This window comes from Xyrauchen texanus, chromosome 38 (genome assembly GCF_025860055.1).
Source record: "Xyrauchen texanus isolate HMW12.3.18 chromosome 38, RBS_HiC_50CHRs, whole genome shotgun sequence".
Classification (NCBI taxonomy): domain Eukaryota; kingdom Metazoa; phylum Chordata; class Actinopteri; order Cypriniformes; family Catostomidae; genus Xyrauchen; species Xyrauchen texanus.
The window spans coordinates 26,024,206-26,168,384 of record NC_068313.1 but is presented as its reverse complement, the minus strand read 5'-3'; the positions used below and the strand labels follow the sequence as shown (position 1 = coordinate 26,168,384).

At 38.9% G+C, this 144,179-nt stretch overlaps 1 protein-coding gene across 1 annotated transcript; it reads left to right on the top strand.

Annotated features, from left to right (window-relative positions):
• The first annotated feature begins 83,727 nt into the window (after positions 1-83,727).
• LOC127632095 (WSC domain-containing protein 1-like) lies at positions 83,728-125,411 on the top strand. The gene is made up of 9 exons (XM_052110579.1): positions 83,728-84,036; positions 106,864-107,560; positions 107,744-107,858; positions 110,562-110,746; positions 115,059-115,180; positions 116,669-116,840; positions 120,674-120,838; positions 124,414-124,614; positions 124,847-125,411. The coding sequence occupies exons 2-9, from the start codon at positions 107,158-107,160 to the stop codon at positions 125,197-125,199; spliced, it is 1,716 nt and encodes a 571-aa protein (XP_051966539.1). The 5' UTR covers positions 83,728-84,036; positions 106,864-107,157; the 3' UTR covers positions 125,200-125,411.
• The last annotated feature ends 18,768 nt before the right edge of the window (positions 125,412-144,179 follow it).

Genomic DNA, 144,179 nt, shown 5'->3' with positions numbered 1-144,179 from the left:
GTCAATGCCAGGAGTTTTATTATACAAACAGTCATGTAGAAAAAAGAAATAAAAATACAATAGATTCAATGCCACCATTCTAGGGAATATTGGTATACAATGACTCAACATCTAAAGTGGCAAGTTGCTACAGATTATAATAACTTAATCATGTCTATAGAGTCCTGCACAAATGAGGGAAGGATTTTATCGTAAGGAGACAATAAAAACAGATATTATTTTCAGTAAGAGAAACTATTCTTGCTATAATAGGTCTCCTCGGTGGTTTTAAAACACCTTTATGTATCTTAGGTTATGTGTATATCACTGGGGTAATTGGAAAATCAACTTTCAAAAATGTAAGTTTCCTTGGGCTTTAACTAATATTTATTTTGATAATCGACCAATCTAAAGATTATTCGACTATTCGATTATTGCAACGATTAATAATTAGCTCTTTACCAACAATTCAGCTTGTTTCCCTGACCTGTACGTTGTAATAAACGTGCTTGCTAACAATAAAGCGGACAAAATCATCTTTTAAAAAGACCTCTAAATGACATTCTCTGAATTAAAGGGATAAAGAAATTTTATTAAGTTTAATTCAGTAAAAAATTCACAACAAAAAAATCCTATTGTTATCAAATGTTTTTGTCTTGTTTTCCATTTAAAATAGTCAAAAAATACAATATTTAATATATTTAGACAAATATAAGTGTATTTTGTATACAAGTGCATTTTTTCATTTGGTTATACTTCTGTAAGTTCAGTAGACAAAATATATTTATATTCAAGATCTATTCTCTAAAAGCAAGTGTAAATGCTTCTTCTCAGGTAAATGCATCTTTTTTTTTTTTTTAAGGATATTTTGATTTTCTCTCCAGTTTGGAATGCTCAATTCCCAATGCACTCTAAATCCTTGTGGTGGCATAGTGACTCACTCTGGCTTATTCCACAAGGAGAATGATTCTGTATTTACTTATTTTGTGTATTTGAATAATTCCCTCATACTTTACGATCTACATCACCCAAAGCTGTGTAAATTTAGAGTGCATCTGGACTGTGAGTTGTGTTTTCAACCTGCAGTGTTGCTCTTGTGCTCCATCATTTGTATGATCTCATGTTGCATTAAATTATATCAAATGACTATTTTGTCTACAATTTTTTTATTGTTGACGTTGTCGATAATGTCGACTAATCGTTTCAGATGTTCTCTGCACATGCCTTAATGATCTTACGATACTGAGGCAGTCTTGCAAATAACTGAGTATCCCCTGCTCACGGGAAGAGCGCGCGAATGGGCCACCGCCGTTTGGACCAACCAGGGCTTGAGTCAGATCTCCTTCGATACCTTCAGGCAACGTCTGTCCGAGGTTTTCGACCACCCAGAGTGTGGTAAGAGCGCGGGTGAACAATTGTTAACACTCCGTCAGGGAAACCGAACAGCGGCGGATTTTGCGCTGTCCTTCCGCACCCTCGCCACGCAGACCGTCTGGGTTAAGGACATGCTCAAACTGCTCTTCCGTCGGGGACTGAATGAGGAGGTGCAGTCCGAGCTATCCTGTCGCGATGAGGGCGTGTCGCTCGATCAGTTCATCACCCTGGCGATCCACATCGACAACCTCCTTCGCTCCAGGCGACCTACCCAGGGGGCCAAACCCACCGTCCCAACCCATCTCCCCAGCGAATGTGTCGAACCCATGGAAATTGGTCAGGCACACCTCACTCAAGAGGAGCGTAATCGCCGCATCACCAATCACCTCTGCCTCTACTGCGGCCAGGCCGGTCACCTGCGAGCCAACTGCCGACTCGACCCTCTCAATCACATCGGCAAGAGGTGAGTTCACTAGCCTCATCCACTCCACCCACAGCCTGTCTCGAAGTGCCCGTTAGGCTCACGTGCCAGTCTTTCGGTATCGACACCAGGGCGCTGATAGAGTTGGGGGGAGTGGGTAACTTTATCGACGAAGCTCTGGTCCAATCACATAAGATTCCTCTGACCTCCTGTGATCCTCCCTTAACAGTGGCAGCACTAGATGGGCGTCTAGAAGTCCTTCACTCCACCACCATCATCACTCTGCGAGTCGGGGCGCTGCATACCGAAAATACTCATCCACTCCCCTCACAACCCGGTCATCCTTGGTCTTCCCTGGTTACATGAACACGACCCTCTAATCTCCTGGCGGCACAACCAGATCACGCGATGGGGCTCAAGCTGCACTTCCAGATGCCTCGAGCCCGTCAACCCGACCACCGTGGGCATCACTAAGGTCCTGAAGGAGCCAGATGACTCCCCGTCAATACCTCCCGAGTACGCCGACCTCAGCGAGGCATTTAGTAAGTCCAAAGCGTCACAGCCACCACCCCACCGCTCAAGTGACTGTCCCATCGAACTCACCCCCGGCGCCTCACCACTCAGAGGCCGGATCTTCCCTTTGTCGGAGCCATGAAGCGTTACATCGAGGACGAGCTGGCAAAGGGATTCATCCGCCCGTCTACCTCACCAGCCGCTGACGGGTTCTTCTTCGTGGACAAGAAGGACGGCGCACTCCGCCCCTGTATTGATTATCGCGGCCTTAACAACGTCACAATCAAGTTCCGGTACCCCCTTCCTCTAGTCCCAGCGTCACTTGAGCAGCTCAGAACCACTAAAATCTACACCAAGCTCGACCTGCGCAGCCGTATAACCTGATCCGCATTAGGGAGGGGGACGAATGGAAGATGGCCTTCTCAACCACCAGTGGGCACTATGAATACCTGGTGATGCCGTTCGGCCTGTCCAACAGTCCCTTGGTGTTCCAATCCTTCATTAACGACCTCTTCGGGGACATGCTGAACCGGTGTTTGATCGTCTACATCGACGACATTCTCGTCTATTCCAACTCGCTGGAGGAACACGTCACCCAGGTCAGGGCAGTCCTGAAGCGGCTCATTAAGCACCAACTTAATGCGAAGGCGGAGAAGTGCAAATTCCATCTAACCTCAGTCTCCTTCCTTGGGTATATCATTAGTCCAGAGGGTGTGGCCATGGACGAAAGCAAGGTACACGCTGTCCTGAACTGGCCACAGCCGAATACACTAAAGGAGCTTCAACGCTTTTTGGGTTTCGCTAACCTCTACCAACGCTTTATTCGGAACTACAGCACAGTGGCCGTGCCGCTCACCTCCATGGTAAAGGCAAGTCAAACCAAGCTACACTGGACCACCGACGCCCTACTGGCTTTCAATTCACTGAAGGAGCGTTTCACCTCCGCTCCCATCCTGCACCATCCAGACCCCAACGTTCCTTTCGTCGTAGAGGTTGACATGTCCAACACTGGCATTGGCGCCATCCTCTCCCAGTGCCAGGGAAACCCCCCCAAGCTTTTCCCATGCGCCTTCTACTCGCGCAAACTCTCGCCGGCCGAACGTAACTACGACGTGGACAAGCTATTGGCCATGAAAGCAGCCTTTGAGGAGTGGCGTCACTGGTTGGAAGGAGCCAGACACCCCTTCCTCGTCCTCACAGACCACCGCAACCTCGAATACCTGTGCTCGGCTAAAAGACTCAACCCTAGACAAGCCAGGTGGGCACTGTTCTTCACACGATTCAACTTCACTATCTCATACCTCCCCGGATCAAAGAATGTCAAGGCTGACTCGCTCTCCCGACAGCACGACTCCACCCCTCCGAGCCCCACCTCCGAGCCCATCATCTCGCCTGCGCTGCTCCTTGCCCCTGTCCAGTGGGACATCATGATGGAAATCTCCCAAGCCCACGCGACTAACCCACCCCCACCCGGCTGCCTGCCCAATTGGACATTTGTGCCCCCGGGTCTGCGGGAGAGGGTAATTCATTGGGTGCACTCCTCCACGAGCTCAGGCCACCCAGGTATCTCCTCCACAGTGCACCTGCTACGTAACCGGTTCTGGTGGGAAACCCTGCAGACTGACGTGACCGCCTTCGTGAACGGTTGTCAAACATGCAACATGGCCAAGACCCTGAGACAACTCCCAGCCGGCCTGCTTCAGCCTCTGCCCATACCTCAGCGGCCCTGGTCCCACATCGCCATCGACTTTGTGACCGATCTGCCGCCTTCTCAGGGGTACACCACCATTCTCACCATCGTGGACCGGTTCTCAAAGGGGTGCCGCCTTATTCCACTACCGAAACTCCCGTCAGCTATTGAAACCGCCGAACACCTCCTCCACCACGTCTTTCGCTACTACGGTCTTCCTGAAGACATCGTCTCGGACCGTGGACCTCAATTCACCTCCAGGGTTTGGGCAGCCTTCTTTCACCTGCTTAACATCAGCGTCAGTCTCTCCTCTGGATATCACCCCCAGTCAAACGGCCAGACGGAACGTCTGAACCAGGAAATTATCAAATTTCTACGTATCTTCTGCCAAGCAAATCAAGCCGACTGGAGCCATTTTCTTCCCTGGGCCGAGTATGCACAGAACTCCATCCGCAAGCCCTCCACTAACCTAACCCCCTTCCAGTGCATACTAGGATTCCAACCTCTTCTGTTCCCCTGGTCAGGCGAGCCCTCTGAAGTTCCCGTGGTTAACAGCTGGCTACAGCCCAGTGAGGCAGTTTGGAGCCAAGCCCACGTTCACCTCCAACGGGCCGTAAGAAGATCAAGGGAACAAGCGGACCGGCATCGTCGTCCCTGTCCCAACTATGCCCCAGGACAGTGGGTATGGCTCTCGAAGCGTGACCTCCGCCTCCGCCTACCCTGTAAGAAGCTCAGTCCCAGGTATGTGGGTCCCTTCAAAATTTCCAAAAGAATTAACTCTGTGTCATTTCGCCTCCAACTGCCCGCTGACTATCGCATTTCCCCTACCTTTCATGTATCCCTGCTGAAACTGGCCAGTGGTCCACGGTCTGAGGAGGAGGGAGTCAACCCTAGCCCCCCATGCTCGTGGACAGAGAAGAAGCATTCTTGGTGCGGGGTCTACTGGACTCCAGATGTCAGCGAGGTCGAATCCAATACCTGGTGGACTGGGAGGGGTACGGCCCGGAGGAGAGATCCTGGGTTGGAGCAAATGACATTCTCGACACCAACCTCATCTCTGAGTTCCACAGGATAAACCCAGAGTAACCAGCCCCCTGACCCCGAGGTAGACCCCGACATCGATCGCACCCTCGCTTCAGGAGCCGCTCACAGGAGGGGGGCTCTGTCACGAACGCTGGTGAATGCACCTCCTCAACCGGCCACCGGAGATCTAATTCACTCGAGTTCTAACCACACTTCCCTAACCCCACATACCTGGCTCGATTGCACGCAGCTGTTTCCCATTATCGCTACGCTATTTAAAACAAGCGTGTCTGTGCTTTCACTGCGAAGTCTTGTTTGTTCCGGCTGCATTACTGAGCATTTAATTATCAATCTGCTACTTGATCTCCTGTGTTCTTACCCTGCCTGTCTACGACCACGATTACCTGCCACCAGCCCTTGTCACTTACGCCAGTTTACCCGTCTTCGATATCTGCTGCCTGCCCCGATCCTCCGCCTGCCTGACTACGAGCTCTATTGCCTCCACACTCCAGTCTGCCCCAGATCTGAGCCTTGCCTGTTTATTGACCTGAACCCAGCCCTTAAATAAAAGACTGCTCATGGATCCCAATCAACCTGAGTCTGTGTTACAGTTTGCTTTAGTAGAACACAAAAGAGATGTTAGGCACACTCAGTATATTCACATACACTTTAAATGTTCGATTTTAGTTGGAATAACACAATACATTTTTTTAAATGTAATATAAATGCTTTAGTCCGACAGAAATTGTACCAGTCCAGTTTTTGCAAAGTGGGACAAACAATGCAACAGTAGATAATGTGCATTTACATAAAAGTCTGATTTTAGTCGGGCTAAAGCAATAATATTTTTTTTAAATGTCATGTACACGAGTCAGTCAGACTGAAATCCGTTTTTTGCTAAATCGAATTAGCAGCACCTAGATAATGTGATTGTAGATCGGTTCCATTTATCATGTTTATCACATCAATCGATCCACAATAGGCCTCGGCATTATGCGGCGATATATTAAGTTATCTTATTATTTAGATTACATGAATATTAATGCATTTCATAAGTTTCGAAGTGAAAAAAAATATTTTTGTCAGCGAATAATTGCATGGCACCAGAAATATTTTTTTCTTCTGCTAAAATGCTAAAATACACTAGCAGTCACAGACAGCGCTCACACTTTCAGTCATAGTGCTCCTTCAGAAAAACAGCATCTGGAGTTATTCACATTAAATAATGACAAACCTAGACGTGACATGTATTATAATGGGCTTGTGTGACCATTTTTACAGGTTTATTTAATTTCAGAGTTGTTAAAACATTTATAATGACCTTTAATACTCGTTAATGAATGATAACCTTATGAAATGTATTTACTGTAGTATATTGTATTAACCATGACTAGTAACCACGATGTAGAAACCATGTTTTTGTTGTGTTTTTTGGCAGTAACCAAGGTTTTGATAAAACTTCTAATATTGTAGTATCAATATTGTTACTTGGTTTTAGTAATAGTAACCATATAATAATATCTATGGTTAATTTTGAGGTTTTATATGTGGCTTATACTAACTCATTTTTAAAGGGTAAACAAAGCAGCCTAATCATTTTCTGTTTATGCCCATAATTATATAAAACATTTAAGTAATAATAAAGATACACATTTTATCCAAAGAATTAGTAAAAATTCTGTTTAATAGAGGAATTGGTATTGTATCAATGTCAACGATACTGGCCTAAAAGTACTTGGTATCAGATCGAAAAAAAAAAAAGTGGTATCGCCCATCCCTAAAAGAAACAGAGATGCCATGAAATGTTTTTAACACGGAATAAAATGCAACACAAAGCAGAAAAGAAGAAGAGCAACAATGCATGTGCACTTCATTCAGAACTGATCATTCCTATGTCCTTATATCTTCAAAGATTTTGACATCCACTGTGAGAGCTTTGGAGGGCTGAAAGGTGTGGTTCTCAAAAATAAAATGTATTCGGCACTCATCTTTAAGTAATTTATATTGGAAATTTTTGTTAAAAAGCGATATTACAGCATGGCTATATTATGATTGCTCTCCCTTCACTTGCCCTTCGATCCCCTTTGCAGTATCAAATATCTTTCTTTATATACAGTATATAAAGAAAGATTTGCCTTTTTGTCTCGGCGATGCACGCACATGCCATTCTGTGTTTTGTTGTCTTGTGAGAGCACGCGGCTTTGTTTTGTTTCTGTATTGCCGCATGTCTCTTAGTCTTACGTCATAACCTGCCTCCTTGTTTTCCCATTTTTAGTTCATTTGTTACACCTGCCCTGCATTATTCTGTTTGATTTCCTTTCCTATTTTAGTCTACCCGTGTTTGCTTTCCTGTGCCAGTTCGTTTTGTGTATTCGGTCTGTCTTGTGTTTCCAGTCAGTCTTGTGTTTGTTCCAGTCGGTTGTGTGTGTTGGTTGGTCTAATTCATGTCAGTCGGCTTATTCCCATTCCCACCATGTCTGGTCAGTCCTGTCTCTAGTTTCCCCTGCCCCAGCCTGGAATATATTACCTTTGTTTTTTCCACTACGGGGCAGTTTGAGTTTCGCACTCAATAACCATGCGCTACAAGGACGGATATAACAGTTGCACACCTCTGTTTACATCAGCATCTCCCGCTAAATGAGTTTTCACGCCTTCCCAAGAACCACGACAGGGACAATATGGTGGATGATGCTACAACAACCCCCCCGACCTTAATCAGTCCATAACTGGCCTTGGCATTCTGCACATGTGAAGTACAATGAAGAAATTGACTCCCGTTTTTTCCTTCAAATGATGCTTCATACCAAATCGTATCATCACTTTTGTCACATCTGTAGCACAAGCAAATTTCCTGAACTAAAAAAAAATCTTTTGTTTGCCAAAAAGATGCAATGAAAATTAACGGTGACTGAGGCTAACATTCTGTTAAACATCTCATTTTATGATCCATGGAAGACAAAAAAAAAGTTAATACAGGTTTGGAACAACATTAGGGTATGTAAATGATGACAATTTTTTAATTTAAGACTGAACTATCCCTTTAATATATCAACTATTTGCATGTATAACAAACAAGTTCAAAAATGTGTTTTTGTGGTTATGGCTGCTGGGTTGTATGTACCTATTGTTAGTACACACTCTGGGGCTTGTACAAGTCTGCAGCAAGGCGAACTTAATTTCAGTGCAACGCAGGAAGAATTGCCAGTATACTCGAGTGAATCATTTGTAGCCCGTAGCACTGGGGAGGTGTGGAAATCGGTCTTCTTTAAAGACTCAACTCTATATCTGTAATTATCGCTTCCCTTGTGAGCGCTAGTGTTTCTAATTAGTCAGTTTTACATTTTACGGCTCATTGGGACTATTGAACACACAGAGCATGTGTACGACCTCCATGATAGATCAGATGCAGCATTTCCCTTGGCAGTGACACATCAGTCGTGTCACATATACACACACCATCAATAGCGGCACACAGGAGTGAGATGTTTGAAAATTCCTCAATATTGAGGTTTACAGGTACTAAGGTAAAAGCTGCCCAGTGGTTAGCATTGACCTGTTTGTTTGCTGACGGAGACAAGCAAGATAAAGTTGGCCAGCACGCTGTGACCTCATCTCAGGGGCTTATCTTCTCAGCTGTCTGATGCCTGGGCCATTATTGATCAACTATGTGGGGATCCATCATGCCTCAGGACCACCTTAAAGCCTAACAAAAAGTTAAAGAGTGAGTGGGAGAAAGAGAGAGATAAAGAGAAGGAGTAGAGGAAGGACATGATGAGTAGGAGTACATCCTGCTGAAGAAAAAAAAAAACACTTGGTATATACAAATTACATGGTTTGCTGGCCTTGGCTGGTTTACAGTGGTCTAGCTGGTCTACCAGTCTGAATAAACTGGTATTAAGGGGATAGTTCACCCAAAAATTAGGTTGTCATTTACTCATGTTTTTTCCAGGCAACGAAAGTGAATGGTGACTGCGACAGTTCATAATATTCTGCGGCTGCCTAATATCTTTTGTATTCAATGGAATAAAGAAAGTCATACAGTATTTGAACAACATGGGAGTGAGTAAAAAAATATTTTGGGTGAGCTATCCCTTTAAGCAGGTATAGCGGATCTCCCGGCCTGCCCAAGCTGGTGTTTCATTCATCTCTCAAGCTTAAAGCTCATAACATCTCTAAAACCATCAAAACATCCATGTCTAACCACCCAGGCTAGAAGGCCAACAAACCACCATATGATAGTTTAAGCCAAGTCTGGGTCAGTGTTTGCCCAGGCATGTACATAACCTTTTTAGTAGGGATGTGCCGATATTCCTGAGCCATTACAATTAACCGATAATGAATAGCTTATTGTGGCTGATACCGATATTTAATAACAAAAGAATTAAATTTTCTAACAGCTGTTTTTATGCATTAAACCAAAATGAGGTGATAAACAACATGTAATGCACATTAACTCTCCTGTTATGTTTAAAAATAATCAGGCATTGTATATAAATGCTCACACCTTGCAGTGGATGTGGGTAGCTAACAAGCACAGGGTCCACTTCATCCTTTTTAGAAGAAGAAACCACTCCGAGTAGTACCTGTCTCGCTCTCATGCCCAGCACTAGAAAGAAGAGAAAAAAAACACATAATTTTGTGACAGCAGAGGTCTCTCTTATTGTGATGTTTTAATTGGTGGGTGGGTAACCAATACAAGAAATAAGCGTTAAACCAATCACATCTTACAAATACAGTATGTTATCACTAATATTATATTACCTCATTTATAACCTGCAGAATGCCGAAAGGAATCAGTAATTCAATTTGCTTTACATCATCATAATTTTCCAAATGTTCCAGCGCACAGGACAGAAATACACAGTAAAACGTGTCAAATGAGGACATGGGGGCTATAAAACATTAATACTTGCAATTAACTGAGATCTCTGTGGCATGCTAATCATCTGTAAATATACCCAGAGACAGGACATAGCAGAAAACAACAGATCTAAACATGTCAGCAGCCAAGCCTGAATGTTGCTGCTTGGTTTGGTCACAGTGCAAAATTCACAATCAGTCCTTTTTCTCAGTCAGTATTTTTTGCATGTATAAAACATATATAAACAATGTGTCTTAAAATGATATACATTTACTTGAGAAGCAAAACTGTGTATGCTCTCAAGACTTGTTTTCTATGAATTATCTTTAATTATTTTAATTTTTTTCCCTACTTCATTGACAAATAGCAACAAAAAGCCTCACTAAATTAAAAAAAAAAATAAATAAAATAAATGTGCCAATTAGGTAAAAATAATACACTTATCAAAATATAGGCTCCGAAAGCAAGTCTAAAATGGTTAGTTCCCCTACAAATGTGAATTCTGTAGTTATTTACACACCCTCAAGTCGTTTTAAACCCTCACAAATTTCATCTGAGGAACACAATGTCAAGTAGAATGGGAGGGACATACAGCCTCAGTCACCATTCAGTTTAAATTGTATAGAAAAAAGTGCAATGAGAGTGAATTTGGACTGAAGAAGCTGTCATTCTCTTACATTCTAATCTCCTTTTGAGTTCCATGATAAACAGAAAGTCATGTGTTTGTGACGTAAATAATAACAGAATTCTCAGTTTTGGCTGAACTCATTGGAAAATATTTTCCCCCAATTAAATGATGCTTAAAACAAAACAAAAAAACTTTTTTTAATTTTGTTTCATTTATCTTTTAGGGATGTTTAGATATTTTTACTGGAAAACAAGTACAAAAACACTAATTAAGATTTTATTTTATTTTGCATGAAGGGAAATTCAATTACATTGCAGGACTTCTCCATTAAATGAACATACGGGTTTTTGGGATATGTGTTTGAAATATTAATGTGGTAGTTAAGAGCAAAAAAAGCAAAAGTGACCTCTTTTTATTCCTCATTCTTGACTTATCATCTGTTCCAGAATCAGTGCTGATGTCTGGTAAAGTAAGTTCTTGTACTGTCATTCACTCTTTTTGTTCATCCTGTACCCCATACTGGTACTATTAAAGAATAATAGCCTTGCTGTGGTTCAGACGTTAATGATGGACACGTTGAAATAAGGTACATGTTTCACTCAGCTTTCAGTGTGGGATTAATAGTGTCATACATCAAGTATTTGTGAGAGGGAGCAGTAGAGAGAGAGAAATAGTGGAGTATTCTTTAAGTGTCCCTGGAATATCTCTGATTCACACACAAGAAAATTGCTTGTGAGTGTGCCGTGGTGAGGCCACAATCTGAGTGTCAGACAACTGAAGTACTGCAGTCAATGGGCAATCTTGTTGATTTTTCTGCTCTGATTTTTCCCAGAGACTGTCTGGAAAAATATGTTCGAATTCAGATTCACATTAGCCTCATCAACCGTGCATCATCCTGCTGAGTAAGGTCACACTGCCATTGGGAAATTACATCACACACAAGCAGGAAATAACGATGGGAGTCAAAACAATTGAATCATTATTACTATTGCTAGATATATTAAAAAGGAGGAGACAAACCATTTATATATGAATGGGAGAAATCTGAACGCTAAATAATGTGGCTGTGGTCCTGCCTTACATTTAAAAAAGCCATTGCACCTTTTTTATAAGACATTGCAATGCTTAATATAATGGCTGCAGGATTGGAAGTCCCGCCTTACAGTTAAAAGAGCTAGTATAGAACATGCATGTGCAGTAGCTAGACCTGAACATTCCAGTAGAAGACAGAGCACATTGAAGCCCATTGAAGTCAAGGAGCTGGATTTGGACAGAAATAAATTACCTACCGTGAGAGCAGATGGACTGTTGTGGTGAATGGAGAGTGACACATTCAAGTTCAACATTACTGTCAAGGCCAAATCTCATACACGTAGAAACTTGATCCTGTACTGGAAGATGGAATCTTCAGAGTAGGAGGGAGGTTAAGCAGTTCAGCAATGCCAGAAGAGGCCAAATGTCCAACGATCTTGCCAAGAAACCTTCATATCTCCACTCTAATCCTTCATCACATACATGAACAAATTGGACATGGAGGCAGAAATCATATGTTCTCCCAATTCAGAAAAAAGTGCTGGATCACAAGTACTAACTCTGCAGCTCACAATATTATAGACAAATATGTGGTATGCAGACGTGTTAAAGGAAAAGTTGGGCAGACTGAGACCAGATCTTCCACCCTTTAGTAACGTAGGCGTGAGACTTCTTTGGGCCTTTTGAGGTCAGAAGAGGAAGAATTAACTTTACCTGAATACCTGAATTCATTTTAATTTTGGGCTATTGAGTCAGCAACCTTCATTGTGACCAGTGTAGTCTGATTCCCAAACGTCTCATTTGAGTTAGGTCTTTTGACTCTATAGTGCAAAACATACAGTGTGACCAATGTAGTCTCATTCCCAACAAATGACTCGTATGCCTCCCACACACACAATACGACATTCAAAGTTCTTCCCTCTACAAATGGTGGTCTTGTGATCCAAATTGTTTGTGTAGAAAAGACTATGGATGTGAGAATGGTTGGGGAGACACGGGCAGCAACGATTGTCTGTTCTACAGAGATTGTTGGAGGTAAATAAATAATTTAGCAATGAACGCAGGTAAGCTGCCTGCTGTGTTGTGGCTCAACAAGGAAATGTTTGTACTTTGTTTCAAATAATTGAAAAGCTTATGTGTATGCAAATTTACTCTAAAAGAAACTCTATTTAAGCCAATTTATTCTGATATATACTATATTATTGTGCTCACCATACAAATAGATGCATGATTAGGCTGGGTTAAGGGAGCTGCTGTGGATGACACATCAAAACACATTTCAAACTGCAGGACTTGGAGTCGCAGACAGGTCTAGATATTTAACCTGCTAAATATCTCACGTGCATTTGTGACGCATCGCGTATCTCTCGGATCACGTTTTTGAAAATTCACAAAAAGCGATCATCATTCACGTGAGAGAGCACCGATTTGTCTCTGATTTCGGGCTTTTGTCTGCGATCTGAGCGTTTAAAAAAAAATCTAGCTTAGGCTGTGTCTCGTTTGGATGGCTACGTCCTCCAGAGATCACATTTGTCGGCTGCATACGTCATCAAGGCTGTTTCATTTCACAAAAGCGAGTTGGACACTTCGAATGCAGCCTTCGAATGCAACCTTCTTTCACGAGAATTCGGAGGATGCATGAGGTGTATCCTTGAAAATTACGGCAATTTGCCGTAAATATGATGTTAAAACGCAAGGAAAGTTACTTCCCAAGTTGAAGTACCTCAGTAGATGGGTTCAGAATATATAATATGTATAATTATAGTAATATATAATTAAAATGAAGTATTAGACTAAAAGTACACATATAAAATCTATTTACATCAGTAAAACTCTCCTAAAATGTACCTCATGCATTCCCTTCCAGAGGAACTTTGTTCCCTTCTCACTCAAAGAGCTTGCGCTTGTTAAAGAGTGGCGTGCTGTCATAGAAACCATGTTACGTTCCGTTTCTGTTTGTCCTACGAAGGCCATCTCTTTAAACAATGCTTGTTAAAGGAGGACACTCGGTAAATGGCAGCCTTCAAAGGACGTGTCCTACCTAGCACGCATCCTTCGAAACGAAACACAGTATAGTCTGATTTCTGAATGAATGACTCTCTTGACTCTAGCTTGTAACAAGCTGTGCGTCCAATATAGTCCGATGCCTGACAAATGACTTGATCAGTGTAGTCTGAATTCCGAATGAATGACTCTTATGAGTTGGTTCTTTTGAACTAGCGCAAACATATACATACAGTAACTCGACCAATGTATTTTGATTCATGAGTGAATTACTTTTATTAGTTATTTTTATTGAATCTTGCGTGAAATATACTGTGTGACCAATGTAGTCTGATTCCTGACAAATTACTCTTATGAGTTGGTTCTTTTAAATCTATTGCAAAAATACAGCCTGAGCACTCTCAGTGGCATTGTATTGTTAAAGATACACATTATGTGTTTTAATGTAATTAGTAGTATTTAATTAAAAACATTTTACAAAATATCTTAATTATTCTGTGTAAACAACTTTAGCACAAATCTGTTGTGTTAAAATATGAAACGATCTCATTTTTTTAACACACTGCTAAGGGCAGTAAATCCTGCAAGCTTAATTGCAGTTGTTAGGCAATTTCCAAAATGTTTTGACCTCAAAAGTACTAAAACAACTGTTTAGGAACCATTAAGGAATTTGAATCATTAAGAAGAATCAGAATCAAAGCCGAAATGGTTAAATTTCATATGATTCCCATCGCTAAAAGAACACCCAGAACACATTACCAACCATATAACCATGCTGGAGCTTTGGGGCAGTATTTTCTTTTCTAAGAAAAAGTAAAAATGCAGTTTAAATTAATTATTCTAAGGAACACTGTTACTTTCATTGCTCTTGAACTCACATTATCTGTCTTCAGTGCTTTGTCATTGTCATCTCCCACTTTCCATCTATTTTTTCGCCAATGAAAATATTTGGCAGTGAGTCATAGAGTAGAGCTCACACCTGAGCTCAAAGCAGGTGCAAAATCACATACGCTTTTCCATTTGATTTATTTATTCATTGGTTCATTATTGAAGAGAGACTGACAGCCTCTGTGTCTGCCCATGTGTTTTGAGTTCTGAGGACTGTAGCACTCAGTCAGAGAGAAAACATCCTGTCTGTTCCACAAAGAATGTCAAAAAGAGTATGTGGATGCTTTGTACAACAGTCTATTGAATAGAAGAGCTTTTATAGCTCATAAAAATGCAGAAGTTTCAGTATTCAATTTTTTCTTTGGAAAAGTCTGCCAACGAATGGGATTTTTGATACTGAATGTCTCACGGGGGCTTTTAAATCTATCAAAAGACAAAAGGCAACTGTGGTGGAAAGAATAATATGAGCAATTAAACATAGTGCTTTATCTATATATATTTATTTTTAGATCTGCCATAAATTGGTCTAGACCAAAAATTTTGCTGAGTGACTATTTTTACTAGGTGTAAATAGCACCTGCCACACAACACGGTTAACTGCGCTCAAATATTCTGGTGGATTAAAGGCAAACTACACCCCTAGTGTAGCTGCTTTTGTGTAGGGTGTGTGGATGTGCTTTTTTGGGCAGATGACTTGGGTTTGATTCTGCCTTTTTGTTCCAATTTTTCCCATCCTGTTTCCTGTCTACATTCTTAATATTTTCTTTAATACATAGTTTTTATATAGTAATATATAAAAATGTAAATATAGGTTGATTTTCTCTGAGTAATTTGGTCACACTAAAGGATGAGAAGTTGAGAGAAATGTTTGACCCGGATAAAATTAAACATGGGTTACCATTTTTTTTTTTTTTGGTGGAAGCCATAGTTTTAATGCAATTAACCATAATACAGTAATATGGTGTTCAAATAGTAACCATGTTTAATTTTGTGGTTACTATAAATATTTTTTTTACTACAAAAATAACATTATACAATGGTTACTGTAAAACCATGGTTAATTTTTGTTGGGTGAAGGTTATGGGGTAGGAGTGGGTGTGAGGTGTCTGCGGGACTCTAAATAAACACAATAAAAATGCTGCAGTGATGCCCTCATAATGTATGCAATTATTGAAATATGGGTTCAAATAGTATATTCTACTTTTTGCACCATGGTGTAAATAGCATCTTACACTATTTGCACTGTGTGCAAAGAAGATTATTTGTTGCTATTTACTCTTATATATTAATTAATTAACTTATTTTTTGCTTGGTGTTAGGGTGAAAAAAAAAACATGTTTAGTATACAGAAAAGCTTAATTTTTCGCCTCATTAATGTTTCATAATCCTTAAACAGTCCAAAGAGAAAATTCAAAGTCCATCACAACACTGTGTTTTGCTTTGCACAAAAGCCATGGTTAGAATGGGTCAAATGTAATTTTATTTAATCCCAGAACACACCCCTGGGGTTTTCAAACTCTACCAAACCATTTTCAAACTGTAACACTGTGGTGCTTTACTAATTGAAGATCGCCTTGTGCTGACCTTGATCTGGAATGTATGGGCTGAAATATGTGCCACCAGAAACTGAATTTGAACCATTTATATTTGAATTTGAATGGCTAAACTTGAATAATTGCATTGAAAAACTGAATTTGAATCACATAATTTGAAATTGTATTGTTTAATTAAAATTGAATTTATTCAAAAACTGAATCTGAATTGTATCATTTGAAATTGAATTTATTCGTTTGGAACTGAAGTCCAATAAAATTTGATCCTCACTGAAAATTAAACTCTCTATATATCTTCACATTCACTTCTCACAATTCAGATTCAGTTCTCAAATTCAATTTCAAGTTACTGAGACAGACATCCGGGTAGTTGGAGGATGAAGGAAGAGCAATCGAGCGCAGATCGATAGATAGTGTTCATTGGCGCACAGGACTCCTCTTGGGCTAATCAGCACCAATGTTTTGGAGCACAGTACGTTACCCGCCATGAAACTATGGAATTACGATTGTGTCAATAATAATGAATGTAACTTTATAAAACTGAACGTAACTTTATAAAACTGAACGTAACTTTTTCAGAAACTATCAAACATATTCCATTACAAAAGAAGAAAAACACAATTAAAATGAAAAAAATGAACTCAGTCGCACGAATTTAACAGGCTCTTCAAATATGCTTCATTTTTTGTTAATGTTTTTCAAAGATTCGTTTTCGCAAATCGTGGATTCTGAATACATTGCCACAGATTTCGCTTATGCTTCGCAGTTTTTCGTTTGCTGTTTTGAGACAAACCTGTCGTGGGGGTGGGCTTAACAGTGATCTACTCTGATTGGATAGTGAGCTTTTGATGGACAGGTGCTCTCTGACCCGGATGTACAGAGGTCACTCAGTGGCGCGCATATTGGAAAGCTCTAGCGGTGATTTGTAGTTATGCAATACGTCGTGCTTTGTTGTATTACTTACTAACAATATGTAAATAATATTTGACCTATAATGATATAATTTAATATTATATGAGACCTTCGATCGTCTAATAATCGTCTTCGATCAGTCTGTAAAGATGAGCTCTCAGGAGAGACGGCATCTCGGAGCGGCATCATCTTCCTCCTCCTCTTGTTTTTTATTTATTTATTTATTTTTTAAAAAAAAAAATGTTTAATGCAAAGAACAGGAACATACAAAAGAGAAAGCATACGTACATCACATAATATCAACCAAAACAATAAAGAAGACAAAAATAAATAGAAAAAATAATAATAATAAAAAAGATAATAATAATAAAGTATATAACAATAAAAGAAGAGGTAGGGCCATTACATCACACAAAAATGTTCACATGAAGAGATCAAATGCAGTGCAGATTATAACAGTCCTTATGGCTTTCCTATTAGTAGATACTGAAATCAAATTTAGATAATTTTCTATTTCTTTTAAGAAGACAGAGAAGATAGGTTTACAGTTTAACAATTTGCATTTGTGAATATAGAATTTGCTTAGGAAAATAATTAAATTAATAACAAAACAGACATTTTCGTTTGTGGGGTCTGAATCAAAATACCCAAATATAATGTTTCTCATATGTATTGAGAAGCCTGGCAAAATCTTACACTTGATAAAAACATCAATATCATTCCAGAGCTACTGAGTGTAATGACACAACCAAAATAAATGAACCACTGTTTCATCAGAATTCACACAAAAAGAGCATGTTAGCTCAATGTCAGATTTAAATCTTTGTATAAATTTCTTAACAGGATAGAACCTGGGTATCAACTTAAAGGAAATTTCTTTCACTTTATTTGTGAGAATGAACTTCTGCTGTAAAGAACAGATTTTTTTCCAATTAAGGTTACCAAACAAATTATTCCAAAAGGAAATAACAGGTGGAACAGAAATCAAATCCTAAAGAAATAAAGATCTTATAGTTTTTAGCTTTCGACTCTGAAAAACAGATTTGACCAACAGAAGTATCACAAGGTTTAGGAAAGGATGCAGTAGATACTGGGGTGAAGTAATTACGGTTTTTAAAAAGCATACATAAACCAGAGGGAATAGCACCCATTACTGTAGCAAATTCTTTTGGGGTTACTGGTATTTGGTATTCAGAAAGAAATTCTGAATATCTGAATAAAAGACCTTGCTTATTAAACAAATGCTCCACTCCTCCTCCTCTTGTCCTTCAAGGCAGCTTGAAGTAAGTTCGTGTTACTGAAGTAACCAATAACATCGATAAAAGTTTTATTCATGTAACGTTACAGTGTGCAACAGTTCTGGCTTTATTTTGCAAATTTATTGTTTAACCACTTCAGCTCTGCAGGATATTTTGAATTTTTTAGACAATTAGGCATATCTGAATTTAAAAGAGCGTCCTGCCCACATACATTGGAGTAAATGGATAGAAATTGTCTAATTTTACAGAAAACACTCTAAATTTCAACACAGTGGTGGAATATTGCATATATTTTATTATATTTATTCACAATGTTTTGATAAACACATATAAAATATCATATTTTTATATATTTTTTAATAATTTTTTATTGTCATTCACAAGTTTGCAATGCACTGATGTCATGTCATGATGTTATGTAGTTTGATTGTTTGCACTTTTGCACAGTTATTATATTCAAGGACGTGTCAATGTAGACAGTGCAGATATCAAACTGGTCTTTATTCTACAGCAAGGCAGAAATCTTGGTGCAGATGCTGCATCTGTACATAACATCCTTGAAATTCTTAACCAGTCGCTCGGGAATACCAGCACAAGGCAGGGTCAGCAGCAGTCCGTTCAGCAGTCGGGGCAGAGTCAAACAGTGGACCAAGATATGGCCAGGTTTCAGTTTTGCAGTCATGACAATGACAAAACAGCAACATTTTATTTAGCATGCATTTACAATACAACAATAAATTTGCAAAATAAAGCCAGAACTGTTGCACACTGTAACGTTACGTGAATAAAACTTTTATCGATGTTATTGGTTACTTCAGTAACACAAACTTACTTCAAGCTGCCTTGAAGGACAAGAGGAGGAGGAGGAAGAGGATGCCGCTCCGTGTCTCTCCTGAGAGCTCATCTTTACAGACTGATCGAAGACGATTATTAGAAGATCGAAGGTCTCATATAATATTAAATTATATCATTATAGGTCAAATGTTATTTACATATTGTTAGTAAGTAATACAACAAAGCACGACGTATTGCATAACTACAAATCACCGCTAGAGCTTTCCAATATGCGCGCCACTGAGTGACGTCTGTACATCCGGGTCAGAGAGCACCTGTCCATCAAAAGCTCACTATCCAATCAGAGTAGATCACTGTTAAGCCCACCCCCACGAGAGGTTTGTCTCAAAACAGCAAACGAAAAACTGCGAAGCGTAAGCGAAATCTGTGGCAATGTATTCAGAATCCACGATTTGCGAAAACGAATCTTTGAAAAACATTAACAAAAAATGAAGCATATTTGAAGAGCCTGTTAAATTCGTGCGACTGAGTTCATTTTTTTCATTTTAATTGTGTTTTTCTTCTTTTGTAATGGAATATTTTTGATAGTTTCTGAAAAAGTTACGTTCAGTTTTATAAAGTTACGTTCAGTTTTATAAAGTTACATTCATTATTATTGACACAATCGTAATTCCATAGTTTCATGGCGGGTAACGTACTGTGCTCCAAAACATTGGTGCTGATTGGCCCAAGAGGAGTCCTGTGCGCCAATGAACACTATCTATCGATCTGCGCTCGATTGCTCTTCCTTCATCCTCCAACTACCCGGATGTCTGTCTCAGTAACTTGAAATTGAATTTGAGAACTAAATCTGAATTGTGAGAAGTGAATGTGAAGATATATAGAGAGTTTAATTTTCAGTGAGTATCAAATTTTATTGGACTTCAGTTCCAAACGAATAAATTCAATTTCAAATGATACAATTCAGATTCAGTTTTTGAATAAATTCAATTTTAATTAAACAATACAATTTCAAATTATGTGATTCAAATTCAGTTTTTCAATGCAATTATTCAAGTTTAGCCATTCAAATTCAAATATAAATGGTTCAAATTCAGTTTCTGGTGGCACATATTTCAGCCCATAGGAATGTCCCTGTCACAATAATGATTAGACTTCATCTGTGTCTGGTAGATGTTCCATTGTACATCCTATTCAAACACTGTACAACATAAGCACGTTGAGGTAGCTGCATTATCAGTGCAGCATGTAACTCAGTGGTCTCCAGTGAAAATTAATATTCCTTAATTTGAATTTATATAAAAAAAAGTGCCATAAAAAACATCTTATCACATTTATCTCAACAATATGGAAGAATGTAAACAGCAAATGTAGATTAATTATAGATTCCTCTCTTGTCCATAAGTGAAATGCCCCCCTTACGGCAAGAATAAGTAAACTTGTATGCTAATGATAACTCATAAGGACATGATTTAGAAAGATGGCGTTATAATTACAGCTGTTCGGTTGTGTTAATTCATTAGAACCCACATTTGCATTCATGCCTCATAAAAAATGTAAATGACAAATAATTCAAAAAGTGATCAAAATGTTTTCATCCCTGCCTTCAAACAGGGTTTTTTTTTGTGTGTCAGTGGTAGATCATTTTTATGTCTAATTATGAAGCAGGACACATTTCCATCATTAAGCAGACAGGAGCAGTTCTCAGTGGCAGCTCACAGTGGCAGACAAACACATGCTGCAGCTAACCTCAGAGGAACACTGCCTTAATGAGGCCTGTAATTAGTGCAAGTCAAAATATGCAAATTGGCCAGCACACAAAGCGGTATGGAACAACACTGGAAGTTTGATGGAGTTGAATTTGCAAGGATTTGAAGTTTTTATTTGTGTGTACACACCTACGATTTTGAATATGAATTTGTCAATCTTATTTGCCATATGGCTCATGCATTTACATTTATGCATTTGGCAGACGCTTTTATCCAAAGCGACTTACAGTGCAATGATTACAGGGACAATCCCCCCGGAACAACCTGGAGTTAAGCACCTTGCTCAAGGGCACGATGGTGGTGGCCATGGGGTTCAAACCAACAACCTTCTGATTAACAGCCCTGTGCTTTAGCCACTACGCCACCACCACATTTAACAAAGTTTGACGTTTTTTTTGAATGAGAGAGGATCTAAATGCCATCATAACTCTGCAGTGGTGGCAAAAGAACTAAATATTATTGTTAACAACACCAAGGGCAACCAGTATTGCCATGTCTGCTTCTTATAAACGACTTTGGGATTGATTTTTCATAGTCGTTTATAAAAATGGGCAGTCGCAGTTTATTTAATTTTTTTCTTATTTCTGTATTACAGTTGTGTTTTTTGGGGGCCTGCAGGTGCAAAAAAAAAAAAAGAGACAACTTCAAAATGGAGCTATCAAATCTCTCCACTTTCGGGTTAAGTCGCACTTTACAAAATTGCATTATTAATTGCAGTAGTTTGTTTCTCCTTTCGCCCTATGTTTCTGCCATTGACAGCTGCTCTTGCACCTTATTGATGTGCAAATGCATGCTTTTTACTATTTCCAGCTATGTGTGTGTGTGTGTGCACTTTTAGGGTGAATTATTCAGTGATTTATTTGCTCAGTTGTATCTGAAATATTTGTAAATGTTTTTGTAAAGGATATAATTATTGGAAAAAACATTATTTAACACCAAGTTTCAATTTAGCCTTGTTTATGTAATATATGCTTTTTTATGTCTTCTATGTGATTAATTAAATTAATGGTATAGTTAATCCAAAATTTTTTTGTATTTTATGCACATTTTGAGATACAGCATAAAGACCCTGGATGAAAACACCAAAATGTGAATACAATCACCAAAATGCAGATTAAAAACGTATACGCTCACTTGAGGTCGATACATTTTTTTATTCAATAAGAAAAAATGTGCACAAAATGTGATGGAAACACATTTATACAATAAACTCATATAGAAGTTATAAGGAATACAAAATGCGCATCAAAAAAGCCATGTGACTGAATGACTCATTCATAACTGGACTAACCAGCGGACCAGTCATCACATCTGAAATGTTGCTCTTGTCATCCTGAAATCAGTAGTGTCTTGAAAATCTAAAGCCTGTATACAGTTTCATGGGGAAAAAAAAATGGTGGAAACATACATCCACATCCAGGCTCTCACATGGAATTTCAATATTAAAAAGCCTTTATTATAGGGGCTACATCTTAAAAAAGCACCAATGCATATTAGCCCAAACAGGCCTTCATTAGGGTGTCACAAAATGGAAAAAAAAAGAGTGACTTAATATTCTCAAAAAGTGCTTTACTACAGGTGCTGGCAACTAGAGGAATTAAGTTATTAAACACCAATAATCAAAAACAAATTAAACACCTAGACCAGTGGTTCCCAAACGTTTTATAGTGGCGTACCCCTTCAAACTTTCAAAATCCTTTCACGTACCTCTAATGCATAGATAAAATTTATACCAGTTAATTTGAAAATATGTCTGTTTAACACAATTATCTTTGTAAAACAACTCCCTTATATTAATCATGTTATATTAATCATATACATACTGAACAAATGGCTTACCGATTGAGATGGATATGCTAGATATGATATAACTGCATAACTTGAAAACTCCCCCCTCATCACGTCGCAGTATGCAAGAAAAGCGCTCAGTTCTGTGCCTGAAATTGCGCATCATTGCAGGTATTGCATTGCCGGCAGAATTCAAGCATTATGGGTAAGAATCTGTGCAATTGCGCGGTCAGCTCAAGGTGCTTTTTTATGTCACATTTGACACTGTTAGCAAGATTGAGCTCATTTGGTGAAAAAACTCCATGCAACAACGTAAAAACAGGTCTCCAGCGTGCAAGCAAATGTGTGTGAAAATTGCTGCATGTGAATGTGGAAAATTATTTGGTGGCGCTGAATGTCTGACACCTGTCATCAAAGCTTTTGAACTAATACCATCAGACTCAAAACATTTAGGTTAATGTTGTAACCTCCGTTCCATGATGGAGGGAATGAGAAGTTGTGTTGAATGAAGTGACACTAGGGGTATTTCTTGAAGGCCTCGTTTACCTCTGAACTTGAGAAAAGGCCAATGAGAAATTGGCAGACAGAATTTGCATGTCCCTCCATCAAACATACGGGTATAAAAGGAGGGAATCGAGCATTTGTCAATTCAGGTTTTGCACTGAGGAGCCGAAAATAAGGTTCGGCCGTTACAGTGGCTCCTTATAGTGTCGTGGTTGGGGGACACACGTCTCGTATCCTCCATCAGGGAACGGAGGTTACAACAGTAACCTAGACATTCCCCGTCTGTTGCTCACTCAACATTGTCTAAAACTCTGCATACAGTCCACATTGTTAGGCAAAGCACGCACCGGACACAGCAACAAAAAGGCTGGGTCTGCTTCCTCCATGGGCAGCACTTACAGGTTCACTATCTGGTCCCTGAAGGGGGTCGTAGGAACCTTGGGCACGTAGCCCGGTCGAGGTCACAAGATGAGGGCCGTCTTCATGGAGAGGGCTCTGAGCTCTACTGATTCTGGGGAGTCTATAGAGGCCTGAGAGGACTACGGAGAGATTCCATAAGTGAACAGGCGTGCCCTGGGAGCGTTCAGCCTCTGGGCGCCTCTTAGGAACGTGATGATCAGGTCATGCTTTCCTAAGGACTTACCGTCCACTGCGTTGTGGTGAGCCGATATAACGGCTACATAAACCTTCAAGGCGGAGGGGGAAAGCTTACCCTACAGCCACTCCTGCAGAAACGAGAGCACTGACCCCAATGCACATCGCTGGATGTCTTCAGATCGGGAAGAACACCAATTCGCGAACAAGGCCACTTCAGGGTGTAAAGTTTCCTGGTAGAGGGAGCTATGGCTTATTTGATTGTGTCTACGACAGCAGGTGGTAGACCATTTAGATCTTTCCCATCCCGCCCAGGGGCCAGACGTGGAGGTTCCAGAAGTCTGGGCGCAGATGCCAGAGTGTTCCCCATCCCTAAGAAAGAAGGTCTTTCCTCAGGGGAATTCGACAGTGAGGGGCGGTCGCGAGGAGTGTGATATCCGAGACCCAAGTCCACGTGCACCAATAGGGACACACTAGAGTGACTTGTTCCTTGTCCTCCCTGTCCTTGCACAGCACCCGTGCAAGTAGGCTCACTTGGGGAAATGCGTACTTGCGCAGCCTCCGGGGCCAGCTATGTGCCGGCTCGTCTATCCCGAGGGAAGCCTCCGCTAGGTAGTACCATAGTGGGCAGTGGGAGGTCTCGTGGGAAGTGAACAGGTCTACCTGTGCTTTGCCGAACCACTCTCAAATCAGCTGGACCGCCTGGAGGTGGAGTCTGTCCGCTGCCCTTTTGTGGCTTCCAGGGATATGAGTGACTTGAGTTGCTGCTGAATCCAAAGGTATGTGCGATATGTGACGAGAGCTTAGCTACCTTGGCGATTTATGTACGCTATCGTGGTGGTGCTCTCTGAACGTATCAAGACGTGCTTGCCCCGAAGTAGTGGGAGAAACCTCAGCAAGGCAAGAATTACAGCCAGCAACTCTAGGCAGTTGATGTGCCAACCCAGCCTGGGCCCCGTCCAGGTGCCGGCGGCTGCGTGTCCATTGCACATGCTGCTCCAACCCCGTTTGGAGGTGTCTTTGGTAACCAGAACTTGTCGGGACACCTGCTGTAGGGGGACTCCTGTCTGCAGAAAACAGAGGTCTGTCCAGGGGTTGAAAGTTTGCCGGCAGGCAGGGGTGATGAACACTCAGGACTCGAGTCTGAAGCCAGTGCTGAAGCGGTCTCATATGCACAATCCCCAGCAGCGCGACCACCGTGGAGGATGCCATATGCCCCAGTAGCATCTGGGATTGTTTTAAAGGAACTGCTGTGACTTGCTTGAACAAGATGAGGCATTTCAGCACCGACTGCGCGCGTTCGTTGGTGAGGCGCGCTGTCATTGAGACTGAGTCTAACTCCATGCCGAGAAAAGAGATGCTCTGAACCGGGGCAAGCTTGCTTTTTTTCATAGTTGACCTGAAGCCCTAAGCTGAGGTGTATAATTTTTGGCAGTTAAAAATACATGAACTGGGTTTGAAAGTTATTGTAGTCTGTGATGAAATTGAAAGAATGGTAAATCTCAGAATGTTATTCACCATTGTCACCTCAAGTACCCCCAGGGGTACGCATATCCCAGTTTGGGAAATACTGACCTAGACATACAATCATTGTAAAATAAAGAAAACATAATATGAAGAGAGTAATGTGTGTATAAAGAAAAAATAAATATAATAATATTTTTCACAGAATCAGGCACAGTTTTACATTACCATATAAATCAGTCCTTGATATTAACAAGAACACAATATACAAGTTCAGTTCATGATTATAGGAATGGAGAAAAATCAATGTCCTCATTAAGACTAGGATTCAAAAGAGCTTTTAATGTGTGTATCCAGTAAGTCTCATGCTGCTTTAGACTTTTCAACCAATCTTCACCCCTGATACCTGTTCCACCTGTATACAGTTTGCAGAGAAAAATAAGTCGAAATCAGACTGTGTGGAAGAGCAGGTTTATTGACACTTTTGAAAAATATCTTATAGATATGCACTGTAAAGTCATAAGGATAGAGGAACATACAAACATATTTCCTCCAGAACTGTGTGACAGAGTCACAGTGGCTACAATTTCCCTGGATGTGAGGATTTTGTTCTTTTGAACACATGGGATAGAAACGAAGCTTTATCTGCACTTATTTTTTGTGATATTTAGTTTTTTACACATACATTAAATTTGCAACTTGGATGGAAAAATAGCTCTTATTCGCTATGAACATGACATTTGACCTGATTGGAACACAGTGCAGGCTTTTAGGTAATTTTTGAAAGCAGTTGAATACATTTGCCAGGTCCTCATTTCTGGTATCATCATAGATCAATATGACTTTACATTTTAATTTTCTAGTGTTTATCATTAATCCTTTGGCAACTGCTGTAACTTAAATATTAACGCTGAATCCTAAAAATAAAATTACCATGAGTTGATGTTGTAGGACAAATACAATGGAAGTGTTACTTACCTTGGGGATACACCAATTTGTGTGGGTGTGTAGAACAGACATTCTGCTGAATTATTATTATTATTTTTGGTTTGTTAATGATCCAGTAACTTAAAGTTTGCCATCTAGAGAATGTGAGTCAGGGTAAACTAAATAACTCTGATCTAATTCAATATGATAATCTAAATTGTAAAAAATAAAAATAGTTTTCTTGTAGTGAGAAAGAGAGCTCTACATTCTGTGTTTATTTCTGAGTCGTATGGAGGGTGGCATAGAATTAAAAAGGTGCTAATGAACATTTCCTAGTCAATGATCACTTCCATAGAATTCTTGTTGTTCCATCTACAATACCAGATGAATCTCCATGACAACACTCAAGCTGTAGGGGAGCGTGGGGCACAAACTAATGTGGGGATAGCAGTAACACGTGGTTTAAATGTTTCCACACACACTGGTACATGAAACTTAATTTGTTTACTTATTGCCATATCAACGCTGTGTAGATAAAAAAACTGAAGAAAAATTTAAAAAACTTTTGAAGATATCGCCAAAAGTAAATTATAAAGTAGCAAAAGTAAAAAATCACACGAAAGTACATTTTCTTCTCTGTTTTTGCTGTTTATTTAGAATTAGGAAAACTTGGTTTCATTTTCATCTCCAAACTTTTAGCTAGCATCTTACATATTAATTTATTTCTCAGATAACCAGCAGAAATGACCAGCCATGTTTAAATCCCAGTTGTTGTCACACTGCTTCTTTATTTCAAGGTAGAATGCAAAAAGGTATATGATGTATTCATGAAACAAGACCACATATGTGTAATAGACACATGTGAATCTAATGTGAAAAAGGAAAAATACATCAAACACCAAGTACATTTACAAAACCTTAAGAAAACCAAAAAGTGTTAGTTTGTGCCCATCCATCCATCCATCCATCCATCCATCCATCCATCCATCCCTCCCTCCATCAGTCAGTCATTATCTATTAACTGTCAGTATACAATGCATTAATCCTGACTTTTTTAAGACCAGGTATGTATAATTTAGCCATCGTCTGAATAACAGATTCAATTTGTTAATCTGAAAACACAGTCCTTTCAAGAAAAGTAGAATAGATGATGCAAAAATGGAAACACAAATGATTTTTTCTTGTCAGTTTCTTTAATTATTTGAATCAAGAATGTTTTAATGCTTCTGACTGACTTGGCAAAATGCAGTTAACCTCTCATTATCATAAATCATGAGATACTGATGTACTTAATCATCTATATTTCATGCATTGTGCAAATTATTAAATTTCTTTTGAAAATACTTAGAAGGCCGTTAATCAGCACTTCATTACATCTTTTCCTTCGGCCTTGAGTGAAGATAAGTGGAGGCATCTCTGCATTATTTTGTCCTCAGTGGAGGACATTTTTATCCTGAAATATGCAGAGCCATATGGCTCTACATCACTGCAAGTCTGTTTCTCCCACTTTTTCAGCATTTCCCGCAGGACTGTCCAAATTTCTGATAACAGTTGCCTGGTTTATTAATGGTGCTTGCGCTGTCCATAATGTGAGGGGTTTGTTCTCAAACATAGAGGAGGTTACGTCACATCTTCCGCCTACACACTGCAATATTTCACTTTAATTACTTGGAGCATTCAACCTGACTAAAGGATACAGCATGCTAATTAACCAGTGCCTTGTGACTATGTGCAGAAAGAATAGGAAGTTTGAAATCTGAGCTTTCAAAATTTTTTAAAGGAATAGTTCACCCATAATTGAAAGTTCTGTGATTATTTACTGTACCTAATAATGTCAGGACGGTTGTTCATGAGACATGGTGATAACCAATTCTGTTTGATATAACTGATGTAGCTGCCATATTTGATAGTGCTTTATAGTTTCAAACTATCATATAGCTTGATTTGAATAAAGACTTACATTTATTTTGATTCATCCAACAAAGTGATTGTATCGCTCCAGGAGTCTTGGAATATTGTGCATGAGTCATAGTGATAGCTTTTATTCATCAAGCTTAACAGACTGGACTCACTATTCATATACAGAAGTAAACTCTGTGAAGACTTTTCACAAATTTACCTTTTTTGTTCCACAGAAGAAAAAACAAAAGGTTTGGAGCAAAATTTGTTTTTGTACGCACAAGAATAAAGAATAGGTTTTTGTGTAATTACTCCTTTAAAGGAATATTTTAAGTTCAATACAAGTTAAGCTCAATTGACAGCATTTGTGGCATAATGTTGATTAACACACAAAAAATAACTCCTTTTTATGTGAAGTTTATAGTTTCATGAAAGAACTTACAATATGTATTCTGTTAAAACTGGTGTATTACTTTAAAGTAGTTTTACGGTCCTTTTAGGGCTTATGCCTTTATGCCGTCAAGGCAATGAAATTATATATAACTTTTCATATAAAAAGGTTAGTAAACAATTTTATTTCACTTAAGTCATGTGAACACACATTATGTTTACGTCTTGTGGCCATATTGTAGCTATAGGAGGAGTATTTAAACATTTATGGATTGGCCCCATACACTTCATTGTAAGTGCGTCACTGTTACTCAGTGTTTTGCTTTTTTTGAAAGAAAGGTAGGAACAAGATGAAATCATTTTTTGTGGTAATCAACATTATGCCTCAAATGCTGTTAACTTGTATCAAACCTGGAATATTCCTCTGATGTATTGAGGTGAAATTTCACTACAATCCAGGCACCTGAATTGGCTTTTTAAAATGCAGAAAGTGCATTTGACCTTATGACCTATTTGATGAATTACTGATGCCATCATCAAAAGCAAAGTACAGAAATATCACTTTTAACGTTTTTTGCCCGTCAGAGAGTGAGAGTGAGACAGAGACCAAAGAGCAGAGGAATAGTTCAAAAGGATGTATTTACAATAAATAATAATGTTAACTGTGTTCACAAAGGCTGGAGATCCTTGCTAAGAACTTGCTACAGTTATGAGCAATCCTCTGTTTAACTTTGTGAGCGCGAGTACAAGCGTACAGCAGATTGGAAGGCAATCACTTTCCCGGCACGTGGGCAGAGAGGAGGAATCTTCCGCTGAAGGAAACAACTTTCCCAACATGTGGGCAGAGACGAGGAATCCTCCATTGAAGATTTGCGAGTGCAGAGAACAAGTGTTCAGCAAGCTGGAAGGTAATCATACACCCGACACGCAGGCAGAGACAGGCAACAGATTCACGAGACAGGACCAACTAGGCAGAGTGAGCAAGGTTAGTTGCTTACACACACTAACACACATCAACACTAAACACTTTTACATACACCAAACCCCATTCAACAATCCAGCAACGAACATTAACACACGAGAGGATTAAATAGGCAGGATCAGACAAGGGACAGGTGTCGCTCGCCAGCTGAAAATTGGCATGATCAGCATTCCCATGGAAACAATCAAGGTTCAAATGGAAACGCTGATTCTGAGTGCCAGTGGCACCTGAAACACATGAGGAAATAATGTAAACACGATTTGTCTAAAAAAAAAGAACATGGAGCATGAGTGTGCAGTTCCCAACACAGATCGAAACCAAATCAAAAAGGAAATCGGGATCCAGACACCATGCTCTAGACATGACATAAGACCAACCGTAGAGCGCACGGTGGTCAGGGCTGGATTGGTAATCTGGCATACCGGCCATTTTCCCGGTGGGCCAACGCACTTTGTGGCTGATCAGGGGCAGACTGGCCATCGGGAGAACCGGGACTCAGCTGAAATGAGCCGCCGAATGATGCAGAATGGGCCACAAAATGGTGCCGCGATATGCCGAATGGGGCAGGACTATGCAGAAAAGGATAGCGACACCACCAACCCCCAACACCCCACCCCCTTACGCTCAACAAATTTTGGGCCAGTTTCTATGTAAAATCCCAGACCGATTTGTCTTCCCAGTCCACCCCTGATGGCGGTAACTCACAACCGGACCCGTATGCTCACACAAAGAACGTACACGAAACACAAGACATGGGATGATGATGTCACTGTCCCATCAGACAAAAACCCAACCTGACAACGCGACAGGACCATGACATTGCCACCTGCTTTCTGTAGATGATGAAAAAGATGCAATCTATTTTCTATTTATTATCATGGAAAAGAACAACTTTCACTATATTTAAATAGGTAGCAGCACTATTTCGGCATATTTAGCGCCTGTGTAACCTGGATTGCAGGTGGTTAGTCAATAAGATGTAGAACTGTTCTCGAACCTTTTAGTGAATTCGCCCCTGAATGTTATGCACATCAACTTTCACAGTAATTCTACCAGTTCTCTATGACACTGAGCTTAGTTACTGGAAAACTGGAGTCACAAGCCACACATTTTCATCTTTACATTGTCAGTGCAATGCTCAACGAGTCTTAGGGCAAACCTCTTGAAGGACTCACTACTTCAAGAACTATGTTCATGTTTGATGATTCCTCATTAGTATTCATTCCCTTCACTACAATCAATCGCACCAGCATACGCTTGGAGGAGGTGACAGCAGAGAAGGAGTGGTTTCATTTTCTGCCTGGTGAACTGAGTACATATTCGTGGCTCAGGAGAAAGTGTTCAATGTATGTATTATTCAGATGTTGTTTTTATGGCTTATTCAAAGAGAAAGGGCAGAGTTGAGAAGGCGAGGCAGTGAATTACACAAGTGCAATGTCATCTGTAGTGGAACATTGTGTATCTCCATGGATACAGAACATGCGAAAACAGAGCACTTTGGATGGTCTTTGGCATAAATGAATCTGCCTTAATGTAAATTCCCTTTTAGAGTGTAACCATTTTCCTCTGCAGTGGAAGAAAGGAGAGTTTAAAATGTAGGCAGGAGAAGAATGTTGAATGAACTCAGAATCACAATGGATAAATGGATGGATGATCGATCAATCCTATTTTCCTCATCAATGCCATAAGTACTCTTAATGTGAGCTTGATCAGATTACTGTGATCTGTGATATATATATATCAGTTATATATAGTATATAGTGGGGAAATATCTATGACAACAGACAACATCTCCTGAAGCCATCAAAGGGAATAACATAAAAACTCACACATATAATGATAGTAAAATAGACATGCAGATGCAATACTGAAGCAGTTTAAGGGCAGTGTAGGGTGGAGAATAATATCTAGTTACACAAAGCTTCTCTAATAAGCCTTACAAATGATACCCTGAGGCATGTGCTCAACAAAGCATAGCGCAGAGTGTACAACCACTTCTTGAGATGCTGTGGGGCATCGCTGGATGACTCTAAAATCATTTTAGCACTGTTTGTTGGAAAGTATGATACCATTTTAGGTCCACATTGCATCAGAAGGGGACTTTTTTTAGAAGATCATGTTTTGATTATGTAGAGAAATGTATTACATTCTAAAACAGTTGAAACTGATGTACACGGCTGCATATTGTATTTGAAATACATGTATTGCTCAACTGAAATGTCTATGGCTGAAGTAGCCAGAATTCTATGAAGTTGCAACTCCACTAAACTGAGATCTCATGGGACTTTCCAGAACATGAAAGATTTACTACTACTCCCACAAGTTTGGTCTGAAAAAGTGGGCCAAGTTGAGGAGGAATAGCTAAAAATCATGTTCAGAGAGAGAGAGAAAGAGACACACAGAGGTGTGTGTGTGTGTGTGTGTATGTGTGTGTGTCTGTTTGTGTGTGTGTGTGTGTGTGTGTGTGTGTGTTTGTGTGATCGACGTCTGTTATTATATTCCAGTTCAGTTTGATGTTATGTTTTAATTAAAGCCTTGTTGAGTGTTGATTCAGTTCCCGCCTCCTCCTTTACCGAATCCCGTTACACTGGTGCTGAATCCTGGGAATGGAGGAAGACACCCATCAGAGAGTCCTTGCAGCTGATGGAGTATCGCAACGGCATGGAGGTATGATAAGGAGGTACTGGAGAGGTTCGCCCTAAGGCAGAGGAGCCCTTTGCCATCCGCCAAGAGACGATGGTGCCACTGATGTCTGCCAGGGGCCATCCGCCAGGAAGCGGAGAAGCTGCTACCAGTCTATAGAGGGCGGAGGAGCTGTTACAATCCACCAGGGGGCGAGGGAGCTCTCCGCCATCCGCCAGGAGTTGAATCAGCCACTGATGTCTGCCTGGAGGCGGGGGAACTGTTTCCAGTCCGCCAGGAGGTGAGGTCCAGTGCCATCGCCTGGCATCATCGAGGACAACTGCCTAGCTGGCGAGGACCGAATGGAGGCGTGGTCAGAAACAGGAGGTTATTCTTTTCTCTCTCACTCCGGGGTGGGGGGGGATGGGTGTAATTCAGTCGGGAGCTTAACCCGGCCTGAATCAGGCATTGGGGTATGTGACGAGGAGGAGGGTGTGGCCAGGCCATGAGGGTGCACACCTGGCGATGAGTAGCCCAATCAACAAGAGAGAGAGAGAGAGAGAGAGAGAGAGAGAGAGAGAGAGAGAGAGACACACACACACACACATGGAGCTGTTATTATGTTCCAGTTCATTTTGATTTTACGTTATAATTAAAGTCTTGTTGAGTGTTGATCCGGTTCACGCCTCCTCCTTTTCCAAACCCCATTACTGATTTATAAATGAAGAAGCTGCAGTATTATGATATCATGAAATAGTCACTAATATGCATGGTATTAGATCAGTATTCAAAGCAATATGAGCTATCAATGTCATTTTCTGCCTCTTTTTTAACCTCTGTGGAAACATCAGTATTCCAAAAATCACCAAAATCAACAATAACTGATGTAAAAAGGGCAAGTTTGTCATTTTAAATGACACAATTAATTTATGGAGTCTACAGATCACTGTAAAGTAATGAATGCAAAGCCTGGATTATTATAAAACATCAGAACTACAGAGGCAAATAATGGAACAGATCTGGGAACAATAACATACTAATCTTTGTGTGAATGGAGCCAGTCTAAACACAACAAGTTGAGGGATTAAATCAGTCAGCCTTTGACATGTTTTTGCTACTAGCATGCTTTAGTTGTTGTGGGCTTTGATGCAGTTGTTTAGTTAACAGATATGGTTGCTGAGGGTGCAATACCCTGCAAAGAAATAAAGGGAACTGGATTTTTCCATTTTCTGTAGAAAATGGTTGCCAATGCAAAACCTGCCACCATGCTTGGGTTTTCTGGGTGGTTGCCAGGTGTTGTTGTGAAGAGTGGTGTTCTTTTCTTATAGTCGATTGGTATGTGGTTGCAAGGGTGTTCTGGGAATTTGCTAACGTAGCCTCATGAAAACTCATAATAATTCTTAGGCCTACAAGATGGTGAAATCGTCATATGCTGTATTATTACAACTTGTCATAAGGATGAATGTTGCTAGATGGTTGCTTTGTGGCTGTCCAAGTCAAAAGAATCTCTGTGATTATATGGTCAATAGATATGGCTCAGATCCATTCTTCAATAAAGTATTTAGTACCCATTTTAATGCACAATGTTATAATATTGTATTGACTGATGGAACATGTAGTAAATAAATAAATGATTATGGCAAGATAAGGCTTGTCTATATTTTCCCATCTTTTCTACTCCAATAGCCAAACTAGTAATGGAAGTTTGGGCTGTTTCAATGAAGGATGCTTTAACAGTGTTGCAAAAAGTAATTCTACTCACAAGAGAATTTTATTGTCGAAAACCTGAAAATTGTTTCAGTTAAAAACATGTAGATGTTGAAACTGTGCTCTAGTCTGTTTTTTCTTTTCTTTTTAAAGACAGTCAAAATATTTCCTTGAAATGTTTTCTTGGTCATTTTCGAATACAATCACACTTTGACTGCCTCCATTAGGCCACCTGCACCATGCAAAATAAAACAGCTTTTATTAGGCACCTGATATGTTTGGAGTCTTCAATGTATGTGTCATTTCAAACATAATTTTTTTAAGTGCTGTGAAATTCTTAAGGGATAAAACATTTCTTTATGAGGAAAAAATTACGAAGTCCATCTTTAAAGATAATGAGGATAATAAATCAAGGATGAACAGCAATCATTTGAAAACTTTACTAACGCTTTGCATAAATTCTGTTGCATGCAAAGTACAACCAAAAATTGGCTCTTACAGTAGCAGCTGTATTTCCAAAAGATGCATTCTGTTTCTAAATGCATATCTTCCTTCAGTGAAGAGGCCACATTCCATCAGCAGGTCAGACAGATCTTTCAGATTGGATTCATTCAGGGGGAAACAGTGATTTAATGGGTGAGACAATCTTGGTACATTGATCACAGATGGAAAACAAAAGTGCCAGCTTTATGGAAGGACAGCCTCTTAATATCCCTTTACTCTGTTGGGTAGTACAATGCCCCTCCCTGCATGAACAAAAGCAGAATCAGAGGAAAGAATTCAGATTAATTGTAAGACATGTCTTTGACCAACCCAGAAATCTGTCATTTTTATTTATTTGAAAGTTATTTTGCTCTATCACATTTCTGGAAAACATGGTGGATACTAGACTATTGCGGGTATTTAAAGATATGATCTTATGGCTGTGTAATCCAAATGATAAAATGGCTGGAAAGAACAATAGGACATTGACTGATTATGGATCAGTTTGTAGAACAAGTTTCTTGAGTTTTAATATTAACAGTATGTTATCTGTGACTGTGAAAAAATCTTGGAATTACAATTGTATAAATTCATGATCTGTTCCTCTTTAGTGTAGGCAAAATTCTAGTCTCACAGACCACCCACAATACGTTCTTTATTTGATGCATATTGAACACAGAAATGACATTGGCAGTTGCAATCTGATGTGATTTGCTAGCTTTACACAACTTCATGAAGGTTTTATATATATATCCTTTACATATATATATATATATATATATATATATATATATATATATATATATATATATATATATATATATATATATATATATATACATTTGCTGAATATAAACAATATAAATAATGTTTATAAGGTACTGGGTAGACGTGCCAGTATTCTGAAATACGGTATACTGAGATAATTAACATGGACAGTGATGTTATCATTGACACTTCAAAATACAGTGAAAAATCTATATAACCTATTAACCAAATTGTATTAGCATCTATCCATGAGTCAAGATTCACAACCAAGCAGAGGCGTGTCCAGATGGGTGGCATGGGGTGGCCCTGGCCCCATCTAGAATTTGATTGGCCACCCCAGATAACTTTGGGTAATTTCCCAATCGGAAGCAGGCCTTCAATAAAACAGGTTGAACCGTGAATAAATAACCCTCAGTTATTTACCGCTTAGTTTATAGTTCATTATATAAGTATAAAATTAAAAGTCACAAGATGTGTGTGTTTATGTTTTTACCATTATTATTTCCCTTTTTTCAAGTTATTTCACCAATTGGGACTTTTATTTTGAAATGCATTTCCTCTGACGAGAGTGAATGGAAGATGAGAGAGCAATCAGCACACTATACATAACAGTTAATGAGCCACAGTGTAGTTAATTGTAAAGTGGAAATTTGTACATTTCGTTTTTGATCTAAAACATGGTTGATATTGCCACATGGTCAGTCATGTTTATTTTATGTGTTTATATTTTGTATAGCTTTGTCTTTATGTCAGTTACTTTGGTTTATGTTTAGTTTTATGTTGTTTATGTTTAGATGTTGGGTTAAACATTTTATAAAATGTTTGCAATTGTGTTGTCTCACTGGATTGTTTCAATAAATTTTCCCCTGCAAATACCCATATTATGTTATTAGCTTGTTTTAGCTTTTACGGTGTGTTGTGGAATCAAAATATATGAAAGCAATAATAGAAAGACAGTCACAAACATCAGTGAAAGAGAGAGTGTCAGGAAGTGATTGGATTGGAGGAAACACTGCGTACAGTCAACCGAAATGAAATATGGCTTGAACATGCACCGCAGATCTCGCTGCATGTCTCTTGATCTACAAGACCGCAACACGACTAAAGTCGTCCCCCTTGAAGAGGGCCATTTAATTATAAACAATGGTTACATTCACTGCAAAAACTGTACAACGTGGCAAAAAAGCTCTATTATCATCCGTCACATTAGAGGTCTGCGTGGGAATGTTTTTCCGTCCCACTACCGCAAGTTTCTGTCCTGCACATGAACTCTTCTGCTGAATTTTACTCCAGGTTCACTGATGCCACAGTACCCTCAAGATATTTTCTGACCGCCAACTCCCATCCCATTGCATCCACATTTCATTGAATATCTATCCGCTCCCGCCTTGAACTTGGAAAAGTAATCCAACACGGCAAGAAACAACCTGCGGGAGCTCCGCAGGAATGCACCTCTATGTCCCATCACCAATGCTTGAAGTGAACAAGCCACTACTCTCTTCTATCCCAACTAGACAAAAACTGTAATGCTGTAATCTTCTGCAAATCTTATGTCTGAAATCTAGAAAAAGGACAACCATCAAACAATTAAACAGAAAATGGAGTTCACTCGAATCACCACCCTTTAACTGATTCAGACATTTATGTAAAAACTGGATGTTACACAAACAAACTGGCCAACGTCTTCAGAAAAAAAGGAGGAGTTGCAGGTCCCAAAATCTGTGAATTGATGTCTGTCATTGACAAGGTTTGTGATCTATGTTTGTGATGTGTTGATTGTGAATGATTTCCATTAACGATTTCTATTTAGTCTAATTTTTTCTCTCCAAAATCTTCTACAGGATGATACTACCTCAACTCGGAGATACACTTTCTGTGTATCTTAATGAAGCTCATGAGGGAATATATAGTAATTCCTACCAGGCATTCTTTCTAATAATAGAAAATTCAGTATCCACTAGATGTAATGTGTGAATGTATTTAAAAAAATATATATTTGAAAAAGCTTTCAACACTGTAGATTGTCAGTTAAAATTGACAGTAATTGTGATGATAGAATGTTTATTTTTGTGATAATGATTCTTTAAATGTATAGCTTTATTACTTCAGAACCTGGTACCCATCAGCAATCAGAACATCATGCACATTGTATTTTTAAATAATAATGTAATACAAAGTAATTTTTTGTGTAATTATGTAACAAATAAATTGGTAATAACATTTTTAATTTAGTTTAAACTTAGATTCATCAATTGAACAAAGCCATTGTTTCTGTTACAATAATATTTATTTTGTTATTTGGAACAGATTGACAGATTGTTCAACCTAACATGAAAATATGGAAAATTTAGATTGTGATATGTCATTTTAATCCACATACCTATTACTTTATATTCTTGAAAGTAATAATTTTGTCAATTCTTCACTTGTATTTGAAACCCAACTAACATTCTGATACAGTGTCAGTCAGCATTCAGTTCTCTTTCTTGAAATAGTGTTCTATTAATAAATTGATCTCTTTCTTTAAAATGTACACCCAAACACTGTCATCTACCAGTAAAACAGCTTGAAAACCAAAATTGAAATCTTTTCTCGAGCTTCCCTGCTGACTAAATAGGTAGATCATAAAGGCTTGGAGCATGAGCAGTGAATAATGACAATATTTGAGTCTAAAGTTATAGCATATTAATTCAGTTATTGAAATGATTAACTGAATGAATAAATAAATAAAGATATACTATAGGACAAAACACTATACACTCGGAATAGACATCATGATAGATGATACAAAAACATAACAAGAAATTATGTGCAATAGTAGATGAATCACTAACGCTATCAATACAATGAAAACTGTTTAACTGTTGTTGTTGTTGTTGTAGTTGTTGTTGTTTTTCTTCTTATTTTAGGACGTTGACTTTGAGAAAGCTGAGAGAGACATGGCTAATATAGTCATTGGAATTTACATTGTCCAAGCTGAAGGTGCAGGACCGAAGAACCACCATTGGATGTTGGGATCATTGTTGAAGGAGTGAAAGTGCTTCAGGAGCTTGGAGATATCACCAAGGCTGGTGCTTTATAGTATGTAATAGTAACTTTACTAGGATTTCTTGAGTTCATACAACAAATTTAAATGAGTTGCATTTAAGGAATATCTGTCGACATTACATAAACCTTTTTGTTAATACAACATATTTTTGGAGTGTAGCATCAGTATAGTAGTATTCAAGACAGATTACAGTGCAACAAGATTTTTAATTTAATTTTATTTTTATTGACTGGTTAAGTGCTCATGGAAAAGATTTTTCCCATTTTTTTATGAATGATTTTAGCCATTTTGTTAAGAAAAAAGGGTTTTAGTGCCTCTTTGTGTTGGTACAACAAGACGCCATTCCTTAGCTGACTGCAGGCTTCCGGTGGGCGTGTAGCTCTGCAGAGATGATTTTAGGTATGTTGGAGCAGACCCAGTGACTGTTCTGTATGCCAGCATCAGAGCATTGAATTTGATATGTGCATCAACCGGCAGCCAGTGAAGAGAAACAAGGAGTGGTGTAACATGTGCTCTCTTTTGTTCATTAAAGACCAGACGTGCTGCTGCATTCTGGATCATTTGCAGAGGATCAATTGCAGGGCATCAATTGACAGAGTGTTAGTCCAATCTAGTTATGACAAGTGACTGAACAATAAGTTGTGTGTCATGCTCAGAGATAAAGGGTTTTATCTTCTGATTGATATTGTAGAGTGTAAATCTAAATGATCTTGTGGTCTTTTAGATTTTTTTGGAAATTTAGATTGTTATCGATAGTTACCCCTAGATTTCTGACCGTTTTGGAAGGCATTACTGTAGTTGCACCCAGCTGCTCGGTGATGTTGTATTCAACAGCAGGGTTGGCTGGAAAGACAAGGAGCTCAATCTTGGCTGGGTTAAATTACAGGTGGTGTTCCTTCATCCAGCCCGAGATGTCTTCCAAACATATCAAATTAAGTAAGTTGTTTTTAAAACATTGTTTAATTTGGAGTCATCCATGTTTTGCTGTATTAAAATGTATTAACAATTAATTAATTATTTTGCTAAGTAACATTTGACTATTTAACATTCCTGAAAATATAAATGTATTACTAATATTATTAATAATATCAGGAATGTTGAGGTACACTTCATGCCACCTTTGAATGAGTTTGTGGGCCACCCATATTCAAAAAAGTCTGGACACACCACTCCAACCAAGGATCAAAATGAACAATTGATTTTATGTTTGTTTTCAATAATTTACTGTTTATTTTTTTATTATAATTTTTATTTTATTTGTGTATTTAGTTAACTGTTTTGTTAATTTTGTTTCTTTTGTGTCCAAAGTTCTTTTCAAAGTTACTTTCGTAGCCAATATTGAATTTAAAATATAAATTTGTTTCAAATTTTGTTTTAAACTACAACAATAGTTTGGTGTTTGTTGGTGTAGAAAGACTAACAAAATTGTGCCCAAAACAAAAAATTACCAAAATGGCAAATACAATTCAAATAGGCCTTCCAAATAGGAATTGATTTTCCTTTTGAAATTCACTCCACCACACTATATTTAGCACAAGAAAATCTGTCACATGTATTACTCTGAAAATGTGATTTATTTTCCTTCCAAATCTGAATAAACCTTTTTAGACTTTTGCTGCACCTCTTTATTAAAAATGAAAATACAGTTCTATCTCCCAGCTCTTTAATAATCTATTATAATCAAAGATCCACTTCAAAGAAACCCCTTCAGACAGGGCCGCAGTCGCTTCACCGGATGCACTTTCAAACACAAACTTCATTAACATTGCTAATGCAGCTTTTCATCCTCGCTAATTAGAGGATCAGTGAAGTGAGTTTTGCTTTTCTAAAGACAAAAAAAAAAAACGAGTCAGGGGCACTGGGGTCCCTGCTCTTGATCTGCACTCCGCTGTGTGAGGCAAAGTATACCAATTACTGCGACACTGCTGGAGTCAGTGACACTGAAGCAAAGATCTGCATCATCTCTCGGGTTTCTATCTCCTGAAATGAAGAGTGAGTGAGTGACTGGCAGAGCAGGGCCTGATTTACAGTGGTGGTGAATCAGTGACTGCATGCTCATGGGTTCAGGTGCATCGCTTCCAAAAAAAGTAAATACAGAACCAACATGTTATGGGAATTTGGAGAGGGTAAACAAATTTGTGGGTGTACTTTTAAAAAAAACAATAGCTGCAGGAAGGCTAGAGCATCTACTCAAAATGTGGCATAATCTGCCAATCCTAAAGAAATCCATAAAGACAAAATATCTAAATATACAGTATATAAAGAAGAATAGAAAAAAGACATCAATGTAAGCTTTTTGTATTTGTTTCTCTTTGACGGTAATGAGATTAAATGAATAGTACATTAAAAATGTTACTATATCCTGCTTCTCAATTATTCTCCTCTAGAGTTTCAGAAGAGACGAAATGGTCTCATGACAAGATGTAAAAATAATATGAGATGAAGATGTGAAAAGTTGGCTTGTATAGAATCTACAACTTTTACTCCCATTGAGAAAAATGAAGGGGGGGTAACTGTTGTGTAGCTTGAAATAAATAAAACATTGCAGGTTGGAACAAGACAAGGAAAGCATATTAATGGTTATTGACATACATTAGTAATTCTCACCGACATTTCCTTTATTAATATTTTGTAAAGAGTTGGATAGGAGGCTAGCTAAAATGTGATGTATCAATTTGAAATTATGTTTGTTGATTTGTTGGTCTCTATAGGAAAAAAGTTTGGACCTTTTCGTATGTGCCAAGCTGCACAATATCTTATATAATTTTGCCATCTCAAACTACAATTACAAGTTGCCATGATATATTGGAAGATATCTCAACAATAATACAAACTGTGCTCAGATCTGCCAAGCTGCCAAAGTCTACAACCAAAGGCCAAGAGATTTAAAAATGAATTCAAACAAGACCAAATGAACTCTATACTCCTTTTAAATTCAACAAGTGTCTTATTTTGTGTAGTTTTATTTCTCTCAAGGATCTCGAGACTAAGTTGACACATAAATGAGACATTACCTAAAACTCCATTAAGCTATGAAAGCGCAACCTCTGAGCAATACAAAGTTCCTCTCTGTAATGTGACGCACATTAAGAATGTTTTAATTATATATGAAGTATATTCATATTTACTACTTGTTAGAATTATTTTATTCCTTCAGTGTTATTTGTCATTTTCACTTTTTTTCAAGGTGATTACATTTGTTTTTTCAATAACTGTCCAATAAATAATATTATAGCATTTAGGGTAAAAAGCCCCCCTGTTGCAGCGGATAAAGGTCCCCATTAAATTGTAGGCTAACATTGACTGTTCCAATCACAATGGCATTAATTTGTTTTTAGAATATTCGAGATGTTATGAAATACGAAATGTGTATGGAATTAAAGGAAATGGTTAACCTTTTCTAAAATGCTTATTTTGAACAGCATTATCTTAATTTGTTACTCAAAAAAAAAAGCATTTTGCGGTGTCAAAATTATTTTCCTAAGCTGTCAAATTTTGTCCTATAATTCTACTTTCACACAATATCACTATAACCTTTGATAACACTTTCTATGAAGCCCATAATTATAAAGCATTGTAAAGGAATTATACATGCATTATACTGCATTTATAAAGTTTCAAAATAGTTTCTTATAATAAGTTATAACTTATATATAATATAAGTGGGCTTTGCCTGCTTTAAGTAAAGTTACAAAAGCAATATCTTCTTATAAACAACCATAACATAAAATTTTAACATACAATACATTACAAGTCAAACATATACAATGAAAGTTACTTATAAAATAAGTCTCCAAATAAGATCACAAACAATAACGTTTACTGAATAGAGTCCAATATAGAATCAGTTTTTTATTCTTGGGTGTCTTTACATTTGTGATCATACACACGTGTTTCAGAAATATTTTAACCTTGTAGATTTACAACTTTTTTTCATAATATCTCAAAATGTACTTTGAATGGGTGTTATTTTGTATTTTGTGTCTGTGTAATGTATATCATTTCCAGCTTGAGTTGTAATGTCTTATAACCACTTAAAAATATCTTATGGATGTTTATAATATTGACATTGATTTTGTCACTTACATAAAGCACATCTTTTATATACCGTATATTACAAATTTACAGTACACATAATACATGATAACTTTTGCAGATCAAATTTGATGTGTTTGGTGTTATAATGCATTATATATAAGGCAGTGGCTCTCAAACATTTTTTTGATGAACACCCCCTTCATTCCCTTACCACAAAAAATGAATTTTAATTTATTCATTAATTATTGATTCAATAAATATGGGTTTATAGTGTTAACAGTGGTGTTTGTAACACAACCATAGTAAACACACGGAAGCATGGATCTTCTTCACTACCACGGTTAGATGTAACATGATTTCTATAAAATAAATTATGGCATTTTTGTAACTATAAACAGTAGACCTACTCTAAACACATGTAAAAAGAATGAATACAAAATATAAATATTTATAAGTTGCAGCAAAAATTTATTATATTCCCTCACTTCCCTAATATAGCTTATGACAAATTTAATAGAGCTGAAGTTGTGATATGATCTAAGTCTAGATAGACGTTTTAATGCAAAGAGGAACTTGATGATAGATTTTATTATTATGACTGATAAATGCCCCCTATTTGTAACCTAATGCCCCCTCTCTACTAATTTGCTCTCAGCACCCCCTGCATCCTTTGAGTGCCCCCTGGGGGGCAGTAGCTCCCCCGTTGAGACCCCATATAAGGTATAACTATGAAAAGGTAAGCATTAAAATGTATAATAATTGTGGTTACAATTATTTCTGAGAAGTTAAAACATATTATAAAGTGTATTATGAGACATTACTAATAAATTATATCGACTTTACAATGCATTATAAATATGGGCTTCAAATAAAGCGTCACCCTACGTAACAGTTAAAGGACAGGCAAGGAGGAGGCAGGAATTGGCTGAATAGTCAACGTAACTTTTAATGTCAAACTCAACATTAAAAAAACATAAACAGACACAACACACACATGCAGATTCTGCTCTGGCCATGCACCCTCATGGCCCGGCCACACCCTCCTCGTCGGCACACCGTATAACCCTCCTGGGGGTCTTTCACCCCAAGTGTGGGGTAAAAGCCTCCCTCACCACCTTAAAAAAATTTAATATTACAGAAAACATCCTTCCGTTATTTTATAAAAATGTTTTCACAAATCATGTTGCTCCATCAATATTCAGTGAAAAGAAATGAATTTTTTCAATCTTGATACATTTTGTGACCCCCCAAAGAAAGCAAATATTCCTTAAGGTGTGCCTTTAGCTCCATTGTTCCTGTTCGGCGACTGAAGACACTGAATGGTTTGTGTGTATATATATGTGGTATAAGTAGCAGAGTGCATTCTTGGATCCACTTTGATGCGGCCCTTTAAAGCCATGTTGATGTGTCTTCATCTTTTATCTCTTATCTTTTATCTTTTATCTGATATATTTTTCATCAACTCCAGCATCCTTGAGGGTTGTGGCTTACCCCACTGAAACACATTTCAACTGCAAAAACACAGACCAATGTCCATGGGAGCGATCACCCACCACCATTTCGGCCCTGCCCTGCATCTTTAATTCATAAAGGGGAAATTCTATTAAAGTGGAATCTGTGAAACTGCATTTAGCTTTGATTAAAACAAAACTGTACCCAAGGACACTTCAGGACTTCCAAGAGTTTCAGTACTTAGATATTAACAAACAGCATACAAAACTATGAAAACAACCCCAATGAATCGTACCCCAAAAAACCCAACAAGCAGGGTTGGGCTCTTAAAAGCATTAAATGTATTATATTAATATATACATATATATATATATATATACATACATTTAATGCTTTTAAGGGCAATTTCGATACCGCAGCAAAAATATCCTAATATTATAATGTACTGCTGAACACCAGTTTAGTTATTTTTAATTATTTAATCATTATAGTTTAATAATTATCATTATTTTCCAGAACTTTGCAGGACATTTTTTAAAGCTGTATTTAATTTCATTATCAAAATGTTGTCTAATCAATAAATTCCTATAACTTTAAAACAAGTGTTTTTTGTTAATTATTATTATTATTATTATTACTACTACAGTGAATTACATTTTACTATAAAGTTGTTATCTATTTTTATTAAATTTCTTAAATTTCAGGAATCTAGATTGTATTTTGAATCATGCTTTTATTATAGTGTGGTTCATTTTAAGTTTTTAAGTTATATTACTGTGAAGCACTTTGGTCAACTCTGTTGTTTTTATTGCTATATAAATAAAGCTGAGCTCAGATTAAAACACAAATGCTGTGATTTTAATTATATAAATATATATATTTACATGTGCTGCATGGTTCACTGTGGATAATTGCTCTGCTCTGTCATCTGATACAACGAGAATTATTCTGAATGTCTGGAGTTTAGTGGATGAGCGGTCAGATTTATTTGAAGTACGCAGCTCTTCCACTGTGCAGCCTTTAGCGGATAAATTAATCATACTACGACATTTCACAATTTTAATTTGATTAATTGTCCATTTTATTGTAAAAGGAGTAACAGAGCATGTGTTCAAAATAAGCCTGTGAGCATTTTAAAGCTGTCGTGTGTAAGTCATACACACGACATGCGTGCTTGTACTGGATTGAGTTGGTTCTCGGTACTACCGGTACTGCAGAAACACCAGTATCGTTACATTTGTTATGTAAATTGTGTTGTGTAAATATGTTGTTTATTGTAATTGGTACTGCTATGTTATTCAGAACTGCACACAAGACTTTCACCTACTGTTGCACTTGTGTACACAGTAGTGTGACAATAAAGTGATTTGATTTGATTTGATCTTTTTTATTTGAATATCGACTTGATACCGAGGTACCAGTACTTTTGACAACACGTGTGTGTGTGTGTGTGTGTGTGTGTGTGTGTGTGTGACAACCGCTAATGTAAACAGATGTGACTGCGTGCATCTGATAATCGTGCTCGATGTGTGTTCACTGTGAGTATGGGAGATTTATACTGTCACCGTCACCATCTCTTTCAGTAAACAAATGTACTATATGTCTGAAAAGACTGTTTGAGTTGCTGGTTGTGTGAATGAAAAACACATCTGCACCTAAGCAGATGTGGTTGTGTGCATGGGAAAGTTGAGTTTAGATATGATACAAGCTGTGAACTGTTATTGTGTTTGTTACATAAAATAAATATATTACGTGCTTGAAAGACTCTTTGAGTAGCTGTTTGTTTGACGAATGACAACCGCTACTAATCTAAACAAACTTTCAGCATGTATTGGATGAAAATGGCTTTTGATGGATTGACTGCTTATAAGAGCTGTAAACATTTTACCATGGTACTTTGGTGACAAGTTGGCTGTATGTACATATATAACATTTATTTATTTTGTGGTTTAAAAGACTGTGTGAGTAACTGTTTGCACGAATATAAATTACACTTGACCAATGCAGCCTGTGTCAGTGCGAAAGCCTATTTGAATCTGGCATCTTGTAATGTAACTGGCTGTTGCAGAAACATATTTTACATTATATAGCGCTTTTCTGACACTACACTCTAAGCACTTTACACAGTGACTTTCCTCAACCACCACGTGTGCAACATCCACATGGATGATTCAGGTGTGATGCATATGTGTGATGCTACTCTGCGGGGCCCAGTTATTAACCATCACATACATGAGGTGGTATATATGAAAGGGTTAAAAGACCTCCTTGAAAGGTTCAAATAAAAAGCAGGCCTACAACATAATGCAGTGGTTGTCAACTGGTTTTGCTTCGGGACACAGGTTTTACATTGGAAGTCAAGTGGTGACCTACTGTAGTAAAAACATAACATGTATTTAATGTATCCTGGGTCAAATTTCCTTTTATCTTGCATAGTTTTGATCATGGTTTTCATGTATAAGGGCATGTATCAAGTGATATTATTTTTGTTGTTGATGTAAACAACAAAAGCTACAGGATTTTTTCTCTCCCCCAGCATATTTATTTATAGGCTACGAGCTCTTTATTATCCTGTTTGTTTCCTAATTTCAAAACATTCTAAACATACATATTACAAAGGCTCTTCATTACCATGGTTAGGTCAATAGCTAATCTTAAATAATAGTAATAATAATAATAATAATAAATTATAGCATTGATGAAAAAAATATTACAAGACGAAACACATTTTGAAACTTAAACTACAACTGGCACTGTTGATATAAAATGAGGTCTAATAGATTCTACCAATAGATTGTTTCATAAGAAACTATAGTTTTTTTTTTTTTGCATAGCACAGTGTTGCTCTTTTCCTCCTCGTGCTGTTTGGCGTGTCAGGGCTGCCTACTGTTTGAGATTTTTTACTTGACTTCCTGCGTAATTCTTTAAATGAAAAAAGTCTCACTAGACTTCAAATGGGTCACATCAGTTTTGAGGACTGCGTGCCGCAATATTGAGGGAAGCCCTGTTGTTGCGCACACGAATCGAAGAGCAGAGCAGATCATTAGCACGAGCTACTGGTACCGTTACACTCGTGCAAAAGCTTTAATCGCACTGTGAAAGTGCAGATGAGAAGCCTTAAACTGAATGCTATATTATCATTAAATCATCTCTATCACTTGGGCAGCCGCCGAAAAATCTTCAATGGTAGAACCATGGCATTGTCCTTTCCCTGCTAACCACGACCCAGTCCGAATAGACCTGTGGCCCACTTTTAAGTCACCACCCACCAGTTGAGAAACACTGACATGGAGAACAGTACCTGTCAGCAGAGAAATGTGGAACTGATATCATTTTGTCACACATGAAAGGCGTGTTAGAGTTGCGGTCACTGTGGGTCAGTGGTTTGAAATGATGGGACATGGTTCATTTGCACATCTTGTTGCCCTGGGATGTTTTAGAGGAAATCTAGGCCATGTCATCTGTGAACACATACTCCCCTGCTTCATAATTACCAAGTCAAACACACACTTGTGTGAGCCTTGCATCTAAGCTAGCACAACCAACTATACACACCTACAATCAAAGAGGGAGAAAACATCAAGCAGACATCCTTCCCTCTTATCTGTCCTCTTTGTTGCATCATCATCTCTTGGGTAGTTCTCTGCTTGAATTCTGAACAGTGACATCTGAAGCCCCGTAGATTCACAACCATAAAGTGTAGTGAATTTTAAACCATCCTTACTGCTGTTAAAGACCAGTAGAATAGTATTTTGCCATGTGAACAGTAAGAATAGAGGTAGATAATATATGGTAAAAATATTGTTGGATCAATGGAACGATCCAGACAAAATAGTGAAAGGCACTTTATTTTTGTAGTTTTTTTGGTTACTGTGACTTTACTTACTATTCTAAAGTTCCAACAACTCAAAACTGTCAGAAACACGTGTAATGCATCTGCAGCTTTTTTATGATATATACAGTAAACTGGCATGTGAGTTGGTTAGTGTTTTAATCCCATGAGTGGTTGGGCAATGATTGTTAATGTGAAGTTGTAGTTTAAAACAGCAAGCACTTTACTAGAAAACATTCAATTAAGTTGAACATAATTTATGTTCTAAATGTATTCTGTTTAAATAATACTTAAGAAATATATATAATCCAAGAAATACTTAAAAGTAATTAACTTAATTGAAAGTTATTAACTGTAAATTAATTTGAAATGTAATGTGTTACACAGATACAGTAACTACTATGTTATCTAATCACACCTGACAACTATTTTCAAGTAAATGAATTCAACTCAAATAAGTCATGTAAATGGTTGCCTTCATTATTTTAAGTTCTATAAATACCATATTTTGTAAGCGTAAATTTCTGTTTGTGTTTTGGCCTGTGTGATCCCGCCCATTTCCCAATAGTATTTCGACACCCCAGGTTGCCAGATTAAAAACAAGTTAGCAGGCAAACACAGCATGCTGTAGCCATGGAAGCCAGCAATACAATACATCATTCATTGACAGAGTTATAAAAAATCCACATGAGCTGGTTTGTATTTTGCAAACAATAAAAACATTGCAAATTAATACATTAGCAACTTACAGTGTAAGGCTTGTAGCTTGCCGTTGTCAGTTTGCTCGTTCCTGTTGCGTGTCCTCATCCAGGCAACCCACGTGAGCTTCGAGTCTGGGGGGGAGGGGAGAGACAACTCTCTCCAATATTTTGAATTTGGACTGCAGGACCCATTTTAAATGCTTGATGTTAATATTACATATTGCTCCTTTAAGCAAGCAGGCGCTGACATAAACCATTATTGTTGTGGCTCATTTACAGATGCATCTGTATTTGCCCTCCTATGCAAAGGTGCCCCTCTGAAGAAAGTAATTTAATTTGCATTAATTAATTTTGCAAACCCTTTTGTATAGATATGTAAATATGTGCTATCACATGTTGAGTCGCATCTCTGTTTTACGCAGGGCAGCATATCAGGAGCGACAGGGAAGGGAGATGGTTTCTAGTGGCTCCATTGCTTGACATTTTTGCAGGTTAAAAATGGGCATTAGTTACTATTGGCATTGCTATAGCGGGCCCAGATATGTTAAAAACTTGCTTTAGCTTATGTGTTTGTAAGTTAATAAGGACCTTTTGTGTTTCAAAGTCATGAGTTTCCAATTTTTCATGAATGAGGGTAGATAACAGAATTTTCAGTTTAAACTCGATTGGTTCACCAAATAGAAGAAATGTGAATAGATGATTTCTGCCAAAGAGTTTGACACTTTCTAGCTTCAGATTTCTTTGAATTATAAAAGGTACAATTTAAAATCACAAATTATTTTGTGATTAAAGGTATTGACTGGCTTAACTCAAGTGAAAAAAATGGGAAAAAAAATATTAAGACAATGGAGAACTATATGTAAGCCAAAATTTTAAAGAGTGCTATACAATACTGAATTTACTTGAAGTGATTTGGCATATGTAAGACTTTGGGATTCTGTGCATATCCTACATACTAAGGTTAATAGGCGCATTTACATGATTGTAGATTCCGTGCATAGAAGCTCATTTAAAAACCATTAATAAACTCTTAGACAAACATATGGAACATGTGTTATTAAATAATGTTACGCTTATCTTCAATGCCCACGTGAGTGTTCTCACTTAGAAAGAGTTGAAATTTGGTCAAATTAATACAAAAATAGTCTATCCAGCAGCCAATATGCTCTTACAAAAAATAAATACAAATAAATAATAGCTACTAATTGGCTTCTGCAGTGCTATCAATTTCATCCCATAAGTGCATAATTACTTTGGATCCTTAATCTATATGAATAACCATAGGTCTCATGGCAACAGGGTTATTCAACATTATCTTTGGAAAAATGCTATTTTGAAATAATACAGTTGAATTACAATTTAATTGACAAGTTTTATTAGCAATGCATGTCTTTTTGTTAAAGGTAGAACCTGAGTTTTAAAATACATTCCTGGTATTTCTTCCATCCTTTGAGTTGGAGGTGCATAGCTTTTTCTTCCCTGTTCTGGTGTGTTTCCAAGAAATTAATTTTGGTTGTTCACGTTATAGACTTGACAATAAGTCTCTGGAGATGTGAAAGGTTACAGGTATGAAATTCTGCCCTGAGAGAGTATTGGATGGCTGTCCTCTAAATCTGAGATCCGAGAGCCAGTACACCAAAAGGAAATTTGTTTAAACTTTATGAGAAAAATTGTGTCTATGTAAAATAAAAGTGTCAAGCAATGAACAGCAACCATAGCCAAAAAACATGTCAGTCTACAGCCTTTGGCTATAATCTCATTTCCCATACTGATTAGAGGAAATTATCCTCTCGACAGCATATCCATGGTCAAAAGTTCTTTAAAGTGTCTGTATATTTTTTCTCACATGGTTAATAGGGGAGAACCAACAGTGCTACTGATCAAAGAGAAATATTTTCGCAGTAACTGCCATAAAATCCATAAAAGCAGTAAATATACAGGGGTTCTTGGCTGAGTTATGCATATGTGAACTTCATCATTTCAGATGATGTCTGCAACTGGGTCACACCTTTCATCACCCAAAATTTCTCATGAACATGCATTAGACCCATTTTCCCATGGTCAAGACTGTGTTGGGACACAATCATAATACCCACCATTTTCTGCTCCACTGTTCACCACTTTCAAGGGTAAAAAGATGCCCCACTTTTCTCACATCAAATCAAACAGGCCTGATATCTTCACATTATACATTTATATTTGTAATTTAACAGTTATAGCAAAGTTATATCATAGTAATAACATAGTAATATCATAGTAATAATGTTTTCTCTAGATAACTCAATGTAACAATGTAACGCTTGCCTCTGCACATGTTTATGCCTCCGTTTTGGCTGTGTGTTTTGCTATGCAAGTCAAATTATCGACTAACCACTGTGATATTCTGTTCCCTAGATATGGCTTAGCTGGTCCCGTGTCTTTGTAAGGTTTTTATGCCAGTTATATTGTTCTCTATGTTAAAATTATTATTTCATTAGTAATTATTAAATTATTCAAAGTCTGATCACTTAGAAAATGTAATAGCACACCTCTCCCACATGAATATATATATATATATATATATATATATATATATATATATATATATATATATATATATATATAGTATGTCTGTCTATGTGTGGCCCTGCGATGGACTGGCGACCTGTCCAGGGTGTCCCCCGCCTTTAGCCCAATGTTAGCTGGGATAGGCTCCAGCCCCCGCGACCCTGTACACAGGATAAGCGGTTGACGATGGATGGATATATATATATATATATATATATATATATATATATATATATATATATATATATATCAATAACATATATGGAATGCAAAAATAATAATAATAATTTGTTTTTGTATTTATTTGTGTTTATTGATACATTTTTGGCTAAATATCTAAACACCATTAAAAAATTACTTGAGAATCAAAATGACATAAGATATCAAATACTGTTTAGATATTTTTTTTACTGGAAAACAAAAAATGGATTTTTATCTTTTTTTTTTCTTTCTTTTTTTTTTTTTTTGCAGTGTACAAGCTGAAGTTCAGTTCTTTGGTTAGGGTGTTTTCCTTGAGCAATAGAAATAGTGATGCTTTCTTTACCAAGCACAACTACAGCATATTAAAAATCTAGTGAATTCATGCAAAATCTATTGCATTAAAGACATTATTTCCACATTGAAAACTATCACATGGTACTTGGCATCTCTTGAGAGGAGGTTTCCATAACAACACTGAGACACTCTTTTCAAAGAAAGCCAGTAATTTCTCCAACAGAGTATGGATCCTTTGTCTCGTAAAACATTCTATCTGCAGACACTAGCAAAGATAATGCTGGTTGTATGTGGTGCTTCCATTCTGGCAGCAGTTTAAAATAAATAAAAAAGTATAAAGCATACTTTATATTAAGGTATTGTTTTTTTAAGTGTTATCAGCTTTTACAGAGCACAGTTAGTCATTAGCTCATATCTTTATATAAATTCAGAAAATAATGGAACAAGACAGAGTTTTTGATTAAAGAACTTTCTAACCATACTTTATAAAGGTTTGTCTTTCCATTAGGAAATTTTCATAATATGAAATTTAGGGTCCTCTTGGGCAAACTAGCAGTTTGAATTCAGACAACATTCAGCCCCTATAACCCACCTAATGCTGTCAATATGCCATTAATTTGACATTCATGTCTGGGAGGTGATTTTACCTCACTGTTCCAATTACTGTCTAGGCATAGGGACGCAGGGGAGAGGTCCTTATCAGCAGAGCCTGTGGGGGCGCTGAGCAGTGCAGTAATGAGTCACAGTGGAACTCAACCTTCTAACACCCCCCACCCACCCCTGACTGAGTAATGCTCACAGTGTCATTTTGGTTCCACCTGACTGGACTAATATGCTCTGACATATACCCAAGGCAGAGGTGGTGCGTAGGCCAAGGCATAAATGGTAGAATAAGACATTCTGTGTTGTAATTGTGTAAGACCTTGTTATGTATAAAACACATCAGGTTGAAAAGTGACAATTTTAAACTCTGAAACAGCTCATTACTGAGTGAGAGTGGAGTTGTTCCTTTTTGTATACTGCACTACAAAGCCAACATGCAGTAACTACACCAACACTGAAACTGAGAAAAATTGTCTCAAAGTTGATTGTCCAGGCAATTGTGCATTACACTGCAAAAAAGAAGAAGAAAAAAAAAATGTCATTGTTTTACAGTAACACTCTCTAAACTAAATTTAATAAAGTTTATGCTCATAGCATGAAAAATTTAATTCTTCAAAATCTTGATTTAATGGCAAAACAAGAATTTTCGTTTATCTAATTATCTAATCAACCAATCACATGGCAGTTGCTTCAATGCATTTAGGGGTGTGGTCCTGGTCAAGACAATCTCCGGAACTCCAAACTGAATGTCAGAATGGGAAAGAAAGGTGATTTAAGCTATTTTGAGCGTGGCATGGTTGTTGGTGCCAGACGGCCGGTCTGAGTATTTCACAATCTGCTCAGTTACTGGGATTTTCACACACAACCATTTCTAGGGTTTACAAAGAATGGTGTGAAAAGGGAAAAACATCCAGTATGCGGCAGTCCTGTGGGCGAAAATGCCTTGTTGATGCTAGAGGTCAGAGGAGAATGGGCCGACTGATTCAAGCTGATAGAAGAGCAACTTTGCCTGAAATAACCACTCGTTACAACCGAGGTATGCAGCAAAGCATTTGTGAAGCCACAACACGCACAACCTTGAGGCGGATGGGCTACAACAGCAGAAGACCCCACCGGTACCACTCATCTCCACTACAAATAGGAAAAAGAGGCTACAATTTGCAAGAGCTCACCAAAATTGGACAGTTGAAGACTGGAAATATGTTGCCTGGTCTGATGAGGCTCGATTTCTGTTGAGACATTCAGATGGTAGAGTCAGAATTTGGCGTAAACAGAATGAGAACATTGATCCATCATGCCTTGTTACCACTGTGCAGGCTGGTGGTGGTGGTGTAATGGTGTGGGGGATGTTTTCTTGGCACACTTTAGGCCCCTTAGTGCCAATTGGGCATCGTTTAAATGCCACGGCCTACCTGAGCATTGTTTCTGACCATGTCCATCCCTTTATGGCCACCATGTACCCATCCTCTGATGGCTACTTCCAGCAGGATAATGCACCATGTCACAAAGCTCGAATCATTTCAAATTGGTTCCTTGAACATGACAATGAGTTCAGTGTACTAAAATGGCCCCCACAGTCACAGCCACAGCCAATTTGTTTGCTTAGGAGACCTGGCTGGAGTCACTCACCATGCCCTGGATTCAAACTCACGACTCTTTACTCGCTGATCTACCCATGCCCCTCATCATTTAATTTTTAACAAATGTGTAGTTCCTGAAATTTAGAACAAAGTTTTTGTGATTGCCCAGCCAAAAGTGGATAATAAAAGAGTCTCGTTCTATTCTCGGTGAATCTGAGCATAGTTGAGCCAAACACATCTGTAATCTAGGCCATGTCCAAACTAATACGTTTTTGTTTAAAAACTTCCTATTTTTGTTTGCTGACATCAGTGATTTGTAAACTAGTTATATTTTTACTCTCTTTTTTTCTGTGAATTAAAGTGTCATTCCAGTGTGATTGAGAGGTGTAAACATACTAAAATAAATGCATTTTCAAACTAGGAGAAATTATTTCTGTCATAACAAAATTTTAACAAAATGTGTATTTACAGTTTTTTGCCTTGACCAGAGAGTAAGTCCAGCGCATTGCAGACAGGATCAGGTATTATTGAACTTTTAGCTCTATAGTTCACTCATCTTGAACTATTTGGTAAACTATTTAACAATGGTAAACATCTCAGATATTTTAGCGGGAAAAGTGCACACATAGTAAGAGCCACGATGGAGGAGATGGGAATCTATAGTATTGATTTTCTCAGGCTGTGAGAATCCCACAAGTCACTCCATTCACACATCATCTTCCATCTCCAGCCTCATTTAATCTCATATGCTCATCAACAAACATATGCTCATCAACAGAATCACATATGCAAATCAACACCAGCCAATGACCTTGCAACTGAAGCCAATGGCTGCAGTAATCATGTAACGGTTCCTGTTTGCTCACAAACAAGAACAAAATCCATTGGGCGTTGGGGGTGTGTGACGAGGAGGAGGGTGTGGCCAGGCCATGAGGATGGGCGCCCTGCGCTGAGTTGCCCAATCAGCAGGAGAGAGATAAAGAAAGAGCCGGAAACTCCAGAGGGAGAGAGAGAGAGAGAGACATGCAGCAGTGTTCGTGTGTGTGTGTGTGTGTGTTGTTATGTTTCAGTTCAGCGTTTTAAATTGTAATTATATTAAAGTCTTGCTGATTATTAATCCTGTTCCTGCTTTCTCTTTTCCCAGTGAACAAGAAGAGTGTCTGTCACAGTGATGCTGAAAAGAAAGCTTTTGTTACACAAAGAAAGTGTTCATTACATGTGGATTGTTCACCCGGTCCCCTTTCCACATTAAGAACCTGATTTGAAACATATACATACATATATATATATATATTTTTTGTATTGTCTTATCAATGATTAACTCTTCTGCCACAAGAATGTAATGCATTTTAATTATCTAAGTATTTTTATTTATTTTTATATATATATATATATATATATATATATATATATATATATATATATATATATATATATATATTAGGGCTGTCAATCGCTAAAAATGTTTAATAGAATTAATTACATGGTGTCCCGATTAAATAATCGTGATTAATCGCATATACAAATATTTGCTGAGAAAGCCCTCAAATAACAATAATTCAATATATACTGATTATACATATTTATATCAATATATATATATATATATATATATATATATATATATATATATATATATATATATATAAATAAATAAAAAATACTTAGATAATTAAAATGCATTACATTCTTGTGGCAGAAGAGTTAATCATTGATAAGACAATACAAAAAGTGGCTTTAAAATACAATGTATTGTTTACTACCATATTATTGAACATAAGTCAATCATTGGCAAACAGTTCACAGCAATCCATTACACAAGTGAATTTGTCAATCAGTTGGAGATTTATTATGAGGGCTTGTTTAAGGACCCGTCAATTTACACCTGCGTCAGACATTTTTTTAAAAATTTTATTAATGCTTACAAAACGTTTAGAGACATGAGGTATATTAAAACAAACAACAACAAAAAGGAAAATAAATAAATAGTTTAATAAAAATATCAAATTGTTTACATATTTCAATACACTTTACAGCTTTCTTGTTACTAAAATTGGAAAATGTTCTTAGGTATTGCTGAACCTCTGAATTAAAAATTAAAACTAATGGTTTATAACCACCATACTTATATTTATGAATACTAAACTTTGCCAACAAAAGCAGAACATTAATCAAATAATATTCCTTATGAAGAGACATGTCATAGCTAAAGAAAATAACAAATAAAAACCTTTTCAAAACAAAGTTGAAAGCTGAGAATAATATGATCTCTAACAATCTTGCAGAAATCAGACCAAAAACACGTCGAGTAGGGACAACTCCAAAATAAATGAAAAAAGAATTCCGCCTGCAGACCACAAGATGTACAGAATATATCGACATCACAATTACATCTCTCTACAAGGAAATAATTAGTGAGGTAGTACTTATAAATAAGTTTGAAGGAAATTTCTTTGATTTTATTCATGATTAAATATTTATGGGGTAATTATTTCATGGGGTAAAAAAAAAAATTTGCACCATCTCAATCTAGCCACACCTTGCATCAGACATGCTTGTGGAGTGTCTCGGGTGCGTTGCGTCATAAACATAAAATTTTTAAGTCACTGTGTCAAGTTAAATATAGTTTAATACTTAATCTTTGTAAATATATGAATCAGAATTAGCTTTATTGTTGATAGGAGAAGCAAGAGCACACAGAACATTACAGTGAGAAACAGAAGATAAAACAAGTTAGGAGTGCAGGGGATTTTTCCTGAAGTCCACTGTCATCTCCACTGTTTTGAGCGTGTTCAGCTCAAGGTCATTGTGACTGCACCAGACAGCCAGCTGTGCAACCTCCCTTCTGTAAGCAGACTTGTCACGAATGAGGCAGATGACCATGGTGTCATTGTAAACTTCAGGAACTTGACAGTGGGGTCCTTTTTAGTGCAGTCATTCGTGTACAGGGAGAAGAGCAGTGGAGAGAGAACGCCTCCCTGATGATCACCAGTGTTATTAGTGAGGGTCCCACATGTGAGTTTCCCCAGTCTCACTAGTTGCTGTCTATCTGTCAGAAAACTGGTGATCCACTGACAGATTGTGGTGGGCACGGAGTGCTGGGTCAGTTTGGTTGAGAGAAGATCAGGCGCGATGGTATTGAAGGTTGAACAGAATTCCACTATATATATATATATATATATATATATATATATATATATATATATATATATATGTGTGTGTGTGTGTGTGTGTGTGTGTGTGTGTGTGTATACTGTATATTTATATTATATTTTCATTTATATTAGATAGAGGTACAGTCCTTTCCTTACAGTCCTCTTGTGATCCTCAGTATGGTGGCTGTAGGAATGGAAGATCCACCTTTCAGAAGAGCCAACCGGTCTTAAAATCAACAGTAATTTACTGGCAACAAATAGCCAGCAATCTGCTTTATTCCATATCACAGCAGAATAACTGTAAAACTATCAATAGTAGTTTACAGCCTACTGTATAATGATTTACAGTATGTGCAGTACAGTTAAATTAATTATTTGTAATTGTTTGTATGTTGTATAAACTGCAGTATTCATACCGTAGAACTGACCACAGTATGCACAATTTTAGTAACTAACTTCTATTAAAAGTAAAAAAATAAGTAAAACAATTGAGTTTTGCAAACAAACATTTATTACACAATGACAACTCAAATATTACATAAATGTTATCGTAAAGGTAAATTATTAGTACATACATTCAAAAACTTCAATATTAATTTCACCAGATGTCCAAATGACTGAAAGAACACTCTCCAATTATCTGCCTGTCCAGACCTAGAGAACAAAAATCAATTAATATCACAAACCATTAGTCTTGTTTTTATATCCAGATGACATTTAAGCTACAACTGAAAGAATCCACTCTCATCAACCAAGGTTGAGCATCATTCAGAGAGGACTGAGATAGAAGTTGATCACAGACATACTGAATACATTTCAGAGCAATATATTTACACATGTTATAGTTGTACATAACATAATTTTATTTTAAATGGACGGGTCAAATAAAGTTGCTGGTATAACTCTACAGTGCATCAAAATAAAAAAATAAAATAAAAACAAACATGGCTTCCAACGAGTTGCACCTGTTCAAAGTGCTTACTTCATTACTAAACAGAATGGCCGTTGTAACTAATGCTAGTATCTGTTTGAGAACATAAACTTTATCGTTACAAAGTGATTTTTTGTAAAAATTGCATGCAGAGCTTCGTTGTGAATTATGTGAAAAATTCTTTGAAATGGATAAAAGATGTTTTAAGTGATTTTGGTTGCTCACCTGATTCAATCAAAAAGAGACTACTCTGCTTCTGCTCCTCTCAAGTGACAAGGAGTCGAGTGCAGGCTGAACTTTCATAGGTTCGAGGTGCATTCCTGTACATTACTACTTTTTATGCGATTGTATGAGTAATTCCAATGCAGAGAAGACATCTCCTGGGATTCATCTTTTTGAAACTAGATCACTGAATAATGCCATAAATTTACATAAATTGTGTATGTGCAGGTTGAGATTTGGCCAGTTCTCATGCAATTTAACAGTAAATTACTGTAATTATTTTGCCGCTCTTTTTTCCCCAAAGAATACAGCTCAGTTTGACAGTAACATACTGTAAACAGCTTCTACATTAAGGTACGGTGTAAAATAACGCCACACTGTAAAAACAACAATATCCTAACCCTATCCTAACCCTAACCCTAACCCTAACTGTAAACAGTATCTACACTAAGTTGCGGTTGGAAATACAGTAATAATAATGTCAAAACAACAAAAATAATGTACAGTGCATTGCTTAGATTGTAGCTGCCCTGGGGGCATTACAAAGATGTCCATTGAGTGAACTGACTTGATTTAAAGGGACATTGGTATGGCGTTGTATGATTATCCATGAAAAAATCCATCAAATGAATACAACAACACATGCCACAGATCAGATAGATCCCCCACTAAGCCAAGTAACACCTTGTGACCTTAAATGCAAAAATCTGTGGCCATATCAGGAAACAGAGACTCGTGAAGACAGTCCCAAGGCCCGAAATCAACATAGACCTAAAACAGGGACATCTATTTTCCCCCCTCTGATAATCCTAAGGACATTCTCTCTTAGCTCAGCAGAGACCTCATGGACCCACAGAATATACACCATATCTAGCCTTGCTTGATAATTCTGAAAATGACTCTATGACCTGTGATTACTTTTATAACTGACAAATTAATGATTATAATTAGTGATTTGTAATCACTTCTAACTAACAAATCGATGATTATGATCTTTAATATTGTATGGAAACTTCAAGGTTCAACAGGATATTCTACCCTGACAATCAGGTTGCTCATATCGTGTAATGTATTATTCAAGTTGTAAAACGAATGAATTAACAAGTATGATTTGTAACCAGGGATTTTTGTGTTTTGTTACTTACACGTATAATATTCCTGAAAGAATGTCTAAAATAGTCAGTTGTAATGGGTTTACATTGCACATTACTCATAAGCATATGTTCGTATAAGAAAGACCAGGGCTTAGCCTGGATATCTTGGCTATTGCGCATTTTTAAAACATTAAAAGTGTCAAAGTATCCACATCCAGAAATCATCTTTGCTTTCATTAACTGAAAAAATAAATACATTTGACCCTTAGTAAATACTTTGAAATCAAATTTAGCTCATTATGTACATTTTAATTATGATTTATTTAATGCAATAAAACGGTTGCTTTTAAATGTATTATCTTTTTAACAGACTTATTTCAAATATTTGAATTTCTTAACGATTTCATAACAAAATTCTGTAATATTGATTGATGTCCTATAGATTACGCAATTAAATCTATGGAATTTTCTTTTGAACTTAAAATGTAATATAATATATATATTTTTTAATGGTGTGGACTATGAACTAAAGTTGAAAAATACGGAATTAACTTTACAAATAGTACACAAAATTGAATGCATGTATTTTATTTTCGTAGAATTAACAATTATATTTTGTTGGATTTAACAACAAAATTTATTTTGTTATAAATACATTTGTGATAATAATGTAAATGTATATAAATCAATTTTGTACAACCACTAATCTTAAAGGGGTCATGTCATGAGGAATACATTTTTTCTTGATATTTTGAAATATAACAGTTTATTGCACTATAAAAACATACAGTACAGTTAGTTTTAGAACTTCACATTTCCTCCCTAGTCCAAAAAGAGCATGTATTGGCACCAAGCTGCAAAAACCACTTACGTGGCTTACGTGTTACTGGGGGGCCTTCATTAATGCATGACCACCTTTACAGCAAGAGACAGATGCCTCCTTTTACATCATCGCCTCTTTGGTCCACCCACTGGCACGCAGACAAAGTTAATGATGAGAGAGCTGGACATAGGTACAGACATTCCAACACACATAAGGACCATTGCTGTAGTTGTTATTTAATTAACTAAAATTTTGCAATTTTGCAATTCATAAACGTTGTGCCATTCTTGGCTGTGGAAATGTATCTCTACATAGCCTTCTGAGGGCTGACAAAAGGAAGTATTTGCTAAAAGTTTATTTTGAACGAAGTTCCTGATCAATCAGTGTGGGATTGCATGTTTTGTTTGGCATGTTTCTCTATGGATAATTTTGAGAGCTATTATGATTCAGACTTGGCAAAGAAACTTATATTGAAAAATGGAGAAGAGTAAACTATATTGGACACAACAGTAATGCCTGTGAGAAACAAATGTAATACTACTGTCTTATTTGTCTGTGTTTCTGTTATATGTAAGGAAATGTATAATAAGCAGTTTTTATCGCAAATAAACCATGATCATGACTCCAACGCAAAGAGGATCCTGCATATTACACGGTTACTTAATAAAGAAATGCATAATTGCTCATCCATCAATCAGATGCACAGTAGCTGTCTAAATCTGCTGGGCATTATTGCCTGCCGCACCTCCACCAGTGCCTTCAGTCATCCAGCTACAGGGCCATCAGCTGGCAGCCACCCATCAATGATTTCTTGCACCATTAATCCCGGAACATCTCCTGGTGGTGGGGCAGCATTTAGGGATGTCTCTCTGCCCCCCTCAGCAGCTGGACACTGGACCATTTGCATTGCTTCTAGTTCTTGCATCCTCATCATGAACTTCCTCCTTCACAGATCATTCAGTGAGAAACATATCCATATTTAAGTCCTTTTTTACTATCAATCTCCACTTTTACATTCACTTTCATATCCCTCTTTTTTGTTTTTGGTGATTCACATTATTTGTGCATATCAAAATTTGCTGGGCAGGGAGGAAACATATTAAAAAAGGACTTAAATATTGATCTGTTTCCCAGCCAAACCTATCAAATTGCACGTGAAAATATAGATTTATCATTTATTTATAATTTACTTTATGCTGCATGCAGGGACAGATTATGACTAACAAGGGCCCCAGGCATTGGGCATGTAACAAAATATATAATAAATGTGTAAACGTGCATATATTTAAAGGGGCAATATTACATTCTGAAATATTTTTAATTCATCAAATACTTAAAATATGTAAGAATGTAACAAATAGGCTCCTACAGCATCTATGCATGGGATTGGTCAGACTTGGCAAAGAGTTCAGACAGTTCTGGTTTGCGCTGCCATATATTTTCTAACTCATTGTTTTCATCTTTTCATTAGCTACACAACCCATCAGTCAAAAATTATCTGGCTTTTCACTGGACGGCTACCATTGACTACCCAATCACAACTGCACAGAACATTTTGAGGGAGAGCTCATTTTGTTCGTAAGACCCTCCCATATATCATGTTGTGTGTTTTGCTACTGAAACACTACACAGAGTGCAAGATTTAGCAGAGAACAGACATGAATGATAAATTGTCTCGAATAAATTCAAATTGAACAAAGACAGATTGATCAATATTTCTTCATATTTGTACATTTTGGGCAAAAATCTCGAATGGAATTTATTTATTGGAAAAGCAAACTTCAGAATGCTTTTCCAATAAATAAATTCCATTCGAGATTCTGCTCATCTGTGTTTGGCTGGTAAGCAATAAAGGTCAGAACTACCGGTATCATTTTCCATGTTTTGATTTTCACTCTTCAACTTTGCGATCGTCAAAATCTCTTTAAAATATCAAATGTTGAGACCCAGACCTTTCAAATGATATTGAATGAATATGAATATTGGATGTCAATATTAATTTACAATTTCACAGTTTAAACATGCATTAAACATAAATTAAATGCAGTGGTGGACAGTAACGAAGTAAATGTAATTCGTTACTGTACTTAAGTAGCTTTTTTGCGTATCTGTACTTTACTGAAGTATTTAAATTTGGGGAGACTTTTACTTTAACTCCACTACATTTCAAAGTCAAATATCTTACTTTTTACTCTACTACATTTTCAAAATCAGTCGTTCCTTTTTATTTATGAGTGGATAAAAACGTAACTGGTCAAACGAGCCACCAATCACAGTACAGCGCGCTTTGTTTTGAACTTGCCTTGGCGGCATCTACTAAGCGCGAACCAGGGGTGCGTTTCCCAAAAGCATCGTTAGCCAACTATGGTCGCAAGTTCCGTCGTTATCATCATAGTTCAACGAGTCGGTGTTTCCCGAAACCATCGTTCCAACGAACATTCGCAAACAGCATCCCAGAGTTGTGTGGTTGGAACGACAGCTCTCGACCTGTGGTTAGAAGCAGAGTTTCTTGTTATTATAACATGTGGGCTTAATAAATTATTATCTTGAGCCAAATAAGCAAGATGCCATTCAGTACAATCAGTATATTTTATTTAAAAGACATACAAATGTCCTTTATGTCTTTTAGTTTGTCAATACATTTAAAGCACCGTTTTTGAAGAGTGCGCATTTGTGAACGTGCTCTAGTGCGTAAGAACGAGCCTATGATTGAATCTGGAAATAAAGCAAATAACTGTGAAAAATATGAGATAGTCCTAAGATGACATGTCTGTAATTTATAGCAAAACATCTAGCATTAATTCGATCGCAAACAGATTCATTAAAAGTAGTTTTTACTCCACCACATGTGTGACATCATTAACCAACGTGGTTGAACAACCAATTTGCGACAATACGGTTTTGGGAAACAGTCGTGACTAGCAAGTTGATTTCTTCAACAGTGCATCGTACTACGGTAGTGGAGCAGCAAGTTACGTCGTTGTACGGGAAACGCACCCCAGAGCCGTTAAATATGAGAGTTGCGAACATAGACGGTTGCGACAGTGATCTCGCGCTGCGCGTGTCACGTGATTCGTGTAGCTCTCAATAGTTCCAAACAAATTGCGTTGCCAATGATTTTAAGCGGGGCAGAGAGCAGCAGCTATTATTGCAGCAATTATCGGTAAATATTGACGCATAATGTACATTGCTTATTATGTTGACACTAAAATGACTTGCATATAATAGCATTTTTTTCTGGGGAGTAGCAGAAACACTGCATTAATACGTTTTTGTGTTTAATTTTGGCGGGAAATTGGCTGCTCCCATAACATAGAATATATATATATATATATATTTAATGCCGTTGTGCAGGTTTATGTGAATGTATCATAACATTAGGAAGTTAATAATTATGACCATAGACACTCGAGAAAAATATATACATAAATACTGTAAATGTATTATACCTTATGGGAACAGTCCCCTTCCCTCCAAAATTAAACACACAAAATATGTATTCAATTCAAATATATATAAGTCACGATGCAGGAGGAGGCAGACAATGGGTTGGATCCAAATGCAGTGTACTTTATTGTAAATCAAAGTGAGACAAAACAAACAGGAACAAAGGAAATGACCACGATGGGTAAAACGACACTAAAACCTGGAAACACGGAAAACACGAAAGGTAGAACAGGCAGGATAAACATCAGGGGGAGCACGGAGACAGGCATCCACAAACATCAAAGACCGACAGGGGAATGGTGAAACAAACCGGGTTAAATACACAAACACAATGACGACTAAACGAGACACAGGTGAGACCAATGAAGAGTGCAGGCAGTGAGAGAGGCCAGGAATTGTGGGAATTGTAGTTTTATACACAGACAGTGAAACACGGGGCGGACAACAAGGAAAACGTGACATGGAAGTTGACGTGCTGAGTGAAACAGAAAACACGAAAACACAAGGAATGTGATAGGTGAAACAGAGAACATAGGCCAGACAACACAGGAACGTGACATAGCCCCCCGTCAAAAGGACCGGATTCCAGACGGTCCTAAGAAACAACAGAATAGGAAAAATAAACAGAGGTTAAAGGAGAGGGGGGCTGGACAAGGGGGAAAACAGACAGACCAGAGGGGCACAAGGGACACAAAGACAGACTAAGGAGGCACAAAGGAACACAGAGACAGACCAAGGAGGCACAAGGGACACAGAGACAGACCAAGGAGGCACAAGGAACACAGAGATAGACCAAGGAGGCACAAGGGACACAGAGACAGACCAAGGGGGCACAAGGGGCAATTAGGCAGTCCACGAAGGCACAAGGGCAAGAGGGCAGTCCAAGGGGCAGGGACAGATCCAGGAGGCCTGGGAGGTGGCCACAGGACAGGGACAGGTCTAGGAGGCCTGGGAGGCGGCCACAAGACCGGGACAGGTCTAGGAGGCCTGGGAGACAGCCATCGGACAGGGACAGGTCCAGGCCCAGGAGGCGGCCACAGGACAGGGACAGGTTCAGGAGGCCTGGGAGGCGACCATAAGACAGGGACAGGTCTAGGAGGCCTGGGAGGCGGCCTCAAGACAGGGGACAGGTCTAGGGGAGGCTCTGGGAGGCTGGCCTCAAGACAGGGACAGGTCTAGGAGGCCTGGGAGGCGGCCTCAAGACGGGGACAGGTCTAGGAGGCCTGGGAGGCGGCCTCAAGACAGGGACAGGTCTAGGAGGCCTGGGAGGCGGCCTCAAGACAGGGACAGGTCTAGGAGGCCTGGGAGGCGGCCTCAAGACAGGGACAGGTCTAGGAGGCCTGGGAGGCTCTGGAGTCCCTGGGGGCAGAGCCCTAGGAGGCTTGGGAGGCGGAGCCGTAGGAGGCTCAGGAGGCAGAGCCCTAGAAGGCTCTGGAGTCTCTGGGAGTAGAGCCGTAGGAGGCGGAGCCGAGGAAGGCCTAGGAGGCGGAGCCGAGGGAGGCTCGGGAGGCTCTGGAGTCTCGGAGTGCAGAGCTGTAGGAGGCTCGGGAGGCGGAGCCGTAGGAGGCTCGGGAGGCGGAGCTCTAGAAGGTTCTGGAGTCTCTGGGAGCAGAGCCATAGGAGGCTCTGGAGACGGAACCATAGGAGGCTCGGGGAGTAGAGCCGTAGGAGGCGGAGCCGAGGGAGGCTCTGGAGTCTCTGGGGGCAGAGCTGTAGGAGGCTCGGGAGGCGGAGCTCTAGAAGGTTCTGGAGTCTCTGGGAGCAGAGCCATAGGAGGCTCTGGAGGCGGGGCCATAGGAGGCTCGAGAGACTTGGGAGATGGAGCCCTGGGAGGCTCGGGGGAAGGAGCCCTGGAAGACTCGAGAGACTGAGCTCTGGAAAGCTCGGGAGGTGGAGCTCTGGGAAGCTCGGGAGGCAGAGCTCTGGGAAGCCCGGAGGGTGGAGCTCTGGGAAGCTCGGAAGGCGGAGCTCTGGAAAGCTCTGAGGGCGGAGCTCTGGAAAGCTCGGAAGGCGGAGCTCTGGAAAGCTCTGAGGGTGGAGCTCTGGAAAGCTCGGAAGGCGGAGCTCTAGGAAGCCTGGGAGGCGGAGCTCTGGAAAGCTCGGGAGGCGGAGCTCTGGAAAGCTCGGGAGGCTCGGAAGGCGGAGCTCTGGAAAGCTCGGGAGGCGGAGCTCTGGAAAGCTCGGGAGGCGGAGCTCTGGAAAGCTCGGAAGGCGGAGCTCTGGAAAGCTCGGAAGGCGGAGCTCTGGAAAGCTCGGAAGGTTTGGAAGGCAGAGCTCTGGAAAGCTCGGAAGGCGGAGCTCTGGAAAGCTCGGAAGGCGGAGCTCTGGAAAGCTCGGGTACTGGCACTGGCTCTTGGACAGACACGGCTACTGGCGCTGGCTCTTGGACGGTCACGGCTACTGGCGCTGGCTCTTGGACGGTCACGGCTACTGGCGCTGGCTCTTGGACGGTCGCGGCTACTGGCGCTGGCTCTTGGACGGTCGCGGCCACAGGCGCTGGCTCAGGGACGGTCGCGGCCACAGGCGCTGGCTCAGGGACGGTCGAGGCCACAGGCGCTGGCTCAGGGACGGTCGAGGCCACAGGCGCTGGCTCAGGGACGGTCGAGGCCACAGGCGCTGGCTCAGGGACGGTCGAGGCCACAGGCGCTGGCTCAGGGACGGTCGAGGCCACAGGCGCTGGCTCAGGGACGGTCGAGGCCACAGGCGCTGGCTCAGGGACGGTCGAGGCCACAGGCGCTGGCTCAGGGACGGTCGAGGCCACAGGCGCTGGCTCAGGGACGGTCGAGGCCACAGGCGCTGGCTCAGGGACGGTCGAGGCCACAGGCGCTGGCTCAGGGACGGTCGAGGCCACAGGCGCTGGCTCAGGGACGGTCGAGGCCACAGGCGCTGGCTCAGGGACGGTCGAGGCCACAGGCGCTGGCTCAGGGACGGCCGAGGCCACAGGCGCTGGCTCAGGGACGGTCGAGGCCACAGGCGCTGGCTCAGGGACGGTCGAGGCCACAGGCGCTGGCTCAGGGACGGTCGAGGCCACAGGCGCTGGCTCAGGGACGGTCGAGGCCACAGGCGCTGGCTCAGGGACGGTCGAGGCCACAGGCGCTGGCTCAGGGACGGTCGAGGCCACAGGCGCTGGCTCAGGGACGGCCGAGGCCACAGGCGCTGGCTCAGGGACGGTCGAGGCCACAGGCGCTGGCTCAGGGACGGTCGAGGCCACAGGCGCTGGCTCAGGGACGGTCGAGGCCACAGGCGCTGGCTCAGGGACGGTCGAGGCTCGCAGACCGGGGCAGACGAGGGCTCTGGCTCGCTGGCCGTGGCAGGCGTGGGCTCTGGCTCGCTGGCCGGGGCAGGCGCGGGCTCTGGCTCGCTGGCCGGGGCAGGCGCGGGCTCTGGCTCGCTGGCCGGGGCAGGCGCGGGCTCTGGCTCGCTGGCCGGGGCAGGCGTGGGCTCTGGCTCGCTGGCCGGGGCAGGCGTGGGCTCTGGCTCGCTGGCCGGGGCAGGCGTGGGCTCTGGCTCGCAGACCGGGGGGAGTACTCACGTACTCCCTCCACGTGTGGTCTCCGGGTTCTGGCGCTTCCCACCACTGGGCTGATGGTAACCCGATCCAGTAGATGGTCTTCAGGGATGCGTCGTCGAACCCGGAGTAGATGGCGACCGTGGAGAAGAGACGTGAGTACTCGCAAACGGTCAGATCAGCCTGGGCCAGTTCGGTGAAAACCGCTGCTGGATCCATTATTGGGTCGGTCTTTCTGTCACGATGCAGGAGGAGGCAGACAATGGGTTGGATCCAAATGCAGTGTACTTTATTGTAAATCAAAGTGAGACAAACCAAACAGGAACAAAGGAAATGACCACGATGGGTAAAACGACACTAAAACCTGGAAACACGAAAAACATGAACGGTAGAACAGGTAGGATAAACATCAGGGGGAGCACAGAGACAGGCATCCACAAACATCAAAGACCGACAGGGGAATGGTGAAACAAACCGGGTTAAATACACAAACACAATGACGACTAAACGAGACACAGGTGAGACCAATGAAGAATGCAGGCAGTGAGAGAGGCCAGGAATTGTGGGAATTGTAGTTTTATACACAGACAGTGAAACACGGGGCGGACAACAAGGAAAACGTGACATGGAAGTTGACGTGCTGAGTGAAACAGAAAACACGGACCGGACCACAAGGAATGTGACATGGAATGTGATAGGTGAAACGGAGAACATAGGCCAGACAACACAGGAACGTGACAATATATATATATATATATATATATATATATATATATATATATATATATATATATATATATATATATATATATATATATATATCTCTCTGACTAATTAATGTTTTTTATTAATAGATTGGTGTGCCAAGAGTGACATTAGTCTTCATGTAGACTAAGCAAGAGTCTTGTGACAAATTATAATAGGACATTATGGCCATAAAAAATCATAGTACTTGGATACTTAAGTACATTTGAAGGCAAATACTTTTGTACTTTTACTCAAGTGAATGTTTAAAGGCAGCACTTCTACTTTTACTTGAGTAATATTTTACCTTGAGTATCTTTACTTTAACTCAAGTACATGGTATGTGTACTTCGTCCACCACTGATTAAATGTAAGTTTTTAACCACCCGTCGTTAAGAGGTTAAAGTGTTTGATGTTAAAATATTTCAGAATGTATTATTGTCCCTTTAAATATATAAATATATATTGTTATACTTGTTTTGTATTCATAATTTGCAATATTTACAAGTATTTACATTGAGTTTACATTGATATGTATAAGAAGCACTAAAACTGTATACAGTCTCTTTATGGACAGTGCCTTTTTTTTTTTTTTACCACATCTGCCCTATATGATTAGAATTAATCTGGCTGTAAATAACTGAAAGAGTATAAAAAGAGACTTAAATCAAGGAAAATGGATTGTGTGGATCTCAACTTTAAAAGATAATTCTTAAAGCTATTGGCCCGGTGGGGCCCTAAAAGAAAAGATCCTACAGATTGACTACCAATATCTTTACTCCCATCCAATTGCCGTGCCAGAGCCAGCACCTGCAGCCTCTACCGTCCCAGAGCCAGCGCCTGCAGCCTCTATCGTCCCTGAGCCAGCACCTGCAGCCTCGACCGTCCCTGAGCCAGCGCCTGCAGCCTCGACCATCCCTGAGCCAGCGCCTGCAGCCTCGACCGTCCCTGAGCCAGCACCAGTAGCCATGACCGTCCAAGCCCCAGTGCCAGTAGCCATGACCGTCCAAGAGCCAGTACCCCCCCCCCCGAACTTTCCAGAGCTCCGCCTTCCGAGCTTTCCAGAGCTCCGCCTTCCGAGCTTTCCAGAGCTCCGCCCTCCGAACTTCCTAGAACCCTGTCTTCCGAGCTTCCTGAGCTTCCCAGAGCTCCGCCCCCCGAGCTTCCCAGAGCTCCGCCTTCCGAGCTGCCCGAGCTTTCCAGAGCTCCGCCTTCCGAGCTTTGCAGAGCTCCGCCTTCCGAGCTTTCCAGAGCTTTCCAGAGCTCCGCCCTCCGAGCTTTCCAGAGCTCTGCCTTCCGGGCTTTCCAGAGCTCCGCCCTCCGAGCTTCCCAGAGCTCCACCTCTCAAGCCTCTCGAGCCTTCCAGGGCTCCGCCCCTCCAGCCTCTCGAGCCTTCTATGGCCCTTCTCCCCGAGCCTCCTGTGGCTCCGCCTCCAGAGCCTCCTGTGGCTCCGCCTCCAGAGCCTCCTACGGCTCCACCTCCCGAGCCTCCTACGGCTCTGCTCCCAGAGACTTCTGAGCTTTCCAGGGCTCCGCCCCTCAAGCCTCTCGAGCCTTCTACGGCCCTTCTCCCCGAGCCTCCTACGGCTCCGCCTCCCGAGCCTCCTACAGCTCCACCTCCAGAGCCTCCTACGGCTCCACCTCTCGAGCCTCCTACAGCTCTGTTCCCAGAGCCTTCTGAGCTTTCTAGGGCTCTGCCTCTCGAGCGTCCTATGGCTCCGCCTCCAGAGCCTCCTACGGCTCCGCCTCCAGAGCCTCCTACGGCTCCGCCTCCTGAGCCTCCTACGGCTCCGCCTCCCGAGCCTCCTACGGCTCTGCTCCCAGAGACTCCAGAGCTTTCTAGGGCTCCACCTCTCGAGCGTCCTACGGCTCCGCCTCCTGAGCCTCCTACGGCTCCGCCTCCCAGGCTCTCTAGGATTCCGCTCCTCAAGTCTCTCGAGCCTTCCTGGGCTCCGCTTCCCGAGCCTCCTACGGCTCCGCCTCCAGAGCCTTCCAGGCCTCCGCCTCTAGAGCCTCCTATGGCGCCACCTCCATCGGCCCCGCCGCCAGAGCCTTCCAGGTCTCTGCCTCAAGGGCCTTCTCCCAGGGCCCCTGACCCTGTTCCTGATCTGTGGCCTCCGCCCAGGCCTCCTGACCCGGCCCCTGTCCTGTGGCCTCCTCCCAGGGCCCCTGACCCTGTTCCTGACCTGTGGCCTCCTCCCAGGCCTCCTGACCCTGTTCCTGACCTGTGGCCTCCTCCCAGGGCCCCTGACCCTGTTCCTGACCTGTGGCATCCTCCCAGGGCCCCTGACCCGGCCCCTGTCCTGTGGCCTCCTCCCAGGCCTCCCGACCCACTCCCTGTCCTGTGGCCTCCTCCCAGGTCCCCCAAACCGGTCCTTGCCCTGTGGCCAGCTCCCAGGCCTCCTGAACCTATCCTTGCCCTGTGGCCAGCTCCCAGACCTCCCGAATCTACCCTTGCCCTGTGGCCAGCTCCCAGACCACCTGAACCTGTCCTTGCCCTTTGTGCCCCCTTGGACTCCCTGCCTGCTCTCTGTGCCCCCTTGGACTTCCTGCCTGCCCTTTGTGCCCCCCTGGACTTCCTGCCTGCCCTCCGTGCCCCCTTGGACTTCCTGCCTGCCCTCCGTGCCCCCTTGGACTTCCTGCCTGCCCTCCGTGCCCCCTTGGACTTCCTGCCTGCCCTCTGTGCCCCCTTGGACTTCCTGCCTGCCCATTGTGCCCCCCTGAACTTCCTGCCTGCCCTCTGTGCCCCCTTGGACTTCCTGCCTGCTCTCGTGCCCCCCTGGTCTGTCTGTCTGCCCCTGGTGTTTTTTTTTTATTATTTGTTTTTTATTTATTTCGGATCGTCTGGAATCCGATCCTTGTGGGGGGGGCTCTGTTAGGCATACCTCGTCTTGTTTCACTGTTCCCTCTTGTTTGCCATTTTTGTCACCTTTTGCATTCCATAGTTTTCACTTTTGTCCCGTATGTAACTCCATAGTCTCTTTGTTAGCGTTGGTGTTTTCCGTCATTGCTTTCACCTGTCCCTCGTTAACTTGCCACTTGCCTCTGTTTCTTCCCTCGTTATCTTGTTTGGTGTTCTGTTTGTTCATTGGCCCCTTAGTTCTATGTTCATGTATATATACCCTGGTTTTTGGTTCAGTCCTTGTCTATTGTTGAATGTTGCTAGCCTGGTATGTGTTCCCTGCCCGTTTTCTCAGTTTTGTTTTCATCGTGTGTTCAGTGTTATGTTCATTTCCCCATTGAGGGTTTTCCTTTGTGTTTCTTGATTGTCTCAGTTAATAAAAGTAAGTTTGCATTTAGATTCGCTCTCCTTGTCTGCCTCCATTCATAACAGTTTTGGCCTTAGTGTTAGGCCCTCATGGACAAGAAAAACCTCATGGCCTTCCTTGGTTTTCGCAGGTTATAAACATCCGACTGAAATGTGAGACACTGAGTTGTTCATAATCAATGAAGGCTATAAAAGCACAAGTGAAATATTCATTACTGAATTAGGAAGTATGAATACTGAAAAGATTTTTAGTAAGAATATTTAAATGAGATTTCCAAATTCTCAGCACCAGGACCTAGTTTACAATAATTGAGTTAGTGCCTCAGTCTCAGTTACTATTGAGTTTCATTGTTTGAAAAAAAGATGCCACAAAAGTGAATGGTGACTGAGGCTAATCTGTCTAACATCTCCTTTTTTCCACAGAAGACAGGAAGTCATACAGGATTGTAAAAACATGGGATGAGTAAATGGTGACAGAATACATATTTGGCTGAAATATCCCTTTAATGTAAGAATTTGTTTAGGCTATGTCTCAATTACTATCATTAAATTGTGTTATGTATGTATTGCCATTTTATCAGCCACCCTTCTCTCTACATTACTGTATCAGCAGCATTGTCCATTAAAACACCCATAGCAATAGACCTCTAGTTTTAATTACATTTGGTTTGCCATTCAAACGCACATTACGGTATCAGTAAATGCTAAGCGCATGTGACATTTTCTGTTATGAGGCAAATGGAGCCCATTCCCTCCCTCTTGGTGCCTCTGTTTAAGGTGCCAATTTCATTCGGAGGGTCTTGCTTTGTGACATTTACAAATCTATTCTAAAAATGTCACCTTCTTATTAGAGCCTTTTATTAACACTGGAAAAGAATGGCAGGAGAAATGTCACATCTTTTATCTATAATTGTATCAATTATTCAAAGCTGTTTTTTGCTTCTGGCACTTAAACTCGATCAAAAGGTTGTTGTGTGAAAGTGTGTTGTGTGCATGGTTGATAAGGATTTCTCTGTTTGATCACTAATGACTTTGGTCCCAAATTCGCACAGTTGTGCTTCAGATCAAATATGAATTATTATGGCATCAGAATGTTTCTGCTGGATTTTAAAGCTGTCGTTTTATGTGGCCAGCTACAATTTATTTGCACAGCGGCCAGAAATCTGAACATATATTGTAAAATTTATAAAATAATGTTCCATGATATGAAATTAGACATTTCTGTGATGCCTCCCTCATTTATGATGGTTGCTAACTTTCAACAACCATGTGCAAGTGTTGACACATCTGGTAATCTCCCTAATTGCCAGTTGTCACTGTCATTGGGTGTTGGTGAATGTTATGGGAGGGTGTTGGCAGTTTTAAGCAAAGCTTTCCACCACAGTGTCTCAACATGGAGCATTCCCATTAACATTTCATCCACATGCTTTAAGCAATCAGTTACAGGTCCCTTGCCATGAGTGTCAGCCTCATTACGTCAGAAACTTCCCAAGGAGTTCTTCATCTCTACACCCGAGAGAACCCCCAACATTGGCCCAGTAATAATGTTTAAACTGCCATCAAATGCCTGGCTGGACTCTCAAGCCGTACAACAGTAAAACTCACAGAGTGTCAGCTATGGGTACTTTTTAGGCGTACTCATGGAACAAGGAGAAAGAGAGCATGTGAGCAGCCGGAAATGAGGAATATAATTTATGTTTCTGTAATGAGTATTTCATGGTTCAAGTTAAGGCTGCTAATGCAGGGAAGGGGTCTACTTGAAGGGTGACTATTTTAATTGAAGAATAAATCCACTCCAGTTTGCATTCAAGTGTGTGCTGTCAGACAGAAAACAAGGCAAACACGGAGGTGAGCAGAGAGGGTGGTAGAGCTCAGTAATGAGAGTTTAAGCAGAAGAACTAATGTTCTGTCTGTGAGAAATATCTGCTTGCCGGGTTTCTTGGGATAATCCTGGCAAGAATGCATTTTCTTTCTGGTTCCCTCCCTGACAGCAACTACAACAAGAATCAAAACTCTTGGCAGGGAAAACACAACTGGATTTTTACATTTAGAGTTGTTTATGTAGGAATAGATTTGATTTAACGATCAGGAAATTGATTGGATTGTGAAAAGTGGTTGAAGGGGAGGGGTTGAAAAATAAGACGGCTTGGTGACATCAATTGAAAAGGAAAGTTGTTTTAAAGGCAGAGCAAATGCAATTGTAAGATTATGAAAACAAACTTTACTGTGGAATATGCACCAATGAATGACTAATAATAAGACCAGGAATGTGTTACTGTAATAAATTACTGTAATAAAGTAAATATGGTTGATTTTGATGCCACCAAGGCTGTTTGGGCTTGTTTTTGTGCGTAACTCTTTAATATATATAATTTAATATATATTTACAAATTTCAGATTCTGTAGACAAAAGGTCAAAGCTGAACCTCTATTAGTTGATAAGGTTTCCTTATGGCATAATACAAGTCCAGAGATATAATATATAGAAGCAGATATGGAGACAATTTTTCATTTCATTGAGTCATTTTTTCATAACCATGGCTGCTTTATCTCTTACTGCCAAGCCCTTCATATAATCCAGTTTATTCAGCACAGCAGAAATATTGGAATTGTTTTCGATTTCTGGACATGGACTTAAGTCCTGCTGGAGAGATTGTTTGTGTAAGGTTTTGAGCAACTCCTTGTTGTGATTGCCTCTGGGCTGACATTGGTGAGGTCCAGATCCAGGCACATTTCAAAGCATCTCTCAATAGAACCATATGTTTGTAGGAAGTTGCCTGTCAACAATCTAAGATAAAACTGCACAGAAAAATGCACTAAGAATTGCTCTTCTGTCATCATTATTGCATGAACACAGATATATGAACATAATCTTGAGCACTCAAGTAAAAACTCATAAATAATATTATAAATATAAATGTCTGGGTAGTAAAAACAAAATATGTGTATTTAGGACCTTGTATTACCTTATATGAGCTACAATTTTAGATAATTTAAAAGTCAATGAAAGCACAAGCAGTTAGTGCTCTTGCGTGCTTTTGATAAAGGAAATATTTAGCTTTGTTCAAATGTGAACCACAGAGAAGAAATTTAGATTAATGTAAAAGATAAGGCAAAGCCAAAACATATGCATGTTTTTAGGTATCACCAATTAGATCTGGGTTGATTGATATGAATATACAATTAATGACTTTAACTTGGGCATCCTGTCAGGTGTGGGATTAGAGAGGTGAGGACTCAAAAAATAAACTAAATCACAACAGGAACCACGCTGTAGGTAGGTAGACCTACAGCTGAAAAAAAAGACATAAAGAAAAAGCCGATGCAAATATTCCAGCTTAATATGCACAGACAACTGTAAACAAGCCATTTTTAGGTTGATTTCCCAGAAAAGTGTAAACAATGTTGCTCTGGTGCGCTTTCAAAAATTGCCATTGTATCATGCTACGAGGCTAGCTTTTGCGGTTGTATATTTGTATTGGCCCAGACTATTCAACCAGTTGCAATTTAGATCATACTGCCCATTGGGATTGATCTGTGTTGTGGCACAGAAATATCTAGTCATTTATTTTGAATTGCAGAGATTCACAGAATGTCCTCCATGCTCCTCATATGACTGTGGTCCTGAGAGCTGAAAATAGCCCGTGTGATTGGCTGATGACAACAGGCCTGGATGAGTAATTGACAGAACCCTAGTTCAGTCAAGACCACTTCCGTCAAATGAGTACTAACTTGAATACTTGACTGTGTTTGTTTGATTATCCAAATCAGCCAAACTGTGTAATTCTCACTCATCTCAGGCACATATACATTATATCTGAATATATATATATATATATATATATATATATATATATATATATATATATACAGTGTTGGGTTTAATGCATTACTAAATAATTACTTACTGAAATTAAATTACTTTTTTGTTGAAAAAAGTTTGCAATTACTCTTAATTTTTCAATAATTTATATTACAATTATTTCTGATGTAATTGTGTTAAATACTGTATAGACTATAAAACATAAATCATATTTCATATGATTTATTTTAAAGAATTAAAGAACAAGTTAATGTCTATACTTCTATTTTTCATCTGGTCAAGGATGTTCAGGGTTTTAGAATGTAATAAGTAATAAGTAATGCAATTACTTTTCAGACAGAGTAATTAGTACAGTAATCGAATTATACTGTAGAAGATGTAATTAGTAGTTTGTAATTAATTACTTATTAGAGTAACTTACCCAACACTATATATATATATATATATATATATATATATATATATATATATATATATAGCCTAAACCGTTTTCTTTTTCTTTTACCCTAAAAATATATATTTATTGATCCATTTATTTATTTTATTTTAAATTATCCTAATAAACAACATATTGTCAGCATTTCAGAGTAAACAAACAGAACAATATTGTTTTGTGAAATTAGTTTAGAAATGACATCACTCAAGACTTTAATAAATTACTAGTACAGACTTCTTTGTTTTGTGTTATAAAATCAGTATTTTGAAATCTACATTTATTGCTCCACTTATAAATTGAACAAGGCCATTTAATATCAGTCTTTTGTCAAGTGCTAATACTGAACTCAATGATGAACGTCAAATCAATACACATTATTTATTCAAATCTAACATGTTAGGGGCCAATCATCTGTCCTTCCCATTTAAATGCTCAGAACTATTTGCTTTTTCTCAAAGCCAATCTAATATCAGTTTAATAATAACTCTGTCCACAATTATCCATGGTGATGAAACAGGCTTTATAGAGCAATGTGTTAATGTCTTTCGACGCCTCTCACTTTTGATCCACAGTTGAGAGTCTGCAGCCCACCTTTTCTCTTATCCTATATCTGTTGATGTGTGTTTCATGTTTTTGTGTAAGAGTGGGTGTGTTCTGTCTTTATTGTTGCAGAAACGTTGCTCTTTGTACATCAAAAGCCCTACTCCACTATTAGCCCACACTCCACTGACACTTAAGAGTACACAGGAGGAGATGAGAGGAAGAGGGAGAGAAGGAAAAGAGAGCCGTCAGAATGGATGCGAGCAGTGAGAGTGAAGAAGCACCTGAGGGAGGATGGCTGGCGAGCACATCATTAGAACAATTTACACTCAGCATCTGATTTAAAAAGAAACACTCAAATAACAGAAAAGCTAAAGCCGGATATATCCTGCACTGTAAAAAAATCCTGTTGTTTTTACAAAAAAAAAAAACCACACACAAAAAAACAACTGCCAGCTGTGGTAGCCAGAATAAATGAATGTAAAAAAAAAATATGGTAAAAACATAAACAACTTTACAGAACAACGTGTACATTTTACAGTTTAAAACTGTTGTAATTTACATGACCACGATGGCACTGTAAATGTTAAATGTACAGTAAAATTTCAAACTTGATATTTAACTTCTGATACTGTAAAAATCTTCTTTTAACTTTTTAAGATATTGTTTACTCATCGTACAAATTACAGAGAAGCACATGATGACATGAAGTTCACCAATAGTGGCTCTTCCAGGAGCAATGACCAATAAATGTAGAGACAGTGCTCAGTGTGACTCACACAAACACTAAACACCAACAGGGTAACACATGTGAAATTTAAATAATGCAATAAACATTAACTAAACTACATCAAATATAAAACAGAACACCCCAAAGTACGTAAATTATACTAAAAATAAGAAGAAACAAAATTATTCCCATAAAATATAATGAAATATGATGGGTCATGCAGGGAATTGTGGGAATGGCCGATTATTGTTTTTTACTGTAATTTTAACAATAATTTATGGTAAAAAGCACATGTACTTTGTTGTTAAACATAATAATTTTTTTTTTACCATTAATAATACAGCAACATCATACTTTTTACATCTGAAAATTTTCATTTTTACAATATTTTATTGCAAAAACTACTGTAGTCTTTTAAAATATATATATAAAAAATTGTACTGTATATTTTACAGTTAATATTCCTTAATCAATTATCTATTTATTTCTGTAGCATTTTCACCATCTTTTACTGTTAAAATGACAGACATTTTTTACAGTCTGTATACTGCAGCATGAATTGATCTAAAAGAGAATTTAGAGGAATGATAAATCTTGAAATACGAGTACATTTATGAACAGCATGCACTCAAGTAAGCCATGAGAATTAAATATGATCCTTACTGTATATGAATATTCCAGTATGTGATATGCATTTAACTACTGAGCAAAAATATGTATAGCATAAATAATACAGTATAAATGTCACAAAAGCCCATTGACAATATAAAGTCAACATTAAATAAAAATGTAAAAATCCTGGTCTTTTTGTGCACAATTCTTCAGTGCATATTATAAATAAATACAAATTTGTGTTTGTAATCATTGATCAAAATGTCATGACTTGTTCTGTCTCTGAAACGAGTTTCGTTTTCCGGCTGACCTCACCAATTACGTTTCATTTTCCACTCCTCCCCACCAACCAGCATGTAAAACGTTTGCCACTAAAATCGGTCTGTTCGTACCAAAATTTGAATCACTACCCCAAGTGGCCAAAGATGGAAGCTCCAGTTTCTGGGTGAAATGTCCACAGAGTGGTGCCAAACACGAGTTGTATATTTAGCTGTAAATTATGTAATACAGTCAACAGGAATGCATATTCCTATTCTGGTGTGTAACGTCTCATTTTCTCAATTCAAAACATTGCTGATGGATAAAACCAAGATCTGCCCTAATTTTTTTCTCATTGAATATCCTTTTTCACTCAAATTATGGAAGTTGTTAATGACGCTTCATGTTGACTTTAAGATATTGAGCCCTCTCCATGTCTGTGTAGAACAGAGTAAATGCCCTAAACCATTTAATGCCTCAAGAGACGTTTGAAAAACTGAATCTTAATTTAAGTTGTACGTATGCCACTTCTTTTTCAGGATTTTTCAAGTCGCCAGATCAATACAAGACAAACCTACGCTCATCACTGCCATCAAACATCAATAATAGAACCTGTGTGCGTAACCCGGCAACCAAAAGCTGTTAAAAACACGATATCCTCCCTCTCAAATCCACAGGCTGGGAATTTCAGCTATGATGGGGTCTTGACACTTAAAGAGAGACAGGGATTTGACTTTCTGCTTTTAGGTCCCACCTAATCCCAGATTAATTGCACTCAAACAAAGTGAGAGGTCTGGATGAATATATGCATCATATTTCTGGCAGTTTTTCTTCCCTTGTGTGTGTCTGGTGTTTCTTGTGGAACAAAGCCTAGGCGATCATTGAAACAGCTTTGCTGAAATTGTGCCCGATGGGATTAAAGTATATCGGAAAAGGTTTTGGTCTGTTGTTTGGACTGTGCTCTTTCTTTGCCTCCCAGGGCTATTGTGATTGGAAGGTGTTGAAGGGAGATAGGATTCCATTGACAGACAGGAGCATGGTACAAATGCCATGTGGATGCACAGAAAACCTGTACAAAACTGAGCCACGGAGTTCTCTTTCAGTCATACATCATACGGCTCCATCAAAAGTCTATTTCTCTGATTTTAGAACACACATATCACTGGCCAGTATAAAAGAGTCTTTTGAAAAAGTGTATGTGAATAATCTTTCAGTATCAACCAGAATTTAATCCAGGATTATTAGTGAGAATGTAATCCAAATAACAAATAAAGCATATATGTAGTATTTTTTATAATTAGTGAAGCAAATAAGCAAAAATGCACAACGGATGTTTTGAATTGTGTTTTATGACATTTAACCACCAACTGTTATTGCAAATGAAAATTGATTCACCAAGCCAGGCAACTGTTTTATTTGCTTCTTTGTTTAGATGGCTGGCTAATCAATGAAGAAGACATAAGGAGACTATAAAATAAATATAATGAATAATGAATTAATAACTAAATTCATAAAATAATACAAATTAACATTTCTATTGCTTATTCTATTCTATTCTATAGTAATTGAAAGCAAATGGAGATGACAAACTTAAATTAATTTGATCAATTCATTCCTTATGTGTATAGGCCATCAGAGAATTTGCTAACTAAAACATTGGTGGCTCAAGTTGCTGTTTGGAGAGAACATTATGAAAATGAAACTTTGTTCAAGGTAATCATATTACACTCTGTTTGCTGTTCTGCACTGGAACTGGATTCTCCACAAGCAGAACTAAATTAATTTGAAGAGATCTTAATAATCAGAAGACTGTTTTAATGTTTGGCTTAGATTTGCAAATGGACAAGATAGTGTTTGTTGATATGTAAATCAATAAACTGATGTTGAATGGAAAAACAATACACATGTAACTAATAACCCACACTGTGAAAATAGTATGTTTCACTCTCACTGTTTAAGTTGTAAACATTTGTCACTAGCTGTATCACTTGGCTTGTTTGTGTTGTTGTTGCATTTTCTGCACTGATTGTGGGGGTGAATCTGCAGAATTCTGCACAATAGATTTAAACATAAGATATGTTAAACAGAGCTAAGAGCACTACACTCTTGTTGACATCTGGAAGATAAGGATTGATACTAAATATTTTTGGAATTAATCTTTGGTGTGACATGCTGTACATTTTTACTTATTCTTCTATACATTTTAAAGCATACAGCTTGCATGACCTCAGATTATTGAGAGACTAATTGAAATGTATGTGTACTGTTAAAAACTAAGTTGTTTAAAATGAACTTAAAATTTGAACTTTCAATAGTTTAAAAAATTGGATTTTAATTGTTTAAAAAAGCTGGGTGACAAATATGTAGCCAAAACAAGGTTACCACATAAGTGAAACCATTGTACCTCAAACAGTGCTATTTGTCTGAGTGTGAAGGAATGTGTTGAACTATGTGAAGGATGGACATTTCAATTCTTCAGAAATATGCAGAGTTCTGCCGATGCAGATTCTGTTTAATAGAAAAGGTTCACATTTGTGACTCCAGGCAGGTCTCCTAAGCAACAAAATTATCCCAGTTGCTAAGGAGGGTTGGGTCACGTTGGGTTAATCTCCTCATGGTCGCTATAATGTGGTTTGCTTTAGGTGGGGCGTGTGGTGATTTGTGCATGGATGCCGTGGAGAATAGCGTGAAGCCTCCACACTCTCTATGTCTGTGGTAACATCTTCAACAAGCAACGTGATAAGATCACGATTGCCAGTCTCAGACGCGGAGGCAACTGAGATTCATCCTCCGCCACCTGGACTGAGGCGAGTCACTACGCCACCACGAGGATTTAGAGCGCATTGGGAATTGGGTATTCCAAATTGGGGAGAAAAAGGGGAGAAAAAAATATATATAAAGTCCATTAAGTTCAGCTGTCAATACATCTTGGTCTCCTGTGTGAGTTGCCATTATATATCTAAATTGCCTCTTTTGATAAAAATATTAAAAAAACATGTTATATCTCAGGGTCTTCATTGTTCTCTTTTGGGGTTTGCATTCTAATTAAAATGACTTCACCACCCTTGGAGAGCTTATCCTCTAATGCCGGTTTATTTTATGAGGAACACACAAACAAAAAATGAATCCCCTGAGTGCAGTGTCACACAATACTGGTGAACAATTATTCCCTTACATTGTGAAACAATGATGATGTGCTAGACAAAATGGTTGAGAGAGGCATCATGGATATGAAGAGATTTATGGCAATGCTTATCTTAACTTAATGAAAATGTAAATTATTGCACAAACAGGGCCCGAAATGCTAATGCACTTATTGTTTGCTGCAAAACTGACTTCTAAATGTGACGTTGGGATACTTTGATGTTTAAATTAGTGGTAGTGAATGTAGGGGTGCTCTAAACCCACTTTAAAAAATAAGCATCTGGGTTCCAACCAATTATTCTTGCAAATATAATAAGATAATTGCTCTCTTATAAATTTGTCATATCTGTGTTTATACAGTATGTCATTTTCATGAGCATGATGTGAGTGGATAATTGCAGTGTTAAGACTTCAGAGATGTTGGGTAAATTCCATTCGAAAGAGAGCATCCCTGTGTCTTAAACACTCCAAAGGGTAGAGCACTTGAAGTGACAATTACTGCCTCATATGTGCATATTTAGAGCAACCTAGACCAAGTGATATGTCCCTTTCACTTTATTTTAAAGAAATAGTTCCCCCAAAAATGTAAATTCTGTCAAACTTTAACTCACTCAAATGTCATTCCAAACCAGTGCATGACATGAGTTTTTGATAAGGTTTGCCAATGAGGTTTAATGAGGTTATTGATGTCACTGCCATATTGAATTCAACGATGATTTGAGTGAAAAAAAAATGGAAGTGTAAGTGTTAGTTCTGTCAGGGAGACTTGTGCATCATCGATTCTTTCATCTGTTCCTTTAACCAATCATTGTTCACCTCTTGCTTTCAAGGACTGCTAGCAGCCAACCACTCTGCTGCTGTCAGGTGTCAATATGGCAACCACCTCCTCCCCACAAGCACTAGAAAGATTTCGTCTGATGGGGGTTAGGCTCCTTGCCTTGACGGATCTCTTAAATTTGCCCCGAGACTTACGCCAAAGTGACTTTACTTTATTATTTTATTGTTCATCAATAAATTGTTATTCCCTTTATGCCATGCCGATCCGAGTCTTTCTGATAGATCTTTAATTATTGTCTGTTCATCATACAAAGAGATCATATGCCTTCAGAAGACTTGAAATATGATGCAAGTGTCGAACTGACTTACTTTTATGACACTTTTGGGTGCTTCATTAAGAGTTAACGAGATTATAAATATCCTGCTTTTGAATTTAATTCAGCCAACATGGACTGGAATAAATTATAATTAATTTATCTCCTTTTGTGTTAGCAGAAAAAAAAATCATGCGGGTTTAAACAACATGAAGGTGAGAAAAGATAACAGAATTTTCATTTTGCGTGAAATATTGTTTTAATTGAAATGTTATCTTGAAAATCTATCAACAAAAAAATTATGTTGCATGAGGGTTACGTTTGAAATGAATTCCACTACATATTACATAATACATGCTCTAAAATAGTATTTGTAATGTATTCCATTAGATTACTCAAGTTCAGTAACGTATTCTACATACTTTGGATTACTTCTTCAAGACTGGTAGATTTTTTTCAATTGTTTTTACTATAAAAACTCTGTCAGTACAGTAAGACAAAATACACATGTTAAACATACATTATCTGAAAAACCTAAATATCTTATGCCATGTTGTTTCAAAAACAAGATCTTGTTTTAAAGATTTTTAGATGTTTTTACAGGAAAACAATACAAAAATTATTCTCAAGAATATGATTTTTGCCCAAATATCAAAGGTCTTGCTAGAAAAAAAAGAAATTATGATCTAACGTGAATTTTCTTGATATAAAAACATGATCGTGCCTGGTAACGTGCATGTAAAATGGCTAGAATTAGCATTTTAGTTTAGCATAAAGCTGACAATTTACATAAGGTTTATTTCTATTTCTTCTGCTCCAAACTTACTTCAGACTTACTTACTACTTCTCTGTCTGCTCGTATGAATGTTACACATCATAAGAAAGTGTTTCACCGCTGTTCAAATGCACTTTGGATCATATAATTTATATGTATAAATGTTTTCCATCTGAAAGGACTAAATATTAAATGAAACAAATGACAATAAAATGCAAAGTAATCTCTTCAGTCATCAAAATACTCTTTGAATGTACATATATTCTAATTGGCGGAATACAGTTACTTATATTTTGTATTTTAAATACATAATCCAGTTACATGTATTCTGTTACTCCCCAAACCTGTTACTTCCTTGAAGTCTCTTTCATTAAGGCCTGTTGCGTATGGATTCATACAACCCTAAAAGTATCATCCCCTTCCCGCAATGTACTTCGAGGGTGTAAAAATATAATTTGGAATTGACCCACTATAATGTACCATTTACAAATCTATTCAGCAATTAAGTGCCAACAACGCTCTTTGCATCTAGTGCTATCTGGTGTTAGAAAAAGGCCATGTAGCTTCCTACCACAGTGATTTGGCAATCTTTTCCTAATTTGGGCATTAGACTGCATTCATCAGCAACACAATCAATTTGCATGCAATGTATCTTCCTACCCAGTCAAGTCAAGCATAGGAACCATGCAACACTATCCTTCTCATTGTCTCGCTCTCTTTTCAGAGAACTTTAAATCAAGACATCAAATTGCTCTGCATGTTTGCTAGGGCCCTGAAAGAGGCTGCCAGTGTAAACTGCTAGTCATCTGATCTCTTTTTCTATCCAAATGTTACCGAGGGAGTTTTCTGCATGAATAACGGCCCCTACGCTGCTGCTTGTGTAAATGGGCCCCGATTTAGTTTGTGCCTTGCATCTAAATTTGGTCATTAAGTTACATAAAAAAAAAATGTCTCTCCTATTTCTGCTTACTTGGCCACTGTTTATTGGTTAATTTAATTATTGTATTACGTGTGGATGCATGATGTATTTTTGCATATGTGCATCGGTATGTGAGTTAAACACATCAGTGATTTTCAATCATTAATTTACAACATAAGATTTATTTCTATTCTTGCTTCTTTCTGCCACTGTTTATTTATTCATTCATGTATTATTTATTTTGCGTCTGTGTGGATTTATGTATGCATTGGTGTTGTTTAAATTACAAAGCCAACACAGGGAGTAGGCCTAATGTTTTTTTCAGAGCTGGTAAATATGCTGGTACTTCTTCAGAAATATATTTGTCTTACAGTCCCAGACAACAAACAAATCTAATGAGAGGGTCTATTGCTGTTAACAGTCGTCTGCAGTATCATGAATTGAGTATTCAACTTAAACTTAATCTGATATGGACTACACTATGTGTGGACTAAAACTATAAACAACAATTTAAATATTCTTCATTATTTCTTCAACATTTCAACCTCCACTAACTCTTAAAGAAAAAACACATCTCAGACAAAGAATTTGTTGACTAGGTTTTCTATAACTTTTTACAAAATGTAGATTTAATATTGTCAATAGGCTAAAATTTTTTAGATATAATATTTGGAGCCATATTGCCACGTCCTTGTTAGACAGCAAAATGCAAAATGCTACAAGGAGGTTTACATGGTCGATGTCAAATATAGGCTTAAATATTTCTTCTTCATTACTTGTTTTAGATTTACATGAATCCGAATCCTTTAATTCCATGTTTTAATAAACAATGCTTCATTTTCAATGGTTTTGGACCTCTCTGGAGCTGATTCCTTGAAAGTTGTGCTGCTGCTAATTCTCTGGTCCCAGCTCTCTCCCACTGGTAGGCTACGTTCGGGTCCCTTTTCCATTCGGCGCATGCGCACATGGGCAACGCTGTCTGACTTAAAAACAGCTGGGCTCTTACGTGCGTTCAGAGAGAGAGAGAGAGAGAGAGAGAGAGAGAGAGAGAGAGAGAGAGAGAGAGAGAGAGACAGACGTGGGCTGCAAAGCAAAGGGGACACGGCGAGCATTTAGATAAGGATTACATCTGTTATAGTGGTTGCACTGCCATGCAAAATAAGAAAACGCCAGAGAATTAGTGACACACATCAAGTGGAGCGAAATAGCAAAACAGAATGAGAGCGTGAGACGCGGCTCGCCTCAGAGATGAAAGCGATGCTTGTTGCGACTGCTCGTGTTTTTGAAGAATGCCTTTAAATCCGAGGAAATCCAAAGCTGTACATTCGCACCGCTCGTTTAACATGCTTTAATATGGTTAGTCTTCGCTTCTTAAGGGTTGTTGCAGAAGGTAAGATAATCCAAATGTATTTTTCAACAAATTTGTTAAATTGGTTTGTGTAACGTGTTTTATTTAGCTTTTTAAAAATGTGTTTAATTTTCTATTTAGTTTTATACGTATTAACTGCGCTGAGAAGTTTATGTGGATTGTATAAAACGTCACTTTTATGCACCAATGTATCTGTCTGTTCAATATCATGGGGAGTTGTGTCTAAATTCACAAGGGACTAATTGTTTTCTGCCTTTTGAAATTTCCCGAATTGCTTAAATTTTTTTTGCTCATGTCTCAAAACTCTAATTTTTTCCCCCCGAAGAATGTTGTTTTTCTAAATCCAGTCAATTTGTTCTTAGAATCAAGGCTATGCCTTTTTTAATGTCATTTTTCAGTGTTTAAAAGCTCGTGCTCAGAAGTAAATCCTTTAATTATTGAGAAATATAATGATGATATTATTGAGGAATATAATGGTATATTGTACCAATTATATTATTATAGCAATATATATATATACAATACTTTTCCTTTAGACCATTAATTAACTTGTACTGTTGCAGAATATGATTTTTATACTGCAATACAGGGTCCCACATTAAGTTATGCAGTATATATATAAACATAACGTGTTCAGTGGTATCAGAGCTGAAAAAACTGAATTATCTCAGCATATCTAATGAACTGCACTCACGTGTGTCTTTTGAGTGTGGCTAGATGCCATAGATTTCATTAGCGTTTCCCTCTCCCATCCTTCATCATTATATCCTCACTTCTTTACAGCCATAGAAAAAGAATATGTCCAGACTGAGTGTTTATGAGTCAGTATTGAGCCTATATGTCTCACAGGGTTAATCAAGATCATTTAGTCACAGTTGACCTTTCAGCAGCATACATTTACCGCCTAGGGGGCAAACCGCCTCACCTTCAGAGATGTATCTGTGGTAAAGAGTTGTATGCATACATAATCCTTTATGATTGCATTGCATCAGGGATGCCATTTAATTATTTTTATAGTTTCTCTTCCTGGTCTGAAGAATTATGGTAGTTTGCTCTTAAAAGATAGAAATATTTATATAATATGCATATACTCTCAAAATACTAGCAGACATTTACATGTAAAAAAGCTCATAGGTGTTTCAGCATTTGATTACTTCTCCGGCAACAAGATCAAGACTAGGAATATTAATGACAGCAAGATATTTTTTAAATTGACAGCCTTAAATCATGTCTTGATGCATGTAGTTATCGTGGCATTAGTTTGATTATAGCCAGACTGCTTATTATCCAGACACCACTGTCTGCATTGTTCTCCAACCTCACTAAAACCTATTCTAAATAATGAATGCATAGAGAGTGGTTGATTGTGCGTCTGAAAAATCTCTATTGCCATAGCACAGTTGGCCAGAGACTTTTTCAGTTCCGTTTTCCATGGTTTCACAAGACTGGAAGGATTCTTCTGAATAGACAGAATTGACTGTTTTGACCATGAACATGATCAATGATAATTAATTTTGCCAATTTTGGAAAATCATTGAACTGTGTTATAATCTTGATTTTGGAATGTCAAGTTATTAGTGGGGATTTGGATGCCATTTGAATCCTGTAAATAATCGACACAACTTGGCATTTCTAAAAAGCAGCTATATTTATTGATTGTCTTACTTAAAAGTTTCTCTTGGTTAAAGAAATAAAGGGGAATAAATGGTTGCGATTATGTTGCTTGTTACATCGAAGAACAAGACAGCAGAGTCTGCACAGATAAAATAATTCTCAGAAGATTTGTGATGAAAACCCACTACATTTACTCACTGCTGCAGCTGGAATAAAAGAAGAAATTGTACTCTAGAAATAACGAGCTACATTTTTTGGAATGTGATGTCATTCTGTAACATGCAATTAATGCTGATGAATTATCTTGTAAAGTGCAGGGATATAAAGCTCCAGTCTTGTCAGGTTGTTCCTCTGAGGGCTACTGTATGTGTGCGTGTGTGTTGCGGTTTGCCAGGACTTGCTTTAATCTCCCAGAAGGGGCCACAGAATGATCACACTTACTTCTCTGTGGTCTGTGTGTGTTAACGGTCTCCAGTGTCAGTAGCCCAGCTACACTGTTTTGAGCGCACATCCACCGTAGTTTAGTGGTCAATAAAACGGCATCCAGGGGCCAGCATTCGCCATCTTTTCAGCTGGCATTTATTGAGCGAATTTTAGTTATAGTGCCTTGTTTATTGCCAGGCTGTAAATATCCAAATATAAATGTGCCTTAAGCAACACAAAGCATAAATAATCAAGACACACTATTCCTAACCAAATTTTAATGCACAGTATTAATGTATCTCCTTTTCTCTCATGCTACAGTAAAGGTCTACAAACTTACTGGGAACCAGCAAAATGGAAGATGCTTGAAATGTGTCAGAAATAATGTCTGCACTTACACTTGAATGCACTGATAGCAACTGCAGTCAATCTTAAAACAGTCTTTGTGTGCTCTAGCCAAAAGCTTAGTCGGATCAAAGAAAAAACCTGTCAGAATTAGGAACAAATAAGCATTTCAATTTAAATGGAAGGTTTTCTACACTGCAGCTAAATCAATTCCTCCAGTGGGCGATCTATAGTTTGAGTAAGCTGTAAATAAAGCGATTGGCAATCACCTGCAGTTCAGCTCACAGCTAAAGGTTCCTCTTCCTTCAGAGGATTTGGATTAAGCGTTAAGCGTGATTCTTATATTTTTTAAGCCTTGTGTTTTAAATCAGATACATCTTTGTTAAAATATTAGCAGACTTGATTGTTTGTTCTAATTGCATTCAGTGAATAACATGCTGTGTGTATATTGGCTGTTTATTGTTTTTAAATAAATATTATTGGGAAAAAAATAATAATTCTTATGTGTTCATTTGTTATGACAAATTATGGAACATGATGCATTACAACAAACATTAAAAAATCATCCTAAATATATTTACATTATGCTTTATCTCAAAGAACTTGCAAGAAATAAGTTAGTAATATTTTATTTTAATTATTTAAATATCTCCATGTAAAAATTTACTTTTATGTTTGTATTTATTTTTTAAATTATTTTATACAAGTTTGTGTATGCATGCCATAATATGCAAAATCTTCTGCAATTTTCCAGTGGACTTTTTTAATTAACGGAATCAACTGGGAAGATTCAATTCATATTAAACTTTATTGGCAAGAGAAACTTAAGTGTACATTGCCAATGCATTATTAGACACTATACATTCAGATATAAAACATATTGAAAGTTTAATTTGCTGAAGTTTAATATTTCAGAATTATTATATCCCCTTGCTGCTGTTCAGTCTCTACAGTAGCATGCTGAACAGCCAGGTCCTTCTCAGTCTTTATCGTGCACATGCTGAGTCTCACTCTGGCGATTTCACTTTTGAAACAGGTTCAGATGAAAGTTAGTGAGGGTGCAGCTTGCCCGTATTACTCGCCCACTTGTGGATAAAGAATCTTCATTCTACATACAGTAAATGCGTGCGTCCCTTTATTATGAACGTGTCGCACAATGAATAAGTATGCACTGCTTCACACAGTCAGTTTCTGTGTGAGGATGGGCAGTTTAGTGAGTGCCTCCTGAAAATGTATATACTGTATGCCAATGTTAGCCACAGAAAGTGGAGACAAACATTAGTGAAGATTCGCCCATTGTACAAAAATGCCTGGGTTTGTTCCTGGCAGGCAGCAGATGCCCTAACCCTGCCCCCACCCTAATCGAAGCTTGTAAGGCTGAGTTGCCTATAAGGCCTTTCTCCTATCGTGTGAAATTTCAGGAAATAATAATAATAAAAAAAAATATAATGCATTTATTGCATTATTATTATTTTTAACGCTATAAGAACTTTACTCTCCCAGCCCTAGTTATGACCTCTCTTGGAAAGATTCCATGTACTATTATGAATTTATTGACAGACTGCCAATCAGTGAACTGCAGGAAACAACTCCTTGAATCTCTTTGATTATTCAACCCTGGGGTCTGTCGTGCTCAGCAAGATTATTATCCAGAACATATGACAGAATGTATGAAACACACATCACAATCAGCACATTTTTTAATTTAACTGCAGTATATGTCTGGAGAGAGGTAAAAAGGAATGTCTTAAATTATGAAGATGGGGGTTCGCCCAAGAATATATTGCGCCCACTGATTGCATTGTTTTATTTGCACTATAGCTATCTGCATTGATTTAGCAACCGATACACTAAAGGAAATATACAATTATGGCGCAACCAGAGCCATCAAACCTTGCAGGATGGTTCTGAGTGATAAGTTTTGGAGGACGCCCTATGGCATATTTTACTGGGACTGAACAGCATTACTCCATCACTGTGATCCAAAAACCAAACATTGCTTTTTCATTAACTTCTGATTACTTCTGGTGGTAGCGCAATGTTAATTGCACCAGGCAAATAGCGCTTAGTTTTATGAATAAGGTGGAATCTATAAAAAGCCTGAAAATAGTGTTTATGCTGCAAAGGATGAACAACCTGGTCTCATGGTGAGACATAAGAATTAGTATAAGATGATGAAATCTTAAGAATCAGAGGAGTTGGCTTGAACAAATACATACAACTTTTACTTCCATTGAGGAAAATAAGCAAACCATCTGACAATGTTATTATGATTTTTCCAAAGTCTAACTTCTTACACAAACCCTAAACCTAACCATGATTTTAATAGGAAAATTACTAGGAAAAGAAAGCATCTGTGTTTGCAATGAGATAAAAGATGTGTTTCACAAGTTATTGACGTCATATGTAATGCATACAAAATATGGAATAAGTAATAAAATTTGTTCACTGAAGCTTCCATTTTTAAAGTAAGTGTTGGATGAGAAATGTGATGCCTGTATTGTATCGATTTGAAAATCTGTTTGTTGATTTGTTGGTCTCAATGGAAAAGCACTAAAAGTTATAGCTTTAGTATTAGCAAGTCGTACGATATCTTACATTTCCGCCATTTTACGAATTATTATGAGTTGTCAGGAGACTGTATTGGCATTCATGACCTGTTTAAACTGGATTGAAGATGGCTAGTAAATAGGGGTATTTATAATTTGTCATTTCATTCATTAATACTGATCACATTGCTATCCGACTTGGCCGCATCGATTTTCCCAACAAATGAATATAAATCCATGATTTATATTGGTGTGGTGTGGATTGTGACTAATTAATCAAATTTTTAAATGTTTAATGTTTCTCTTTTCTAAAGTAAAAGTAAAAGAGGACAGACTGGTGTCACTAAAGGCCATGGTAACAGCGGGCCACCTTTCAGATGTCTGCTATCCCACTGTGATTCTCTTTAGAAGCAAAAGTATGACCATGGGAAAAACCTTGATTATCTTTTTCACATAAACATAATTCTTACTGCTTACAAAGAAATAAGAAATGTTATATTCAGTGGCACTAAAGACCTGCAAAAAACAACCAGATGGTTAGAGATGGTGGTCAGATGCTTAGATGAGAGAATAGAGCTTTCCAGCAACTGACCTCCAGGGTCAGTCCCATCAGCCTCTGAGATGGAAGTGTGGTTGCTCTCATGTAAGAGAGATGATATCACGCTGGGAATACAAATGAAGAGAAATGAGCACCAGTCTGGACCTAAAGTGTCCAATTGCTGCTGTCCACAGATATCCAGGAATATTCAGCAGGATGATTTTACTATTGAGAGTTTTGCTGCATGCGCCACTAGAACAACAGAAAAATAAACAAATAAATAATACATCAAATGAAGTATGATAAAACATGCTTTTGTATTTAAAGGTAGAGTTATTTGAATTAGAGTCGCTTGCTTACTAGTAGTCATGTATAGTAATAGTAACGAAGTAAAAATATTTCATTACTGTACTTAAGGACAGTTTTTTAATAATTGCTCTTTACTTGAGTATAAATATTTCTTTGGACTTTTACTTTCACTTCACTATTTTGAAGAGAAAATTAACACTTTTACTCCAATACATTTCTTCAGACCCTTTCGTTACTTTTGCGACTGAACACCGAAAAAAATAACAGCTGTATAGGCAAAAATGCATGCAGATCGTCGATAGTGATGTTATAAAAGTTGTTAAATAATGAAGTTATGTGCGATCAGTCTCCCAACTTTCCAGAATACCTGTTCATATAAACGTTAATCACATGTATTTACATTTTACATTTAAACAAGGTATGATGTGTATGAATAATTACCAGCACTTATGAAAATGGCCAACAATATTTATTTTTTATATTTTATGAAGATGCGAATAGTCTTTGCCTAAGCAAAACTAGTTTTCTGGTGGTTGCAAAAGTGTTATATTTGCTTTGTAGCACATTTATGCTAGAGTATGTGGGAAGTAGTTTTTTCTGGATGGTTGTTAGGGCATGCTATGCAGTTGTCAAGGTGATCTCTGCTGTGTTTTTTGGCGCATTGCTACAGTATTTGTTTGCCAGGTTGTTACTATACTGTTGCTAAGTTGTTTTCTGTGTTTTTTACACATTGCTCTGCAGTTGACAGGGTGTCCTAGGTGGTTGCTAGGATTTTGCTATGTTGTTGTTAAGTTGTTTTAACTGTGTCTCAGCACATTGCTATGCAGTTGCCAGGGTGTTCTGAGTGGTTGCTTACTGGCCAAAATGAAAAGAGCCCACCCACTGTAAGTCTCTGTTCAGGTCACTAACATGACTCAACTCCCTCCTTCAGTGTTCCAATTTTTATGGACTATGGTGTTAATTTACACTCGTCCCATAAATATGATCATTCTGATGTGACATGAATGTGCCATTAAAGAGATAAATAAAAATAAAAATTGTCTGATCATTTTCTTACCTTCATTTGATCCAAGATGTGTATGACTTTCATTTTTTTTCTGCATTCACAAACCAAAATATTTTCCTGTTTCGCTGTTATGTAGGTCAATTTAAATAGTGAATGGTGGCCAGAAAGCAATTCAATTCTGCTTAAGAGTAATCCAAGAGTAATCCACCAATATTTTCTGAATGGAGCCAATTGGTTTTGGGTGAGAATAGACCAAAATATAACTCATTTTTCGACTATAAATCTTAACATTAGCAGTCTCCTTGGCAATCAGAATTTGAAGCTCAAGTACACTTCATATAGCGCCTGCTAGGGCTCTGAGCATGCGTCAAGCACTAGAAAGTGAAATCAAGCTTGAAATCATGATCGTGCATAGAAATTGCAATGGCAAGCTATACAGTTGTAATTTGGTTTGTTATCACACAAAACTGAATCACTTCAGAGGACATGGATTTAACACTGTAGTATTATGGATTACTTTATTATCCCTTAATGTGCTTTTTGTGGCTTGAAATGTTTGGCACCATTCACTTGCATTGAATTGACCTATAGAGCTGAAATATTCTTCTAAAAATCTTTGTATGTGTTCTGCAGATGAAAGAAAGTCATCAATATACTGTAGTTGCCATTGGTTTAATGAACTGTTCTGTAATTTATGCAATTTACTTGTACTTATGATGCTTAAGTAAATTTTATATCAGTTATTTTAATACTTTTACTTAAGTTGTTTTCTCATGAGGTACTTTAACTTTTACTTGAGTCAATTTCCATGAAGGTATTTTTACATTTACTCAAATATGATAAATGGATACTTTATACAACACTGCTTGTAGTTGTTTATCCACATTAAGCTAGGAAAGAAGACAATATTGCATAATTATCTTATCATGAAAACAAATGACAAATGTCACCTTTAATGCCCTCTGAAATACAGTACACCCCCAAGTTGTTAGACTTGCCTGATCAGAAAATGAAATGCCCTTGGCTCTGCATTATTATTCATAAATCCATTTGTTTCTGTTTGAAATGTTGTATAATTTACCTGCAGGCACACAATTGAGCAGAAATATAAGACTGATTAATTATGTGCCCCATGTATCTCATTGCTATAACATTAATTAACAAACTTTGTGTAATGAGGACCATCCTGTAATTAACACAGCCACCTCTCTTGAGTAACATGATTTAAATGTAATAACATTATATAAAAGTTAGTCAGGACAACTAAACACTGTGGTTTACAAATATGAAAAGAAACCAATTTCTCCTAAACATTCCACGGCATCTCAAACTCATTTAAGGTTCAGTTTTCAAAAGTGATTTTCAACTGAATGGGTCTATAGGGAAAATTCTGTATGTGCTGTATTCAAAGAAGTGAAAGTGTTGTCCCTGTTGGAGCTTATTTCAGAGAACAGGTATTTTCATTTTGTAGAGAATAGCAAAAAAATAAAATGATAATAATTGCCAAGCATCAGCTATAATCAACGTGCCATATATAATAAATGAACCCATCACAAACCACAACATAACATGATATAAAGGAGGGGTTTCAAATTAACTTTACATCGAGGGCCAAATTTGACATCTTGCAGCATCTTATGCAGGCCGACTTGTTTATATATAAAGCGTAATGATATTAAAACTTGCTGTTCAGTAAGTGAATGAGTTCATTCAGTGAAGGATTCGTCAGACTGATTCAAACCCATAACTGAATTGATTAGTTGTTTGAAGTGGTTCATTTAATGACCCTGCTTGTAAGAGTCAATTGTTCATTTGTTTTGAGTGCAGCCAGTGAACATAATGCAAAAGAAAGATGTTTTGTTTTTGGTGTTATTTCACAGTTTTTCATTTTTAATTCAGACTGCAAGCTCACAACTTGTGTAAAATTTAATTTCTTATGCAGTGGCATTGGAGATTCAGCTGCAACGCTTTGTGTGGAAAACACTTTAAGTCCAAATTTAACTTAGTCGAACTCCAACAGCATTGATAGTTCATTATTCATTTATCATTTAACATTATCAATTGTTTTGTTTTTATGTAATCACTTGTTCAGCACAGTTTCTACCTCCAATTTTTCTCCTTGCACCTACAGTATATTGCCATGAGAGACTGGCACAAACTTCACAGTGGGATTTTGAATAAATATGAATAAATAAATTAGGAATAGGTAAAATTTCACAAGTGTCGACATAAAATTGTTCCGTATAACTCTAGCACATAAACTCTATGTTTTGTACTTCAAATGCCATGAAAAGCTGGTTTGGAAAAAAAAAAACTGGCATTAATGCAAAAATGTAGTGTCATATGACATGAGAATTTACCCCAATCATTAACCTGTGTTAATCATGACGATGGCATACATCCTTGAAATCCAGGTCATTGTACGTGATTATGCAGCAGCATATAGATGGAGTGGTGGTGGCGTAGTGGGCTAAAGCACGAAACTGTTAATCAGAAGGTCACTTGTTTGGATCCCCACAGCCACCACCATTGTGTCCTTGAGCAAGGCACTTAACTCCAGGTTGCTCCGGGGGGGATTGTCCCTGTAATAAGTGCACTGTAAGTCACTTTGGAAAAAAGCATCTGCCAAATGCATAAATATATAGATCCTATGCTACAAACATGACACTTCCAGGAGTGCCAACACAAATGTCTTGTATCATGTACATCAACAAGAGAACAAATGAATGGGGACTGTTTGTGATTTATTTAATCTCGGTAGCCATCCATTTTATTATTTATTTATTAAAGTTGCATTTCCACACCGTTCAAAATAATAGACGGCAGTCATGGAATTAGCCCATAATAAAAATAATAATAAAATAAAAAAAAAAACATAATTTCTGTGCACAAATTATATATATATATAAAAAACAATACTAGGAGAAAATCTTCAGTGTGCTTTTTTGGAACACTAACATGTAGACCAATTCTGTAAAATTATTGTTCATACTTTTGAAAAAATTCCGGCAAAATTCCCTTTATTAGGTTATTAGATTAAAACATTAAATGAAAAAATAATATTGTTAGGCCAATATGATTGCCTTTTTCTTTACACAAACTTAAATTAGCCTTACCCTGTTCTGTAGACAAAAAAAGTAATTCTACACTTTTTTCAAGACAATAAACTATCAGAACTATTTGTCCAATGCCGAGTTGAACATTTTAAAACTTTTAAATATTTTAAATCTAACCCTCTTTACCTCAGATCTCATTTGCTGAGCTTCTTCATAATATGTAAATTGCATTATTAATATTACAGTCCTATCAGAAAGGCAACAGCTCCCTTTTGATTGCAATGCCTACTCTTCTGATTGCATTTATTTGTGTAATTAAAATGACAGTAAGATGTCTAATTTCAATGAATTGTCTCAATACTCACCCCATTTTACCAAAACCTCAGAGGAAAAAAAAATAGGGATATCTGGGAGGCAAAAGGTACACAATTAGCAATAGACACACATTTCTGTATGGAAACAGCTAATGGGTAGATTTCTTTTGCGATAGACAAAGAGTTTTTTAGGCATGACGTCGTCATACACACCATTTTTATCGATAATAGGTCATTTGAATGGAAACAGGCAGAAGACGGCAAATTTCCCAAAAAAGTTTTACGCATTTTCACATAGTCGATAACAAAATAGAGTAAAAAGTGGATGGAAAATAGGTTAATGTCACCTCCCCTTTGAGGACACTTCACTGATTCTATACCTACATACTAAAGTGTGTAAACGGAATGTCTAAAAGCAGCAAAATGCTGTGCTACCGGACTCTTAGGGTCTTGATTCCTAAAGAGGTCTACTGGTTTTACCAATATAACAAAGTCTTAAAGGACAATGCAGCATGTAAATAACATTCACGGTCTTACAGGAAATAATTCCTCTAATTTTAAAAGTCTTCCCAGTATGTGGGTGTTTGAACATTGTTGACAATCACTATATCGATAGTGGCCAGATGGCACATTACTCAAAAAATTTAGGAGTGACCAACATATTGAGTAAGATTGATGGTCTCTTATATACAAAACAAGGTGTTTTTTTCAAAACAAAAATTCAAGGTGTAGGTCACTGTTGACAATGTACCAATGTTTCTTAATGATGCCTTCTATTTCTTTAACCAGCAGTGAATATTCAAAATAAAAATTAACTCGTTGTTCTGTTTTTCAAGATTTTTTTACAAGACATTCTTATTGTGAAATGTTTTTGAAATGATTCACGGTAGATTGATAACTAGATTTGTATAACTACAGACTTGTGTTTTAGAAGGGATTCCAGTTCGACCCGTTGCATCTCCGTAAGATTGTGAGCCAATTTTTATTGTCTTTTTCACTTTTGGCACCTTAATTGGCAATTGGCGCCTTAACTGAGAAAATCTCTGCCTTTGTTGATTTTTATCTTCAACCTCTTGTCTCTTCATTACCTTAGTACATTAGGGATACTATGGACTTTATTGATATTATTCAGTCTGTGCAATTGCCCACCACACCTGTTCTTTTAGTGACTATGTACATGGAATCGCTTTATACAAATGTTCAAAAAAGATAGAAGGCAGATGTTTATCTAAATCAACGGTCTTGCAAGGATTCTAGCACATTATGTCTACTGGATTTGATTAAGTTGGTGCTGTTACATAATCATTTTCTTTTTGGATCTGATTTTTATTTACAGTTGCATGTAGATAGCATGGGTTCTAAAATGGCCCCGCCTCTCTACTCTATGGCTTATTTGAACAATTTGTGTAGTCAAAAATGTAACCATTTCTCAGATTTAATTTTATTGTGGAAAATTTACATTGATGATTTTAAATGTTTTTTCATATGCAGTGGTACAGAGTTCCAGTTACTTGAATTTCATGGTCAAGTTAATAAGCAGCGATGATGGGCCGAAGCACCATGGGCCCATTTCCACCCTGTGGCTTTAGGGAAACAATGCAAGGTGGACACATGCATTGGGCATTTTACCTATTCTAAACAAATTTGAAGCAATTTGTGTAAATATAGACTATATTAAAGTCAAGTCAAGTGTTTTTTATTGTCGTTCAACCATATACAGTTAGTATAGTTCACAGTGAAAACAGACAACGTTCCTCCTTTATGTGATACATAAAACTACATAGGACAAACACAGAACCACATGAGACTACACAGACTAAATAACATACCTATATAAAGTGCACATGCAAATGTGTGCAAATAGTATGGGACAGTACTATAAATGACAAAAAATTAACAGGATAATGGGCACAGTGAGAGACCTCGACCAGTACACAGTAGTGCAAAAAGATGACAGTTTCTAAAAATGCCAAATGTAAACATAACATACTAATAGATAGATTCTAGGCACATAGCAGTTATTGAGGTAGCAGCCAGGTATAAAGCGACAAGAGTCTGTTTTAAGAGCCACTCTTAAAACTTGCTGCCAGATGATGACCATGATCCAAATTAGTCACATTCATGTGTTTAGCCCCAAGACTAAACATCTCAATTTTGATCTAAATCATACATTGAACACAGAAGATATGAGACACTTCCATTTTTCGCCATTAATGTAATGCCTTGCCATGGCAACACATTTCGATGTATCAAAATCTGTTCACAATTTAGCATCTTCAATGTCTTGGCATAATGTTGTCTAATGTGGTGACAGTCTCATGAATCACCTAGGAGTATTTAAAATTTCAGAGACTTCAATATCTTTTTTTTTTAAATGGCCAACTTCCTGTTGGGTGGACCTAAAGACTATAATTATGAAAGTTGTCCGTTTTGATGAGAACTATATATGTACCAATTTCAGTGACTGTAGGTGAAAATCGGGGTGCCTCAGAGACTGTCTTACACACGTATTTTAAAGGGAGCACTACAGAGCACCCCATGCATGCCCATGTTTGAAACTTTCAAACTTTTGCCAATAACTAATGGCCAACAACTCTAAAGTGTGTGCAAAATTTAATTACATTTTAAGCAGGCCAAGTGCCTAAAAAATAACCAAATATGGGAAGAAAGTAATAAAAACTATGAATGTGTTGCCATGGCAACAGTATTTAAGATATAAAATATTCCTTTACAATTTTACATCAACAGTGTCTTGATATTAGTCTAAAGAATTTTGAAGCAATTAATGTAAACACAAAAGAGCTATTTCAAAGTCTGTTAAAAGCGTCATACTTCCTTTTGCCAGTTGGATTGCTATATGACCGTGACCCATAATAGTGTCATCAATGTGACCAGCCCTCATTACCAAACAGCTGAATTTTAATCAAAATCATACAATGCACACATATGGCATATGGGTGGCAGTGAAGGCCATGGGTCTTGATGGTCTAGACCTGGGCGGCAAAGGCTAGCTCTAGAGACGTGGAACGTCACCTCGCTGGGGGGAAGGAGTCGGAACTGGCGAGGGAGGTGGAGCGCTACCAGTTGGATCTGGTGGGGCTTACTTTGATGCACAGTTTTGGCTCTGGATCCGAACTCCTGGATAGGGGATGGACTCTATTCTTCTCTGGAGTTTCCCAGGGTGTGAGGCGATTATCTATAACAAACACCATGTTCGAACATAAGGATGCTCGAAAAGTGTATGTGGTACCAGAGCACCCTAGGCTGAAGGTTGATGATCGATTTTGTAATCGTGTCATCGGATCTGAGCACATATGTTTTGGACACTCGGGTGAAGAGAGGGGCAGAGCTGTCAACCAATCAACATCTGGGAAAGACTCTGGACAGACCTGGGAAGCCCAAGCGAGTAGTGCGGGTGAACTGGGAACGTTTGGAGGAGGCCCCTGTCCACGAGATCTTCAACTCACACCTCCGGCGGAGCTTTTCAGGCATCCCTGCCGAGGTTGGGGACATTGAACCAGAGTGGGCAATGTTCAAAGCTTCCATTGCCGAAGCCACAGTGGAGAGCTGTGGCCTCAAGGTTTTAGGTGCCGCAAGGGGCGGTAACCCTCGAACACTGTGGTGGACACTGGTGGTCAGGGAAGCTGTCCGACTGAAGAAAGAGGCCTTCCGGGATTTGTTGTCCAAGAGGTCTCAGGAGGCAGTTGCAAGGTACCGACAGGCTTGAAGGGCTGCGACTTCTGCCGTGAGGGAGGCAAAGCAGTGGGTGTGGGAAAAGTTCAGAGAAACCATAGAGAAGGACTTTCAGTCCGCATCAAAGTGCTTTTGGAAAACCATCCGCCACCTTAGGAGGGGGAAATGGGGAACCATCCAAGCTGTATACAGCAAAGATGGGACGCTGTTGACCTCAACCGAGGAGGTCATTGGGCGGTGGAAGGAACACTTTGAAGAACTCCTAAATCCCTAGATATGCTAGAGGCAGAGCCAGAGTCTGATGGGGAATCAGATTCAATTTCCCTGGGGGAGGTCACTGAGGTAGTCAAACAACTCCGCAGTGGCGAATCCCCGGGGATTGATGAGATCCGACCATAAATGCTGAAAGCTTTGGATGTGGAGGGGGTGCCATAGATGACACGCCTCTTAAACATTGCGTGGACGTCTGAGACAGTGCCTAAGGAGTGGCAGAACAGGGTGGTGGTTCCCCTCTTCAAAAAGGGGGATCAGAGAGTGTGTGCCAACTACAAGGGTATCACACTTCTCAGCCTCCCTGTAAAGTTTACTCCAAGGTGCTGGAGAGGAGGATTCAGCCGATTGTTGAACCTCGGATTGAAGAGTAACAATGCGGGTTCCGTCCTGGCCGTGGAACGAAGGACCAGATCTTTACTCTTGCAAGGATCCTGGAGGGGGCCTGGGAGTATGCCCATCATGTTTTGTGGATCTGGAGAAGACGTATGACCGGGTCCCCTTGGAGAGACTGTGGGAGGTACTGCAGGAGTATGGGGTGGGGGGGTCCCTTTTTAGGGCGATCCAATCCCTGTACATCCAAAGTGAGAGCTGTGTTCGGGTCCTCGGCTGCGCTTTGTCACCAATCCTGTTTGTGATTTTCATGGACAGGATATCGAGGCGTAGTCGGGGTGGGGATAGTGTGTGGTTACATTTGGATGACTTTACAGAAGAGGAAAAGTATAGTGAGCAGTGGATTAAGACAGTAAAGTGGGAGAAGATGCCAAATTTACTGTCACTCTCTCAGCAACTGCAATAGAATCACTGAGCTGAGGTAATTCTGTTTTTTTTTATTCCAGGGTAATATAACACAAAGCATAATGTTATAAATTTACACTCAATATTTTTAAAAGTTTATAATTTTTGTAGCACCAGCTTGAAAATGGGTATGCAATGTGCGCATTGTAGCAGCCCCATTTCCACCTACAGACACCAAAATTGGTACATATATAGTTCTCATCAAGCTGAACAACTTTCATACTCACAGTCAATAGCTCTGCCAAACAGGAAGTCGGTCATTTTGGATTTAGGTACTGCAGGAGTATGGTGTGGGGGGGTCCCTTTTTAGGGCGATCCAATCCCTGTACATCCAAAGTGAGAGCTGTGTTCGGGTCCTCGGCTGCGCTTTGTCACCAATCCTGTTTGTGATTTTCATGGACAGGATATCGAGGCGTAGTCGGGGTGGGGATGGTGTGTGGTTCATGTCATCATCTGTCCGTGACCTTCAGCTCTAACTGGATCACTTGGCAGTCGAGTGTGAAGCGGCTGGGATGAGGATTAGCACCTCTAAATCTGAGGCCATGGTTTTCAGCAGGAAACCGATGGAGTGTGTACTCCGGTTAGGGAAGGAGGTATTGCCCCAATTGATGGAGTTCAAGTACCTTGGGGTCTTGTTCACGAGTGAGGGGACAGTGGAGCAGGAGGTTGGCCGGAGAATCGAGGCAGTGGGGGCGGTATTGCACTCGCTGTATCTCACCGTTGTCATGAAAAGAGAGCTGAGCCGGAAGGCAAAGCTCTCGATCTGCCGGTCAATTTTCGTTCCTACCCTCACTTATGGTCATGAAGGCTGGGTCATGACCGAAAGAACTAGGTCGCGAGTACAAGCGGCCAAAATGGTTTTCCTCAGAAAGGTGGCGGGCTTCTCCCTTAGAGATAGGGTGAGGAGCTCAGTCATCCGTGAGCAGCTCGGAGGAGAGCCGCTGCTCCATTGTGTCGAAACACCTCCCTAGGGCGCCTCCCTAGGGAGGTGTTTCAGGCGCGTCCAGCTGGGAGGAGGCCTTGAGGAAGACCCAAGACTAGGTGGAGAGATTACATCTCCACACTGGCCTGGGAACGCCTCAGGGTCCCCCAGTCAGAGCTGGTTAATGTGGCTCGGGATAGGGAAGATTGGGGCCCCCTGCTGGAGCTGCTGTCCCGCGACCCGACTTCGGATAAGCGGTTGAAGATTGATGGATGGATGGATGAACACCTGTTTCACTTTTTTAGCCATAAATTTCTTGCTGTGCCATGGCAGCACCATTCAAAATATCAAAAATCCATTCACAATTTAGCATCTACAATGTCTTGGTATGATGTTGCATAAATTTGGTACCAGTCACATGAATCCCTTAGGAGGAATATTTTAAAGGTTCAGTGCTTGTGAATTTCAGAACATCCAAAATGGCTGACTTCCTTTTGGGAAGAGATAATGACTATACTTATGAAAGTTTGGTGACTGTAGGTGAAAATGGGGGTGCTACAGAGGCCGTTTACACTCACATTTTAAAGAGGGCTATAGAGAGTGAGTGGAAGATCACAGCAAATATTATTTTCTCTTTCCCATTTTCTCCTTCCCATTTTCTCAAAACCCAAAAGAAAAAAGCCACTATTACATTTGGATGACTTTACAGAAGAGGAAAAGTATAGTGAGCAGTGGATTAAGACAGTAAAGTGGGAGAAGATGCCAAATTTACTGTCACTCTCTCAGCAACTGCAATAGAATCACTGAGCTGAGATAATTCTGTTTTTTTTTATTCCAGGGTAATATAACACAAAGCATAATGTTATAAATTTACACTCAATATTTTTAAAAGTTTATAATTTTTGTAGCACCAGCTTGAAAATGGGTATGCAATGTGCGCATTGTAGCAGCCCCATTTCCACCTACAGACACCAAAATTGGTACATATATAGTTCTCATCAAGCTGAACAACTTTCATACTCACAGTCAATAGCTCTGCCAAACAGGAAGTTGGTCATTTTGGATTATATGAAAATTGCAGGCTCTGAACTTCTAAATACTCCTCCTAGGGGATTCATGTGACTTGCACCAAATTTGCGAAAAATGGAAAACAGGAAGTGCCTTACATCTTCTGTGTACATTGTGTGATTTTGATGAAAATTCAGTTGTATTGGTAATGAGGGCTGATCACATTGGTTTGTGATTTTTATGCAATAAAGGTGTTACTGGAAAAAAAAAAAGTTAAACCAACATAACAAAAACAAATAGTAATAATAATGATTATATATATCATTATTCATCATTAGTACTATTTATTTTTGTTGTAATTTATTTTATCATGATTCACTTTATTATTTTATTATTATTTATTTATTTTTCTCAGTTTGATTGTTTATTCTCTTAGTGCATGTTGAGGCATCACAACATTTTCTAGTGTTTATCTCTGGTTAATCATGTGATGTATATTGATTGATTGTTCCGGGGTACAAAAGGGCTGACCTTTGAATGGATTTATTGTCTTATGAAGAGCCGTGGGCTCCAAACTGTGAGAACATTAAAATAAATGTTTCTAATTTTGGAGCCGTGGTGTTTCGACTGTATGATTGTTTGCTACAAAGAAGAATGAGAAAACAAATGGTTTTGACAAGGTTTATGACAACATGTCGTTCTCACATGTTAGATGACCGTTTCCCATATTACAGTATTTATTTTTACGGTACTATGTGTTGCTTACTCAGTAGCATAGTAGAATAAAATTCCTAAAACTGATTTAGACAAAACGAGATTTGGAAATGCCTGGTATTTTCATACAAAAAGTGAAGAAAGGAGGTAGTATGTGTTATTTTGATTTCCGTCAGATATGCATGCTACCTCTATTTTTTAAAGGATAGATTTGTTAGAAGCCACTATGTGTACAAAAAGAGAGAAAAAATACCAGATGCTAGTCACTCACTGTTCATAGCTAGGAAAATAATGAGCCCACAGGCTGATTGACATTCTCAGCTGCCTCTTAGTGATGGTTTTCCCTTGTGTTGGCAAGAACACCTGCCCATACATCTCAAACCTTTATGCAAATCTGGGAAAATTGCCAGCACAAGGCCAAACAAGAAGGTGTTAGGAGGTACATTGACAAAAAAAGCACATAGGCTCACTTTCAGGGATCTTTTGAGCAAAGATTGCCAAATATCTCTCATAAAGATCTCGCTCTCTTCAAGACTTGTGAGTTACAAGAGTAAGAATTATGCAATTTTACCTTAAATTATGAAGCAGTAACAGTAGAATAAAAAAATTAAATAATGAATAGAAATAGACATAATATGTAAAGCATAATGTAAATGGATTGGATTTTCAGTTTTCACTGTTTGTCTGGGCCCAGAGTCTTAGTCTTACACACCATATCCACATTAATATTCATATGTAGTCTGGTGATTATACTTCTAATGCCTGATCAGTGTTTGGCTCAGTCTGTTTTCTTCCTCTCTGGCACCAGTAGACATATTTTAGATGAAAAAGACTTGGAGAATATGTGGGGCACACAGTGGGCTCTGTCAAGTTTGGCTCGCTTGATTGGCAAGAATGAATAGAATGGAGGGACAGCCCACCCCTGAGTTTAGTTAGGTTCGTTACAAAGTTTGTTTTTCATTTTTTTGCCACACAAAATGTTGCAAGGATCTCCAAAAAGTGCTGCAGATCTAAATTTATATATATATAACCCCCCAATTATCAAAACAAACAAGTCAATGATCAATGGAAATGCTTATATATCTACACCACACACACACACACACACACTCACACACAGTATATATATATATATATATATATATATATATATATATATATATATATATATATATATATATATATAAACACTGGCGGCCAAAAGTTTGGAATAATGTACAGATTTTGCTCTTATGGAAAGAAATTGATACTTTTATTCACCAAAGTGGCATTCAACTGAACACAATGTATAGTCAGGACATTAATAATATGCCAAATTACTATTACAATTTGAAAAAAAAATTCATAACTTCTTAAAAAATCCTCCACGTGCAGCAATGACAGCTTTGCAGATCCTTGGCATTCTAGCTGTGAGTTTGTCCAGATACATTAGGGATGCACCAATCGATTAGTCACCGATTGAAATCGGACGATCTTCATCTTAGATTAGATAGTGCCTCAATTTAGGGCAGATCATTTTTGCAGCACGCAGGGAATCACACATACACTGTTCCTGTAATAAGCACTTGCTTAGCCCTTGAAGCATGACAGAGTGGCCTCTGGTGGGTGAGTTGTTGGCAATTCTAATCATTCACGAATTTAAACTTTCAGACATGATGTAATTCACATGAATATTCCATTTTGTTTTTAAAAATGTGTAAGAATGACACTTGTATGAATAATAAGTTGCTCATTATCTAGAGTCATTATGGTAGTTTACTGATTCGCTGCACAGTGAGCAGGAAGAGGATAAAGAGGCCGCTAACAGGTATACAAACTAATTATTAACAGCAAATAAACATGCGAATACAAATCTGTGTACACGTGATGTAACATGAGTCGTGACAATCAGACACTGTGTGGAGCAATAGAGACTGTTTGCTTTACTCTCTTTTAAATGAGTGCTCGTGGTGTCAATCAAACATGCATGCTCTCCAGGTGCTCTCAATATCTCATTATCAGTCACCCATACAGCACTATTCTGTGAGGACCCCAATTTTAATCAGATTAATGTTGATCACAATACCACTATTGACAGATATAACTGTTTAATCTTTAATTTTGGCACTGCGTCTTCATGCATTTGCTTAATAATTAGTGATTATTATTACAGAAAAATGCCAAAGACAGTAAACTAATTATAGATATTAATACATTCTCACTGGAGCAGTTTTAGAGCTTGTAATGGATCATTTATACTGTATATATATATATATATATATATATATATATATATATATATATATATTTGCAAGTATCTCTGCTGTGTGTGATGCTCTCATGGTTTTTACTAGTTGCCAGTATGTCACAATGACCTTTTGATATTTTGATACATATATTTTTTACAGCATTTATTAATCATAATGTTAGTTAATAAAAATATAATTGTTCATTGTTAGTTTGTGTTAGTTCATAGTGCGTTAATGTGCATTAACAAATAAAAAGTTTGATTTTAAAAATGAATGTGCATCTGTGGAACAGCTTACAGATGGTAGGCACAGTTATAAAAACTTAGGACACTAAAGAGAACTTTCTACTGACTCCAAAAAGAAAGATGTCCAGGGTCCCTGCTCATCTGCGTGAACATGCCTTAGGTATGCTGCATGGAGGCATGAGGACTGCAGATGTGGCCAGGGCAATAAACTGCAATGTCTGTACTATGAGCAGGGTTGGGGAGTAATGTTTACATGTAAAATTCTAAATATAAGTAACTTTATTCCACTACAGTTACAATTTAAATCATTGTTAATTAGAATACAGTTACTTTCAAATATTATTTTGATTACTGAAGAGAGTACTTTGCATTTTATTTTTATAATATTTAGTCCTTTGTACTTATAAATGATGTGATCCAAAGTGCATTTGAACAGTGGTGAAACACTTTCTTATGATATGTTACATTCATACGAGCAGACAGAGAAGCAAGATTGGAGCAGAAGAAATAGAAATAAACCTTATGTAAATTGTCAGCTTTATGCTAAGCTAAAATACTATTTCTAGCCATTTTACATACACATGTTACCAGGCACGATCATGTTTTTATATCAAGAAAATTCACGTTGGATCATAATAATTTTTTAAGACCTTTGATATTAGGGCAAAAATCTTTTTGTATTGTTTTCATGTAAAAATATCTAAAAACAAAGATCAGTTTGATTTATCTTGTTTTAGAAACAACACTGCATACGATATTTAGGTTTTTCAGAGAATGTATTTTTTACATGTATTTTGTTTTACTGTACTGGCAGATGTTTTATATTGAAAACAAGTGAAAGTAATCCAAAGTATTTAGAATACGTTGCTAACCTTGATTAATCTAATACATATCTTATAAATCTTATAAATTTCATTTTACAGCATGTATTCTGTAATCTGTTGTTGAATACATTTCAAAAGTAACCCTCACAACCCTAACTGTTACCCTAAGAGAGACAGGAAGGACAGTTGATCGTCCTTGCAGTGGCAGACCACGTGTAACAACACCTGCACAGGATTGGTACATTGGTACAGGATGGCAACAACAACTGCCCGAGTTACACCAGGAATGCACAATCCCTCCATCAGTGCTTGGACTGTCTGCAATAGGCTGAGAGAGGCTGAACTGAGGGCTTGTAGGCCTGTTGTAAGGCAGGTCCTTACCAGACATAACCGGCAACAGTGTCGCCTATGGGCACAAACCCACCTTCACTGGACCAGACAGGACTTGCAAAAAGGGCTCTTCACTGATGAGTTGCGGCTTTGTCTCAACAGGGGTGATGGTCGGAATCTAATTTATCGTTGAAGGAATAAGCGTTACACCCAGGCCTGTACTCTGGAGCGGGATCGATTTGGAGGTGGAGGGTCCGTCATTGTCTGGGGCGTTGTGTCACAGCATCATCAGACAGAGCTTGTTGTCATTGCAGGCAATCTCAATGCTGTGCGTTACAGGGAAGACATCCTCCTCCCTTATGTGGTACCCTTCCTGAAGCCTCATCCTGACATGACCCTCCAGCATGACAATGCCATACTGCTCATTCTGTGTGTGATTTTTGTCAGTGTTCTGCCTTGGCTAGCAAAGAGCCGTGAGCTCAATCCCATTGAGCAAGTCTGGGACCTGTTGGTTCGGAGGGTGAGGACTAGGGCCATTCCCCCCATAAATGTCCGGGAACTTGCAAGTGCCTTGGTGGAAAAGTGGGGTAACATCTCACAGCAAGAACTGGCAAATCTGGTGCAGTCCATGAGGAGGAGATGCACTGCAGTACTTAATGCTGCTGGTGGCCACACCAGATACTGACAGTTACTTTTTTTATATTAATTAATTAGTTTGTTTAATTAATTAACTTTGCCATTTGTTCAGGGACACATTCCATTTGCACATTCACATGTCTCTGAAACTTGTTCAGTTTATGCCTTAGGTGTTGAATCTTTTTATCTTCATAAAGATATTTGCTCATGTTAAGTTTGCTGAAAATAAAACCAGTTGAAAGTGAGAGGCCGTTTCTGCTGCTTTTTTTGTAGCCATTACCATTGGGAATGTGGTTATGGAGAAAATTCATAACATACCCTGATAAATATGCACTGGAGTAAAAAGTGACAACTAGCTCTTGTCTATATTCTTTGAAGTTAATTATTAGAAATTCAATGAGTAAGTGACAAAATAATATGTTATTTATTTCAGAGTAGAAAAAAAGAGAAATGCATTAATATCTTGATCTGGGTTATATTCCACATAAGATTATTTTGTAAAGTGTGTTTGCTGTGTTTAAATGGATTTTAGACTGGCACACTGGGCTTTACTCAGGCAGGAGTGCATCTTTAAAGAGAAGAAATACACATTTGCTGATAGTGATGGTAGGTTTTGCAAAAAACCCTTATGTGGAGATGGTTTGGGCATGCATTATGCTAATTACTAATTGCGGAAACACTCACATGTTAGTAAGAACATTTGTAAGCAATTATTAGTGAATGAGACCCATTGTAATGATGACAGTCATGAATTATAATTTCAAGAATGATTTACTCTGTCAACCCTAGCCACTAGGATACTATTGTGTACCCTCTTACATTCTTCACAACTGTAGTATGCTCATAAATACAGACAGAAGCACAGCCATCGTTTACTCCACTCCTCTTAACGGAGAAATACTACCATAATAACTGCCACAAACTCTTTCTTTTTTCTCCAGCACTCTGGTCTGTCCCTGAGAATAAAACAAAGGTGAAAGATGTGCTTAAAGATGTGCAACTAACTGCTTTCTACTTTCCCACCAGGTTCACCGAAGTCTATGAGCCGTTGAGTACATTCACTTGTGTCATCAAGGGATGTAGTGCCACAGTCGTGTTTTTACCTAATCCTCTCGCAGGTAAATGGCAGGACATTTTGCCTGAGGAATTTTTTAGCTCATAGAGTTTTTAACCAGTATGTGAATAAGGAATCAGTGGTAGATCTTTCTTGAGAATGAAACTCTGGGATCTTTGCCATTTTTTGTCTTGTTGGAACTATTGCAGCATGATTCTGGACAACCATAGCTGAGCTATTTTGAGCTATTCTGCAAGAAGGGCGACATGGCAAAGCCCTTCTATAGACTTCAACGTTTCTTGCGAAGGACTCAGCTTCTCTTTATGTTCCTCGGTGTAGCCTATATTATGGCAGGAAGTCTCCTTCTTCTCCAGAGACATGGGTTGGTGGTGTCACAACGTGGGATGAGCAGTTATTTCCCAATGCCATCTTTGCCATCTCCTCCCAGGGCCCTGGAGGCCCCTGCCCTCCGGACTGGATATGGCATGATGGGCCCTCGGCTTACAGTTAAGGGAATGGGATATGAAGAGAATGCTGGACCACAGTGGCTGATTTCACGAAACCAGGAGATCCGACACTTGAGGAGACGCTGGTTCCACAGTCTTATGTCTGAACAGGAAATGTCCCGAGTGGAGAAAGTGACTCCGAAGAGAAAAATCAGACACAAAGGTGAAGTGAAACTCCATTAAGTGAGCTCTGTGCTTTTCAGAATGAAAAATAGGTTGTTCATGATAATTGGTTTATTTCCTCAGTTATCTTCATTTCAAGCTGTGCTGCAGAATCTTCCCATCTGTTTGCAAAGAAAAAGGTCACATTCTGAATTTCTTATGCGATCATTATTTCTCTTTTCAGGGGCATATGTTGGATGCTTTTTGGACGATGCCAAGGATCGTGCCCTAAAAGGGATGGTCTTCTATGACTTTCGGAAAATGACCAGCACCTTGTGTCAGGACACCTGCATGGAAAGGTATCCAATTAGTATTCTATGCTCTCAGATAAAGTACCTACCCTTTTTTTATTGTGAAGCCACCAAAAAGAAGATGGACATCTGTTACCTGGTAGCTCCTCTATGCTCATCAGAAATAATGAAAATGTGTTTAGGGAAAAGAACAAGCAGTGTGCATCCCTGTGCCAGCTGGCTTGGCTTATGCTGGGAATTGGATCAGGCTCAATTAAGGGAGCGCATCTCTAGACCTTTACTCTGCTAATGTAGCTGCCTGCTGGAAGAGAAAGATCTATCTGCAGGGCTAGAGTAAACAGTTTCTCCCATTCTAAGACTGGTAGATAATTGACCACCAGAGGACAAGTGTGAGGAAAGTTGGCATCCTGTAATTACCCCCAGCATTTCTGAGCTTATTTAATTACTTGGGTGACATTTGCAATGTGTAGGGGCAATCTGAATAGTCTGTTGGAAAACATGAGTCTTACATGCACTTGAGATGATCTTCTTTGTTCTTGCTTACATAGTGACTTCCCTAATGAAAAAGAAACACAACTGAAAGCTGAAGCATGTAATTTCTGCGCTGCTAACGTCCCTGAATGGAATTGCAAAAATAGTCCCTGTTTTTAAAAAGATTCCTTAAAACTCACACCGTTTAATATTGGTTATACAAACAGATATTCCCACCACAAACTACTACTGGTTGAGCCAATATTGATGTTCCAGGCTGGATTAATTTTTGAAAGATGTTGATGCTCCTCTTTTCCCAATACTATGAAAGTGAATGGTGACTGAGTCTCTCAGTTCCTAACATTCTTCCCACTATCTTCTTATGTGTTAAATGGAAGAAAGAAAGTCATAAAGGTTTGGAACAACATGAGGGTGAATACTGGCAAATTATGACATATTTTTCATTTTTAATCAAACTGAGTGTCTTTAATCAAAGGATATGTTTTCTTTTATACTACATGGCTGCTCAGGCAGAAACAGATATGACCTCCCAGTATTATTAGCATATAGAGAAGTGGTGGAGAGAAAATCTCCACCTCTTCTGTTTCTGCAGGTACATGTCTGCACTGCCTCAGACTGAGCGATTAATTCAGACTGCAGATTAACAGTATGAATGTCCCTGGCTAGGTTGTCATGGCAGTGTCAATGCCATGTTTCAGGCAGAGGATCAGGGAAACAATTTTCAGAGGGGCTCTGGCTAATACCTTTTGAGCCTTAGACCAACATGCTTGAATGGAACCGTGCTGCACCTTTTTACAACATCCAAAAAAGTCAAGAGGGCTAGAGGACAAAAGCTTTGCAATGGAGGAGTTAGCCATCAGCTAGCAAGGTGTCAAAATAAAGAGGTCAAAGTTTGGCTGGTTAGCATGGTCCAGTTATCCCCTGATGGTAGATGCCGTAACTACACCATCTGGTTCCAAAAAGCATCTCCTTTAATGACTATTCAACAAGTTTATATTTAGATTATAAATATTTAGACAAAATAGTTTGATTAGTATGTTATTTTTAGATGTATTATTCAGACAAAATAATTTTATTATACATAGAAATGGCAAATATTTCATTATATTAAAGTGTTATAATTTGTTAGGGCTTTTAAATTGATAGTTCTTCCAAACATGGAAATGTGAAGTCAAAACTCTGTAAGAACATCTTATTGACAAAGATGAGATGTAGATGTATGTAGGAGTTTCCTGGAAAAGCTTTTTACTGTGAGATATCTAGCCAGGTGGCCTGGTATTGCACTTTGTGAAGCACTGCCACTACAAAGTGGCTCAGGCTAACACCGCAGGGCATGGAAAAGGAGAGACAGATGTTTGGCTCAGAAAGCTGGCCTATCATCAGCAGTTAACCCCCTGGGCTGACTCTGGCTCACTGGCTCAGATGGACAGAGAGATGCTGCTGGACTTTATCAGAATCCCTACATGATCTGAGCAGTATTCAAGGGTTTTTGTGTGAGTAATATTGTGCATGGGCTTTTCTTGGAATCACAGTGGGGAAAACCAGACTAACAGCCAGCTGTTTTGAGCCAGCCTTTATTTGACCTTCTGATGACATTTTATCATCTGAAATTCATATTGATTCAACAAGAATGTCTTTATATAAATTCAACATTATGGTATATGGAAGACTTCTATTATTTAGACTAATAATTTTAAGGAATAGTTCACCACCACAATATTATGATGTTGTTCCAAACCCATAATTTCTTTCTTTCTTCTGTAGAAAATAGAGTTTTAGGGACAGACTTTTTAGGGAGCCTCATTCACCATTCACTTTCATTGATTGGAAAAAAGATGCAAAGAAAGTAGATGGTGACTGAGGCTACAATTCTTCTCAACATCTTTTTTGAATTTCATGGATGAAAGAAATACATATGGGTTTGGAACAATGTGAGGGTGAGTAAATGATGACATAATTTTCATTTTTGATGAAGTATTCATCAACAAAATGTGCTATAATATGTTTACAAATTTGTTATCGCAGGTTATTCTAATATGATTAACATCATTAAATCGGTTTTATAAAGATAAATTATTGCAATTTGTTTTTAAATGATTAAACATTGCATTAACATTTCTTTTATCATTTAAAACATTTAACATCATCTTGTATTAAGACTGTATTAAATAACTTTAACTATAAATGTTCCTGTTATTCATCCACAGTGTCTGCCTTTTTGTGAGTATAATTAGATTGCAAATGTTTTGTTTTTCACAGTGGGTACCAGTTTGCTGGCCTTGAATACGGTTCTGAGTGTTACTGTGGCAACCGCATCACAAGTGCTCAGATGAAAGAGGAGGAGTGTAATTTGGACTGCAAAGGCAAGAAGGGGTCCATCTGTGGAGGTGTGTCCCGTCTGTCTGTATTCAAGGTGGAGGAGGTTCTTCCTGGCCAGCGGAGATGTGAGTGCTTGAAATAAATTTCCCTCACCACAGAGCAGATCTACCTACTCCACTGTCACATGTCAATTATTTGCTTGTCAGATGTCAGTTACTGTCAGTGTCACCCATGCTTACTGGAACATATGTCTTGCATGAAGGCTTTACCATAACATTGGAAAGAAGAGAAAAGATTTGACACTCATAAATGGAAGTGTTTTAAGTTAAATGCCTGTATCTGGCACAGACACGTCTATTACTAAATCATGAGAACATGATGATTATCAAACACACACACACACACACACACACACACACACACACACAAATTATATGTTTTGATAATTCATTTTCATTGTTATTGTGGGTAAAAAAAAGTTTATATTAGGTGGCCTTAACTACTATATACTAAAATTGTATTCATACAAGATTATGCATTTACTGTGTATCTACATGTTGTTCTGCAAAATGCCCACATTTGCTGCCACTGAGTTTAAGGTACGGGTAGGTTTAAGAGTAAGGTTAGGGTTAGGATTAGGGGTTAGAGTTATGGGGTAAGGGTTGGGTTAGGGTAAAGTTAACAGTGTAACTACAAATGCAATTAAATGCAAGAACTTTAAATGTAATTACAATGCAATAACATGTTTATACATATTAACTACATTGTATAAAATGGTTAAGTTCAAAGTAGTTAAGGCCACCTAATATAAAGTGGGTCCAAAAAGTGTTTAAAGTGTCTGAAATGCTTTGGCAGAAGTCAGTAAAAAACAATAGTTGCATGTAACCACTTGCACACACACGAATGCACACATCTGCTTGTCCTACCTAGAGCTGCTTCTGCAGGTGTTGCATAGTCAGTCAGTGGAGCTTTGATGTGGCCATATGTTTGAAACTGGTTCCTTCATCAGTCTCTTTCCCATGCTGCTGTACCTCAGTGTTCTGACCTGATGTCCCTGTGCAGTTTAAGGCCAACTGAAGTCTTCCCAGTTCAGTACTCACAGACACAGCTATTAAACCATATGTTCCATGTTCTAAATCGGAAATTCTTTCAATTTTACTAGATAATAATGAGAGGAATGAGATAATAATGTTGAGAGGGATTTGTGAATTGTTCAGGCTGTTGGTTTTAAGATCTCAATGTGATGCAATCTGGACGTTATAAAGAGGTCTAAATTACTATTTTAAATGGCATGCTAACCTGCAAGAATTGGAAATCTGCCAGTTTAAAAGCAAAGGTATTTACAGATTTGTTCAAATATACAGTACATCATGTATGCATTTGCATATTATCAAATACACACTCTTCCAAATAATTAAATAATTCAATATTTGTTATTGTTATTTTTAAATATATACAGTGTACTTAAATAAATATGCAAAAACATTGTAAAAAAGAGCTCAATAGCTTACTATTGTATATATAGAGCACAGGGGTATTCAACAGGGGGTCCATGATGGTACTGCAGTGATCTGCCAATTATTGTTTGATCTCAAACACATTTTTGTGAAAAAAATTAAAATATTAAACAAAGATACAATATTAAGTTAACATCATCCAAAGATCAAGTTAAGAAGCTAATGGTTGGTTAACTGTATAATATTCTCTCCCTTATTATAATTAATTAAGTAAAAGTGTACAAATGTATGATTCTGTACATAAGTAATGATTATTTTACTAGCTTTGCAATGTAAGCATTGTCAAATTACATAAAAACAGTACATCAATACAGTACTGTATGCATGTTATGGCTTACATTTATACAGTATGTGAACACACGTTTATATAATCTGTAAAAGAAGCCTTGAAGAACAGATATGTCCTTGGGTCCTTTGAATTCTTTTTCATATTCTTCAAAAGGAGAAGAATTGTTTGCACATGTGTTAGTGACTAGTGACCTGAGTGGGTTTGGTGTTGTTGACTAATGATGTCTACTAAGAAGTTCACAGACTCAACTGATGCCTGCAGTGCTTTTCTGAACTATAGGCTGTTTTAATAGCGATTTGTTTGATACTTTAGTGCAGCTTTGTCTCATTTTCTGCCCTTACAAAGAATCATGTGATCCCTACAAAGCAAATGTAATTCTGTGGGGCCTCTTCATTTATATGAAGAGGCAAACAAAAGCCCCAGGGTTTCACAGAGTGCTTGTTTACTCTGGAGAGGTGACACTCTGTCATGGAGGCCTTGCACACACTAGCTAATGCAGCTGCAACTGCCTTAATCACAGTATCAATACACATTTGATGTTTGTCGAAGAGGTAAATCTGATTTTCTTCATTCAGCTGGGCTCACCTGAGATGGTGAGATCCTGAGATCATATGCACGCATATCTTAGAGATGACACTATTCTTGCAAATTGTTCCCAGATGACTGATAGAGAAGGAATAATGAGAACTCATCATATGCGTGAGCACCAAAGCGCCAAATGCCTTTTATTGGCCAAAGCCCCAAAGTGGCAAAGTTCCTTTTATTGTGCCAAACGTGTCTATTGTGTCTCGTTGTGTCTAACAGCATTTCTTGTCATTTGTCACTCTGAGATGTTTTAAAGGTCACCTGTCACAGTGGGTAGATGAGCAAAATTACCCACCACTGAGCATAAAATGCCTGGGTGGCGTGTGCTAATTTTCTACCCTGCTCGTGTGTTATATTCCAAATATTCTGAAGCCATATAATAGCTTTGTGTGAAGTTAATACTCATTGAAAATCTTGGCATTAACTCCCATAAATCTGTTCGATTTATAAACAAATCATTCTTTTGAGTCGGGTACTTTTAATGAACTGGTTGATCCAGTTCACAAAACCAGTCTGAATGATTTGTTAACAAATTGTACAGATCTGGTTCTTGAGTTCAACCAGTTGCAGCAGTTAACAGCTCTCTGGAGGGGAATGCAATTAGCTTCAGGCAATTATAGCATTTGTAACAGTTATTTTGCAATAGATATTTATTTTATATTTACAGTTATTTAGACATGTTTTAGGGCTGGGTATTGATACAGATTTTTAGATTAGATTCCAATTCACAGACTCTGGTTTCGATTCCGATTTTGATTCAAAATCGATTAATTTGGGTATATTTTGGTTATAATGTCCATTTTGCTTACAAATAAAATAAATTCAATCTCAGCTCATGCTGTTAATTATGCAAGGACCTTCTAACTAGGTACAATTAAAAAAACATATATATATATATATATATATATATATATATATATATATATATATATATATATATATATATATATTATTAGTTTTTATTATTAGTTTATATTACATTTTTGTATCTGTCACATTTTTGAAAAATTTTCACATCCATGTATTCCATTCAAACAAATTTGATGTCTTGATGAATTTCATTTATTATATTGCATATATATTTTTTGTTTCATGTTTATTGTTTACATGCATAATTTTTACTATTTACAAGTATTTACATTGATATGTTGAATGCATGCTAAATCTGTACTGTCTCTTTAAGAGTAACGGCATCAGGTGTACGAGAGAGGACAAGCACAGTTTCTTTAGTGTATCTTCAGTGCTATGTGTGATTAGAATTACATTTGTTTGATCAACTACTGACAATAAAGAACAGAAAGGGAATTAAAAGACATTATTCAATGACAAATGAATTGCATGGAGCTTGTCTTTGGACACACAGAGCGAGTCAAACCAGACATTAACTCTCAACAGGCAATGAAAGATTAGTGGGCATGCCGTCTTGAGGCTGAGAATAACCAGCCAGTTGCTAATCACAGACATTTTTAGTGGCATAGCATGAAATTTGGTTGCAAGTGATTTACTGTCATTGAGGGTTCACGCATAGAGTAAAAGATTGATCGATGTGTAAGAATCGAGATTGTTTAAACAAAGGGACCTCAATGCATTGGAAAACAATATTTTTGCAAGTATACCATTCTAATGTTTCTATAGTATGTGTATCTAATAAGAAGGGGGAGTTCTAAATCAAAATGCCAATTAAGGCATTGTAAGTTGTCAGCAAATGTATTCATCTCCTCAGATTAAAGAGAGAACCTGTTCAATGTAAAATCCAGCTGTGCCTGCAATTGTTTTATAAAAGTTGAAGAACCAAGGGGAAAACATTTTACATTTCCCATATTGGATAGCTTAGTTTCTGTGGCTTCCTTGCTGCTCACTTGTTCCTTGAACTGTTTGAAGTTGCATTAAAGGTCTGAAAGTTTTTTTTTACATTACACTTATTACTGATTCACTTCAACATTTCAGACCTTAAAGCATCAAAATAAGGGTCGGCACCATTACATTGTCTCCTAAACCATTTTTGTTGTCAATCAGGAATATTCTACATTTCTTCTCTGCCTTCAGACAGGAACGTGCGCTACCGGGGTTGCTTCAAAAAACCTGACAACACAACAGCAGCTTCACTGGTCCATGTAGTCCAGCCCAACCTCACTTCCCATTGGTGCATTGAGACTTGCATGGATCAGGTCTGACTTGGTTCTCATCAGCTTTGCCACATACCCACTTTCACCTTCTCTGACTGTGTCAGTACTAGATCAGTGGTTCTCAACTGGGTTTGCTTCTTGAAAAAGATGGATAAAGTTTCATAAATAACTAAAATCATGGAAGTTTAAAGAAAACATTTATTTTCTAGTTGTTCCCTGCTCTTTTATGAGCTAGATGTTGCTCTTGTGTAGAGTAAACATTGCATGGCTTGTCAGTAAATATTTATTTTCAGTGAATTAATCAAAGCAGTTCATAAAGTGATCTATATGATTTTTTTTATAAGCAAATCTATCTTAAAGGGTTAGTTCACCCAAAAATTAACATTCTCTCATTTACTCACCTTAATGCTATCCCAGATGTGTATGACTTTCTTCTGCTGAACACAATCAAATTATTTTAGAAGGAGTTCTCAGCTCTTTAGGTCCATAAAATGTAAGTGAATGGGTGCCAACATTTTGAAGCTCCAAAATCCACAAAAGGGCAAAATAAAAGTACTCCAGATGGTGGTTAAATCCATACATTCTGATGCGATTTGATAGGTGTGGGTGAGAAACCGATTAATATTTAAGTCCTTTTTTTTACTACAGATTCTCCTCCCTGGTGACATGAGGGTGAGTGAATCATGAGAGAATTTTCATTTTTGGGGGAATTATCACTATAATCAAAATGAAAAGAAGAAGAAAAAAAAAACATCTGTTTCAAATAATCACGAATGCCTGGAAAGGTCATGGAAATTCATTGTTTAAAAAAGGTGGGAAAAATGTATATGGGACATGAAGTTGTGACCCAACACAACTTGTTTATTATATTACTTGCATTTAACATTGTAATTTCCCTGCTGTTCACCCTAAGATCAGACATGTGACCCATGTTTAGTTTGAGATTGTTAACTGGTTAACAGTTGAGAACCACTATACTCAATTAATGTGGATTTGACATGGCTCTGCTTTAGTTATCGCTTTTTTAGGTGACCACCTGATATTTTTTAGCTTTGATTTTTCCCAACAGTCTGCTTGATTAAACTCTAATGTGTCCCTATAGAGAATGAATTTTCTCTGTAATCAATCCTCCATGCTGCTTCAGTGGCTTGATTGCAGAATAATTTGAGCCCTCTCTATCAGATGGTCATGCTTTGTTGCACTCCAGCAACATGGTCAATTGATTTATCGTCATCTTCAGCTGAGAAACTAATTGCACTGCTTGAAATGCTTTCAGTTAATGGAAATTCAAAATAATTGTAATTTAATATATGGATAGAGAGAGATTGGTGTCATCCTTACTCATACACATATTTATTGGGGCGGTCGACAAATATACTCTAGATGGACATGAACTTTTAGGTTAAAATGTATTCATTTGTAAAAAGGAAAGTGAATGATGTAAAAAATTTGGTTTTTCACCACTTTTATACTACTAGTTCGTTTTTATTGCTGTGAATTAAAACATATTCTCTTATTCTCCCATATCAGGAATTTCCTCTGGCCATGATCAGGAAGCCAGATTGTTACTGTGGCCATGCCACACCTTACTTCACTCTTCATGATTCAGTGAAAGAACAGCTCTGTGCTCTGGACAACAACAGTCTGTCTATCAGGAGTTCCCAGCAACTCTTTCTCCAGGTCTACCAGACACCTGTTCAAGGTAAGACTGCGACTTTATGGATACATTCTCACTGGTCTTTATAATTGCCTTGGTGATCACGTTTCCCTTCTCGGTCAGTTCATTTTTAACTAATAGTAACTATTCTATAAATGGGTTCCTGTTTCTTCTATTATACAATAAAGAATGTTTAACCTTTTTCTATGGTAGGTCAAAAAACAAATCTGTGAGTGAATATCTTTTTTGTTATTTGGCAATGGTAACCATTAAAGCAGCACATAGTATCTCAAGGGCACCCACTTGTCTGTAAAGTTCTGAGGATGATACAGGGCATGCTTGAAAAGTAAAAGCCAATATTTAGAGTCTGCTGTTGGTGAAATAAAGTTAATTTCTTGCACAGCTGAGTATCTATGGGCAGATTTGTTAGCTAACTAGTCAAGATCCCTACTGAGTGCTTTCATCACATAAACTATAACTGTACTTTGTGTGTAAGTTGATTCTGTAAAATTCTTAAATTCGTAGATATTGATTATCATTTTATTTCCCCCCTTTGGTCCACTTATAATTTTAATCAAGTTATCGTGCACCAAATACTTAATTACTTGTCCATTTTCTACCCTGTCTCTAGCCATAAACAGACCTTTTTGCCACTGTACCTTTATGACTTATTCATCTCTTATGATTGGCTAACCTCTGCATGTGAAAAAATAAAAAATAATGACTTACAGGTTGATTACTGTTGAGTCCAATGTAGTTGCCACTGCCCCTTCTTTCAAAAACAGCCTCTTTGTAAAGCTGGCATTACATTTTAGTAGGTTCACAAAACGTCTCGGGTTACATGTGTAACCCTTGTTCCCTGAAAAAAGCCGAACGAGATGCTGCGCTGCTAAGCACTACGGGGAACAACTCTAGCTGTGAACCAAGCTGAATAATGTGTGCAACACGTCAATGAACATTGACCGGAATTTATAGCCTCGGCTGATGTAATCATTAGATGCACCTGCGGCCAGGCTATAAATGGATACGTCACCAGGTGTCGTCAGATACTTCTTTTTGAAGAGCAGTCCTGGGACGTCCCAGTGCGGCAAAGCAGCACAGCATCTCGTTCCGCTTTTTTCAGGGAACAAGGGTTACACATGTAACCCGAGACGTTCCCTTTGCAAAAAGCTTCACTACGATGCTGCGCTGCTAAGCGCTACGGGGAACACAATACCCACGCCGCCGCACTTGGGGCTGTCCGGACCCCTACGGTTGTGCAGTGTACTCACAAAAACACGAGAGGTCTCAGACATGAGCTTGAGATGTCGACTCAAGGGCATAAGAGCCCGGAGTAGCATAAACATCTAAACCATTCAATTTTGATGAATGTGTGCAGAGAGGACCAGCCTGCCGCATCACAAACTTGTTTAGGCATGGGCTGAGATGTCGACTCAAGGACATAAGAGCCCGGAGTAGCAAAGCATCTAACCCATAAAGTTCGATGAATGTGTGCAAAGAGAACCCTATCGCAACACAAACTTGTCATAAAAACTGATGAATGTGAGCGGAGAGGACCAGCCTGCTGCATCACAAACTTGTTCAGGCATGAGCTGAGATGTCGACTCAAGGGCATAAGAGCCCGGAGTAGCAAAGCATCTAACCCATAAAGTTCGATGAATGTGTGCGAAGAGAACCCTATCGCAACACAACTTGTCATAAAAACTGATGAATGTGAGCGGAGAGGACCAGTCTGCCGCATAACAAACTTGTTCAGGCATGAGCTGAGATGTCGACTCATGGGCATAAGAGCCCGGAGTAGCAAAGCATCTAACCCATAATGTTCGATGAATGTGTGCGAAGAGAACCCTATCGCAACACAACTTGTCATAAAAACTGATGAATGTGAGCAGAGAGGACCAGCCTGCCGCATCACAAACTTATTTATGCATGGGCTGAGATGTCAACACAAGGACATAAGAGTCCGGAGTAGCAAAGCATCTAACCCATAAAGTTCGATGAATGTGTGTGAAGAGAACCCTATCGCAACACAAACTTGTCATAAAAACTGATGAATGTGAGCGGAGAGGACCAGCCTGCCGCATCACAAACTTGTTCAGGTATGAGCTGAGATGTTGACTCAAGGGCATAAGAGCCCGGAGTGCAGAACATCCAAACTAAAAAAGTCCAATTTGGCAACCGCACGAGTAACAACATCGAGCAATTCCTCCGTCGATTTTTTATCGTGGACGGAAAGCTTGGAGGCGGGAAGAGAATCGTGATCCACCTCATGATCCGAAGAAGCGTCGGAACGCGCTTCGAGATCATGTGAAGGACCAGCTGGGTTTGGAGAGAGAGTGAGAGAAAGGGATCAACCCGTCTCTTGCTCCTCAGCCAAATCCATGCAAGAGCCCCACGAACGATCTTTTTTTTTCATGAGTGCTGACTCCCGGAAGCAAGCGAGGCGAGCACGACGCACTCTGCATGTTAAAGCAAATCGCAGTGCTCGCACCCACCCTGCTGCAACGCGAGAGCAGCGTGCTCTTACCCCCAAACAAACAGAGCAAAAACTGATGTGTGTCGTCTTCAGCTATAGAGTGAGAAGAGGGGAACACGCACCGTTTGCGGCTTTCAGTCATTCTCTCTTTTTTTTCTTTCTTTTTTAGAAATATATATATATAATATTTTCTAAACAGAAGAGAAAAGAGAGAAACTGATTCTAACTCCTAACAGAGGAAAGAACATTTTGACAGGGTTTGTGAAACACACAGAAACAGATTCGCTCTGAAAAAAGAGTTTCTGACGACACTTGGTGACGTATCCATTTATAGCCTGGCCGCAGGTGCATCTAATGATTACATCAGCCGAGGCTATAAATTCCTGTCAGTGTTCATTGACGTGTTGCACACATTATTTAGCTTGGTTCACAGCTAGAGTTGTTCCCCGTAGCGCTTAGCAGCGCAGCATCGTAGTGAAGCTTTTTGTAAAGGGAACAATATATTCTTCAATGTGCTGAACAAACTGTTAAGGTCGGACTGACGTGATCAGATACCTTTAATATTTAAACCTAAAATTAAACCTCAGCCACTCTTTAATAATGTTGGGATCATTAGGGAGGCTATGCAGAGTTGCAGGTGCTACACACAACATAAAACAACAAAACAAAGAGCAGTGAAATATTTTTCTCCAATATATGACCTCTTTAGTATTTTATTAGATGTTATCAATGAGTAGAGGCTAGGAATGTCTCAAAATATCGATAAATCGATTATTGATCTGAACGTTTTTTTGTTGATATGTTTTTGAGGCATCAATATATTGACATTAGCCAGATTTTATATTAGAAGCCTAATTTCACAGTTGGCCTTTCGTTTAGTGTAATCTGATGTAATAACCATGATTTGGGTCAAATTTAATAGAAAACTATGATGCTGCAGAATTTTAACAAGCCCACAATGAGTTAGCTGGGTGCCACCGACAGAGGTTGAGCGGCAGCAGTGGGTGCATACCTTTTATAGAAAATAATTGTTTCTATTTTTAGAATATGCCATGTCATCCTCCAGACGCATCCGTGTGGGACCCCCTGTACATTATCCTGCCGCTCACATGATTAGTTGAGAAATATGTATGAAGAGACAAAAACTACAGTGCAACGATTAGCTCTATTTATATGTGAAAACAAATTATAGAAATATATATATATATATATATATATATATATATATATATATATATATATATATATTAATCATCAGGAAAATTGTTGATGCATGAAAAGGACCTCGATCCCAAGCCTCGTAGATACAAATGAGTCTATACTGGCTGAAAATAACGATTAGGTTTACGTGTAGTTTTTTGTATAAATGGCTAAAAAACTATTGAAATCCCTTTTTTTTAAGACTCCAGATGCACAGAGAAGAAGTTTCTACCAGAAAAGTCAAGCTCATTGGTGGGTTTATCAAGTTTTCCCGGTGCTGGCAACACCTGGGTGAGGCACCTGATTGAGCTCGCAACAGGCTACTACACTGGCAGTTACTACTTCGATGGCACCCTCTACAACAGAGGTAATGCTATTACCATTCAATCTGTGAAAATAAATCTTGTCATTTTAGAAGCTCATATACATTGCTGCTGGTGGCAAAAACGTCCCACAAATCCAGCCACTCAGAAAGATAATAATGCCTGGACATTATCTATAGACTAGATTATCATCATAGCTGTCTCTTTTAACGAGGTCTTCAATTCTGCCAACACACCACAATTATTCTGTGCCCTTCTGTCACAGGACTGTATGGCTATATGAAGCACCAGCACTTTTCCCGGTGGCCTGGTTGTCTTTTGGGTTTACTTTGGAAAATAAATTAATATGCAATTTAAATATACAAACATTCAAAGGGAGGAAAAATGCAAACAGATAATTTTATACGCAGGTGATATATGCTACATTCTGAAGGTTTTGGTGCCCTGCTATTTTTTTATATGAAAGTGAAGTGTATCATCTAGTATTTGAACCTGGGTCTGTGTATTTCATTACTTTCTTACCCTTTGACCACCTAAACATTTCACGCTATTTATATTTTTCTATTTATTGTTGAATTCAGTTGTGCTTTCAATGTACAAACAGCTATATCAATGTACTGAATATCACTTAGATTGTACATTAGGCCATACTTTGTATTATGTTTGTATGTGATACAAACAGTGGGTGTTTATATGTTCCATCCCAGACTATCCTACTAATGAAAACTGGGCATTTTACCAAAGTTTAATCTTCCACTAGATTATTATCTGCCACTAGACACATTAATTGCTTTACTAGCCTCATACTGCATGCAAAACATTTGAAATAGTGCCCATGTCAAAATCGAATTGCATGCATGTGCATGTCTGTAGCAGAGCCTCTATCAAGGAGTTTATGTGAAATGACTCAACATTTCTCAGCCTTTCAAATCCATAAATCTATATGTCAATTTTTTTCAATGCTGCTATCTGAGATCGTGCAATAAGTCTATGTGCATTTAACGGGCACGGCTGACCTTCTGTTCGCTTTCAAATGCCAAACTTTATCGAGCATATTTTTTCCATCATTAAAAAACTTGACCTGCATGGAAAGTCACAGTGCTTTTTCAGATCAATCAAAGAGTCTGAATGTGTTTAGGAAGCAATGTGTTTAGGAAGCAAACGTCACTTCCTGTTCCTGTTGCTGCTGCACCTATCTCAAGTCTGTGTTTGTAGCCTGCTAACTTTTTAGCATCGCTTATCTATCGGTTTTCAGCTTTTAATCTTGTATCGCGTTATCTTATCACGATTCAACTGCATGCATTTTTCCACGTGCATCTGCTTTCTATTTTTATTGTGATTAAACTGCGTGCATTTTACCGTGCGCTCCCATTTTTTCCTCTATGTTACATGGATTATTGCATCGATCTCAAAGCACCATTTATCAAGAACAACCATAACAACAAACAATTGCGTGAGGGATTCACATCAATTTCAAAACCTCGCCACTCAGGAACAAGCAACAACAACAAACAACTGCGGTAAGTCATGGCATCCGCTCATATTATTGCTTCCTGCATTACATGCCACATGTTTACTATAGCTTCTTCTGTCAGCAGTGAGGGATTTACATGTGATAAATGTAAGGAATTAGTCAGGCTGAGAAATAAGATTTAAGAGAAGCCGGTAGATACTGTTTCGGATGCGGGCAGTACAGCGAACAACACACACACTTTGGTTGCAGCTGTAGAGCCCCTACAGCAGTGCATTTGGATGACGTCTCGGTAGCATACTAGCATAGCAAAGCGACACCACTCTCCCATTCCTGTCCACTCTATTCTCCCAACTTGGTGATGCACCCACTGAGAATCATGTTGAAAGTACCCTGGTTATAGAAGATTCTATTGTAAGGAACGTGGAAACGAGGCTCTAACCACTATTGTTAAATACATTTCAGAGGTTTGAGTGTCTGACATCAGAAAAAAATTTACAAGTGCTGGCTAATGCTAAACGTAGACTTTCTAAAACTCTTATTCCTGTTGGCACTAACGATGTCCAGTTTCACCAGTCGGAGATCACTAGAGATAATGTTAAAGAGGTGTGTGAACTTGCAAAAACTATGTCAGACACTGTAATATGCTCTGGCCCCTCCCTGCTTGTCGTTTGTAGTAGATTAGTGTCACTGAATGGCTGGATGGCTGATTTTTTGTGGTAGAGCTGACCTGCTAAAGAGAGACGGACTCATTACCCTTCAGGAAAGGTGCCACTCTTCTCTCTAGTAACTTGGCTCATAGACTTACAGTGATTGTATTTGAATAACTGGGGCTCAAGACAGGAAGGAGACAAACAGGCTAATCCAAACATCTGCTAGCTGCCTTGACACATCACACAGGTCACATAAACTACAACACATAGAGACTTTTTTAACCTAGATATCATATAAAGTCTGTGTCTGTTCCCAGAACTACCAAACACAAAACTCTCACTAAATTATTTAGATTTTTTTTATTAAGGTTAAAAAAAAAAAGCTAGGCTAAATCAATTTAGTTAGGCATACACCTAATTGATCCATCAACTCACAATTAGGGTGCTATATTTAGGTCTGCCGGAACCAGAAACATGTATTATGATCTATAACTCTAATATAACTATAACGCTAATTTTATTCTATTTGTATCCCTGTCTCAACCTCGGGATTCCTATTCTGAAATCATCAGAACCGGCCAGATCCAGCTCCGTTCCTGCTTGGTGTCGGACTCCACTGCTACGTGTCTATGAGTGATGACGACTAAATGCAGCCAGTTGGACTTCGGAGGATGAATTGATGCCAACTCCAACCATAAAACATGGGATACTTCATATGCCATTACCTGAACCCTGGACTTAGGATAGATCTCACCGAACTGCGATGCACCTCACTAATCTCTGCCTGCATCACCTGAAATGGGATACATAGACTATCAGTTCATTGTGAACAAAAGACTTAATCAGCCAACTAACAAAGGACAATGCATCTATGTAAACTTCTGCAGTTAATCCAGAATGGACTTCAAAGACATTTGTCATTAATCTTACAATTCATAGAAAATCTTTGTTTAAACACTGGCCCTTTACACTTACGTAGTTTAATCATTTTAAACCATGACTTGCACTGCATAAGTAATACTGGCATTATATTCATACTAGTAGCCAGAGGGGAACTGGCCCCCACAGTGAGCCTAGTTTCTCCTAAGGTTTTAACCAAAATCTTAAGGAGTTTTGTGTTCCTTGCCACAGTTGACTTCGGTTTGCGCAATAGGGTTCTAAATACAATTATTATTTAATTATTTATTTTGATACAAAATGTACAATCATATTTAATCAAACTATCCAGTGAAGACTTTATAGTTATTACAGTTTCATTTTCTGTTAATGCATGATTTTCTGTAAAGCTGCTTTGAAATGATGTGTGTTGTTAAAAACGCTATACAAACAAAAATGACTTGACTTGACATTTGCCTGAGGGTGGTTTTGGTGCCCAGGCTTTGTGTTACAGCATAGTTTGATGCAGTTTTTGGAATTTATGTGTTTGGATTTAGAGGTGGCACTGAGTGGTCGCCATATGTGGTTGACTGTATATACTCTCCTTCCAACTGTGCAGGCTTCAAGGGTGAGAAAGATTACTGGAAAAGTGGACGAACCATCTGTGTGAAGACTCACGAGAGCGGCCAGCGGGATATAGAGATGTATGACACAGCAATCCTGTTGATAAGAAACCCCTATCGCTCACTCATGGCTGAGTTCAACCGCAAATGCGCCGGGCATCTCGGTTACGCTTCTGATCAGCATTGGAAGAGCAAAGGTATTATGACTGCATTATAAGTTAAGCTGTGCATGGTTCCTGACTTACAAACACAAAAATGAGAAAACAGACTCTATTAAATTACGCATTGCATTATCTTGTTGAAAATGCACAATCATACAACTAATCATGTAGTTTTAAAAAGATTCCTTTTTACAGTGCTTGCAAGGCCATCCATCATTATGTAAATCCTGTATCTAATTTTTCTTCCTCTTCTTGTCACCCATCCTAGAATGGCCAGAATTTGTGGGTAGTTATGCCTCCTGGTGGGCTTCACACGTATTGGATTGGCTGCGTTATGGAAAGAGACTGCTGGTGGTGCATTATGAGGAGTTGCAAGAGTCACTGGTGCCCACATTGCAATCCATCACTTCTTTCCTCAATGCCAGTGTCAGTGAAGAACGCCTCCTCTGTGCTGAGTGCAACAAGGATGGCCACTTTAAACGCTCAGGTGCACGACAGCCCACTTTTGACCCCTTTACCCCAGATATGAAACGGTTGATTGATGGTTATATCAGCGCTGTGGACCAGGCTCTCAAAGCCAGCAACCACACCGGCTTGCCACAGGAGTACCTTCCAAGATGACAAGCCCAGAACTATTGCAGCACTCATGGATTTATCATTCATGGCCCAATGCCTAAACTATGATGTCTAGGACAACCAACCATTGGAGATATTTTGAATCTTCTGAAAATGTAATTCCTCCCAAAGAGTGGTGGAAAATAATGGCATTTAATGCTGTTAATATACCATTACATGGTGCATTTGTGATAATTTAATAGTTTGATAGTTAGTGGAGGGGCATAGAGTAGTACTTCAACATGTTTAACTACTGTGATGAATAAAGATTTAACTTTAATTCTGACAATGGTAAACTTGAACTCTCTTGTTGGAGGCAAAATTAAATTTGTTTAAGAATTTGTCGATGTATATGGGAGGAACTTAAAGTCAACATGAAATGTTTTGATTATTTTTTTTTTCATAATGTGTCATATTTTTGAATGCATTAGAGTTCAACAAGAAAATGTCAGCCAGGACTTGGTTTTATCCACCGGGAATTGATTGAATTGTGAAAAGTGAGAGTTTACGTAACAGAATGGAGCCATTCAGTTGGAAGCCAACTAAAAAGAAAAGTAGTTTCAGAAGTTATAACATTTTGATAAAAAGCATATATTTTTTCTTTAGAACACTTGCAGTGTTTAATTTTTTACATTAAGACCAGGAACATGCATTAAAAAAGTAAACAGGGTCAATTTTGATTTAAGTGCTTAATTCTACAAGAATTTTAATGAAAAACAGATGCAATTGCTAATTAATTAATGACATGGTTAGATTAGTTAGATGATGATAGATTTCTTGGAAACATTAAAGTTAACAACAATAAATGTTAGAATATCAACATTACCATTTATATACAACAGTACCAGATTTTAACTATATATAACGCAGATGCCGTTTGTTATGGCTATAGTGTTTCAGACCGTTTTTCAAGGCTAATAAACACCAGGATATTTGTAACCATAACAGATGATAAACATAATACCCAGTTCTAGAAAATGTCATGAAGTAACAGAATGAATAAACCCCATTTCCTTTGTAAACCTACACCGAAAACTTGTAAACTATGAAGAATGATGCAGCAAACCGCTTTAGCATACATCAAAGTCAAATGGATGGTGATTGCCCCCATCCTGCTAGCTTCTTTCAAACATGTTTAGGAAGCTTTCGGCTGGACTAGACAAAACTTTCCTAGATTTGATTAGAATGCCACCAGCATGCTGCTGATGTGTCTGGATTAAGCACTGGTATAATACTACTTTAAACACTGCTGAACTGGGATCAGCTGCAGATTTAGACAATGTCACTGTAGTGCTAAGTGGCAGGATTCCCACTGGGGTCTACATTATTCAAAGATGCACAAAAGATCTATCAGTTAGTATAATTTATCACAGGCTAATAAAAATTTCTTGACAAGGTTAAGAAATTCCATATTTCTGTTGTAATTTCAGTGCTTACAAGGCAAGTATTGATATTAATTTTCTTTTTATTCTTCTGTCATTTAGCCCGAACAAATTAAAGAAACTGTCTCGGAACAAATGTTGTTCCAGTTCACAAAATTAGTCTGATTGATTATTCACAAATTGGACTAATCTGGTTCTTGAGTTCTTACTGACTGACTCAATGATCTTGTTACAGTTTTCTTACTGTTACGGCATACTCACACGAGGCCCGGTTTCCGTGTACCGTGCCCAAGAACAATTGTCCCCCCCTGCACTCCCCCGTTGGCCAGCACTCACATTGGACTTAACGTTCCGGGCCTGAGCATGTGCAGTGACACACGGCCCTCTCACATGCCTAATTTTCGACAGTGTCGTACCAATGGAATTTATACTTTTCATTCGATGAGCTGCCAGATTTACAGAGTGCATCAGATACTTAACCCACAATTTTTTCAGCTTGTCCCATCATTGCTCAATGGTGCTTTGGTATCCACGAGCATGAAGATAATTCTTGGAGTTCTTGTGTGTTGTATTCAGTTGTTCCTGTATACTCTCATCTGCCCCTCTAAATCTAAACCCCATCTAAACATTGCACCTCTACCATATATCAAAGTGATCCCTTTGCCCAGTTGCATCATTGACGTCATGTTTCAAGTTCCGTGCTCGGTTACGGTTAGCGATTACACTAGTCAAATGAACTGGACTTTGGGGGTCAAACGTGCTCGGGCATGGTACAGATCGAGTAGTGCGAGTACACCCTTAAACAGCAGACAAACTGTCCATAATATAAGATAATTTTAGTTATATATTTTGGAGGTTTTGTTAGCCTTTTGAAAAATTAAAATTGGAAAATCCACTGACTTTGATAGAATGTTCAGCATTCAGATTGTCTGCTATGGTACATCTTTTTGCTTCATCTATTTAGCCCCCAATAGGCATCTTTACACTGTAAGGATGATTGCAAAGATGATGCATTAGTGTTGATTCAATTTACAATGAATTCAGCAATTAATTTGCGCAGGACCAAAGCCTAAAACCTGAGCTTACCTATAATTTGCATCACTATTCATTTGCTCCCTTGCATACACTGGTATTTCTCTAAGGAATGCAAATATATATATATATATATATATATATATATATATATATATATATATATATATATTAGGGCTGTCGATTTGACACGTTAATTCAGTGAAATTGATGTACGCAATGAATCGCAATGCCCCCCGGACCGTAATAAGGAAGATTCCTGAGAAATGCAAGCTCCAGAGGGCAGTAAGTGAAACTTCAGGTGCGTGGGCAATGCACGTACATACAGTGAAGAAAACAACCATTCAGCAGACACCACAACACAAACATGCGTTACATTCTTGCGTTAAAAACACTTGATTGAGTGCAAATTGGAACTAAGAGATCTCAAGATGTGTTCTAATTATTAAACTATATTTAACTTGACACAGCGCCCTAAAAATTGTATGTTTATGACACAAAGCACCCGAGACGCTACACAAGCATGTCTGACACAGGTGTACATTTACGGGTCCTTAAACAAGCCCTCATGATAAATCTCGATCTGACTGACAAATTCACTTGTGTAATGGATATGCTGTGAACTGTTTGCCAATGATTGGCTTATGTTCAATAATATGGTAGTAAACAATACATTGTATTCTAAAGCCGCTTTTTGTATTGTCTTATCAATGATTTACTCTTCTGCCACAAGAATGTAATGCATTTTAATTATCTGAATATTTTATATATATATAATGTTTAAATATTTAAAGTATGCATAATTATTTCATCATTATATATTGAATTATTGTTATATGAGGGGCTTTCTCAGCAAATATTTGTATATGCGATTAAATGCAATTAATCGGGACACTGTGTAATTAATTTTATAAAAAATTTGAATCGATTGACAGCCCTATATATATATATATATATATATATATATATATATATATACACACACACACACACACACACACTGGTGGCCAAAAGTTGGGAATAATGTACAGATTTTGCTCTTATGGAAAGAAATTGGTAATATTATTCACCAAAGTGGTATTCAAATCAGTGTACAGTCAGGACATTAGTAACGTGAAAAATTACTATTACAATTTGAAAAAAAATTCAGAACTTCTTAAACTACTTAAAAGAGTTCTCATCAGAAAATCCTCCACGTGCAGCAATGACGCGGGTCGTTGGCATTCTAGCTGTCACAGAAACAAAACTGCAATGCTCCCGTTAGCTTTGTAGGGGTTTGACTCTCATTAGAGATGTCTCCTAGCAACCCAACTGAAAAACAATGCTGCAGTGCTAGCATTTGTGCTACAGGTGTACAATTATCAAAAAATATTATAATGTTTAATACACCTGTTTCTACAGGCATTTGTTAAACAAGCTTTAATATCATGCAATGTGGAAACAAACTGATTTATCAATATTAATTAATAAAGTTAATGTTTATCACTTACTTTGTATATCTCCCTGAGTGTTGACATGTTTGTGTGACATCATGACCCTGCATCTCGCGAAATCGGAGTTGAAGAATTTCTGCATGAGCCTACTAGATGTAATTCTGACTTCAAGATACATTCCATTCCTAGTAGGAGGTTGTAAAATCTGACTTTCCAAGTTGAATTGAATGTAGCACTACGTTTAAAAACTTGATCTGACACTGAATGCTCAAGTAGCCTAATTTACACTATATTTTGCTATAACAATACAAAAAGCACTCATCAATTAGCTTGAAGTGAAAATCAGTCCTTCTTTCCTGTTTAATAAATTAAGCAATCACACAGTCATTCTGAAAATCTCGTGTTTATAAATCCATAAGGATCTCTTTCTCAACGGCAATAACAGCAGTGATGACAGCCGACTCATCAGCAAGATCACGCGCTCTTCGCTTTCAAATTATGTACATCACTTAAAGTGCGATTGCGTCACTCAAGGCCAGCTAGAAGTTCTCGACATATCACACCCATCAAGAACAAATAAATCAATCTGATTGGCTGATGAATCTGACAATCTGACTTAAATTGCTCATTAATTTGCACTGTTGAGGGATTCTGAAGAAATTCTGAAGGCCTGATGGGGTGTAGCTCAAACTCAAATGCTGCTTTGGGCATGTCATTTATGAAACTGTTCATAAACTGTTGTCATACTTTGCTTGTAAGAATGAAGGAATAAATTCTGAGAATGACCAAAAAAAGGTGACTGAGAATGAAAAATATTTATTTATTTGGCATGTTAGGCAAAAGCAAAGCCATCTCTGCTGGCCCTGAGAATTTGCCACTGCTCTTTTCCCAGTGGTGGACAGTAACGAAGTAAATGTAATTTGTTACTGTACTTAAGTAGCTTTTTTGCGTATCTGTACTTTACTGAAGTATTTAAATTTGGGGAGACTTTTACTTTAACTCCACTACATTTCAAAGTCAAATATCTTACTTTTTACTCTACTACATTTTCAAAATCAGTCGTTCCTTTTTATTTATGAGTGGATAAAAACGTAACTGGTCAAACGAGCCACCAATCACAGTACAGCGCACGCTTTGTTTTGAACTTGCCTTGGCGGCATCAACTAAGCGCGAACCAGGGGTGCGCTTCCCAAAAGCATCGTTAGCCAACTATGGTCGCAAGTTCCGTCATTATCATCATAGTTCAACGAAGTCGGTGTTTCCCGAAACCATCGCTCCAACGTAACATTCGCGAAACAGCATCACAGAGTTGTGTGGTTAGAAGCAGAGTTTCTTGTTATTATAACATGTGGGCTTAATAAATTATTATCTTGAGCCAAATTAGCAAGATGACATTCAGTACAATCAGTATCTTTTATTTAGAAGACATACAAATGTCCTTTAGTTTGTCAATAGATTTAAAGCACCGTTTTTGAAGAGTGCGCATGTGTGAACGTGCTCTAGTGCGTAAGAACGAGCCTATGATTGAATCTGGAAATAAAGCAAATAACTGAGAAAAATATGAGATAGTCCTCAGATGACATGTCCGTAATTTATAGCAAAACATCTAGCATTAATTCGATCGCAAACAGATTCATTAAAAGTAGTTTTTACTCCACCACATGTGTGACATCATTAACCAACGTGGTTGAACAACCAATTTGCGACAATATGGTTTCGGGAAACAGTCGTGACTAGCAAGTTGATTTCTTCAACAGTGCATCGTACTACGGTAGTGGAGCAGCAAGTTACGTCATTGTACGGGAAACGCACCCCAGAGCCGTTAAATATGAGGGTTGCAAACATAGACGGTTGCGACAGTGATCTCGCCGCCGCGCGGTCACGTGATTCGTGTAGCTCTCTATAGATCCAAACGAATTGCGTTGTCAATGATTTTAAGCGGGACAGAGAGCAGCAGCTATTATTGCAGCAATTATCGGTAAATATTGACACATAATGTACATTGCTTATTATGTTGACACTAAAATGACTTGCATATAATAGCATTTTTTTTCTGGGGAGTAACAGAAACACTGCATTAATATGTTTTTGTGTTTAATTTTGAGGGAAATTGGCTGCTCCCATAACATAGAATATATATATATATATATATATATATATATATATATATATATATATATATATATATTTTCTATGTATGTGTGTGCTGTGTGTGTGTGTGTGTGTGTATATATATATATATATATATATATATATATATATATATATATATATTTAATGGCGTTGTGCAGGTTTATGTGAATGTATCATAACATTAGGATGTTAATAATTATGACCATAGACACTGAGAAAAATATATACAGTACATACTGTAAATGTATTATACCTTATGGGAACAGTCCCCTTCCCTCCAAAATTAAACACACACAAAATGTATTCAAGTCAAATATATATATATATATATATATATATATATATATATATATATATATATATATATATATATATACACATCTGACTAATTAAGGTCATTTTATTAATAGATTGGTGTGCCAAGAGTGACATTAGTCTTCATGTAGACTGAGTTAAGCAAGAGTCTTGTGACAAATTATAATAGGACATTATGGCCATAAAAAATCATAGTACTTGGATACTTAAGTACATTTGAAGGCAAATACTTTTGTACTTTTACTCAAGTGAATGTTTAAAGGCAGCACTTCTACTTTTACTTGAGTAATATTTTACTTTGAGTATCTTTACTTTAACTCAAGTACATGGTATGTGTACTTCGTCCACCACTGTCTTTTCCTATTATCTGTTGTCCAATGTCTGTGTTTCTGGCTTTTTCTTTGCAATTCTTCCCATAAGGCCTGCTTCCCTGAGTCTTCTCTTTACTGTTGTACATGAAACGTATTGGTTACCTAACGTAACCTCGGTTCTCTCTAGATGAGGGAACGAGTATTGCGTAAGCTAGCTCACGCTACGGGAAAGATTCATCTTTTCTGAGATATTGAAGCCAAAAAATTATCCTTAATTTTTGTATCCATTGTCAACGCAGTGCGGCAGCTGCAGACCTTGAGCGGGCTAGCTAGCGTGCTCATAGGTTGCTCTGCGGCAACTGCTGCAGCCTATAGACGAGCTTGGGCGAACTCGCATCCAATGAGAGGCGTCCGCGCGCTCACTGCATCAAAGCCCGCCAAAATGGGCGTGACTTGAGTGCATATAAGCGTAGTTCGTAGGCTGGAACCCTGGTTTTCATTGACTGAAGCGAAAAGTCGCCGTGGCGCGAAGCACGGCTGGCTACGCAATACTCGTTCCCTCATCTAGAGAGAACCGAGGTTACGTTAGGTAACCGATACGTTCTCTTACGAGAGGTTCTCTCGTATTGCGTAAGCTAGCTTACGCTACGGGAACCCATTGTCAACGCCGTGCGTGCCAAGAATCCACTGTATGAACCCCAGGGAATTAAGGGGGGACCCGGGGGAGCCCTTATGAGTGGGGAAATAATATTTGGCCGGCAAGAATGCGGGTCATTGATTGTGTAATACATAAGCACATAGTGGGAAGGGAACGACAGAGTGGCGGTGCCGGTCTGTGTGGAATGTGTCCCATCAGTGCAGCTCACCAGGGGAGCTGTAGCGTATTAAACCGCTAGTAGTTTTGCCTGCAGAGCGGGCACTTCCATATTGTAAAATCTGACAAAGGTGGAGGGGGAAGTCCATCCCGCTGCCACACATATGTCGTGAATGGAAATCCCGCTGGACCATGCCCACGAGGATGCCATGCCTCTAGTGGAGTGAGCCCTAATGCCCAACAGGCATGGCAGGTCTTTTGATGCGTATGCAGCAGCAATAGCGTCCACTATCCATCTAGATAGTGTCTGTTTCGAGGCGGCGAGACCTTTGGTGCGCCCTCGAACGAAACGAAAAGCTGCTCAGAGCGTCTGAAAGCGGCGGAGCGCGCAGTATACAATCTCAGTGCTCTGACCGGGCAAAGGAGATTGGCGTCGCGTTCGCTATCGGGTGCAGGCAGCGCCAATAGGGAAATGACCTGTGCTCTGAAAGGAGTACCGATCACCTTGGGAACATAGCCGTGTCTAGGCTTTAAAATGACCTTGGAGTCACTTGGTCCAAACTCAAGACACGCAGCGCTGACAGACAGCGCGTGAAGGTCTCCCACACATTTGACTGATGACAGGGCAGTCAGAAAACGGTTTTGAGTGAAAGGTATTTCAAATCCACGGATTGAAGTGGTTCGAAAGGGGGTGCTTTCATAGTTTCGAGAACTATAGAAAGATCCCAGATAGGAACCGATGGAGGCGCGGGGGTTCATCCTTCTAGCTCCCCTGAGGAAGCGGATGACCAGCTCGTTTTTACCCCATGACTGGCCGTGCAGGGGTTCAGCGAATGCCGCAACGGCCGCCACATACACTTTGAGCGTGGATGGGGATCTGCCCTTATCCAGCAGCTCTTGTAGAAATACGAGCAGCGACGACACCCCACATGTCCGCGGGTCCAGGTCTCTGTCGGTGCACCATTTTGAGAACACAGACCATTTTGATGCATAGAGTCTTCTCGTGGAAGGGGCTCTAGCGTGTATGATGGTGTTTATTACTCCTTCTGGCAGAGCGACGGGTAGTCGTTGATCACCCACGCATGCAGCGCCCAGCGCTCTGGGTGGGGATGCCAGATTGTGCCGCGAGCTTGAGAGAGGAGATCTGCTCTCACTTGGATGGGCCACGGCGCTGTCAGTGAATCTATACATGATTGCTCGCAGACAGCATGAACAGGCTGTTTTGTGAGTGACTTCCCGATTGGAATGAATGGGGAAAGAGTCACATCTGTTACGTGATGCGCAAGCATAGTCATGGGCACGGGACTTACACACAGAGGAATGTTTGCTGGCCGTGTAACAGAGTGGGCAGAGAATGGGCGCGCGCACGTATTCGTGGGCGCATTTATTGACTCTAGCGCTCGAGCGGTTCGTAACCGCTTTATGTGAGCGTGCTCTGGTGGGGACACGAGACATGCAGTGCTTGTGTGTAGAGGTGAACACTGGATTGTGGGCACATTTTCTACACATAGGGCTGGTCGTGTGACAGAGCGGCCAGAGAATGGGCGCGCGCACGCATTTGTGGGCGCCTTCATTGACTCTGACGCTCGAGCGGTTCTTAACCGCTTTATGAGAGCGTGCTCTGATAGGGGCACGGGATGTGTTATGCTTGTGTGTAGGGGTGAACACTGGGTTGTGGGCACATTTTCTACACGTAAGACATGTTTGCTCTTTACAAGATTTATTTGGGTCGGCGTGAAAACGGCGTTTGAGTGCAGGCAAGCGGGCAGTGTCACCGGCTTGTTGGCTGCTAAATTCACCACTGCAGTAGCCTGAGAGAAGGGGACTGACAGGGGGCGAAGCTTTGACGGTGGTCCGGCCGCGGCGGGACTGAGCCGTCGTTTGTTCAACACAGTTAGGAAGATTTCGGCTGCTCGGGTTTCAGCGTTACCTTAGATCGAGGCCCGCGGGGGGGCTGCGGTCGGCGGCGGCTGTCTGAGCGCGATCGAGGGCGGCCGCCCTGTCGACGCTGAGAAGTCTGAGTTTGTTGAACTGGGCGCTGTGAAGAGGCTCGTGCAGGAGGCTGATCACGTGAGCGGCCTGCAGAGGAGCTAGCGCGACGCGGCAGGAAGAGGTTCATGGCTTGGGTGGCTTTCTGGACTTCTGAGAAGCGGTCAACAATGCCACTCACCGCGGAGCCGAAGAGACCGGTCGGTGAGAGCGGTGCGTTGAGGAACGTGGAGCGCTCTGCTTCTCCCATGTCGTCTAGTGTTAGCCACAAGTGTCTCTCGGTCACAGTCAGCGAGGCCATGCACTTCCCTAGAGCTTGGGCTGCAGCTTTGGTAGCATGAAGGGCGAGGTCTGTCACGCTTCGTAGATCAGTAACAGCCTCTGGGTGCCTGCCTTTCTCATCCCACTCCCGAAGAAGGTCTGCTTGTAGGATCTGTAAAACGGCCATTGAGTGCAGAGCAGATGCGGCTTGGCCCGCGGCCAACATAGGCGGAAGTCGCTCTGCAGGCCTTAGACGGGAGCACAGGCTTGGAACGCCATCTCGCGGAGGGCGGACAAAGGTGTGCTGCTACCGAGTCCTCGACCGGGGGGATGGAGGAGTAGCCTCTCTCAGTGGCGCCATCCACCGACGCGAGAGAGGTGGAGACGTGGGAACGGGACCTGGCTGAAAAAGGAGCGTTCCACGACTTTGCAAGCTCCGTGTGTAATTCCGGCAGGAAGGGAGCGGCCCGTGCCGCGGGTGTAGAGCGGCGATGGCTTTGAAGAAAGCAGCTGTCGAGTCTGTTGGGTGCCTGCTCAGGGGGCGGTGACCACTCGAGCCCGAGGCGGTCGACGGCCTGTGTGAGGAGGCGTGTTAACTCCCCTTCGACTCCGGCGCGGGACCTGCTGGATTCCTGGGCCGAGGAGGAGGCTTGGGAGCCTGACCACTCCTCGCTGTCCGAAGCCATGATGGAACAGCGGCCCTTATCCTCCGCCTCGTCATCCGAGATGGCAGCAGTGCGGCCGCTCGGCGGCAACTGCGCGTCCCGGGGGGGCGGGGAGGGTGAAAGCGATGCTCGAGGGAGAGGCTCCGGCGAGGCAGTCGCTTCAACCACAGTTTCCGGCAGCCTTTGTGAGTGGCGCTTCTTCTTGTGCGGCTGAAGGTAAGGCGGCGCGGCGGTTTCTGCTTTGAGCGCTTCGAGTCGAGCCCGCAGGGTCGACATCGGTAGCTCCTCACAGAAATCGCATCCGCCCTCAGTGAGGGCGAGCTCTGCGTGCCCCAGTCCCAGGCAGAGAGCGCAGATGATGTGGCGGTCTCCTGTGCTGAGAAGGGCGCGACATGAGGCGCAAGTGGAGCGAGGCATCTTGAAAAAGACGCTCGTACTCTTTTGTGAATAGTTCGTGAGAACTAGCTTGCTGAATAAAAGGATACATCGTCGGATGGCGTAGCTCGCAGGATGGCTGAAGGTGGCTGAGACGGCCGGCTTCTTCTAGCGCTGTCCACGCTTGCTTGATGCCCCTCGAACGGCGACGCGGCTTCCAGGTCAGCGATGCGAAGAGCTTCACTGAAGAGATGAAAATCAGGGTTCCAGCCTACGAACTACGCTTATATGCACTCAAGTCACGCCCATTTTGGCGGGCTTTGATGCAGTGAGCGCGCGGACGCCTCTCATTGGATGCAAGTTCGCCCAAGCTCATCTGTAGGCTGCAGCAGTTGCCGCAGAGCAACCTATGAGCTCGCTAGCTAGCCCGCTCAAGGTCTGCAGCTGCCGCACTGCGTTGACAATGGATACAAAAATTAAGGATAATTTTTTGGCTTCAATATCTCAGAAAAGATGAATCGTTCCCGTAGCGTAAGCTAGCTTACGCAATACGAGAGAACCTCTCGTAAGAGAACTGTGTTGAGCGGGTAGACTTCAATAAAGCTGTCAGCTGAGGACATGTGAGGTAATTAAGACATGCCAGTCTATTGTATACATTTAATGAACCAAATAGCTTTCAGCAGTGTTTGATATAATAGCAAGTGATTTTCTATTACCAAATTAGCAATTTAGCATGATTACTTAAGGATAAGATGTTGAAGTGATGGCTGCTGGAAATGGGGCCTGTCTAGATTAGATCAAAAATTACTTTTTTCAAATAGTGATGGTATTAATGTCATAACTATACTTTGTGATCAGTTGAATGACACTTTGGTGAACTTAAGTACAAATTTCCTTACAAAACAGCAAAATCTGTACATTATTCCAAACTTTTGGCCACCAGTGTGTGTGTATATATCTATATATATCTATCTATCTATATATATATATATATTATGCCCAAATGATTCTGGAAAAGATGCATCTGTGATCTCAAAACAAGTATGAATAATGTGAGCCATATGTCAGGTTTAATTAAATATATATCATATAGGTTGGTCTCTACAGCTTTCCCCCTTAATCGTCAAAAAAAGGGATTCAGCAAGCCTGTGCCGTGGAGAATAGAATGATGTGCGCCCAGTATGAATTATAAATGAATTCTATTGCGCCCCCACTGTGATTTCCTGCAGGCTTGGTGCTGAGGTCATTGAGTCTTGCCTGGAGAACTGTGACAGATTAATGTCTAAATGAAAAGGACTTTTATTTCCATACTTAAGTTAAAGATTGCTGCAGTATACGTACACATATGCGCAAAATCTAATATGGTAGTGTGTGATTGCCTATGTGTTGTATGTGTATGCACGCACACTTGCGCTTGTGTTCTAGTGCCTCATTCTGTGGGGGGGGAATCACATTTTTCATGAATTCATTATGTTCGTTGATCCTTCACAGCAGGAAATTGGTGCATCTTAGAGCAAAGGAACAAATTCAATGTGAAAACACAATTAATAAAATACAAGTCATGATAGAAGCAGGGGTCTTTTCTCCCTTTTTTCTCAGAAGCTTTGACAAAAGATTGTTTGAGGCTATAAAGTCACTTGAATTTTTAAGGTGTTCAATGACTCAGTCTTAAGATATTCAGCATAAAATAATTATGACAAATAAAAACGTCTGAATAATTTCCTCAATGTTTACCATGCATTTTGTGCTGGTATTTCAGTGCTCAACATGAAATCAAAATAGACCCTTTTTTACTTTCTTAAATACACATTCCTGGTATTTTTGTGCAAGATTCATCATTGCATGTTATTTCAGAGGCAAAAAAATTGACATTTTTGTCTTTGTTATCTTCCATCTTTTTCTCCAGTCCCTCTTATTTTTTCAATTAAATAAATATATCAGACTGGTTGCAAATTCAGTTTCACGTTGACTTTTTTCAAGCTACCAGAATTAACTAGCACAACTCTTAAATGTGCACAGTAAATTTTTGGCAAATTCTGCAAATATCTCCTCACAGTCTGCTAGCTGTCCATTCTGTGGGGGGGCTGAAATAAATCTAGTATTTGTGCACAGCCCTGGCTCTGTAAATGGGACAAAAACAAAGTGGAACACACCAATCCACACAACACTACTCCAGCCAATCAATAACAAGGGGTGGTTCTTGCATGTGCACAGGATGGGGGTGAGGGCAGAGCAAGAGGGAACTTATTTAGAAGAGCGACGGCAATTCTGGCTGATGCAAACTTTCTAAACTCCAAGGAGGACAAATGGCTGAGAAACAGACCAAGACAAAAAGGTCAGACAAATATAAACTAAAAAAGAAGGATTATGATAAGTCGAGGGCTAGGATCCACATCAACATCAGCGAGGCTTTTCAGTGGTGGAGAGACCTCCGAGAGTTAAAAGGCTTGAAGATGGATGCAGAAGTTTCTATTTTTCTTCTCGATAAGTGGGTAACATAAATTTTGCTATGTTTCACAGAACCCATATATGCTGTTGTTGTGATGTTAGATTTAGTAGCAGAAGGGATGTGAGTGTCTGGAGCTGGTGTGCGTAAAACCGTCTCACATGCATGAATTTGGGGGTGGATCTTCCATAGGAGCACTGAAAGGAGGGGTGTGTTTATTTTGGCTGTTGAGTTTTAATATCATCAGTGTTTCTCAGGAATCGCTGAGTGCACATTTAAAGGGATATTTCACCCAAAAATTTTAATTCTCTGATGATTTACTCACACGTAACACATAGCATCCCAGATGTGAATTACTTTCTTTATTCTGCAGAACAAAAATAAATATTTTTAGAAGAAAATTTCAGCTCTGTAGGGCCATACAATGCAAGTGAATGGGTGGCAAACTTTTTAAACTTGGAAAATCCACATTAGGGGGCATAAAATTTATCTATATGACTTAAGTGTTTAAATCTATGTGTTTAGACACAATATGACAGGTGTGGGTGAGAAACAGAACAACATTAATGTAATTTTTATCATAATTTATCCTCCCTGCCCAGTAGAGGGTGATATACATGAAGAATGTGAATCACCAAATACAAAAGAAGAAAAAAGTGAAAGTGAAGGAAAAAGGACTTCTCACCCACACCTATCATATCTGGAGTACTTTTATGTTGCCCTTATGTGGATTTTGGAGCTTCAAATAGTTGCCATTTTTGGGTGAACTAACCCTTTAACAACATTCAAAATTTTCTGCTTGGGTTTTAATGTTTATATTCTATGATTTTCTGCCTCTCTTAGAAGATGGGGTGCCTGCATCTGTCTTGCATCACACCTTATTCATATTTTTGTTCTCTCCCCATTTTCATTGCTTTGAGCCCGCTTAGAGTACACCAAAGAGATAAAGGCTGCATATTCATTCCCTTGTGTCACTTGAAGCTGCAGGCAGTCTGTCTTTTAAAAATAGTGGTGTGCCTTTCTCATGGAAGCTCAAGTTTAACACAACTGATTCTTGTCCTATCTCATGCATGTACAGTTCAAACGTGTCTGAGATGAAAAGGAGCACTGTGGCAGTGAATTTAGCAAAAGCATGAAAAAGCAAAAATTTGTTGTACAATAGTAAACATCTCAAAAGTAACAAATTACATGAAGAGACAGAAGCAATTGAGACAGCCTAAACAGATACAAGAACTGTGGCAAGTTCTCCAAGCAGCTTGGAGCATCCCATCTGCCAACAACCATATATAGCCACTATTTATTGGAATACCAGTTTATAAATAAGGGTTCATCTATAGTTGTTATAATTTGATTATACATTTATAAAAAAAAAAAGCAACAACATAGAAGTCTGTTCTCATTTTGTTACAGTAAGTAAATGTGTGTGCGTTTGTGCGTATGTGCATGGATGATTGTATGGACCCACAGAGCTGAAATATTGTTCTAAAAATCATCATTTGTGTTCTGCAGAAGAAAGAAAGTCAAACACATCTCGGATTGCATAAGGGTGAGTAAATGATGAGAAAATTTTCATTTTTGGGTGAACTATCTCTTTAACTGCACCACCAAGCCTCTCCAAGATCTAATCAGCCCAGGTCAGACTCAGCCAGGTGACTTCAGTTTAGCTAAACTAATTGTTTTGATTGAACAGATGGACCCTCTATTTGAGACGTTTCACCTTTTGAACAAGGGTGGAACTGAAAGGCATGTTGATGCAGCCATACGGATGGTATTTTTAGCCCCAGTACAAGATTTAGTGCCACATTAGCATTGAAATAGCTTTCATTTCCAAGATGCCTTATGCATCTAAAAAAGAATGGGTTCATATAGCACACCACATAGGCAGAATTCAAATGCTATTCTGTCATTACGCATGTTCAGAACTCTCAACCTTCATCTGCCGCTTTTGTTTTATAACATTTACAGCTGATTTACTGAATGAGCACAAGGACATTTATTAATTCCTTTTTTATTTTATTTATTTATTTGCATTTATTTATTGTTGAGGAAAATTGTCTCTGTGCAGTGGAAAATATTTTTCCTACTATAGTAAATGCCCTTGGTGGTGTAACAGTGGACCATGACTAACTTGTAATCTTCATGGAGCTGTAATGAGCACAAAGCATCAATCACAGTCCAGAAGAAACCTGCACTTGAGTGCAAATGTAGCCTTGAAATTGTTTCACAATGATGAGATATTTTTACATTTCAGCCATGATGAAGGGCTAATGTGGACAGAAAAAAATGCATATCCTTATTACAAAAAGCCTCACAAAGTCAGTTCAGTCCAACCACACAACACAATTTTATTGATGTTTAGATTTGTTGTTTGTAACACAGTTCAATGGGAAGGAGGCGAGAACCAGCTTGACAATATAAATAGTATTTTAATAAAACAAAAAGACACAAACATAAAGACATGCAGGGCAGCTGCTCGTAAATCTCTCTCTCTCTCTCTCTCTCTCTCTCTCTCTCTCTTTCTCTTGAACTGCCGTCTCTGGTCGCCTTTATCCCTCTCAGGGGCTTGATTAGCCTGATTAGTGGCTTGGTGTGCTGCATCACAACTCGGCCCCGCCCTCCTCCCTGCCACTTTGTTAGACATAGAATTTGACATCATCATTGACTCACACTCATTTTCCATTATTACTTACTTTCTTCTAAGGAAAACAAAAGGAGATTTAGGCAGAATGATGGCATCAGTCAACATTCACTTTTATTGTTTAAAAACAGAGCAGCATCAACATTCTTCAACATTTCTCCTTTTGTGTTCCATGAAAGAAAAGTTGTACAAGTTTGGAATAACATGAGGGTATATAAATTGATGTAGGCTTCATTAACCATTAGTAATGTTAATGGGATTAATGTTCTCATTATCAAAATCTCTTTATGCAGGAAAAAGTAGTAAGTACAGTTGAAGTAAGAAGTTTACATACACCTTCGACAAATACATTTAAACTTAGTTTTTCACAATTCCTAACATTTAATTGTAGAAAAACTTCCCTGTCTTAGGTCAGTTAGGATCAGTACTTTATTTTAAGAATATGACATGTCAGGATAATAGTTGAGAGAATTATTTATTTCAGCTTTTATACCTTTCATCACATTCACAATGTGTCAGAAGTGTACATACACTTTGTTAGTATTTGGTAGTATTGCCTTAAAATTGTTTAACTTGGGTCAAACATTTTGGGTAGTCTTTCACAAGCTTCTCACAATAAGTTTCTGGAATTTTGGCCCATTCCTCCAGACAGAACTGGTGTAACTGAGCCAGGTTTGTAGGCCTCCTTGCTTGCACACGCTTATTCAGTTCTGCCCAGAAATCAGATTGAGGTCAGGGCTTTGTGATGGCCACTCCTATACCTTGACTTTGTTGTCCTTAAGCCATTTTTCCACAACTTTGGAGGTATGCTTGGGGTCATTGTCCATTTGGAAGACCACCGATCTTTAAATTCCTTTTGTTTCAATATATCTACATAATTTTCCTTCCTCATGATGCCATCTATTTTGTGAAGTGCACCAGTCCCTCCTGCAGCAAAGTACCCCAACAACATGATGCTGCCACCCCCATGTTGCCACTCCCATCCTTTTTCCTTCAAATATAACGATGGACATTTTGGCCAAAAAGTAATTTTTTGGTTTCCCATGATGTCAAGCAAAGAGGCACTGAGTTTGAAGGTAGGTCTTAAAATACATCCACAGGCACACCTAAAATTCAGTACACAGCCTATATTTGCCTAAACACAATTAAAATTGAAACAATCTCTCTGTAAACAATTGTTTGAAAATGTTTATTTTTGTTTCAACCTAACTGTATGTAAACGTCTGACATCAACTGTAATAAAAGAAACATTTACATAAGTGTCTGTGGCAGGGTAGAGGGCGGTGCCGGGTCATGATTCTACACACCCGGTCCCTTATCAGGCTAATCAAGCCTCCGAGAGGGATAAAGGTCCACAGCGGAGGATTGTGCGTGTGAGAGAGAGATACTTTATGGACATGTCCGTCGTGTGTGTTTGAATGAACTTCTTAAAAGCAAAATTGGTAACACTTTGTAATAATGGTCCTTCATTAATAGGTAATTATGCTGGAATTAATGCTGGACTAATGAGTAATACGACATTAACACTACTATTAACTAATATGGAAACATGATTAACTAATCAGTAAGTAACAGTGAACTGATGAGTTCACTGTTAGGTCATCAATAATTACTGAATTTGACTCATTGAGAACTATTAACTAACTATGGATAACTTAAAACAACTACTAATTAATTACTAATCAAACCATTTACGTGTGTCTAAAATGTGAATGATTATGTTTTTATTGTGAACATGATCATACATGTGTTCTTTGTGGGAATTAATTTACGAATGTAACAGGTCAATAAATCTAGGCTGCAGTGTCTGCTAGTGTGTCATAGTCAAGGATGTAACCACATATTCAGTGGGGGTACTGTGTGTTCCTTGGGATAAAATCTTCTGTTCATTCACAAATTATTAACTTCTGCATTTTTTAAATTGCTGAAGGTCTTTTTTTTTTATAATTCTGGTAACCCATAAGTAATGAGGCAAGTGTTACAACATCAATACGAAGGAATTACTAATGATCTGGACCATTATTTTAAAGTGAGGGTCATGGAAACACATTATTAATTAAAGACATCTTAGTGTTTCCTTCCTTGGGAGTTAAAGGTTATCTGGACCATTATTCTAAAGTGAAAACACATTATAAACCTTTAATAGTAAATTAGGTGTTACTAGTCAGTTATAAAAGAATACTCAAATGTTTGTGCCATTTTATTCATTTACCGTAATTTCCGGAATATTGAGCGCACCTGAATATAAGCCGCACCCACTGATTTTTAAATAAAATATTATTTTGAACATAAATAAGCCGCACCTGTCTATAAGCCGCAGGTGCCTACCGGTACATTGAAACAAATGAACTTTACTCAGGCTTTAACGAAACACGGCTTGTAACAAAAATAAATAGGCTTTAACGAAACACGGTGTGGCAGCGGGGCGTAGTCAAGCGCCGTCCGGAGAGAAAAGCGGTAAGGCGCTTACACCGGAGCTAAATTATGTCTAACACCGGTGTCTAATTTCAGTAAGCATGGGAGAGCGGCATAAAAAGGCAGCAGCCACAGAGCTGAGAGAGTGACACACGTCAGTCTAGTGTTGGCGCATAGAAGAATTGAGAAACTTTATAAAATTGATTGTAAACATTGCTGTGGCCATTAAAAGCCTTACCTGGAACGTCAAGTGCCCTGCTGAAAACTGTCACACTGGTGCCCGTGTGACAGTTTTCCCAAGAAGGACATGTGAAGCAGGGCACTTGAAATTAGACACCGGTGTTAGACATAATTTAGCGCAGGTGTAAGCGCCCTTACAGCTTTTCTCTCCCGGACGGGCGCTTGACCACTCCCCCGCTGCCACACACGGCTTGTAATAAAACATTTGCAGTAAACAGTAGCCTACCAAGAAAGTCATTGGTCACTATCTTCCTCCTCTTGTGCACATGCAACCACTGAAGTCATCTCCTTCGGTGTCGGAGTTGAATAGCCTCAGATTTAGTTGTCTTTTTGCACTGAGTCAATTCCTCACGCTGCTGTTTCCAGCGTCTTATCATCGACTCATTAAGACCAAGCTCACGTGCAGCAGCCAGATCACTCGCCTTCAACTTGAAAGCAGCATCATATGCGTTTCTCCATGTCTTTGCCATGGTGAGGGTGACAAAATGACTACCGTAATCAGAATGATGGGAAGTTTGAGCGCGCTCGATTTAATCT

What these genes read in the sequence shown, in the direction of transcription:
- LOC127632095 (XM_052110579.1), top strand. Translation starts at nt 107,158, where the DNA reads ATGGCAAAGCCCTTCTATAGACTTCAACGTTTCTTGCGAAGGACTCAG. An exon ending in GAGAAAAATCAGACACAAAG is followed by an intron (nt 107,561 to 107,743) that starts GTGAAGTGAAAC and finishes TTCTCTTTTCAG; the next exon opens with GGGCATATGTTGGATGCTTT. An exon ending in TTGAGACTTGCATGGATCAG is followed by an intron (nt 115,181 to 116,668) that starts GTCTGACTTGGT and finishes CTCCCATATCAG; the next exon opens with GAATTTCCTCTGGCCATGAT.